General features: G+C 42.6%; 3 protein-coding genes and 1 pseudogene across 3 annotated transcripts; 2 read left to right on the top strand and 2 right to left on the bottom strand.

Annotated features, from left to right (window-relative positions):
• Positions 1 to 15,221: 15,221 nt before the first annotated feature.
• Positions 15,222 to 27,528, bottom strand: LOC132763157 (TLR adapter interacting with SLC15A4 on the lysosome-like; annotated as a pseudogene).
• A 45-nt stretch (positions 27,529 to 27,573) lies between these two features.
• LOC132763158 (SH3 domain-binding glutamic acid-rich-like protein 3) lies at positions 27,574 to 32,252 on the top strand. Its single transcript, XM_060756548.2, has 3 exons — positions 27,574 to 27,621; positions 29,478 to 29,645; positions 32,085 to 32,252. Exons 1-3 carry the CDS (start codon positions 27,574 to 27,576, stop codon positions 32,178 to 32,180), a joined length of 312 nt encoding a protein of 103 aa, XP_060612531.2. The 3' UTR covers positions 32,181 to 32,252.
• An 868-nt stretch (positions 32,253 to 33,120) lies between these two features.
• SH3BGRL (SH3 domain binding glutamate rich protein like) lies at positions 33,121 to 69,194 on the bottom strand. The gene is made up of 4 exons (XM_060756300.2): positions 69,088 to 69,194; positions 40,029 to 40,214; positions 37,436 to 37,516; positions 33,121 to 35,980 (listed from the first exon to the last, which is right to left on the bottom strand). Exons 1-4 carry the CDS (start codon positions 69,130 to 69,132, stop codon positions 35,948 to 35,950), a joined length of 345 nt encoding a protein of 114 aa, XP_060612283.1. The 5' UTR covers positions 69,133 to 69,194; the 3' UTR covers positions 33,121 to 35,947.
• Positions 69,195 to 81,843: 12,649 nt separating this feature from the next.
• On the top strand, positions 81,844 to 97,248 carry LOC132762997 (non-histone chromosomal protein HMG-14A). The gene is made up of 6 exons (XM_067471541.1): positions 81,844 to 82,204; positions 88,820 to 88,849; positions 89,833 to 89,862; positions 91,964 to 92,014; positions 94,043 to 94,186; positions 96,916 to 97,248. The coding sequence occupies exons 1-6, from the start codon at positions 82,190 to 82,192 to the stop codon at positions 96,961 to 96,963; spliced, it is 318 nt and encodes a 105-aa protein (XP_067327642.1). The 5' UTR covers positions 81,844 to 82,189; the 3' UTR covers positions 96,964 to 97,248.
• The last annotated feature ends 14,494 nt before the right edge of the window (positions 97,249 to 111,742 follow it).

Genomic DNA, 111,742 nt, shown 5'->3' with positions numbered 1-111,742 from the left:
CCACGGATTGAGGTGCTGGGTTTGAGCCTGCCACTTTTGAACTCTCGCTTGCTGAGGTGTTCCAGCAAGTGTCTCTGTAGATCTAAGAAAACTATTTCTTGATTTGAGTCGTTGACATGCTGGCTGATGCCCAAACAAGGGATGAGCTGGAGATGTCTCTGCCTTGGTCCTTTCACTATTGGCTGCTACTTCCCGGCGGATGTCAGGTGGTGCAATACTGGCTAAACAGTGTAATTTCTCCAGTGGTATAGGGCGCAGACACCCCGTGATAATGCGGCATGCCTCATTAAGAGCCACATCCACTGCCTTAGTGTGGTGAGATGTGTTCCACACTGGGCATGCGTACTCAGCAGCAGAGTAGCATAGCGCAAGGGCAGATGTCTTCACTGTGTCTGGTTGTGATCCCCAGGTTGTGCCAGTCAGCTTTCGTATGATAAATAAATAAATTGCCCATTGCTACATTTAAATGAGTATTTTATTTAAATTGAGTTGAGCTTTTTATATTTTGCAAGTTTTTTTATGTTAATGGATTATGCTCTCGAACCCACTGCCGTCACATTGGTGGAGACAGATGGGATTTTCTCAGCAGTGGCTCCCCCTCTGTGGAATTCCCTCCCCAGAGACATCAGATTGGCCACCTCCCTCCTGTCCTTTAGAAGGAAACTCAAGACTTGGCTGTGGGACGATACATTTGACCATTGAATAATGACTTGTATGAAGAAGACATGAGCAATTTCGAAGTGACAATGAATTGACCCAGACCCAGATTTTAATTGCCATGTTTTAACAACCATTTATTGAATGTTTTGTTTTAATGAATTTATTGAATGTTCTTATCATTATGATGGCACTGAAGGGTGTTTGCTGTGAGGCTGCCCTGAGTCCCCCAACGGGGTGAGAAGGGTGGGGTACAAGTATATGAAATAAATAAATAAAGAGTAGAGACATCACACTGGCAACAAAGATCCATTGCCTAGTCAAAGCCATGGTATTCCCTGTAGTAACCTACGGATGTGAGAGCTGGACCTTACGGAAGGCTGAGCGAAGGAAGATCGATGCTTTTGAGCTGTGGTGCTGGAGGAAAGTTCTGAGAGTGCCTTGGACTGCGAGAAGATTCAACCAGTCCATCCTCCAGGAAATAAAGCCCGACTGCTCATTGGAGGGAAGGAGACTAGAGACAAAGTTGAAGTCCTTTGGCCACATCATGAGGAGACAGCAAAGCCTGGAGAAGACAATTATGATGGGGAAGGTGGAAGGGAAAAGGAAGAGGGGCCGACCAAGGGGAAGATGGATGGGTGGCATCCTTGAAGTGACTGGACTGACCTTGAAGGAGCTGGGGGTGGTGACGGCCGACAGGGAGCTCTGGCGTGGACTGGTCCATGAGGTCACGAAGAGTCGGAAATGACTGAACAAATGAACAACAACAATTTTCCTTGCATTTTACGTGTTTTATGGCACTATTATGTGCTGTTCTGTAAGCCGCCCCAAATCCCTTCTGTGAGATGGTGACAGGATACTAGAAAAGTTATTATTAAGGTGATGATTGGATTATGGAAAGGCCAATATGTCAACACACACTGCAGAAAATTCTTTAAACTTGCCATCTCCATCCCAACTGGAAATTTAGTGGCACAGATCATGATGACCCTCTTGGCCATCTTATGCTTGTTGTGAGGCCACCCTCAGTCCCCCCAGGGGGGTGAGAATGACGGGGCATAAGTATAGGAAATAAATAAATAAATAAATAAATTACAGACAGCTGCTGTGAATTTAATTTCATATTGTTTATGGATTTCTCCATCAAAGAAGTAGCAGAAAGAGTCCTCATTCCTCTCTCCAACGTGGGCATCCTTGTCATTCTCATCTCTGCCATAATAACTCTCATTCCCACTTCCTGGAACGTTTTGTCCATCTTGGCAAAGGAGGGGATTCAGTTTCCAAAGAGCTTGTCACCCTAATCTCTTAAGAGGTCCTCACCCTGTGGCCTCCCTCTATCCAGTTCTTATCAGTAGGAACCCTTTGTCTCAACCCATCACATACAAGGTGAGTGCTGACATTAATAGGCAGGTTAGGGTCCAGCAAGACACAAGCTTATCAAGGCCATCTCTATCCAGCAAGGTGGGTTACAGGGTGCTCACAAGCTTGAGCTGGTCTCCTATCTGAGGACCAACATATCGGCAATGTGATACATGGGCCTCATTTTAGCCACATTGCAGATGATCAGCAGACTAGTCATTGTATGTGACAAAAGCCAGAGATTCAACAGGATCCACCGCTTGGCTTTTGTGATGGTTGACCCAGCTTCCATCTTGTATTACCAGAGCCGACCTCCAAAGGGCTCCTCCGTCGTAGTCCTTCCTCAACACCAGTGTGGTCTCTGAAGATGGAAGGGATTCCTCAATGACATCCTCCCTCGGAATATGTCTCATCCTCCCATCTTCACAGTCTTCTGTCTTGTCACTAATTCCAATCACTGTCTGCATTCACTAGCCTCCAGCTCATCTTCCATTTCCCCACCACCTTTCTCTTCTGGCATCTCCCTGCTCAGCCTCTACAACCTCGGTAGGTTCTCAGTTACTCCCAGGTTGGTCTCCACCCCAGAACTACATCCCGCAAGCAGCCCTCCTCTTCCTTATTGGACTATCGCTCGCCCCCAAGAATCACTAAATTGATGTGTCTCTTTGTTATCTTGACATTGTTTGTTGTTTGATTTGTTCTTTTGAGTTAAGAAAAAAAAATGCTTTCAAGACAGTCCTCTGGCTGACTAAATATGTTTTTGAGGATCCAACAATAACATGCTTTTGTGATCTGGACTCGTACTTTTTCAACAAAGTTCTTCTACCCCCCAAAGGGTTCAATTTTGGAGACTGAAGGCCTGAAGCTGTCAATTGATGTGGTTTCAATCTGCCAACATCCAGTTTCTCCTCTTTGACAGTTATAGAGCCTGCCTTTGAGCTGGTCGCTGGCTAGGTTCTAAACTGCCCTGGAATCCTCCAGCACCGTTGCCAGAGCAACCAGTTCAAACCATCACCAGTGTCATCTTCTCTCGGCTCAGGAGCAAAGTGGAAGGATCTCTGAAGGTCCTGAAAGGATAACTTGTACTTTCCTAACTGCTGTTATCTAAAAGTCATCTCCTTTTTCACTTACCAGCAATGAACCACTGAAAACCCAACCACCCTCCTGTTCCTCTCCTGACTCCATCTTCAGGGATCTATTCCTAGAAGAAGTCTCCTCTTTCCATACAAGCTCAGAATCTAACTCCTTGCTCTCGTTTTAGCAGATGTTGCCATAGGACAGGACTCATGTGTGCATGACTCTTTCCATTTACCTTATTTTCTTGTCTTTTCAGCCAACCTGCATCATGGACAAGCAGTCAGCAGTGAGATCCGGGTGGAGAGAGAAAGGCCCTCATCTCCACGTGTTTGGGGAGCATCTCCCATTATCAGCCACTGGATTTCTTCCATGCCCTTCTTGGCTGGTGCTTATGTATTTTGGCCTGAGAAAGCCAACAATGGCAAGTCTAGAAAGTGGAAGAGAACCCAGATGTCCACAAGGTGACTATCAGATTATGCAAAGTCTGTTTCCTTGACCATAAGTAAAGGCCAATATATCAACGAAGACACTGTGGAGAATTCAGTAGACTGGACATCTCAATCCCAACTGGAATTCAAGTAGCTCAGATCCTGGTGACCCTCTAGGCTAACTTACAGACAGCTGCTGTGAGTTTAATCTCATATTGTTTATGGATTTCTCCATCGAGGAAGCAGCAGACAAGAGTCCTCATTCCTCTCTCCAACATGGGCATTCTTCTCAGTCTCATCTCTGCCATAACAATTGTCATTTCTATTTCATGAAATGTTTTGTCCATCTTGGCAAAGGAGAGAATTCAGTTTCCAAAGAGCTTATCACCCTAACTTCTTAAAAGGTGCCGCTCATGGTCCATGTCCTCATCTTGTGGCCTCCCTCTATCCAGTTCTTATCAGTAGGAACTCTTCATCCCAACTCACCAGGTACAGGGTGATTGCTGACATCAATAGGTAGGGTAGGGTCCAGCAAGACACCAGCTATCTCTATCCAGCAGGTTATAGGGTGCTCACAAGCTTGAGCTGGTCTCCTAACCTGAGAACCAGCACATCACCAGTGTGATGTACATGGGCCTCATTTCAGCCAAATTGCAGGTGATCAGCGGACCAGTCATTGCATGTGACAAAGGCCAGAGATTCAACAGGATCCACCACTTGGCTTCTGTGATGGTTGACCCAGCTCCTCCCAGAAAGGACTGCCAAAGTGCTCCTCCATCATGGTGCTTCCCCAACATCAGTGACTTCAGTGTGACCTCTACAGTTGAAAGGGATTCCTCGGTGACATACTTGGAATATGTCTCAACATCCAGTCTTCTGTCTTGTCACTAATTCCAAGTCACGGTCTGCAATCACGGCTCTCCAGCTCATCTTCCATTTCCCCACTACCTTTCTCCTCAGGGGTCTCCCTGCTCAGCCTCTCCATCCTCGGTGGGTTCTCAGTTATTCCCAGTTTAATGCCAGGTTGGTCTCCACTCCATCCTCTCCACCCTAGATCTACATCCTGGAAGCAGCCCTCCTTTTCCAGATCCACCAATCACTCACCCCCAAGAACCACTGAATTGATGCGTCTCTTTGTTATCTTGACATTGCTTGTTGTTTGATTTGTTCTTTTAAGTTAAGAATAAAAAAATCTGTTTTCAAGACAATCTTCTGGCAGGCTGTATATGTTTTTGGAGATCCAACAACAACATGCTTTTGTGGTCTGGACTCGTACTTTTTCAACAAAGCTCTTCTACCCCCAAAAGCGTTCAGTTTTGGAGACCACGAAGGCCTGAAGCTGTTAATTGATGTGGCTGCAATCTGCCAACATCTTTGACAGTTATAGAACCTGCCTTTGAGTTGACTGCTGGCTAGGTTCTAAACTGCCCTGGAACCCTTCAGTGCTGTTGCCAGAGCAACTGGTTCAAAACATCACCAGTTTCTCCATCTCTCAAATCAGGAGCAAAGCAGAAGGATCTCTGAAGGTCCTGAATTGATAACTTGTGCTTTCCTAACTGCTGTTATCTGAAAGTCATCTCTATCCAGCAGGGTGGGTTACAGGGTGCTCACAAGCTTGAGCTTGTCTTCTAACCTGAGAACCAGCATGTTGACAGTATGATGTACATGGACCTTGTTTCAGCCACATAGCAGGTGATTGGATGCTCTATGCAAGGCTTCTTTTGCAAAGTGCTCAGAAACATCAACTGGTCGAAAGAACTGCAGCCCGATTGTTAACCAGGACTGGTTACGAGGACATGATTCCCTTGTTGCAACAGTTCTTGCTGTCCAAAGTGTTAGTTTTGACTTATGAAGCTTATATGACTTGAGTCCACGTTGTTTGAAGGACCTCTTAGAGTGCTAAGATCATCTGGAGAGGGCCTTCTCTCTCTCTGACCACATTATCAGATCTGTCTGATGGGAACAAAGGAGGACACTTACTCAGTGGTTGCTCCCAGACTTTGCAACTCCCTCCCTAGGGAAGCCAGCATGGTCCCGTTCTTGTTATCCTTCCATTTAAAAAGTTTTGTGCTGTTTTAGAAGTTGGTATATAGGTTTTAGCCCTATGTGGTACTTTTTCTGAAGTTTGTATATAGTTTTTTAAATAATGTTAATGTTTTAATGTTATACCTTTGTAAAGATGTAATTGTATTTTAATATTATATTTCTACTTTGAATCAATGCTCTCATATCGTTTTTTCATTTGTATTGCTTTCAAATAAGTGGTTAGTCAAACTTGACTCTCACTATTGAGAGAAATGAAAAAATGACAATCCAAGTCTAGGCTGCATCAATAGCAGTATAGTGTTGTGTGGTTTCTGTTCTGTATGGCCAGAACAGAATCTAGTAGGATTTTTTTCTGATGTTTTGCCTGCATCTGTGACTGATGTCTTCAGAGGATCACAAGATGCCAGATCAACTGAAGATGCCAGCCACAGATGCAGGTGAAACATCAGAAGAAAATGCTACTAGAACACAGCCATACAACTAAAAAATTATATAACACCCCAGTAATTAGGCCATGAAAGCCTTTGACAAGAGGAGTATAGTGTCTAGCTCAAGGAAAGTCATAGTTTCACTCTATTTGGTCAGACTTCACCTCAAATAACACTGATTGTTGCACTCCAGGACAAGAATAACCCTCTGACTTTAAAACACTACATGTTGAATAGGAAAATAATCCTTTTTTATTGAAGATAAGTAAAAGTAACACTTTAGGATATTAGGTAAATTCAATTAGGTAGGAAGATAAGCAGGAACAAATTAGTCCAAGGTAGGGTTCAGCAAAGTTCAAAAACAAAGTCCAGACTTCTCTAATAAAATCTAAAGAACCATGAACACATTGATCCTAGACATGAGTATGTAATCCCAAGATACAACGAGTCAAACCATAAACAAGAAATCCTTAAACATGAATCTTCCAAGTAGTCAAACGAGTCAAACCATAAACAAGAAATCCTTAAACATGAATCTTCCAAGGAATCTTCCATGAGATAAGAGCAAGAACTTAGTAGGATTCTAAAACGATGCTTCATCTGACTATATTTCCCATGCTTGAAACTTTATATCCCCTCATTAAGCCATTCCAAGCACTCAGAAATTGGTTTTGTTTTCCCTGAATGCCTCTCAACCTTATCTGTCAAAGCCTGGCAGAACACCGATGGCCTTCGTCGAGCTGTCTGTTTTGGCTAATTTCCACCTGCCTATCTATATGCTCATTAGTTTCTGCAGGTGTCAAGTTGTCTTCAAGCCCTGAATCCTGGGAACTCTCTGGGAGCAATTCAGGGAGTAAACTATCATCCCTATACCCTGTAGGAACATTCTCATGAGAAACTACACTTTAAACCGGTGTCTCTATGTGATTCTCTGCATTAATATCATTGACCAAACCATTGCCATCTTGACCCTCATTTACATAATTTTCCATATCCAAAGTACCTTGATCTTGAAACACAATCACAGGCTTAACGCCAACAATTATCCTAATTCTATGCACCACAGTTCAAGAAGGATATGGGTAAGATGGAAGGGGTCCAGAGAAGGGAGGCCAAACTATTCAAAGGTTTGGAAGCCAAGTCCTAAGAGGAGCGGCTGAGGAAACTGGGTATGTTTAGCTTGGAGAAAAGAAGGCTGAGAGAAGGGGACATGAGAACCATGTTTCAAGATATGCAAGGATGCCACATTGAAGAGGGAGCAGACATGTATTCTGTTGCTGTGAAACTAGGGCAGAGAGGGCCTCCTTCTCTGGAGGTTTTTAAGCAGAAGCTGGATGGCCATCTGTCAAGGTTGCTTTGAATGTGCTCTTCCTTGATGGCAAGATTGGGGGGGGGGGTTGGACTGGATGGCCCTTGGGGACTCTTCCAACTCTGTGATACTAAATAATAATAATAATAATAATAATAATAATAATAATAAATCACAACACATTTTGGGAGGCAGGAAATACAGTTACAGACACAGTGAGATACATTAATGACCTGGGGACCTAAATGCGCAGTGCCAATACCTTTTGCGCAGACGGGAACACCATGCCAGAGATTCCATGGGGCAGAGCTAATTAAAATCTAAAGGCCCCAGGCGGTGGCTGGGCGGACAGAAATCAATGGCCCACTGTTCCTCCAGCTTCCTAAATGAAACCAGCCTTGTAGTAAGGGCAAACTGGTGGTCTATTTGTTTCCCTTCTGAGTGAGATTAAGAGGAGATGCCAGTGTTTTCTTTGGTTTCTCACCAATAAAACAAGATCCTTTCTCTAATACAGGCAGTCTCTGAACTTAGAAATTACTCCTAGTTAAGAATGAGGCTGAGACAACAGGAAGGGAGCGAAATATACCTTTTAGAAAGGAAATCCACTCCTGGAAGAGTATACACACAATACCCAGCATTGCCCTGGTTATTTGAAAAAGTCAATTTTAATTGCACAAAATGCATAAGGTTGTGGCTGAACTACAACTCACATCATGCCAGGTTAACCCCGTGAAATTCCATCGGTACTTAAAGTTTGTTATGTGATGCAAGTTTGCTCTAGATCAGGGGTCCTCAAACTTTTTAAACAGAGGGCCAGGTCACAGTCCCGTAAACTGTTGGAGGGCAAGATTATAATTTGAAAAAAACATGAATGAATTCCTATGTACGCTGCACATATCTTATTCGTAGTGCAAAACACTTTAAAACAAAAAATAATTAAAATGAAGAACAATTTTAACAAATATAAGTTTATTAGTATTTCAGTGGGAAGTGTGGGCCTGCTTTTGGCTGATGAGATAGGATTGTTGTTGTTGTTGTTGTGTGCTTTCAAGTCATTTCAGACTTAGGTTGATCCTGAACGAGGGCCGGGTACATGACCTTGGAGGGCCGTATCCGGCCCTCGGGCCGTAGTTTGAGGACCCCTGCTCTAGATGCATCATCAGTGGGGTTCAGTGTGCTCTCCGCTGTATGGTAAACTGCAACTCCCAAGAAGGTGAGTCAGTCCTGTCAAACCCCTCCAAAAGGTTCACTTAGTCATGGGTTTTGCATGGTCCAGGTCCATCATCAATATAGATCACATTTTCTCTGGTTGTGGATGAACTACAACTCCCAGAAAGGCAAGTCAGCTCCCTCAAAACCCACCAATACTCAAATATGGGCATATTGGGTATGCATGCCAAATTGGCTCCAGATCCATCATTGTTTGGGTTCATAATGTGCTCTGGATGTAAGTGAACTACAACTCCTATAAATCCCACCAAAGTCCTCCAGTATTTTTTTTTCTTGGTCATGCGGGTTCTGTGTGTCAAGTTAGTTCCAGGTCCATCATTGGTGGAGTTCAGAGTGCTCTTAGATTACATCCCAAATACCTACAACTTGTGCTCAATTTAGTCTAGTGAATGAAAATATATCCTGCATATCGGATATTTACATTACGATTTATAACAGTACTAAAATGACAGGTATCAAGTAGCAACGAAAACAATATTATGGTTGGGGGTCACCACAACATAAGGGGTCACGGCATTAGCAAGGTTGAGAACCACTGGCCTACATAAATAAAACTGGTAACTCCAGGAACCCATTTCCACTGCCTCTCTTCCAGCAAAGAACCAAGATTATGGTTTCCAAACAGAACAGAGCGCTAATAGGGAAACATGACATAATGCTGTGTGGTCGTTTGTTTGTTTGTTTTAGTAACCCGGTCAATAGCAGATTGATCAATGAGATGCATTAAACACAGGGGAGGGATGTTGTGAAGAGAAATGGTGTAGATCAGTGGTTCTCACCCTTCCTATTGCCGCGACCCCTTAATACAGTTCCTCATGTTGTTCTGACCCCCAACCATAACATTATTTTCATTGCTACTTCATAAATGTCATTTTGTTACTGTTATGAATCATCATGTAAATATCTGACATGCAGGATGTATTTTCATTCATTCGACCAAATTTGGCACAAATACCCGATAAACCCAAATTTGAATACTAGTGGGTTTAAGAGGATTGATTTTGGCATTTGGGAGTTGTAGATGCTGGGATTTATAGTTCACCTACAATCAAAGAGCATTCTGAACTCCACCAACGATGGAATCGAATCACACTTGGCACACAGAACTCCCATGACCAACAGAAAATACTGGAAGGGTTTGGAGGACATTGAGATTGAGTTTTGGAGTTGTACTTCACCGACATCCAGACAGCACTGTGGACTCAAACAGTGATGAATCTGGATCAAACTTGGCACAAATGTGCCGAAATGTGAACACTGATGGAGTTTGGGGAAAATAGACCCCAACATTTGGGAGTTGTAGTTCCTGGGATTTATAGTTCACCTACAATCAAAGAGCATTCTGAACCCCACCAACTATAGAATTGGGCCAAACTTCCCACACAGAACCCCCATGACCATCTGAAAATACTGTGTTTTCCGATTGTCTTGGCAACCCCTCTAACACCCCTCGCGACCCCCGCCCCAAGGTCCCAACCCCCAGGTTGAGAAACACTGATCTAGATGGTTGTAAAGCAAGCTGAATTTTCTCAAAGATGTTTGGGACCAAGTAGAGTGTATTGGTGGTTTATTAGCAATGATGGCCACTGGTTTGCATGCCGAAGTGGCAATGATTCTTGATATATCCAAGCTATCCAAGGGGCTGAATCTTTTTTTTTTAACCCACACAAAAATAAGACCAAACCAGATCTGAGTGTGTCTTTCCTCTATTGTGTCTTCATCAAGTCTTGTAATTTTACAATGACTGTAGAATGTATGAAGTTTGTTATCACATTCATTGCCATGGAATCGTGCTACTTTTTAAACTACAAGTCCCACGATTCCATAGCAACAAGTTCAGCAGCTTTGTGATAACAAACTTCATTCATTCTACAGTGTAGATGCAGTCAGGCTCTGCTGCAAGTCTGATTTGTGTTTGAAGCTATGCGTGTTCTGTGGAGTCCCAGAAAATGTAAACATTCCATACCGCGCCATGTAATTTTCATCAGACGGCTAATTTCCCACATTGTTTATCAGTGTGCATGCATGAGATCAGTCTGTTTAACATAAATATGATTATATATGGAAATGAGCTGCTGGCTGGCATTTTGCAGACTGTTCTGTGAACTGCCGCATGATCCGGGCCATTCACAGGCTCAGCCAGGCTGAGTCCCAGCATCAATTGCATAGAGTAATGCATGGAATGCGCCACCAAAAAAGGACCATTGATTTAAAGTGCATCTATACTGTAGAATTAATTGTCATGGCACAATGCTATGAAATCTTGGGAGCTATAGTTTTACAAGCTCTCTAGTTTTCTTTAGCAAATAGAGCTGGGAACTCACCAAACTACAAATCCCAGGATCCCAGAGCATTGAGTTTCATAATGTTCATATACAGCCAGGATTTGCTGTGATGTTACAAAGGATGGGCTTCTATAGTCACAATGAGAACCAGTAAAGCCGCATTTCTCAACCTGGGGTCGGGACGCCTGCAGGGGGGGGGTGTGTGACAAAGACGGTGTCAGAGGGGTCACCAAAGACTATCAGAAAACACAGTATTTTCTGTTGGTCATGGGGGTTCTATGTGGGAAGTTTAGCCCAATTATATCATTGGTGGGGTTCAGAATACTCTTTGATTGTAGGTGAACTATAAATCCCAGCAACTACAACTCCCAAATGTCAAGTTCTATTTTCCCCAAACTCCACTAGTGTTCACATTTGGGCATATTGAGTATTTGTGCCAAGTTTGGTCCAGATCCATCATTGCTTGAGTCCACAGTGCCCTCTGGATGTAGGTGAACGACACCTCCCAAACTCGTCAATGCCCACTAAACCCTTCCAGTATTTTCTGTTCGTCGTGAGAGTTCTCTGTGCTAGGTTTGGTTCAATTCCATCATTGGTGGAGTTCAGAATGCTCTTTGATTGTAGGTGAACTATAAATCCCAGCAACTACAAATGACAAAATCAATCCCCTCCAACCCCACCAGTATTCAAATTTGGGTGTATCGGGTATTTGTGCCAAATTTGGTTCAGTGAATGAACATGCATCCTGCATATCGTATATTTACATTATGATTCATAATAGTAGCAAAACTACAGTTGTGAAGTAGCAATGAAAATAATTTTATAGTTGGGGTCACCACAACATGAGGAACTGCTTTAAGGGGTCGCAGCATTGGGAAGGTTGGGAAGCAATGCAGTAGAGTTACTGGTGTTATGCATCAGAGCACTCCCACCAGAAGTCAATCGCAACATCACACTGGAGAAACTAGACATTCCCAGAGAAAACATTTCAATCTAATTTGTGAATCATTGTATCTGCAAAAACTCAGCTCTAAAATGTTGATTTTAATTTAGAAAACAACATTTGGGTGGCGTCCACAGTGGCGTCCAAGCATCAATAAACTACTTTATGTATCATTTATCGCCGTTTTTGTGCTATAGGCAAGTTAAGGAGTTTTGTGCACATTGTAGCATCTCGACCGAGTCGTTATTTCCTTTCCTAAAAGGGTTGCATGCAAAAGGGTTGCATGATAAACAAGTATGACATTTCTATTATTTAGTCATTTTCATACTATCTCTGCTTTGTTTGTTTGTCTTTGATATCATGGCATTGCTTAACTGTTTTAGAAACAAAAGCAAGGCCACAACATTGTCATGAGCGTTTGCTAAGTGGATCGCCTTTATTCTTGTTAAGCCGGCGTCTGCTGCCCTCTTCTGTTTCCAAACCATATTCATTGTGTTCACAACATGATTTTAGAATTAGTACCCAAAGCAGTGCCAAATGTGGTGCAGTCCCCAAGGCCAACTTCTATCCAAAATATACATGACAGTTAAAAACTACATTAAATTTATAGTGTAGATGCATCCCAAAATATCCCCACCCCAACCATGAATCCATTGTGTTGTCGAAGGCTTTCATGGCTGGAATCACTGGGTTGCTGTGAGTTTTCCTGGTGGTGCAGCAGGCTAAACCGCTGACCAAAAGGTTGGTGGTTTGAATCCAGATAGCAGGGTGAGCTCCCACTGTTAGGCCCAGCTTCTGCCAACCTAGCAATTAGAAAACATGCACGTGTGAGATCAGTAGGTACCGGTTTCGCAGGAAGGTAATGGTGCTCCGTGCAGTCATGCTGGCCACATGACTTTGTAGGTGTCTACGGACAACGCCGGCTCTTCAGCTTAGAAATGGAGATGAGCACCACCCCCCAGAGTCAGACATGACTAGACTTAATGTCAGGGAAAAACCTTTGCCTTTACCTTATGGCCATGTTCCAGAAGCATTCCCTCCTGATGTTTCACCCACATCTATAGTAGGCATTCTCAGAGATCGTGAGGTCTGAAGGAAACTGGGGTTTATAGATCTGTGGAATGTCCAGTGTGGGAGAAAGAACTCTTGTCTGAGGCAATTGACCAGCTTGATTAGCATCAAATAGCCTTGCAGCTTCAAAGCCTGGCTGCATCCTGCCTGTGGGAATCATTTGTTGGGAGTTGTTAGCTGGCCCTGATTGTTCCTGTTCAGAATTGCTCTGTTTTCTGAGTGTTGTTCTTTATTTACTGTCCTGATTTTAGAGTTTTTAAATACTAGTAGCCAGGTTTTGTTAATTTTTGTGGTTTCCTCCTTTTTGTGCAAACGCTTGTGGATGTGGGTGAAACATTAGGAGAAAATGCTTCTGGAACATGGCCAGACAGCCTGCAAAACTCACAACAAACCTGTGGATCCATTCTTGGCTTCCCAATCCAAGGAGCAGTTCTTTTAATGTGCAGAGAGAAATGTTTGCCTTTCAAGCCCCTTCCAGACAGCCCCTATATCCCAGGATCTGATCCCAGGATTTCTGCTTTAAACTGGATTATATGAGTTCGCACTGCCAAATAATCCTGGGATGGAAGGGCCCTTAGAAGAAGCAGGGGCATATTTGACATGTCAAAGTCATCAGGAAAAAGGAGAAGTCCTGCAGGTTTGTTTCTGTTCCTCTATCTTTTTCACTGGAAAATGACTGTCATAAGGTTTTAAGTAACTCCATTGTTTCACAACAATCTCTTCGAATATCTTGCAAAGAGGAATTCCAAGCCTTTTGTTACATTGCAATCACACAGTCAGCTATCTATTTCAACCCCACATACACACATTGCAGAACTCCAAAACTAAAGCAATGTGAAGCTCTTCATCAATATGGGAAAGCATGCAGAAATTAGCTCTGAAAATCTCACTTGCCTAGTTTCCAACAGACCTCACAACCTCTGAGGATGCCTGCCATAGATGTGGGCAAAACGTCAGGAGAGAATGCTTCGGGAACATGGCCATACAGCCCAGAAAACTCACAGCATCCCAGGGCTTCTGGCCATGAAAGCCTTCGACAACACAATGGATCCATAGTTGGGGTGGGGATATTTGAGGTGCCACAAAAGCCTTTGACAACACAATTCTGAAAACCTTTGCACCCAGAAGTAGTTTAAATGAAGGAGTTGTCAGATTATAATCCCTATTTATATATACGGAGCTGCTGTTCAAATACACATTTTCTTCTCAGTTACCTTTGCCTTCATATCCCTCCTGTTCTTTTGTTGCTTTCTCTCTTGGGGTTTAGCCCGACAGTAAAAAGCTCCCATCTTTATGAGATCTGTAAAACGTGGTGTGTATTGCTATAGAAATTATAATATTAAAGCAAAACCAATACCCTGAAGGACAGAAAGTTTGTAACTGGGCTGCTACAGCTTGGAGAATTTCACTCCCGTGTCCTTTCACATTGAACAATCAAAGTATTATGATTTCAAGCAAATTTTCTGGGATCTTGGGATGTGTAGTTTGGTGAGGCACTGAGAAGTCTAGATACCCCTGCATAAACTTCAAATCCCAGGACTCCATAGGATACATCCAAGGCAAAGTGAAATCATTAAATGCAGTGTTTCTCAACATGGGGGTCAGGACCGCCTGAGGGGTCGCAAGTGGGTGTCAGAGGGGTCGCCAAAGACCATCGAAAACAGTATTTTCTGTTCGTCATGAGGGTCCTGTGTGAGAGGTTTGGCCCAATTCTATTGTTAGTGGGGTTTAGAAAGCTCTTTGATTATAGGTGAATTAGATATCCCAGCAACTACAACTCCCAAATGTCAAGGTTTATTTTCCCCAAACTGCACCAGTGTTTGCATTTGGACATATTGGGTATTCATGCCAAGTTTGGTTCAGATCCATCATTGTTTCAGTCCACAGTGCTCTCTGGATGTAGGTGAACTATAACTCTAAAACTCAAGGTCAATGCCCACCAAACCCTTCCAGTATTTTCTGTTGGTCATGGGAGTTCTGTGTGCCAGGTTTTGTTCAATTCCATCATTGATGGAGTTTTTTTGATTATAGGTGAACTATAAATCCCAGCAACTACAACTCCCAAATGTCAAGGTCTATTTTCCCCAAATTCCACCAGTATTCACATTTGGGCATATTGAGTATTCATGCCAAGTTTGGTCCAGAGCCATAATTGTTTGAGTCCACAGTGCTCTCTGGATGTAGGTGAACTACAACTCTAAAACTCAAGGTCAATGCCCACCAAACCTTTCCAGTATTGTCTGATGGTCATGGTAGTTCTGTGTGCAAGGTTTGGTTCAATTCCATCATTGGTGTAGTTCTTTTATTGTAGGTGAACTATAAATCCCAGCAACTACAACTCCCAAATGACAAAATCAGTCCCCTCAACCCCACCGGTATTCGGATTTGGGCATATTGAGTATTTGTGCCAAATTTGGTTCAGTGAATGAAAATGCATCCTGCATATCAGATATTTACATTATGATTGATAACGGTAGCAAAATTACAATTATGAAGTAGCTACGAAAATAATTGTATGGTTGGGGGTCACTGCAACATGAGGAACTGTAGTAAGGGGTCACAGCATTAGGAAGGTTGAGAAACACTGATTTAATGTGAAAGGCCTCCCCCAGTTTGTTTTAATGAGCTGGGAATGTTTAATTAAAACTTTTGCAGAAAACTTTAATCAGACATTAACATGCTTAGCAGAAGTTCAATGCTTTTGGCTTGAAGTCACTAGTAGTGTCTAACGGTTGCATTCATTGCAAAACAGTCTTGTGACAATCACAACGCAACAGTTCATTCGCAACCCGGTATCAGAAGAGCAATGCTGTTGTTTGAACTGTCATTGGCTTGGGGGCGAATGTTTTGTGGCACCAATACAGTAACTAAAAGTAGTATTCATCCTTTCTAAAGAAGCACTTCTTTTTCCATCATGAACCAGACTGTATTGGCATGGATTTCTTTTTGCAAAGTGGAGCAGAGATTTGCAAATTTGGCGTGCTGAATTCGTTGCTGTTTCCACTGCTGGGGTTTTGCAAACTAAACAGAGCTAAGGATTGCAACAGGGCCTTGGACGCTTCGGCGTGTTGCTCTATGGGCATCTCGCTCATGTTATTCATCAGCAAATATGGTGTTGTCAAGTGGTTGAGGGAACTGGAGCCTGTCAGCTTCTCTTCCCAAAACTGCTTGTAGAATTCCTGGACTTTTGTTTCCATGTAGTTGTTGAGCATGGAGTTGGACAAGGGCTCCTTGTGGGGCATCATGCTCTTCTCCCCAGTCTCATCCCCAGGCCAGAACTTTATCACCCTGGGTTTCTGCAGGGATTCATTTCCAAAGGAATGACCTATTGGAATATCTTTAGACAACAGAACAGGACCAGGGGAGAGCTCATCGTAACCCTGGTCCAGGATGCAACCTGAATCGCAAGTATGGTCCGCAATGTGGTCCCCTCCAATATGGAGATCAGGGTAGTTCTGATAAAGGCTTTGGCTGGACCAAGATCTATACAAATCCAGCTCATTTTCACAGTGTTGCTCTCTTCTTGCTATAGGCTGTGGAGCTGAAAGAAGGACGTTGTTAGATCCATTCATAAGCAGTGGGTTTCTAATCGAATTCTGCAAGGCAGTGCTTTGATCCATCTCCATCTCACGTGTTGCCTCCAACTTTTGCGTAGCCATCTGCTTGGACTCTGCATGGAAATCTTGGTGGTCATCTTTGCTCACCAACCTCTCATGCCAGCATTCTCCTCCCACGGATTTCAGTCCAACGCATTGGCGAGGTTTGGCCAACTCAGCCGTGTAGGCGATGCCAGTGAGAAAGCTTTCTGCCAGCATCTCAACGTGGAATGGAGACAGCTCAAACTGATGGAGAAGGGATTCCTTCTGTGAAAGAAAAAGAAGGAAAGACACTGAAAAGGGGGAAAGGCTTGTGGTGAAGGCTTGTTCATATATTAACCAAGTAGCATAACAATTTACATCTCTATTCTTTTTCAAAATAGCCATAAAGGACTATCAAAATCCATGTCATGCAAAGTTGGCAATCCACAAGTTTGTATTCTACTGAAATACCAAAGGAAAGGATTGATCTCAGGCAATGCATTTCCTTGTACAATTAACAGAGTGCCCATATTTATAAATGACACAATTCACACACTGTTGTCTTTAGGACACGCCCACACACCCTAATATGGATATTTTGTCATGTTAATCAGTCCATATTAAAGATAAAGCTTCCCATATCCCTTAAAGTAAGAGACATTTAAGAGTCAGAGTGGTGCAGTGGTTTGAGCATTGGATTCGCAATCTGAGAGATCCGGGTTTGAACCCCTTCTCAGCCATGGAAACCCACGAAATGGCCTTGGGCAACTCACACTTTCTGCCTCAAAGGAAGACAATAGACACCCACACCCACCCCCTCCAGAAATAAATCATGATAGCCCCATGGATTTCAAAGAGTTCTCTTAGGTAAGGAATATCGAGAGATGGTTTTGCCAGTCTCTTCCTCTAATTTAATTTTGAGTAAATGTACAAAAATCCCATACGGTGGTGCAGTGGGTTAAACCTCTGAGCTGCTGATCTTGCTTATCGAAAGGTTGGTGGTTCAAATCTGGTGAGCAGGGTGAACTTTGGCTGTTAGCCTCAGCTTCTGCCAATCTAGCAGTTCAAAAAACATGCAAATGAGAGTAGAACAATAGGTACTGTTCCGGCAGGGAGCTAATAGTGCTCGATGCAGTCATGCCGGCCACATGACCTTGGACGCGTCTACAGACAATGCCGGCTCTTCAGCATAGAAATGGAAATGAGAACCACCCCACAGACACAACTAGACTTAATGTCAAGGGGAAACCTTTACCTAAACATAAAAAGACCAAGTTCCGCCTCACAACCTCTAAGGATGCTTGCCATAGATGCAGGCAAAACATCAGGAGAGAATGCTTCTAGAATAGCGTTTCTCAACCTGAGGGTCAGGACCCCTGGGGAGGGGTCACGAGAGGGTGTCAGAGGGGTCACCAAAGACCATCAGAAAACAGTATTTTCTGTTGGTCATCTGGGTTCTGTGTGGAAAGTTAGGTCCAATTCTATTGTTGGTGGAGTTCAGAATGCTCTTTGATTGTAGAAGAACTATAAATCCCAATAACTACAAAGGTCAAGGTCTATTTTCCCCAAACTCCGCCAGTGTTCACATTTGGACATATTGAGTATTCGTTCCTAGTTTGGTTCAGATCCATCATTGTTTGAGTCCACAGTGCTCTCTGGATGTAGGTGAACTACAACTCCAAAACTCAAGGTCAATTGTATATTTATGTTTTGATGTGGGCGCCATGGGGTGCCACTTTGTCAGCCGTCCTGAGGTTGAGAAAGGACGGGATATAAAAGCCCTAAATAAATAAATAAATAATGTGGGAACATGAGAGAAGCCTCCCACAAGGATGGTAAAAACATCAAAACATCTGGGCATCCCCTGGGCAACGTCCTTGCAGACAGCCAATTCTCTCACACCAGAAGCGACTTGCAGTTTCTCAAGTCACTCCTAACATGACAAAAAAAACCCCAACTATTAAAAATAACATACACAAGTAAACTGCGCAAACTGGTATACTGTGTAAGGTAAACTGATGTCTGTATACATCACTAACAGGAGGATGAACACAAGCATATCAAAAGGGTTTTTGTTCCTAATTCTGTTTTAAACCAGATGATGAAAAAAGTAGATTACGTACCTTTGCAAAAAGCTCAGCGTTACTGGCTCTATGAAATCAGCTATGGAAACACCAGCAAAACAGAATCAAGGGGTACATCTTGGCTCAATTTCAAAGGCCTTTGGCACTCATTCCTAGCCTGACTTGCCATGTTGCTCTCCTGGCTTTAATAAGTTCCTTGCCAAAGTCACCACCCATGGAAAAAATGATGTTCCCTCCTCCAGTGATCGCTAACCTAAAAGAGGATCTCTGACGTTTCTTGAAATGTTGTGCAATAAGATGAATTCAATGCTGAGTGACTGGCTCTTTGGGGAACCATCTTGAAAAGAGGAAGAACTGCTCACAAATGAAAGTGAACTGAGTACATTTTGACGCAAAGGGGTCCGAATCTGTTCTGCTCTGCAGATAACCGGACTCCCATCAAGGGAAGCTGCAATCCATAAAGCCCATGAACAGATTGGAGATGGAGATGGAGAGCTAGGATAGAAATGGACCTTGCATTTGAAACCGCAACTGAACCATATCCAAACTTTCCATTTCAGCTGTTCTCTGTATTTATGTTTCCACCTGAATTATTCACATCATAGAGAATGATTATTTCTATGAAAATTACTGTTTAGATGTAGAGCTAATTTCTGCAGAAGGCTTAGCTGTGCTCTTCTCAAAAGTCACATGCTAACCCTTGCCGAGCACACCGTGATCTCATTTGCCTTGTTTGCAAGAAAAATAATATTTCTTGTGTTTTCAACATATGGGAAGCATATTATAAATATAACTATGTTTTTAATGACCTGCTGACCAATTTGTTGTCAACTTCTACTTGTGGTAAACCAATGCATGAGGGACTTCAGGTCACCCTATCATCAATAGTCCTCCACAGGTCTTGCAAACTCAGGTCCATGGTTTCCTTCACTGAGTCCATCCACCTACCTTCTTTTTTCCTACTGCCTTCTACCTTCATACCTTACACTTATCTCATTTAAAATCATTTATTTTGCCTTTCCACTTAGCTTTCTGCTTCATCAGACTCTAATCTTATCCAATGTAATTTCCAGTGTGAAACTCTGATAGGGCAAAAGCTAAGAAACTGTTACTCTACAAATACTTTGCCATTGACTCCCTCAACATAGCCAAAGACATGTGGAATTTGCCTTGGAAAGGAAGGTCTGGGTTTTATATTATTTTACTATCTTGGGTACCCAGCATTGTCCAGGTTATTTGAAGAAGTCCTTTTTTCTTCTTTTTTTTCTTTTACAAAAATGCATAAGTTTGTGGGTGAATTACAGCTCATATCATGCCAGGTTAACCCCCTGAAAATCCATCAGTATTTACTTTAGGAGCCCCCAGTGGCGCAGTGGGTTAAACCCCTGTGCCAGCAGGACTGAAGATCGACAGGTCGCAGGTTTGAATCCGGGGAGAGGCGGATGAGCTCCCTCTATCAGCTCCAGCTCCTCATGCAGGGACATGAGAGAAGCCTCCCACAAGGATGATAAAACATCAAAAACATCTGGGTGTCCCCTGGGCAACTTCCTTGCAGACGGCCAATTCTCTCACACCAGAATCGACTTGCAGTTTCTCAAGTCGCTCCTGACACGATAAATAAATAAAATAAATAAGTATTTACTTTGACATGTTGAGAAAGTCTGCTCTACGGCCCTTCCACATAGCCTTATATTCCAAAATACCAAGGCAGAAAATCCCACATTATCCGAGGATGGACTCAGATAATCCAGTTCAAAGGAGATATTGTGGAACAAACAGAACCCCATAACCAACTGAACATATTGGAGGGGTTTGAAGGGAACCGACCGTCATTTCTGGGAGTTGTAGTTCACCTACATCCAGAGACACCATGATCATCACTGACAATAGACGGGGACCATATCTGGTACACAGAACCCCCATGACCAACTGAACCTACTATATGGGTATGACAAGACTGACTCACCATGGTGGGAATTATAGTTTACCCTGCAGCCAGAGTGCACATGGACCCCACCAATAATCCATCTAAGGGTCAATCCACACAGCCCTATATCCCAGAATATCAAGGCAGGAAATCCCACAATATCTGCTTTGAACTGGGTTATCTGAGTCCACTCTCAGATAATGTGGGATTTTCTGCCTTCATATCCTGGGATATAGGGCTGTGTGGATGGGCCCTTAGAGGGATAATTGGTGGGGTCCATGTGCATTCTGGCTGCAGGGTAAACTACAACTCCCACCATGGTGAGTCAGTCTCCTCATACCCCTACAGTAGATTCAGTTGGCCGTGAGGAGTTCTGTGTACCAGATATGGTCCCTGTCTATTGTCAGTGGTGATCATGGTGTCTCTGGACGTAGGTGAACTACAACTCCCAGAAATGAAGGTCGGTTCCCTTCAAACCCCTCCAATATGTTCAGTTGGTCATGGGCGTTCTGTATGCCAAGTTTGATTGGAGGTGAACTACAACATCTATAAAGCCAAATACCGCTAGTATTTTTTTTTTTTTTTTTGGTCACGAGGGTTCTGTGTACCAAGTGAGTTGCAGGTCCATTGTTGGTGGGGTTCAGTGTGCTCTTAGATTGCAGGTGAACTATAAATCCCAGTACCTATAATTCCTATAAATCAAGATGAATTCCCCTCCAAAACTCTCAATTATTGTTCATGGAGGTTTTGTGTGCCAAATGTGGTCCATTGTCGTCGGGGGTTAAAGTGCTCTGTCTTGATACACGGTGAACAACAACTTCGATGTTGAATCAGGCCCCCAAAGCCCTCAAGTATATTCAGTTGCGGAGTTATTCTGCTTTGTTTCCCTTGCGTCATAGGAACGATTAGGAAAGGGTTAAGGCAGAGGCAGTGTGTGTGGTCTTGCAAATACCACACCAGTGGAGAGAGAAACACTGGGATGTTTGTGGTGGAGGAAACACATACAATCTAGGATGAAATTATCCCCATATGAAAACCTTCACTTGGGTGGTGGGCAGTATGGTGCTTGCAGACGACATTGGCAGGGCTCTTGGACATGTTCATGGCACTCACTATAACCTGCAATGTCATTGGAGGGAGGCCCATTGGTGTCTCCTGAGTGGTGAGAGCAATAGCTCTTTGTGGAGGCAAGAGCTTGTCTGTGTAAGGGGACACTCCAAGTTGCCATACACTCACATACATATTCACTATTGTTAGATCTATAAATAATATCAAATAATATAAATGGAGTAACTCATTCATAGGGCCACCATATTATTTTATAAAAATATTATTATAATATTATAGTATCATATAAAAGACTCTTTTCCCCCTCCTTCCTATGGGAAATGTGCATCGCGTAAAATATACACAAAGACTGGGAACCTTTGGAGTTTGACTCAGCAATCACTTCCTTTTTCCAAATTCAATGAGTTCAGATGCATCATATTTTTTTATTCCTCAGCAATTGCATTTTCTGTTTCTTAGAGAAGTAGCTATTTCCAATCTGGTTCAGGAAAAGAAACTTTACGATCTTGCACCACGTTGAAGACCTCCACCCCCACAAGTATGGTGTAAGCTTTTCAATGCAAGGTCTATTTAATTTGTATTGATTTCTTTTCCTTATTTAATTGATGGGCTTTCTTTGTTCTTTGGAAAGGAATCAACGCAGTGAACAGAACAAATACCATTAAAAATAACAAAAAGGGAGAACATTCAAGATGTATCCCCCCTCCAGCAGTATGAGTTTGCATCATGGCTAGGCAATGTGTACTTTTGAGGTCTAATTTTTGAAATGGTGGAGGAAGACTAAAAGAGGAAGGACGGAAAGAGATGGAAAACAGGGTTGTTTAAAAATGCCAACTAAAAACAAGGATGTTGGGGACATGGGGCATTTTTATGACCTTGTAAAAGTGGGTGGTTGTAGGTTTTTCCGGGCTATATTGCCATGTTCTGGAGGCAATTTTTCTCCTGACGTTTCGCCTGCCTCTATGGCAAGCATCCTCAGAGGTAGTGAGGTCTGTTGGAAGTAGGAAAAATGGGTTTATATATCTGTGGAATGACCAGGGTGAGACAAAGGACTTTTGTCTGCTGGGGCTAGCTGTGAATGTTTCAGCTGATCACCTTGATTAGCATTCAATGGCTTGGAAGTGCCTGGGGGGAATCTTTTGTTGAGAGTGATTTTATGTGCCTGTTTGTTTCCCCTCTGTTGTTTTGCTGTTGTAATTTTTGAGTTTTTTAATACACATAGGCACATAATACACAACAGGCACATAAAATCACTCTCAACAAAAGATTCCTCCCAGGCACTTCCAAGACATTGAATGCTAATCAAGGTGATCAGCTGAAACATTCACAGCTAGCCCCAGCAGACAAAAGTCCTTTGTCTCACCCTGGTCATTCCACAGATATATAAACCCATTTTCCTACTTCCAACAGACCTCGCTACCTCTGAGGATGCTTGCCATAGAGGCAGGCGAAACATCAGGAGAAAAATTGCCTCCAGAACATGGCCATATAGCCCGGAAAAACCTACAACAACCCAATGATTCCGGCCATGAAAGCCTTCGACAATACTTGTAAAAGTGGTTCGCAAGGTAAAAAGGATGCATCTCTATATTGAAAAGTATGTTTGTTTGAAACACAAAAACTCCTCCATGGCTTGATGGATTTGGACCAGGCGTGGCACACACGTACCCATCATCTCTTATCCAAAATGCTTGGGAGCAGAAGTGTTCTGGATTGAAGTGGGTTTTTTGGTGTGGGAGGAGGCAACTTTGAAATATTTGCATAATGAGATATCTTGGAGATGGGACCCAAAACTGAACAAGACATTCATTTATGTTCATACGCATGGCACCTTCTTTCTCAGTGACATTACAGAGGTTCATTTCACCTAGCAACACCCAATTCAATTGCAAGAGGGCCACTTCACCTAGCAATAGCTAACACAGTGACAATGACAAGAGGGCCACTTCACCTGGCAACAACTTACCCAGTGTCGATCGCAAGAGGGACACTTCAGACAATCCAGTTACATCACAAGAGGGTCATTTCACCTAGAAACAGCTAATCCAGTTACATCGCAGGATGGTCACTTCACCTAGCAGCCAACCCAGTGTCACGCACAAGAGGCCACTTCACCTAGAAACAGCCAACCTAGTTACATCACAAGAGAGCCACTTCACCTAGCATCAGCCAACCCAGTTACATCACAAGAGGGTCACTTCACCTAGCAGTCACATGGTGTCACTCACAAGATGGTCACTTCACCTAGCTACAGCCAATCCCATTACACTGCAGGATTGCCACCATCTTGCAGCCGACCCAAGAAGGCCACTTCACCCTGAAACAGCCAACTCAGTTACATCACAAGATAGCAACTTCACCTAGCAACCAACCCAGTGTCATACACAAGAGGGCCACTTCACCCAGAAACAGCCAACCTAGTGACATCACAAGAGGGCCACTTCACCTAGCATCAGCCAACCCAGTTACATCACAAGAGGGCTGCTTCAACTAGCAATCTAGTGTCACTCACAAGAGGGTCATTTCACCTAGCAACAGCCAATCCTGTTACATTGCAAGAGGGTCATTTCACCTAGCAACAGCCAATCCTGTTACATTGCAAGAGGGCCATTTCACCTAGCAGCCAACCCTATGTCACTCGCAAGAGGGCAACTTCACCCAGAAGCAGCCAACCCAGTTACATCACAAGAGGTTCACTTCACCTAGCAACAGCCAATCCAGTTACATCACAAGAAGGCTTGTGACGGCGCGAGTGGTGCCACCTATGTATAGAACTGTTAGTTGCAAGATTTAAACTGTTGTATCATGCTTAATCCTGCCCCTTTTTCCCTGCTTATGTATAGTTGTATGGATTGGTTACTTATAGCTGTCAATCAGTGCTATTTGGCTCCACCTCTTCCTGCAGGAGGGGAGTGCTTCCTTTCTTTTCCATTCTGCCATCAGAGTTCCTACCATATGGACATGAGTAAGAGACTTGACTCTAAAGGACCCTGATTTAAATTACCTCTTAGCACCAATTCTGAAGTTTTTTACCCTTGGGACTCATGCTTTATGTCCAGATCGTCCTGGATAACATTGAGGAGACCCAAGCGCCTTCAAACTGGTTCTTTTGCCACCAAAGGAAGGTCCTGAGTCTTCAAGACATAGGCCATCTGAACTGGGGTTGTGGTTTGCTCTGGCATTCACAGCCATTGAGGAAAGAGGAAAGTTGGTGAGGCTTCTCAGCTTTAAACCCCTTGGAGCCAGGACTGATTGAGACTGTAAGGTATATTTTCCTTCACCCCTCTGAAGTTTCCAGCTCATTGCTTTAAGAAATAACTCTTTGTTATTTACAGCGTTTTGGGTTTTTGGGAGTTCCAGTTTCCTATAGGAGGGCAAGAGGCAGTTCCTTGGGGGAAAGATGCCACGTCCATCCCTCCTTTTTTAAGAAAAATAGCCCCCAAGTGCGACGGCACAAGGTTACTTCACCTAGCAGCCGCCTTTGTGGCACAAAAGGGAAAAAAATACAGGCAATGCAGGCAGACATATTTTGACTTTTATATCTACACCGTCCAGTCTTGATCCCTCTCTTGATAAATAGTGGCTATAGCTTGCCCACCCCTCCCAGATGGGCCCACTTTTCTCCCCATTTCCTGACTTTCCTGGGTTATTTATCAGCGGTTTCCTGCAACAAAACACATGTCCCAATCTTGACGACACACAGTGACTCAGTTATTACAAAGCTATTACCAAATGACCAACGTTATTACCAAACAGATGCCCTTCTCTCTCCTCTGGTAGCCAGAGTGAGGCAACTGCCTCAGGCAGCCCAATGTCGGTTATTCATCCTTCTTGCATTTCCACCAAGAAGACTAGCAGAAGGGATAATGGGACTGATTTGGAGGAAGGGGAGCCATTTGCTAGTCCCACTTCAGGCAGCATAATATCATGGGGTGACCCTGTTGGTGCGATATGACGGAGGAAGAGCATTTATTGACAATTAGGATGCATCCATACTGTAGAACCGGTGTGCTTTGGCATCACTTTAACTGCCATGGCTCAATGCAATGGAATCCTGGGGTTTGCAGTTTAGTGCGGCACCGAAGGCTAAGGACTCTGCAAAACTACAACTCCTATGATTCCATGACACTGAGTCAATAAGTGCTATGCAACCACGAGAGCTGTAGTTTTGAGAGTCCTTTGCTTATCTGCTTTGAACTGGGTTATATTGTTAGAGACTGGGAATTTAGGGTGACAGGCCCAGAGGGCAGGGAGGAGATGAGATTCCGATGAGGTTTTTCAACAAGGCTTTATTTCAAGTTGATCAACACTGAGATGAACAGCCTTTGACCATCCCGGTCAAAGAACAAAGAACTGGCCATCATTTGTGGCGCACTTAGAATCATAGAATCAAAGAGTTGGAAGAGACCTCATGGGCCATCCAGTCCAACCCCATTCTGCCAAGAAGCAGGAATGTTGCATTCAAATCACCCCTGACAGATGGCCATCCAGCCTCTGTTTAAAAGCTTCCAAAGAAGGAGCCTCCACCACACTCCAGGGCAGAGAGTTCCACTGCTGAACGGCTCTCACAGTCAGGAAGTTCTTCCTCGTGTTCAGATGGAATCTCCTCTCTTGTAGTTTGAAGCCATTGTTCCGCGTCCTAGTCTCCAAGGAAGCAGGAAACAAGCTTGCTCCCTCCTCCCTGTGGCTTCCTCTCACATATTTATACATGGCTATCATATCTTCTCTCAGCCTTCTCTTCTTCAAGCTAAACATGCCCGGCTCCTTAAGCCGCTCCTCATAGGGCTTGTTCTCCAGACCCTTGATCATTTTAGTCGCCCTCCTCTGGACACATTCCAGCTTGTCAATATCTCTCTTGAATTGGAAATTTATCTTTCTTAATCACGTTTCTCTCAATATGAGTCTACACTGCCAGATAAGCTATATAAATAAAAATGTAATGTTCGTTTGTGGGATTAACATAACTCGAAAACCACTGGACGAATTGCCACCAAAGTTGGACACAATACACATACTAGGTCAACGAGTGACCATCACTCATAAAAACACTGAAAAACACAGTGGAAGAGACTTTAAAAAGCCAAAAAAGAAAACAAATGCAATATAACACATGCGCAAAACCACATATATACACAGACATACATATATACACAAACATATACACACACAAAACCCATATACACAGACTGGGCCACAGCAACGCGTGGCAGGGGATGGCTAGTCTATATAAATAAAAATGTAATGTTCTTTTGTGGATTTTTTTTTTGTCGTGTCAGGAGTGACTTGAGAAACTGCAAGTCACTTCTGGTGTGAGAGAATTGGCCGTCTGCAAGAACGTTGCCCAGGGGACGCCTCGATGATTTGATGTTTTTATCATCCTTGTGGGAGGCTTCTCTCATGTCCCCGCATGAGGAGCTGGAGCTGACAGAGGGAGCTCATCCCCGGATTCGAACCTGCGACCTGTCGGCTTTCAGTCCTGCCGGCACAGGGGTTTAACCCACTGCGCCACCGGGGGCTCCATTTGTGGGATTAACATTGACACCAAATTTGGACATATTATACCTATTAGACCAACAAGTGACCATCACTCATAAAAACACTGAAAAACACAGCGGAAGAGACTTAAAAAGCCCCAAAATAAAAATGCATGCGCAAAACCACACATATACATATATACACAAACATATACACACAACATATACACACACAAAACACATATACACGGACTGGGCCACAGCAACGTGTGGTAGGGGACGGCTAATCTAAGATGAAAAGATAATCTGGGATCAGATCCTGGGTTTGTGCCATTTCTCGCCTGCCTGCAGGGGGTGCTGGAGAGCAAAGTCTTTGCTCTCCAGCACCCCCTGCAGGCGGGCGAGGAATGGAGCAAGCCCAGGATCTGATCCCAAAAAAGGCAGGAGGCATAATAAGTTTGATTGACAGTCCTCATGGGCCAACCTGAGCAGCGATGCAGTTTAAATGACCAGTGGGCAGAGTGGAATCCAGGGGTTGGAGCTGTTGAGTTGTCATGGCAACTAACTGAGGAGTGACCAACTCAGGCAGAAGAGTTATTGGAGTGTAGGATGGACTCCATCCGGGTCTATTATTCCAGCATTACAGGGTCTAGACAGGTGAAGGAAGGTGCAGGTTTATAATATAGACACACTCTCTCAGCCACTCATCTGGACATTGCTTGGATTTTGGAGGGTCAAGGATGCTCAGTCTTTCTTTGTCTGATGCACAAGCCAATGCTGGCATAATAATAATAATAATAATAATAATAATAATAATACTTTACTTATACCCCACCACCATCTCCCCAAGGGGAGCCCCTGGTGGTGCAGTGGATTAAACCCTTGTGCCGGCAGGACTGAAGACTGACAGGTCGCAGGTTCGAATCCGGGGAGAGGCAGATGAGCTCCCTCTATCAACTCCAGCTCCTCATGTGGGGGCATGAGAGAAGCCTCCCACAAGGATGATAAAAACATCAAATCATCCGGGCGTCCCCTGGGCAACGTCCTTGCAGACGGCCAATTCTCTCACACCAGAAGCGACTTGCAGTTTCTCAAGTCACTCCTGACACGACAAAAAATCTCGGAGCGGCTTACATGAGGCCAAGCCCAACAACACATCAATAAACAAAAGTAATAAACAAATACAGTAAATACAATACAATTAATATAAATTACATTTAAACAATAACCAATATACAGTAACACAAGGATTTAAAACCTATGGCCGGGCCAAATGTAATAGTTTAAAATTTTTAAAAATAAATGCTCGGCATGAACAAGGTAGGATATATCTGGTATAGGATTTTAAAAGAGATGAGGGAGCGTGGTCAATCCTAAACCAGTAGTAAAGTGCATTTAGAGGACATATTGCTGGGAATTTTCCTTATTCTGGGAAGGCACACTGGAACAGCCACGTTTTCAAGCTCCTCTTAAAGACTGCCAATGTTGGGGCATGCCTGATGTCCTTGGGAAGTGAGTTCCAGAGTCGGGGGGCCACCACCGAGAAGGTCCTGTCCCTCGTCCCCACCAATCGCACCTGCGAAGGAGGCGGGAGCGCGAGCAGGGCCTCTCCGGATGATCAAAGAGATCGTGTGGGTTCGTACACAGAAATGCGGTCACCAACTGGAACTCAATTTTGTTGCAATTGTGTGTCTTCAGGTTGTTTGAACTCAGACCCCATCCCACACAAGCTTATAGTCCTCATCAAGAGCTTCAGCGGATGAGTTAGTTGGCAAGCTCTCCAAGACTTCTCTGTCTGCCTGCCTTCCTTTCTTTCCCATCACCTTCCTTATTAGACCAAGGCCCCTTCTGCACTGCCATATAAATTCCAGATTACTTGCTTCAAACTGAACGATACGGCAGTGTAGATTCACATAATCCAGTTCAAAGCACATAATGTGGATGATCTGATTTGATGATCTGAATTATATGGCATTGTAGAGGGGGCTAACATATGCTGGCTTTTCCTGGCAAGGTTTGGAAACATTAGTAAATATTTGGTAAATAAACGACAACAAAGTTCAAATCATTAATGTTAAACCCACAAGAGAAGAGGATATAGTTTGCTACATTAATCAATCATGGAATACATTATTGCATTTGGTTGCAGTGATTTTTCCGGGCTTTACGGCCATGTTTCAGAATCATTCTCTCCTGATGTCATGCTACCCATGCTCTGTTCTGCCAATTCTGGGCACCACAACTGAAGGGAGATGTTGACAAGCTGGAATGTGTCCAGAGAAGGGTGACTGAAATGATCAAGGGTCTGAAGAACAAGCCCTGTGAGGAGTGGCTTAAAGAGTTGGGCATGTTTAGCCCTTTTCCCCATGATAACAACTCTTTCAGGAATGAATTTCCCTTTTGAGGGGAAGATTTCTCTCACTTCCTGTTGCCTCCGCCCCTTTCGTAACTGGAAGTCATATGCAAGTTGGATGGTTGTAACTCAGGGACAGCCTGTATTTGCATTTATCTAGGTGAGACAGCAGCAGTCGGAAGTCCTTCGCATCCTGGATGGAAGACACATGAAGTACCAGTTAGTGGATGTGTCCCTCAGTGAAGGTTTGCTCCAGGAGATGAGAAGCAAAGCTGGCAAACCAGATGCAATCCCTCCTCAGATATTTAATGGAAAGGACTACTGCGGGGTAAGAGAAGGCAGCCTTGGGAAGATTAGGTTAGATTATCTTTGGTGATGCCCTCTAAATGCCAAGTATCATGCCTTGAAATGAATGGAATGTATTTTCGAAATCAGAAACAGATATTACAGTTGCTATGTTTCTGAAACTGTCTTCCTATGTTAAAGATTTCCAAATGAGGATCCTGTTTCATTCCTAACAGTTCAACAGTGGAACTCTGCCTCGAAGTCTGGTGGAAGCTCCTTCTTTGGAGGCTTTTAAACAGAAGCTGGATGGCCATCTGTTGGGGGGTGCTTTGATTGTGCCTTTCCTGCCTGGCAGATTGGGATAGGACTAGATGGCTTTTGAGGTCTTTTTCAATTCTATGATTCAAACAAAAATCATTTAATTTTTTTGAAGTTCTGTTGCTCCCATTTCCTTCAGTTGGTACCGTTTGGGCTCCTGCTATAATGAATGAAAAGTAATGCCTCCACCTTTGTAACTCCTCAACAGATGGCAGTACTGGTATGTGGCAGGTACTGGCTTGTTCAGTAGACTCTCCTCTACAGTTCCATTTTGGTGGGATGCCTTAGCATTGAATGGTTGTGTTGTTAAAGTGCGAAGTATGGAAACCTGTGCAGATGGTTGGTCAATGCGACTTAAGCAACGTGCAGTCATTGAATTCTTGACAGCAGAAGGTGTCACCCCAAAGGAGATTCATCAGAGAATGCAAGCTGTTTATGGTGATTGTGTTGATGTGAGTACTGTGCTTTGTTGAGTGAGTAAGTTTAAAGATGTTGAGGTGGAAACATCTGAATTGCATGACAAACAAAGAGTTGGACGTCCTGTGACAGCAACCGAGTTTCACAAGCAAAAGGTTGACAGATTGATTCAGGACGATCGTTGCATCACTCAGAGAGAAGTTTCAATCATAATCGGCATTTCACAAAAACGTGAGGGTCACATTATTGCTTTGCTTGGCTATCCGAAGATCTGTGCACAATGGGTACGTTGAGAGAACTGTGAGATGCTAGTTGCGAAAACAGTGTCGACTTCTTCTGTGTCGGTTTCAGAAAACTTGTTCATTGTTGGCAGAAATGTATCCAACTGTCTGGTGATTATGTGGGAAAGTGACTAGTGGTAGTTAAACAGCACATTCTAAGGATTATTTCTGCATTTGATTTATTAAAATATTCCCATCCAAATCCAAGTAACGAAGATGGAGGCATTACTTTTCATTCAACCCACGTGTGTGTATAATATATATTTAAATGCAGGTGTGCTTCACCTTTTAACCTTATGATTTGCAATAGGGTTAGGAATTATAGTTTTAGATACTGAGAGTTGCCATGGCAGTGCTAACCTTGAAAGGAGTCTTATATGTGTGCAGATAGAAAGAAATAAAAGGGGGAAAATGTATTTCAGTAATAAACATTGCCTCTTACACTAAGGCCTCTTCTACACTGCCATATAATCCAGATTATAAAAGCAAATAAACTACATTACCTACTTTGAACTGGATCATCTGGGTACATGGCCATATAATCCAGTTCAAAGCAGATAATATGAATTTTATATGGCAGTGTAGAAGGGACTTAAGGTTTGACACCTTCATTAGCCTTTAAAAAGTAAAATCGCTATATGAAATTCCTTACGTCTGAGATGTCTATTATGGTTGCTCAGTGAATAGAAAAATCTAAGCTTCTTTTGGCTTTCCGTTCTCTCTTTAATGCAGTTTCTCGACCTCGGGACCCCTGGGCAGGGGTCATAAGGGGATGTCAAAGGGTTCGCCAAAGACCATCAGAAAGCACAGTTGGGCATGGGGAATCTGTGTGGGAAGCATGGCCCTATTCTTTCGTTGGTGTAGTTCAGAATGCTCTTTGTTTGTAGGTGAACTATAAATCCCGGCAACTACAACTCCCAAAGGTCAAGCTCCATTTTCCCCAAAATCTGCCAGTGTTCACATTTGGGCAGACTGAATATTCATGCCAAGTTTGCTCCAGATCCATCATTGTTTGAGTCCACAGTGTTCTCTGGATGTAGGTGATCCACAACTCCAAAACTCAAGGTCAATGCCCACAAAACCCTTCCAGTATTGTCTGTTGGTCATTGGAGTTCTGTGTCCCAAGTTTGGTTCAATTCCATCATTGGTGGAGTTCAGAATGCTCTTTGTAGGTGAACTATAAATCCCAGCAACTACAATTTCCAAATGACAAAATCAATCCTCCTCCCAACCCCACCAGCATTCAAATTTGGGCATATTGGGTCAAGTGAATGAAAATACATCCTGCATATCAGATCTTTAGATTACGATTCATAACAGTAACAAAATGACAGTTACAAAGTAGCAACAAAAATAATGTTATGTTTTGGGGTCACCACAACATGAGGATCTGTATTAAGGGGTTGCAGCATTAGGAAGGTTGAGAAATACTGCTTTAATGTGATGTTTGCATCTGTCTGTTGTAGGACTTTGAGATGCTGTTTGAAGCCATTGAGAATGAAGAAGTCCCAAAGTTCCTGAAAATTGCAACAAGAGACCACGCGGCAAGGAATACAATCTGACAATCTGATTTCAAATGATACTAAATTATTGACATGTTTTCCTGACTTGGATAAAACTTATCAGTTGTGTACATGGGAAAAATTTCAAGTTATTGTGAAATACAAAGACAGAGTAGTCTTGTTGCTGTTGTTGTTTTATGTGTTCTAGTCGTATCCAATTTACAGCAACCTTAAGACGAAACTGTGATGCAGTTTTCTGGACAATATTTCCACAGAGGATTTGTCATCGCCTTCTTCTGAGGCTGAGAGAATGTGACTTGTCCAAAGTGACCTATTGGATTTCCATGGCTGAATGGGGACTAGAACCCTGCTTAAGACACACATGGAAGTGTTGGAGCCAATATTAAATTGAATGTGATTTTTTTGTCGTGTCAGGAGCGGCTTGAGAAACTGCAAGTTGCTTCTGGTGTGAGAGAATTGGCCATCTGCAAAGATGTTGCCCAGGGGACGCCAGGATGTTTTTGGTATTTTACCATCCTTGTGGGAGGCTTCTCTCATGTCCCCGCATGGGGAGCTGGAGCTGATAGAGGGAGCTCATCCGTGCTCTCCCTGTATTCGAACCTGTGACCTGTCAGTCTTCAGTCCTGCCGACACATGGGTTTAACCCACTGCGCCACCGAGGGCTCCTACTGAATGTGATGAAAATAGTGGATGATCCAGTTCAAAGCAGATAATCTGGATTATCTGACTTGATATTCTGGATTATATGGCAGTGCTGTCCGGAAAGCCTTCACTGTTTCCAAATTTTTCACAATGCCAATACTGAGCTAAAGGGACCCCATTTGGGATTGGAACCCACTGTTTAAGAAGGGAATTATTGCACCCACATATCAAAATCAAGCTCATATTGGAATTTTTCAGAAACTATATTCAATGCAAACCTTATGCAATCCTTATCTTACTTTTTCTGGACCTGGAAATGACAAATAATGCACAAGGATGAGTAGAAACTTTTATTAGGAAATGCACTCAGATCTAACACGAAGCAGCAGAGTAGACACAAGGAGGTCAATGTGCAGCTTGTAAACTGCGGGCTTTGGAAATTGGAATTTGTTGCAGTGTATCAATTACCCATAACAGGAATAATTTAACAGAAAGGACACACATGGAAACAACCTTAAAGTGGAATCATTAATCCTCATTTGAATTATTTGAGAAATTGAATTAGCCAAAACACTTTGTCGCCGTGTTCATCAATCCAGGACCCCAAATTATCACTGATGGTGAAATAAAGGATTTCAAACATTCAACCCAAATGAATAAAAACAGCAAAGAGTTCAGATAGGTTTACAGAACAAAGAATACATTGTGAAACAAGTCTAAACAATTCTTTAAAATGGAATGAGCAAGGTCTAGTCAGAGTTTTGGATTCACAACAATATATTTGATAATCATTTTCCCAGCATTAAACTTGATTCACAATTCTCGGCCCCTTCTACATTGCCCTATAAAATCCAGATTATCTGCTTTGAACTAGACTATATGGTAATGTAGACTAAGGGCCCTTCCAAACAGGTCCTATATCCCAGGATCTGATCGCAAGCTCTCTGCTTTAAACTGGATTACATGAGTCCACACTGCCAGGTGATCTGGGATAAATGGAAAAGCTGGGATCAGATCCCAGAATATAGGGCTCTTCTGGAAGGGCCCTCAGATAATCCAGTTCAGATAATGTGAATTATGTGCTTTGATAATCTGGATTATATGGCAGTGTAGAAGGGGCCCTAGAATAGCTCTGTTTGTAACTATCTTCTCCATGCCATTTCTAAAGCAACCTGAAAGATGATCAATCAAAACCCTCAAGTGTGTGGATCAACGTTGTGAAACATTCCTAAATGCACATGAAATTTAAAAGGCACATCAATGCAAATTGCACAAAAGGTATAAGGTGGGACAGACTCCTTGGACAATGCTATTTCCTATTTTGCAAAATAAGGGAGTCAAACAATTACATCCCTCGGAGATGGAAAATGCATGAAATATTTCCTGGAAAACCATAGAAGCTATCATAAAGTATTCTCTCTTTCAATCTCTTATTTTCTTCACCTTTGGAATCTGTTTTGTTGTTTGCTAATGTGTCCCTCCTCCTCTGTGTTTCTGAAGATTGTCGAAGGCTTTCATGGCTGGGATCACTGGTTGTTGTGAGTTTTCCAGGCTACATGGCCATGTTCTAGAAGCATTCTCTCCAGTCATTTCGCCCGCATCTATGGCAGGAAGTCTCACAACCTCTGAAGATGCCTGCCACAGATGAAGTTGAAACGTCAGGAGATAATGGTTCTGGAACATGGCCAGACAGCCCAGAAAATTCAAAATAGCCTGGTTTCTGAAGATTGAATTGGTCTGGTTTTCTATGAAAAAGCTTGGAGCCCGGAATGTTTTGTGTTCTGGAAGGAACCCTGTAAATTGGTGTGTTCTAGATTAGTTTTGGCTATAAGTACAAAAATACTTGGGAACGAGCATCAAACAGACTATAAAGATACTGGCTCCGGATTCTGGCTTTCAGACCAACTCCTATATCCATCTCCAAATGGACCCTACAGTTTTTGATATTACTGATATTGTGTTGTCGAAGACTTTCATGGCTGGAATCACTGTGTTGTTGTGAGTTTTCCGGGCTGTATGGCTATGTTCCAGAAGCATTCTCTCCTGATGTTTTACCTGTGTCTATAGCAGGCATCCTCAGACTTCACAACCTCTGAGGATGTCTGACATATATGTGGGCAAACCTCATGAGAGAATGCTTCTGGAACATAGCCATACAGCCCGGAAAACTCACAGCAACCTATTAATGATATTATTTTATAGCTAGAGCCCTTGATGTATGAAGTATGAGATCTGTGATGTTCTCATCTCACAAAATAATCCCTGTTTTCCAAATACTTCTTCCTAGACAGGAGCAAAGATTTCCAAGTTCCAATGTTTCCATACTTTTTGCAATGACTCAATGCTTTCCAAAGCCTGAAACACCCAGAAACAAGAATGGAACTTCTGCACAAAGAGACACAAAAGTTTTCCAATTTTGCAGAAGCAAGAGCCATGCCTGGCTTGGTTTTGTTTATGGCTTATTTGCAAAACAAACCCTCCCATATCTGGCTGCATTTAGGTCCCCAAAAGGCAGTGGCATTGTGCCATGATTAAACCTGCCTCTTCTGCAGGAATTCACTCCAATGAGAATCTCACTTTCAAAAAAGATATTCCATTATGACCAAAAAGAAAAATACACTTTTAGTACCTATACTTTGCAAGTCTAAATATACCCTAAGACCCTGCAAGCGCTTGCAACTATCACCGTGCTACATTCTAGCTTAACAACAACAAAATAGAAAAGTTTGTTTTAAAAAGATCAACTTTATAGCATTTTATGTTTTCAACAATGTTTTTGGAACAGCTTAGGCACTGGGGCTTGTTTTTTGAAAAGTTTAGATTTGTTTGTACTGTTGTTTCCACTTTGCTTAAACTGCTGGATTACTGGGCATAACAAGGCATCTGCATTATAGATAGTAAAAAAGCTGATTTCTACATGGGTTGGTGGGCGGGGAGACGTGGAAATGTCAACCATTTCGGAATCCATTTAATGACATTTGCTGTTTTGAATGGCATGTTTTGCTTGGCGCTCCATCATCTTGTATTCAGAGCTGTGCAGAGCAATCAGAAACAACAACATCTTTTTCTCTCTCTCCCGAAGCGTAGACAAGGTTGCTATTGTATCAAAAGCTGAAGATATTTCCCTTTGGAGAATACTTAAGGCTTTAGGAATGGAAGGCCACTCAGGCTTCTTGCTTGGCCAGGGCTTCTGCCTCCTGGAAGAACAAGAACAAATATTAGGGCATTTTCAGGAAGCGAAGCATCAACAACATAGACACGTGCTTTTATTTTTGTGATGGCTTGAGCTGGAAAAGAAAGGGGAAATTGTGCTGGAACTTCGGCAAATAATAAAGGCATGTTTTGTGTGTGGCATAATCCCCACTAAACTCTGTTTAGCTCCAATAAATTCTGTGCTGTGCTGAAAACTTTTGGAAAAGGATGACCTTTGAGATCATCACCAGAATCTCCAGAGCCTTTTGGAGATTAATTGGCATTCGCACCATTTGAAATGATCATAACCATTTGTAAAGTATGCTCTTCCTGAGAAGAGCTAAGAACTCATTGAAATGAATCTTCTCTTTAGTAGTAAATATCCACTGGTATTCATGCAAGGCAAATTAGGTTTCTCAGTTGTTAGACTGATATACCTGGTTATCTCTTTGAACTATTAGGAACAAAGATTATGCCAATGCACAAAATATATAGCAGATTTTCAGAAGTATTATTTCAGTTACTCAAAAATAGCGATTCTCTCATAAAATATATTTGGCATACAATAAGTAAGTTTAAACAGTAAGTTATCTAAGGTAGTCTACTGCGGTCTTTTTTCTGTAGTATCTAAAGCAGGGGTCCTCAAACATTTTAAAAAAGAGGGCCAGGTCACAGTCCCTTAAACTGTTGGAGGGCTAGATTATAATTTGATAAAAAAAACATAAATGAATTCCTACGCACACTACACATATTTTATTTGTAATGCAAAAAACACTTTAAAACAATACAATAATTAAAATGAAGAACCATTTTAACAAATATCAACTTATTAGCATTTCAATGGGAAGTGTGGGCCTGCTTTTGGCTGATGAGATAGGATTGTCGTTGTTGTGTGCTTTCAAGTCATTTCAGACTTAGGTTGACCCTGAGCAAGAGCCGGGTAAATGACCTTGGAGGGTCTTATCCGGCCCCCAGGCCTTAGTTTGAGGACCCCTGATCTAAAGCATAACTCAAGCAGTTTGGTGCAGTCTCATGTCCAATGCATAACTGCCAAAAAAAATACAGACTGAACACAACTCTAAAATGGAGTCTCATTCTGAATAGTCCCAGATCTGATCACATGGTCTGCAGTCCCTCCCACAATTTCAAACAACATAGAGTTAAGGGAAAACAGCATACCAATACACACATATACAATATAGTAAGCAATCTGAATTATATACAGACTGGGACCCAAAGTGGCTCACTCAAAAAACTATGCAATGTAAAAACCAATGAAATACATATATTGTAATAGAATTAAATATCACAAATTATTAAAACCAATTCCAAAACAAGGCAAAAACTGTTAAAAACCATTCCTATCCCAATGAAACACCCTTGGCCCTGATGATTTATTTTAAAAATAAGAATGCAAACAAAACTAGCAGAAGTTAACATGACATTCCAGCGATACATACCTTGGAACCCGGTGGGGCAGTCAAACCTAGGAAAGCATATACGGCGTTATTCTCTCTTGCTTCGAAGAAAGCTTCGTAATCCTATGGGGAGGAAAATGGGAAGAGAGAGAAATCAATGTAATGGCTAGAAAGATCCAATTCAAGGCTCTAGGACAGGGTTCCCAACCTTTTTGTGACCAGGGACCACTTGATCAGGGCCCACTTTGACCAGGGACCGCTCTCCAACATTAGTACCAAAAGGGTTACGAATCGGTTTGTGCTCAACTTTAGATTCGGTTTGGTATTTGGTGTGCTGATTGAGAAAATTTCATTGGATAGACCACATCAGCTCTAGTTTCTGATACAGAACATATGCCATCCAGTAGACGCCATCTGCTCTCCCACAGGAAACCATATTTAATAATATAGAGCTGATGATTTATTTATTATTATTTATTTCATATATTTCTATCCCGCCCTTCTCCCCACAAAGGGGACTCAGCGCGGCCTCACATGATCATCAGAGGATGCTAACAGAATAAATACCATAAAAATTACAATTCACAATAAAAACATTTTAAAACATTGTACATCATCAGTAAAATTTAACAATAAATTAATAGATTAACATGCCAGTAAAAGCCGAGCCGGGAGAATCCATGTCGCAAAATCCAAATTTCCTTTTCCTATTGCCGCTGGCCTCTAATCAAATGCCAGACCCCGGAACCAGGTCTTCAGTTGTCTTCTAAAGGACAGCAGGGAGGTAGCCAACCTGATGTCCTTAGGGAGAGAGTTCCACAGACAGGGGGCCACTGCCGAGAAGGCCCTGTCTCTCATCCCCACCAACCGCGAGTGGTGGGATCGAGAGCAGGGCCTCTCCTGATGATCTTAAGCTTCGTGATGGTTCATAGCAGGAGATACCTTCGGACAGGTAATCTGGGCCAGAACCGTTCAGGACTTTAAAGGTTAAAACCAGAACTTTGAATTGTGCCCGGAAGCTAATCGGCAGCCTTTGGAGCTGGCGCAACAGAGGAGTGGTACGCTCCCTGTACGCAGCTCCAGTTAACAACCTGGCCACCGACCGCTGGACTAATTGGAGCTTCCGAGAAGTTTTCAAAGGCAGCCGCATGTAGAGAGTGTTGCAGTAGTCTATTCGGGATGTGGTGTATCCAACACAATTTTCTGAATCAGCACCCCCCCGAAAAACCCAGGAACAGGCCTAAAAACAAAGACACCAAGGCACCCTCACTTCCAGGCACCACATAGAACAGCTCCGCTCAAGAGGAGGGAGAAAGAGGAGAAGCAGCAGTCAGGAGGCTTGTTGTCATGGCTTTCATGGGTAGTTAGCCTCTCCTCTCCTGACATCCCCATTGCCTTGGCACTATAAGAGGGTTTCATTAAACTAGTCGCTCTTGTTGCAATGGTGTAGTAACAGTGAGGCCACGGACCATATTTTAGTTCTGGGGACCACTGGTGGTCCATGGACTACAGGTTGGGAATCACTGCTCTGGGCCTTAAGGTATAGGTTTCATGTGAGCCAAAGGATGCATCTACTTTGTGGCATTAATGCAGTCTGACACTGCTTGGACTGTTATGGCTCAATGCTATCAAACCTGGGAGGTAGTTTGGTGAGGCACAATCACTCTTTGACACCAAAGGCTTAAGAAGTTATAAAACATATGCATGACATGATAGAATCATAGAATCATAGAATCAAAGAGTTGGAAGAGACCTCATGGGCCATCCAGTCCAACCCCCTGCCAAGAAGCAGGAATATTGCATTCAAATCACCCCTGACAGATGGCCATCCAGCCTCTGCTTAAAAGCTTCCGAAGAAGGAGCCTCCACCACACTCTGGGGCAGAGAGTTCCACTGCCGACTCCTGATCGCACAACAGGTTAAACTCTTGTGCCAGCAGGTTGGAATCCGGGGAGAGCGTGGATGAGCTCCCTCTGTCAGCTCCAGCTCCCCATGCAGGGACATGAGAGAAGCCTCCCACAAGGATGGTAAAACATCAAAACATCTGGGCGTCCCCTGAGCAACGTCCTTGCAGACGGCCAATTCTCTCACACCAGAAGTGACTTACAGTTTCTCAAGTCGCTCCAGACACAAAAAAAAAAAAATATCCTGGAGGGAAACAAATTATGAAAATAAAGCCAGAACAGACCTTGCTATCGTTAAAGTTAGTTTGTAATATTGCATAGTTAGATTGTAATATTGAAAATATCACATGACCTCAGTCAATTACGGATATTCCATATTGGCAAGTGTGCTCTCAAAATGCGGACGAAAAGAAGGAAGGACTGGGATCACGGTTTCCATCTTTCTGGATCCTATTACAACTTGAGCATAAATCGAAATACATCAAAATCCAAAATTGAATATGGGGGTGGCTGAGGTAGTGACACCTTTGTTTTGTGATGCTTCGATGTATAGAAATGTCATCTCATGCACAAAATTATTTTAAAAAATATTGTGCACACTATCAGGCTACGTGTATATGGTAAATCGATACGAATGTCATGTCTAGGCTTGAATTCTATAGCTCCAAGATATATTATACATACTATATGTAGTCTTGCCCAAAGGCTGATAATGGAAATCTGGCTCTTACCCCAAGATACCGGCTGTCATTGAAGATCCGCGGCGGCAAGGGATTCCCGGTGGCTGGACGGCTCTCTTCGGGGACATTTTCCCGCATCCACTTGCGGTTCTCTTCATTGGCCGCTATGTCTTTCTCCTCAAACTCAATCTTGTTGGCTTCCAAGAAGCCAAGCACATCTTGCTGTTGCTTCTTAATCTGGAAGCAAGACATTGGGGTCTGTTAGATCAATGTTTCTCAACCTTCCTAATGTCACAGCCCCTTAATACAGTTCCTCAAGTTGTGGTGTCCCCCGACCATAAAATTATTTTCGTTGCTACTTCATAACTGTAATTTTGCTACTGTTATGGATCGTAATGTAAATATCTGATATGCAAGATGTATTTTTATTCACTGGACCAAATTTGGCACAAATACCTGATATGCCCAAATTTGAATACTGGTGGGGTTGACAGGTTGATTTTGTCATTTGGGAGTTGCAGTTGCTGGGATTTATAGTTCACCTTCAATCAAATACATTCTGAACTCCACCAGAGATGGAATTGAATCAGACTTGGAACACAGAACTCCCATGGCCAACAGGAAGGGTTTGGTGGCATTGACCTTGAATTTTGGAGTTGTAGTTCACCTACATCAAGAAAGAAATGTGGACTCAAACAATGATGGATCTGGACCGATTTGGCACAAATACTCAATATGCTCAAATGTGAACACTGGAGGAATTTAGGTTAAATAGATCTTGACATTTGGGAGTTGTAGTTGTTGGGATTTAAAGTTCACTTACAATCAAAGAGCATTGAGAACCCCACCAACAATTGAATTGGGCCAAACTTGGCACGCAGAACTCCCATGACCAACAGAAAATAATGGAAGGGTTTGGTAGGCATTCACCTTGAGTTTTGGAGTTGTAGTTCACCTACATCCAGAGAGAACTGTGGACTCAAACAATGATGAATCTGGACCAATTTGGCATGAATACTCAATATGCTCAAATGTGAACACTGGAGGAATTAGGGTTAAATAGACCTTGACATTTGGGAGTTGTAGTTGCTGGGATTTAAAGTTCACTTACAATCAAAGTGCATTCTGAACCTCAGCAACAATTAAATTGGGCCAAACTTGGCACACAGAATTCCCATGACCAACAGAAAATACTGGAAGGGTTTGGTGGGCATTCACCTTGTGTTTTGGAGTTGTAGTTCACCTACATCCAGAGAGAACTGTGGACTCAAACAATGATGGATCTGGACCAATTTGGCACTAATTCCCAACATGCTCAAATGTGAACACTGGTCGAATTTAGGTTAAATAGACCTTGACATTTGGGAGTTGTAGTTGCTGGGATTGAGGTTGAGAAACACTGCGTTAGAGATAGGAAACCTTGTCTGGTAGTCACGAAAGCCCACATATAAACACACACACTGTCTGGAGGACCAAGACAAGAGGCCTTGGAATATATCCTCCCACGCCTGAAAACATTGCAGGGAAAGGTGGGCGGAGGAGGGAGGAGGCCATTTGGCTAGCAATCTGTGATAAACGTCTGCTAGCTCACCTGACATGGAAATTTACAAGAATGCAAGTCTCTGAGGAAATTCAAAAGTCCCTTCCTTCACTGTTTTTCAAGACTTGGTAATTCAAGATGTGCCAAAAGATATGGCAGGAGCAAATGAGGCAGAACAACTGAAAACCCTTTGCTCGCAGTGAAAAACCTTTGTATAATATGCAAAATGCTAAGAGTATTGCGAGGAAGGAGAGTTGGAAATCAGAAATATTTGGAATTAAGTCCAAATGGCCCCATTTAGAACTTTAGTTTATAGAATAGTTTAGTTTATACAGTTTATATAAAAGTTTTATGGTGAGAAATCCTGCTCTGAATGTGCTTCTTTAGTCACACCATCCCGCCACACTATGGAGACCCAGGTGGTGCAATGGGTTAAATCCTCATGCCAAAGGTTGTTGGTTTGAATCTGGGGAGTGGGGTGAGCTCCCATCTGTCAGCTCCAGCTTCCCATGCAGGGACATGGGAGAAGCCTCCCACAGGATGGTAAAACATCCGGGCAACTCCTGGGCAAAGTCCTTGCAGGCGGCCTATTCTCTCACACCAGAAGCAACTTGCAGTTTCTCAAGTCATTCCTAATGCAAAAAATGAGATTACCTCCTTATCAAGCAGAAATGTTTTAAAACAGAGATCTGAATCTAAATTTGGAAAATCAGGACCGAGCCATATGCACTCTCTCTCTTCTTCTCTAGTATCTGTGGGTTTTCTTTCAGCTTTCATTTTAGTACAAACCATCTAAACATTCGCAATCTGTGGTTGCTACTTGTTCTCCACACCAAAACAACGGGATTCCAGTTTTGATTTGGATGCCAAGTATTATCTATGGTTGGCTGATTCTGACTTGACAGTAATCTGTGTTTAGTGCTCAAAGCGAAATGTAAAGTACAGTTGCAAGAGGAAAGAGTGTGGTCCCATGTCTAGTTTCCAAACCAAATTGTAAACTGGAGCATTGTCTGAATCAAGAAGCAACTTGATCTTCCCAAGGCCTTGAATAAAAACAAAAGAAGGTTGCACTCAATCAACTTAAGTCAAACAAGTGCAAGCCCAATAAATATGTCCTAATGGAGATGTACTTAATGTTTGATATTTATTCACAACTAGGGCACATCTACATGATCACTTGGGTAGGTGTGGGATTGTATCAGTTTGCTGAACAGGATTAATATACTGTAGTTGGAGCTGTGGTAGCACAGCGGATTAAACTGCTGGCTGCAGAAAAAACTTGCTAACCAGAAGGTTGGCAGTTCGAAGTTGTGGGTCAGAGTGAGTTCCTGCTGTTAGCCCTAGCTTCTACCAACTTAGTAGTTCAAAAACATGCAATGTGAGTAGATCAATAGGTACTGCCTCAGCAGGAAGGTAAAAGGAGTCCATGCAGCCATGCCGGCAACACAACCAGGAGGGTCTACGGACAACAGGCTCCTTGGCATGGAAAAATGGAACAAGAACACCTCCCTATGGCCAGAGTTGGCATCGCCTCCAGACGCCAGAGATGGAAAGGGAAACCTTTGCCTTTGTTTGTGTATTGTATGTCATTGTTGTTCACTGCATAAAAGGAACTTAATGTTTGTCTATATATGTGTATACTGTAATCTGCTCTGAGTCCCCTCAGAGATAGAGCTGGATATAAATAAAGCTTATTATTATTATTATTATTATTATTATTATTATTATTATTAGAAACACAACAAGATGAGTCCACAGCAGACACTCTGCTGGCTGTTGTATTGGATCACACGTCGGACACTTCCCAAGTGTCTAGGACTGTATGATGTATCAGTGAATAATGCGAGCAGATCCCAGTAAGGTGGCCTTTTGCAGCTGGCAGATGGTAATCTTGTCAGCACCTAATGTGTTTAAGTGCAGGCCAAGGTCTTTAGGCACTGCACCCAGTGTGCCGATCACCACAGGGACCACCTTGACTGGCTTGTGCCAGAGTCTTTGCAGTTTGATCTTTAAATCCTCATATGGTGTCATCTTTACCAGTTGTTTCTCTGCAATCCTGTTGTCACCTGGGATTGCAACATTGACAATCCATACTTTGTTTTTTAACACGATTGTGAGGTCAGGAGTCTTGTGCTCCAAAACTCTATCTGTCTGAATTTGGAAGTCCCAGAGGTATTTGAAATGTTCATTTTCTGTAATTTTTCCGGCTTGTAATCCCACCAGTTCTTTGTCACAGGCTGGTGGCATTATTATTATTATTAGTAGTAGTAGTAGTAGTAGTATTTGAAAAACAACAAGATGAGTCCACAACAGACACTCTGCTGGCTGTTGAATTGGATCACACGTTGGATTATTATTATTATTATTATTATTATTATTATTATTCCCTGATAATGGGGTCTGGTCCACAGCCAGATACGACCACTGAGTGAGAGATCATAAAAGTTTATTTTGGCTGCAGCAAAAAGGTTCCAGGGTCTCAAGACGATAAAACAAACAGAAATCCTGAGTAGAACAAAGGACTCATAGTACATCTTTTGGCAATATGCTTGCTAACATAAACTCTCCCAGAAAGCCATTGCCCCTAAATGAGTTATTAACTAGCTAGCTGACATACAGGTTTTCTTGCTTGTCCTCTTCTACCAAATTGTCTTGGTAATACAAAGGTGTATAAGGCTACAGACTGTTATGATGCAGCTGCAGAAGTCAAAAGAGCACATCTGTCCTCTCCAGAGCGTTCCTAGGAAACCAGGGAAGAAAGGGTGGGATGGCTATCAGCTCATCATGAGAAACCCAGCGCTCCAGAGGTTGCCTAACTTCCCATCTAGGCCAGTTATGGGACTCCTCCAGCTGCTTTCCCATATACGGGCAAGTAGAAAAAAGAAACCTACCCAATTCCTCCGCCAAGCAGATGTGAGGCCAGAAGTCGGGCCAACGAGCTCCAAATATGGAAGCAGAGCTCCCTGGCAAGTAAAAGGAGAGGCCAAAGAAAGAGGAAGCAAGAGGGGAAAACGCAAGGCAAACCTTGCAAAATCTTGTGACTCGAAATTGCAAATTCCAGGGGCTCTTTGGTGAAGTTAAGACAGGAAACCATGCCTAGAACTTGCTGTATCCAACCTATTCTCTTCTTTTAAAAAAAGGAAACGGCTTTATTTTTGACTAGCCACCCCCTGCCACACGTTGCTGTGCCCCAGTCTGGTGATCTGCAGAATGATCTGGAAAATAAAGTAATGAGAAAGTGCTGGTTTCTAATATATGTAATTTCTTGATGCTTGTGATCAAACGGTATTTCTTGTTGTTTCTTTGTTAGTGTTGATGTGGAGATTGTCTGATTTGCCTACTCTGGAACATGCAACATATAATTGTCCTTCTTTAGGGGCCCCTCAGATCGGCTTACAAGTAATATGTAAATACTATATATTATATTATTACCACAACACAATATTAGTATGATATATTACTATATTGTACTATACTATTATACTGTAATATTATTAGTAATATTACATGTAATATAAAACATATAATTATAATATTGTATTATTATATTTATTAGTATTATATTATATCACATTATATTATCAATATTATATGTATACACAATATATTATATTATATTATATTATGTCTCCTCCACTGTGTTTTTCAGTGTTTTTATGAGTGATGGTCACTTTTTGGACCAATAGGTGTATTGTGTCCAAATTTGGTGTCAATTCGTCCAGTAGTTTTTGAGTTATGTTAATCCCACAAACTAACATTACATTTTTTATTTATATAGACTAGCTGTAACCGCCACGCGTTGCTGTGATCTTCCCTCCCTCTTTCTCTCCTTCTTTCCCTCCTTCCTCTGCTCCCTCTTTCCTTCCTTCTCTACCTTTTTCCTTCCTTGCCCCTTTTTTCTTTTCCTTCCTTTTTCTCTCCTTCCTTCCTTCTCTACCTCTCTCCTTCCTTCCTTCGCTTTTTGCTTCTATTCTTCCTTCTCTCTTTCCTTTTCTTTCCTTCCCTCCCTCTTTCTCTTTCTTCCTGCTCTGCCTCTTTCCTTCCTTCCCTCTTTATCTTTTCCTTCTTTATTTCTCTCCTTTCTTCTCTTTTCTTCCTTCTTTTGCTCTTTGCCTCCATGTTTCCTTCTCCCTTCCCTTTTTTCTTTCTTTCCTTCCCTCCCTCCCTCTTTCTTTTCTTTTCTTTCTTTCTTTCTCTCTCCCCTTCCTTCCTTTTTTCTGTATTGTCATTTAGCTTTAATCATTTAGCATATTTGGGTTTTTAAAGTCCTTTCCGCTGGTTTTTTTTTGGGGGGGGGGGTTATGAGTGATGGTCACTCATTGGTCTGTTAGGGGTATAGTGTCCAAATTTGGTGTCAATTTCTCCAGTGGTTTTTGAGTTATGTTAATCGCACAAACTAACATTACATTTTTATTAATATAGATTTGCACAGGGCATTCCTGGTACCAGCCAATGGCATCCGTCCATTGAAACTACCTGACCTGCTGCTGATAATGCTCCAAAGAGATGCCCATTTCAATGGGAATAGGGCGATAACAAGGAATGGTGGGCAGCTGCCAAGGCAAATGAATTCAACTGCAGGGAACGGAGCCAGGCTGAGGTCTTAACTGCCGGTTTCGCCTTCGTTTGACATTCTTGGGGACGCAAGGAATGTGCTTACCGTTCCAAGTCGAAAGAGCACCCTGCAAAGAGCCCAGCTGAGCGCCACTGACAAAGCCAGCCAAGACATTAACCAGCCTGCTCCAGACAAAAGAAAGCCAAGGCACTTCATTTCCAAAGGGCACTGATTTTACTTGCATTTCTGGCAACCCCATTTGACCATATTAGAAAGTGCAAGGATGAAAAATGGCTGTCTAAATCTGACTCTTTTGCAAAGTTCAGCCTGCAATTTTCTCCGTTTAACGCAGGAGGGATTCTGTTGTGACTTGGCTGAAGATGGTGCCTTTCACTCTCTAGCCGAATTTTTTTTGAATGTATGGCTCTCCCCTTTCCTTCTTTCTCTCTGTCTCCTGCTCACTCATGAACTTTGGTTTTTGTCCCACCTCTTTAGGAATGCAGACATAATATGACAAAAAGTATATATTTCCTTAATATAAAACATTCAGGTTTTCTGCCCTTTGAGCCGAGCTTTCCAAACATTTTATGCTGGTGACACAGGATGGACTGCTGCCTGACAAGTCAGCAGTTCGAATCAGGGGAAAACAGGTTGAGCTCCCTCTGTCAGCTCTAGCTCCCCATGCAGGGATATGAGAGAAGCCTCACACAAGGATGCTAAAACATCAAAACATTCAGGCATCCCCTTGCAGTTTCTCAAGTTGCTCCTGACAAGAAAAAAAATCACTTTGCAACACAATAATTCAGTTTTATTAGCAAACCAGAGGTTATACCAACCCCTAAGAAGAGCTACAGACACATATATAAATAAGAAAATGTATGGGGACTCAATATCCATATACCTAATACAAATGAAAATATGTATATGTCTATGTGGCTGGGTGCCCACTTCCATAGACAGGCTCCCACTTCCACAAGCAGCTTTAACCCACAGTGCCGAGGGGTCATCAAAAGCCCTCCCTCCAATGACATTTCAGGTTATAGCGAGCCCCATGAACATGTAGCCCAACCCCTGCTAATGTCCTCCCCTAACACCATACTGCCCGCCACCCAAGAAATGCTTTCATTCAGGGACAATTTCATCCTAGATTTTATGTGTTTCCTCCACCACAGGCATTCCAGTGTTTCTTACTCTCTCCATTGGTGCGCAATTTGCATGATCCCGCCCACTGCCTCTCCCTTAATCCTTTCCTACGCTTCCCATCTCTGTCTGCACAACAAACAGAGCAAAACTAATCAGCAACTAAACATACTACAGGAGTTTGGAGGATTGACTCTCAATGATGGAAGTTGTAGTTCACCCTGCATCAAGTCATAGAGTTTTGAAGGATGGATTTTGTGGCATTAATGCACTTTGACATCATTTTAACTACCATGGCTCAATGCTATGGAGTCCGGCAGGTTGTAGTTTTACAAGGCCATGAGCCACCTTGAGTCCCTATATTGAGAAAAAGGCGAGATAAAAATAAAGCTAACAACCACTGTTCCGACTTTTCAGGAGCATAGTTTGCATTACCTTTTAGTTGCATGGGATAGTGTTCTTTTGCATTTCCCCAGGGCTGCTACAGACCCAGCAGCACCCTGGAAGTTAAACAGTATCAGAGTCTGCAAAGCCAGCCTGCAGCTATTAGTTTAGGAAAGTATCTCTTTGGGTTTAGAGACCGCCCTTTTTCCTAGGGTTTGAGGTCTCCATTTTGGAATCTCCCCTGCCTCCTTCAGTGTAAAGAAAGAAAGCTTCAGATGTGCTGTTGGTCAGGCAGGGAGCTCTGAAAAAAATCATTGTAAATACGATTGAGTTATTTAGATAGAGAAGCTGATTGAGTTAAATAGATAAAGAAGCTAATTGAGATAGATAGATAGATAGATAGATAGATAGATAGATAGATAGAATAGCGATTGAGTAATATTGGGTCCAATTGAGTCTTAATTGAGCTATTTGATATAGAGGACTATTGAGATAGTTATTGACCTCTTTTTGCTTCTTCTCCAAACTAACCTTGGGCTGGAATAGGGAAGGCCCATGCTTTCCAGCTCAGGGTTGGGGTAAAAAGATCTCAGGATTTTTCTACCATTTGGAGGAGAGTAATTCAGCGACTAGAGGAAAGAAGGAAAGAAAGAACATCTCTATGGTTTTACCAATTGACTGTTTTGTTTGTAACTTTGCCAAGCTGTGCCAAGTCTGCAAGGACTTTGAGAAATAAATATTCTGTTTTGGTGTTCAAAACCTGTAGTAGCTTCTTTGCAAAGAAGAGCTCCAGACATTTCTCACATTGCTCCACATTGCATGAGGTCTGATGATACACTCCTATTTTTAGAAAAGGATAATTATTATTGTTGAGCCCTGGCTGCTTCTTTCCCCTCTGGTTCTACTTTCTTTGAGCCAAGGATCACACATTAAGCAATGCCACACACAGGAACTTCGGCGGCTGGTTCCAATTTGATGACACAACATTCTGGGCAACTGCTGGATTGTTAAAGAAGCACCGGAATGTGCGTGCATATATATGGAGTTAGAAAAAGGCTATATAGTGTTTCTAAAAGGCTATGCAGTATACCACAATGCCTATATTCAAGGAATCTTTTTTAAAGGCTCCAGACCTATATAATATAATATAATATAATATAATATAATATAATATAATATAATATAATATAATATAATATAATATAATATAATATAATATAATATATTGTATATAGGTAAAGGTAAAGGTTGTCCCCTGACATTAAGTCCAGTCGTGTCCGACTCTGGGGGTTGGTGCTCATCTCCATTTCTAAGCCAAAGAGCCAGCGTTGTCCATAGACAGCTCCAAGGTCATGTGGCCGGCATGACTGCATGGAGTGCCATTACCTTCCCGCCAGAGCGGTACCTATTGATCTACTCACATTTGCATGTTTTCGAACTGCTAGGTTGGCAGAAGCTGGGGCTGACAGCGGGAGCTCATGCCGCTCCCCGGATTTGAACCTGCGACCTATCGGTCAACAAATTCAGCACCTCAGTGCTTTAACCCACTGCACCACCGGGGTCTCCATATTGTATAGGTAAAGGTAAAGGTAGTCCCCTGACATTAAGTCCACTCATGTCCGACTCTGGGGTGTGGTGCTCATCTCCATTTCTAAGCCGAAGAGCCAGCGTTGTCCGTAGACACCTCCAAGATCATGTGGCCGGCATAACTGCATGGAGTGCCTTTACTTTACTTTTCACAAGTACGTTTGACGGGGACGAGAGACAGAACCTTCTCAGTGGTGGCCCCTTGACTATGGAACACCCTCCCTAAGGAGATCAGATTGGATTCGTCGCTCCTAACGTTTCGGAAAAAAATTAAAACATGGCTGTTCGAGCAAGAATTTGCAATTATTGAGTAATGGACATAGGAAAATGGAACAATTAAATGATGGAATTGGAAAATATTTTATTGATGATTTACTGACTTACATTTTTATTGCTGTTGCTTTGATTTTATTGCCGTTAATGTTTTAAATTGTACTGTGTTTTTGTGGCATTGAATTTTGCCTTGTAAACCGCCTCGAGTTGCCGGAAGGCTGAGAGGGGTGGTATACAAATAAAGTAAATAATTAAATAATTATACAAAAGCTGAATGGCATAACCTGGGGATCACAACCAGACACAGTGAAGACATCTGCCCTTGCGCGTTGCTACTCTGCTGCTGAGTACGCATACCAGTGTGGAACACATCTTGCCACGTTAAAACAGTGGATGTGGCTCTTAATGAGACATGCTGCATTATTACAGGATTTCTATGTCCTACACCAGTGGAGAAATTACACTGTTTAGCCAGTATTGCACCACCTGATATCAGCCAGGAAGAAGTTGAAAGGACCAAGGCATTGACATCTCTGGCCCATCCTCTGTTGGGATATCAGTTCAGATAACAAGCCAATGGCTTAAATCAGGAAATAGCTTCCTAAGATCTACAGCAGGGGTTCTCAAACTAAGGCCCGGGGACCAAATACAGCCCTCCAAGGTCATTTACCTGGCCCTCGCTCAGGGTCAACCTAAGTCTGAAATGACTTGAAAGCACACAACAATAACAACAACAACAATCGTATCTCATCAGCCAAAAGCAGGCCCATACTTCCCACTGAAATACTAATAAGTTTATATTTGTTAAAATTGTTCTCATTTTAATTATTGCATTGTTTTAAAGTGTTTTTTGCACTATAAAGAAGATGCGTGCAGTGTGCATAGGAATTCATTCATTTTTTTCTTCAAATTATAATCCGGCCCTCCAACAGTTTGAGGGACTGTCACCTGGCCCTCTGTTTAAAAAAGTTTGAGGACCCCTGATCTACAGAGATATTCACAGGAATACCTCAGCAAGCGAGAGTCCAAAAGTGGCAGGCAAAAACCTGGAACCTCAATCTGTAGCTGATTCCGGATGAGAGATTCCCTCTTTGGTACACAGAAGACTGGAAGGCACCAAACAGACTACATTCCGGTACTACGAGGTGCAGAGCTAATCCTAAGAACGGGGCTACAAAGTGGAGTCTATGAAATGCGAGTATGGAGAAGAGCAGACCACAGACCACCTACTACAATGCGGTCTGAGCCCTGCCACATGCACAATGGAGACCTTCTCACAGCGACACCAGAGGTCAGCTTCTTCTGGTCAAAGGAAATTTAGTACAATGCCAAGTTTTCAACTTTGTGGTTTTCTATAACTAACTAGCCGTCCCCTGCCACGCGTTGCTGTGGCCCAATCAGGTGATCTGGGAAATAAAGTAATGAGAAAGTGTTGATCTCTAATATATGTAATTTCTTTATGCTTGTTGGGTAAACAGTATTTCTTGCTGTTTCTTTGTCTGTGTTGATGTGGAGATTGTCTGGTTTGCCTACTTTGGAACATGCAACATATAATTGTCCTTCTTCAGGGGTCCCTTTCAAATCTATGATCTGTGTGTGTGTGAATCATATCCATCTATATCTATGGCTGGATGGCTCTTTGTCAGGAGGACTTTGATTACATTTTCTTGACCCTGTGAAGGGAGTTGGACTGGATGGCCTTAAGTATTTTCTGTTGGTCATGGGGGTTCTGTGTGGGAAGTTTGCCCCGATTCTGTCATTCGTGGGGTTCAGAATGCTCTTTGATTCTAGGTGAACTGTGAATCCCAGTGACTACAACTCCCAAATGTCAAGGTCTATTTCCCCCAAATTCCATCTGTGTTCATATTTGGGCATATTGAGTATTTGTGCCAAGTTTGGTCCAGATCCATCATTGTTTGAGTCCACAGTGCTCTCTGGATGTAGGTGAACTACAACTCCAAAACCCAAGGTCAATGCTCAGCAATCCTTTCCAGTATTTTCTGTTGGTCATGGGAGTTCTGTGTGCCAAGTTTGGTTCAATTCCATCGTTGATGGAGTTCAGAATGGTCTTTGATTGTAGGTGAACTATAAATCCCAGCAACTACAGCTCCCAAATGTCAAAAATCATAATTTTTTGAGTGATGGTCACTCCTTGTGTTGTGAGACATTTTGTTGCCAAATTTGGTGTGATTTTGTTCATTGGGTCTTTTGTTTTTAAGGTACTCATTATGCACAGAGCATTTTTATATATATAGATAATAATGGTATTCTCAATTTGCTTCTTACAAGATAAATAAATGTTTTCATTACCAGCTTTAACGTTATGTAAATCGCCCGCGGTCCTTATTGTTGTCTCAATGAGTCAAACAGCTATTGGGCACAATACTGGTCAGGGAGGAAACCGAAAGGTTCACTGAAAGGAGGAATGCCATCGTAAGAACAATGCACAATGGAGCACACAGACGGCACTGTTTTGCCGTACCATCGTTGTGTGAGCCAAAAGCTGGCCTGGGTCCAAAAACCTAGATGAAAAGATAGCAGGGCGAATGAGATGGAGACGGAGAACGTGGGCTGCACATGTTCCCCTTCCCAATTACCTCCAGCCCAGTGCTGGTGAACAATACGGACACACAAAATGCCTCCCAAAGTACAGACTGACCCCCGGAGAGAGATGGGACTGTCACAAGTTTAACATAAGCTCCAATATTTCACAGATGTAAACTGGGACACATGTGATTTAAAGTGCACCTACACTTTGGAATTAATGCAGTTGGACACCACTTTAACTGGTTTGACTCAATCTCGTGAAGTCATGGGAGTTGTCTTTTCACAAGTTTTTCAGACTCTTCTGCCCAAGAGTGTTGGTACGTCACCAAACTACAACTCCCACGATTCCAAGACCTAAAAATGAGTCTTAGGTGAGTTATTAAAGAGTTAATCTGAAATGCACTGAGCAGAACCTCTTGCTGTGTTTGGAACAGGAAACAGAGCGGTTCAGCTTCAAAACCCGCAAGATCACATTGCTTCCGATGACTTGACAAGAAAGTAAGCAGAAAGCAGCTGGTTTGACTCCAAGGAGGCGGATATTGTCCGATTCGCCTCCAAACCAACACATTTTCAAGCTGCCTCCACATCTGATTTTTGGGGGCAAGCAGGCCTCCTCTGAGCAAAGGAGAGCCCAAACCGGCTCAACAGGCTGAAGCCAGATTTTTGGGCTTTTCAGGTTTCATCCCAGGAGACTGGCCAGGCACATGGAAGACAATGGACAGAAAGAGCCAAAGTCCTCAGCAGAAGAAGAAAAATGGAGAAAAGAACTAAAGGACAACAGTAAAAGGGGCCATCCTCGAGATCATTCGAGGCTTTCAAATATTGTCCATTTTTAAGGAACCTTTTAAGGTATTCTTTTCCCAGCAACAGCGTGGATTATCTGCTTTGAACTGGATATTTTGAGTCTACACCAAGCATGGGCAAACTTGGGCTCTTCAGGTGTTTTGGACTTCAACTCCCACAATTCCTAACAGCCTCAGGCCCCTTCAGCCGCTGATTGATTCTTGTCTGGAATTCCCCTGTTTTTTTTAGTGTGAATATTGCAATTGGCCAGCTTGGTTAGATAGCCTTGCAGTTTCAAAGCTTGGCTGCTTCCTGCTTGGAGGAATCCTCTGTTGGAAGGTATTAGCTGGTCCTGATTGTTTCCTGTCTGAAATTCCCCTGTTTTCTGAGTGTTGCCCTTTATTTGCTATCCTGATTTTAAAGTAGCCCAATAAATGATACCCCCCCCCCTTTTGCAGGCAGTAACCAGCCAGGCTTTGAAACTGCAAGGCCATTCAATGCTAATCAAGATGGCCAATTGCAATGTTTACACTTGTCTCAAACAGACAAGAATTCTTTCTCTCACCCTAGATATTTCACAGATATATATATATATACACACACACTCCACTTGCCTCATTCCCACAGACCTCTGAAAAAACCTCTGAGGATGCCTGCCATTGATGCAGGCAAAACATCAGGAAAGAATGCTACAGGAACATGGCCATACAGCCTGAAAACTCACAGCAACCCAGACAAGGGTTCTTTTTCCCACCCTGAACATTTCATAGGTATATATATGTACACACACACATACATAATAGCTGTACCCTGCCACACATTGCTGTGGACAACTTTCCCTCCCTCTTTCTCTCATTTACCTCCTTCCTTCACTCTCTCTTTCCTTCCTTCCTTTGCTGTTTGCTTCCATCCTTCCTTCTCTCTTTCCTTCGTTCTCTCTTTCTCTCCTTCTTTCCTTCCTTCCCCCTTTTCCTTCCTTCTCTATCTCTTTCCTTTCTTCCTCCCTTTTTCTTTTCCTTCTCTTTCTCTCTTCCTTCACTTTTAGCTTCCATGCTTCTTTCTCTCTCTCTTTCCTTCTTTCTTTTTTTCTTTCTTTCTTTCTCCCCTTCCCTTCCTCTTCCTTCCCTTTTTCCTGTATCATCATTTAGCTTTTAGGGGTTTTTTAATTCTTTCCTCTGTTTTTGGGGGGGGGGGGGTTATGAGTTATGGTCACTCGTTGGTCTGTTAGGAGTATAGTGTCCAAATTTTGTGTCAATTCGTCCAGTGGTTTTTGAGTTATGTTAATCCCACAAACGAACATTACATTTTTATTTATATAGATACACACACACACACACTGGGAGCCCCCGGTGGTGCAGTGGTTAAACTGATGAGCTGCTGAACTTGCTTACCAAAAGGTTGCAGGTTCGAATCTGGGGAGCAGGGTGAGCTCCCACTGTTAGACCCAGCTTCTGCCAACCTAGCAGTTCAAAAACATGCAAATATGAGTAGATCAATAGGTACTGCTCTGGCGGGAAGGTAACGGCGCTCTATGCCGTCATGCTGGCCACATGACCTTGGAGGTGTCTACGGACAACACCGGCTCTTCGGCTTAGTAATGGAGATGAGTACCATTCCCAGAGTTGGGCACGACTGGACTTAATGTCAGGGAAAAACCACTTACACTCCACTTGCCTCATTCCCAGAGACCTCTGAACAAACCTCAAGATGACTGCCATAGATGCAGGAGAAATATCAAGCTAGAATGTGTCCAGAGGAGGGCGACAAAAATGATCAAGGGTCTGGAGAACAAACCCTATGAGGAGTGGCTTAAAGAGCTGGGCATGTTTAGCCTGAAGAAGAGAAGGCTGAGAGGAGACATGATAGCCATGTATAAATATGTGAGAGGAAGTCACAGGGAGGAGGGAGCGAACTTGTTTTCTGCTTCCCTGGAGACTAGGATGCGGAACAATGGTTTCAAACTACAAGAAAGGAGATTCCATCTGAACTTGAGGAAGAACTTCCTGACTGTGAGAGCCGTTCAGCAGTGGAACTCTCTGCCCCGGAGTGTGGTGGAGGCTCTTTCTTTGGAAGCTTTTAAACAGAGGCTGGATGGCCATCTGTCAGGGGTGCTTTGATTGCAATTTTCTTGCTTCTTGGCAGAAAGGGGTTGGACTGGATGGCCCACGAGGTCTCTTCCATCTCTATGATTCTATCAGGAGAGAATGCTACTGGAACATGGCCATAAAGCCTGAATAACTCAGAGCAATTCAAAACCAAGAATATTTGTTCCTTGGGGAAGAGATCTCCTCCTCTCGCTTCATTTAGCTTGTTTTGGGTAGCACATTGTGTGCTTTTATATTGTGAAGTAAATAAATAACCTGGACAGGAAAAATGTTTAGAACTTGTTGAAAGAGTTGACCAAGTAGTTTCTAAGTAAACTGGTGTTCAGGAAACCAACAAGTAGGCATATTACAATTGAGAGAACAGCATTCGCCTTCCATTTCCCGCAGGATTAATCAAATCTTCCCGGCGCAAAGCTCTCTTTACGTCTTAAATCGAAGAGAACGAACAAGAGCCAGTTCATTTGGGGGAAAGAGGTAAACCACTCAAATTAATCTGAAGGGTTTTGAAAAAGTAACAACGAGCAAGCATGAAGCTGATTAAACAAGCCCCGTATAATCCTCTCAACACAGTCTAGTTGGTGTCGGATATATGCATGATTTCCATTACTGGGGTGAAACTAAAATGATTTGTTCCATCTTAGCACCACTTTGCAAAAGAATAAAATAAAATTTCTTAAAGGAAATGACACGTTGTCAAGTTTGTGCTCTAAGGCCAAGTGGAAAAATAAAACAGATCTACAGTTGTCCAAGACTTTCTTGGCCGGAATCACTGCGTTGCTGTGAGTTTTCCAAGCTGTATGACCATGTTCCAAAAGCATTATCTCCTGATGTTTCACCCCCATCTATGGCTGGCATCCTCAGAGGTTGTGAGGTCTGTTGGAAACTAGAAAAGCGGGGTTTATATATCTGTGGAATCATGTTCCAGAAGCATTCTCTCCTGATGTTTCACCCCCATCTATGGCTGGCATCCTCAGAGGTTGTGAGGTCTGTTGGAAACTAGAAAAGTGGAGTTTATATATCTGTGGAATCATGTTCCAGAAGCATTCTCTCCTGATGTTTCACCCCCATCTATGGCAGGCATCCTCAGAGGTTGTGAGGTCTGTTGGAAACTAAAAAAGTGGGGTTTATATATCTGTGGAATAATGTTCCAAAAGCATTATCTCCTGATGTTTCACCCCCATCTATGGCAGGCATCCTCAGAGGTTGTGAGGTCTGTTGGAAACTAGAAAAGTGGGGTTTATATATCTGTGGAATAATGTTCCAGAAGCATTTTCTCCTGACGTTTCACCCCCATCTATGGCAGGCATCCTAAGAGGTTGTGAGGTCTGTTAGAAACTAGAAAAGTGAGGTTTATATATCTGTGGAATAATGTTCCAGAAGCATTCTCTCCTGACGTTTCACCCCCATCTATGGCAGGCATCCTCAGAGGTTGTGAGATCTGTTGGAAACTAGAAAAGTGGGGTTTACATATCTGTGGAATAATGTCCAGGGTGGGAGAAAGAACTCTTGTCTGTTTGAGGTGGGTGTGAATGTTGCAATTGGCCGCCTTGATTAGCACTGAGTAGCCTTGCAGCTTCAAAGCCTGGCTGCTTCCTGTGGACAATATCAACAGAAAGGAGGGAACCATGAAAACGAACAAAATCTGGCTACCAGTATTATTATTTTTTTAAAAAACAACCTCTAAAATTAGGACAGTAAATAAAGAACACCACTCAGAAAACAGGGGAATTCCAGACAGGAAACTATCAGGGCCAGCTAACACCTCCCAACAAACTATTCCCCCCAGACAGGAAGAACCAGATAGGAAAAATCGGGCTGCAGTGGTGCAATGGGTTAAACCACTGAGCTGCTAAACTCAGCAGGAAGGTTGGAGGTTTGAATCCATAGGATGGGGTGAGCTCCCGCTGTTAGCCCCAGCTTCTGCCAACCTAGGAATTCAAAAACTTGGAAATGTGAGTAGAGCAATAGGTGCCGCTTTGGCGGGAAGGTAAACAGTGCGCCATGCAGTCATGCTGGCCACATGATCTTGGAGATGTCTACGGACAACGCTGGTTCTTTGGCTTAGAAATGGAGATGAGCATCACCCCAGAGCCGGAGATGAGCACCACCCCCAAGAACAGGCATGGGTACATTTCGGCCTTCCAGGTGTTTTGGACTTCAACTCCTGGCTGTTAGGAATTGTGGGAGTTGAAGTCCAAAACATCTGAAGCGTTGAAATTTGCCCATGCCTGCTGTAGAGCCAGAAGGGGAAGCCTTTACCTTTATCTGTATATAGTTGTTTCTTGAATGTTTGCATTGCGTTGTGTTGTTTTGTGTTGTGTATGCTGGACTCTGAGTCCCTTCGAGGAGCTAAGATGGAATACAAATAAAGTATTATTATGGGAAGACTTAATAATTTTTCCATGTAGTGTTTACACACCAGGCAAAGTTACTCAAAAAGCAATTAAATCCTATCAGAAAATGCACGAAATTAACAATATAATACAGACAGGTAATGTTAGATAATTATAAGTGGTTTTTAAAATTTATACTAGCAGAATCAATATTATTTTCCCACTTTACAAAACAGGAGCGGCATTTTTACAGAAGCACACATTTGGATCAAAACCGCAAAATACCTGTAAGCGAGAAACTGCAAAAGCAAAACAAACTATCAAGTTTCCGAAGAATGTCCTCCAGCAACTCTTTGCGCATCTTTTTAATGCATCAAAGCGTCACCCAAATCATATTTGCCATAACCCCAATTTACTGTCTTTCCTTAGGAATGAGTCAGCCCCTGGGCCATTTCCAATCACAGACACGTAATGTTTGACTTTTCTGGGCCTGAAAGCAGCTTTTGTCTCGGCCAAAACAAACAGGGAGGAAACCTCCCCAATGGCTGGAGGAGAGGCGCTCAACGCGGGTTATCCATTAACTGGTAGGAAAGTTCAGCCACAAAATATCAACACAAGCATAGTTTTGCCTTTGCCTTGTTTATAACCCGACTGAGGCTGATTTGGTGCCACTGGGCTCACTTTCTGCCTTCTGATTTTAACAAGCCTTGATGCCATAGCACTCAAATGGGCAACAGTACCCACAGCATTAAAAGCAAAGGATGGAAATGGATCAAAAGAAGAGTCATAGAATCAGTCAGAAGAGACCTCATGGGCCATCCAGTCCAACCCCATTCTGCCAAGAACCAGGAAAACTGCATTCAAAGCACCCCCCGACAGATGGCCATCCAGCCTCTGTTTAAAAGCTTCCAAAGAAGGAGCCTCTACCACACTCCAGGGCAGAGAATTCCACCGCTGAAAAGCTCTCACTTTCAGGAAGTTCTTCCTAATGTTCAGGTGGAATCCCCTTTCTTGTAGTTCAAAGACATTGTTCCGCGTCCTAGTCTCCAGGGCAGCAGAAAACAAATTTGCTCCCTCCTCCCTATGACTTCCTCTCACGTATTTATACATGGCTATCATCAGGGCCGTAGCCAGAAAACTTTTTGGGGAGGGTTGAAAATTTCAGGGGGGGGGGGTAGGGTCACGCTGAAGCAAAGAGCACAGCAGGGGTCAGAACGGACTTCAATAGCCTGCGGAGTTCAATAGCCCCTGTCAACCACCTCCACCAAGTCTGGCCTCCTAAATGACAGCATTCAACCCCCCCCCCCCCAAACTTGGTTGCTTTGCTACATTGGCTATTGCTGCAAGTAATGACAGTGTGAATAAATTGTCAATATTTGCTTGAGATAGTGCTTGCAGTTCTGGAGGGACTCTTAATTTTTTGCGTCTCATAGACTAAGCATGGGGATTTGGTTAACCGGTTAAAATTCATGAGTAAACCAGGTTTTTTTTTTAACCTGAAAAATTTTCTAAGTGTTGTAAACCGCAATGAGTCGCCGTTTTAGGCTGAGATATTAGCGGTATACAAGCGCATAAATAAATAAATAAATAAATATGCATACACACACACACACACACATGCACATACACACACTACATATATATGTGTGTGTGTGTGTGTGTAAGTGTGTGTGTGTGTGTGTGTGTGTGTGTGTGTATATATATATATATATATATATATATGCAAAAACCTTTTTGAAGGGATTGGGGGAGCTAGCAGGTGGTTTCAAGGGTCAAAGATATAGTCCAAGGGTTGAAATATACCCACTTCTATTGTACAATGGTTAGAACACACCTGGATTTTGAAGAGAGATATTGACAAGCTGGAATGTATCCAGAGGAGGGTGACTAAAATGATTAAGGGTCTGGAGAACAAACCCTATGAGGAGCAGCTTAAAGATCTCTGCATGTTTAGCCTGAAGAAGAGAAGGCTGAGAGGAGATATGATAGCCAGTGGGGAGGGGTTAGGGGTTCAACCCCCCCCCCCCCGAAATTTTTCAGGTTAAAAAAAAACCCTGGTTTACTCATGAATTTTAACCGGTTAACCAAATCCCCATGCTTAGTCTAGCAAAGGAGGGTGATTTGGGAGCAGGTTGGCTATTTTTAATGATTTCAAAGGGTTTTAAAAGATACTTAACAATGCAACTATTTATTCAATGGCTGATTGATGTAACAAACGATACAACTTTCTCTTGTGGGTTTAACATGAATGATTCTTTGTTACCTTTCATTTACCAAATATTTCCAAGCTCTGGTCTGAAACTGCACACTGTTCCCAACATCCACCATAAAGGAACAACAGAACAACAAGACCGGAGCAGCAGCATTCCTTCCAAAGAGCTGATAACTAAACAAAATATTTAGCAATACTTTGCGCCGGACACAACGCTGCCATATATGGGCTCTCCAAAGTCACACTGTCCAAAAGACTTTGTTTCCTCTTAAGATAATAGGGGTGCAACTACACTGTAGAATTAATGCAGTTTGACACTTCAAGGCTCAATGCGTTGGAATCCTAGGGCTTGCAGTTTGGTGGGACACCAACACTCTACAGCTGAGAAAGCTAAAGATGTTAGGTAAAGATTTCCCTTGACATTAAGTCTAGTCGTGTCCAACTCTAGGGGGTGGTGCTCATCTCAATTTCTAAGCCAAAGAGCCGGCGTTATCCATAGACACCTCCAAGGTCACGTGGTCAGCATGACTACATAGAGTGCTGTTACCTTCCCTCCGAAGCGGTACCTATTGATCTAGCCACATTTGCATGTTTTTGAATTACTAGGTTGGCAGAAGCTGGGGCTAACAGCGAAAGCTCACCCCGCCACCCAGCGCCATTACCTTCCCGCTGAAGCAGTACCTATTGATCTATTCACATTTGCATGTTTTTGAACTGCTAGGTTGGCAGAAGCTGAGGTTAACAGTGAGAGCTCACCCTGCTCCCCAGCGCCATTACCTTCCCGCCAAAGTAGTCCCTATTGATCTACTTACATTTGCATGTTTTCGAACTGCTAGGGTTGGCAGAAGCTGGGGCTAACAGCGAGAGCTCACCCCGCTCCCCAGCGCCGTTACCTTCCCACCGAATCGCTACCTATTGATCTATTCACATTTGCATGTTTTTGAACTGCTAGGTTGGCAGAAGCTGGGGCTAAGAGTGATAGCTCACCCCGCTCCCCAGCATCATTACCTTCCTGCCAAAGCAGTACCTATTGATCTACTTACATTTGCATATTTTCAAACTGCCAGGTTAGCAGAAGCTGGGGCTTACAGCGAGAGCTCACCCCTGCACCCCAGTGCTATTACCTTCCAGACGAAGCGGTACCGACTCACATTTGCATGTTTTTGAACTGTTAGGTTGGCAGAAGCTGGGGCTAATAGCGGGAGATCACCCTGCTCTCCAGATTCGAATCGCCAACCTTTCAGTAAGCAGCTCAGCAGTTTAACCCTTTGCGCCAGCAAGGGGGGCTTCTAAAGATGTTACCAAACTACAAATCCAAGCATTCCATAGCATTGAGCCTCTGCAATTTAAGTGGTGTCACTTCTCCAGTGACCATCCTAAGAAATCCTGCAGGGGACGGACATTGTCTTAATGCACACAAACACATGGAATGGCAGAATAGACGTCATGGAAAGGAGGCAGCTGTGGTGCAAAAGTCAACTTGGGCTTGCAGCTATAGCATGCACACACCACTCTCCTTAGCCCTTCATAAGACTGTATGAAGTCATGCTGCTGGCGGAGGAGAATGTCACTCTGTGGGGAATGGGTGGGAAAGGGGCCTTTTCTGGAGGAAGCATGGCTTGGCAATTCCTAGACTTTGGCAGACTATCAGAAAAGGAAATGGTTGGAAAGCTGAAAGTTCAGGCAGCAATGTGTTGATTTCTCTAATGGCTTCCCTCTGTGCTCAGCTGCAGATGTATATTTTCCTAACTGCACATTAAATAAGAGGACAACAACAAGTCCATTGAGATTATGAGGACTCAAAGCAACATATTAACCTAAACTAATGGTTCTCCACTTGTGGGTCTTTTGGAGTATTGGTTCTCCCTCCCAACTTGTTGTCGTTTGCAAACTTGACGATCATGCCTTCTCACCCTTCATCTGAGTCAGTGTTTCTCAACCTTCCTAATGCCGCGACCCCTTAATAGAGATCCTCATGTTGTGGTGACCCCCAACCATAAAAATTATTTTTGTTGCTACTTCATAACTGTAATTGTGCTACTGTTATGAATTGTCATGTAAATATCTGATATGCAGGATGTATTTTCATTCACTGGACCAAATTTGGCACAAATACCCAATATGCCCAAATTTGAATACTGGTGGGGTTGGGAGGAGGGATTGATTTTGTCATTTAGGAGTTGTAGTTGCTGGGGTTTATAGTTCACCTACAATCAAAGAGCATTCTGAACTCCACCAATGATGGAATTGAACCCAACTTGGCACACATAACTCCCACGACCAACAGAAAATACTGGTTTTGGTGGGCACTGACCTTGAGTTTTGGAGTTGTAGTTTACCTACATCCATGGAGCACTCCTCAGGCTGAGAGGAGATATGATAGCCATGTATAAATATGTGAGAGGAAGCCACAGGGAGGAGGGAGCAAGCTTGTTTTCTGCTTCCTTGGAGACTAGGACGCGGAACAATGGCTTCAAACTACAAGAGAGGAGATTCCATCTGAACATAAGGAAGAATTTCCTGACTGTGAGAGCCGTTCAGCAGTGGAACTCTCTGCCCCAAAGAGTGGTGGAGGCTCCTTCTTTGGAAGCTTTTAAACAGAGGCTGGATGGCCATCTGTCAGGGGTGCTTTGAATGCAATATTCCTGCTTCTTGGCAGAATGGGGTTAGACTGGATGGCCCATGTGGTCTCTTCCAACTCTTTGATTCTATGATTCTATGACATTTGGGAGTTGTAATTGCTGGGATTTATAGTTCACCTACAATCAAAGAGCATTCTGAACTCCACCAATGATGGAACTGAACCCGACTTGACACACAGAACTCCCACGACCAACAGAAAATACTGGGTTTGGCCGGCATTGACCTTGAGTTTTGGAGTTGTAGTTCACCTACATCCAGAGAGCACTGTGGACTCAAACAATGATGGATCTGGACCTAACTTGGCACAGTTACTCAATATGCCCAAATGTGGACACTAGTGAAGTTTGGGGAAAATAGAGTTTGACATTTGGGAGTTGTAGTTGCTGGGATTTATAGTTCACCTTCAATCAAAGAGCATTCTGAATCTTACCAATGATAGAATTGGACCAAACTTCCCACTCAGCACCCCCATGACCAACAGAAAATATTGTGTTTTCTGATGATCTTTGATGACCCCTCTGACACCCCCTCACAACCCCCAGGTTGAGAAACACTGATCTAAGTCATTATTAAAGATGTTGAACAGAACCAGGCCATTGAACAGAATGTTTGCACATGGCCCTTTGCAGGTTTAGAGTATGACCCCCATATCCACAAAGGATACATTGCAAGACCCCTATGGATAAGTGAAGCAGTGGATAAACCTGGGCCAGAAGAATATCATACAATCACACTGGAGAAGTGTAGAATTTCAACAGAAAGGAGGAAACCACAAAAATGAACAAAATCTGGTGAATAATACTTAAACAACACAAGAATCAAAAAATAAAGAACAGCACTCAGCAACTTGGGAACTCCAGACAGCAAACAATCAAGTGCCAGTTAACACCTTGCAAACAAAAGATGACTCCAGGCAACAGCAGCCTACAAATATCCCCACTGATTGATTTTGCAGCTGAACTTTATTTTATTTTCTGATTTTTTGTTGTGTTTTTGTGTTATATTGTGTTTCTGTATTGATGGGCATGGCCTCATGTAAGTCACCCCTTTGGGGAGATGGTGGCAGGGTATAAAGATTATTATTATTACTACTACTACTACTACTACTACTACTACTACTACTCAATGCTACTCAAGCTTGCTCATTGCAACATTCACACTTGCTTCAAACAGACAAGGGCTCGTTCTCCCACCCTGGACATTATTCCATAGATAAGGGGAAATTCCAGACAAGAAACAATTAGGGCCAGCTAATCATTTCCCAACAAAGGATTCCCCCAGGAAGAAGCCAGACCTTGCAATATCTTGGCCATTAAATGCTAATCAAGGTGGCCAACTGAAACATTCACACCTACCTCAAACAGACAAGAGTTCTTTCTCCCACCCTGGGATATATAAACCCCACTTGCCTAGTTTCCAAAAGACCTCACAACCTCTGCGGATGCCTGCCATAGATGTGGGTGAAACATCAGGAAAGAATGCTTCTGGAACATGGCCATACAACACAGAAAACTCACAACAACCCACAGAGGGATACACACTCCACTTGACTCGCCTCCAGGAGACCTCTGAACAGACCTCCGAGGATGCTTGCCACAGATGCAGGTGAAACAGCAGGAGAGAATGCTTCTGGAATATGGCCATAAAACCCAGAAAACTCACAACAACCCACAGAGAGATACACACTCCACTTGCCTCGCCTCCAGCAGACCTCTGAACAGACCTCTGAGGATGCTTCCCACAGATGCAGGTGAAACATCAGGAGAGAATTATTCTGGAATATGGCCATACAACTCAGAAAACTCACAACAACCCATTCCACAGAGAGATACACGCTCCACTTGCCTCGTGTCTAGCAGACCTCTGAACAGACCTCCGAGGATGCTTGCCACAGATGCAGGTGAAACATCAGGAGAGAATGCTTCTGGAATATGGCCATACAACCCAGAAAACCCACAACAACCCATTCCACAGAGAGATACACACTCCACTTGCCTTGCCTCCAGGAGACCTCTGAACAGACCTCTGAGGATGCTTGCCACAGATGCAGGTGAAACATCAGGAGAGAATGTTTCTGGAATATGGCCATACAACCCAGAAAACTCACAACTCCATGACTGCCTTATTTGTTATCTACTGAACTACAGATTTGGGGGGTGGGGAGCGAATTAAATGTATGCACCATGCTTGGTTGCAATTTTGATCTTGGATCACGTAATGTGAATGGTGCTTCCAGATCAGCGGAGTTCACTGTGCCGGACTTCCAAAGAAACCGCCACTCTGGCAATTAAGGCACTGGACCATGACTAGGAATATGGCACACAAAGAGAATCATTCACAATCCCAATGCTTTGGGATTGTGACCCCTGATTGTCTCTTTGGCCCTTTTAACAGATCTAGGTCTGACCCAGAAACTACCAAGACCTTCCAGGGAATGGTGGGAGCTGCCAGGAAGGAAGAGAAATCGAGAGGCAGAAATGTTACACAGTGGAACTCCCTTTTCTATTTATTTCTGCCTCACAAAAACAGATTGGGCTTGAAAATGAATTGAAAGACTGGGTTGTTGTAGGTTTTTTCAGGCTATATGGCCATGTTCTAGAGGCATTCTCTCCTGACGTTTCACCTGCATCTATGGCAAGCATCCTCAGAGGTTGTGAGGTCTGTTGGAACTAGGAAAATTGGGTTTATATATCTGTGGAATGACCAGGGTGGGACAAAGGACTCTTGTCTGTTGGAGCTAGCTGTGAATGTTTCAACTGATCACCTTGCCTAGCATTTGATGGCCTGGCAGTGCCTGGGGCAATCTTTTGTTGAGGGGTGATTAGATGTGCTAATCAAGGTGGTCAGTTGAAACGTTCACACCTAGCTCCAACACACAAGAGTTCTTTGCCCCACCATGGTCATTGTGCATTTTGTAGGTTTGAATCCACACTTGGTCTTGGGCAAGGCACACTCTATCGGCTTCACAGGAAGCAGTTTCTCAAGTCACTCCTGACACGTCAAAAAAAAAAAAAACCAAAAAAACCAGGAAGGCAAATCCCCTCCTGATCACATCTTGGAAAGAAAGCTTATTCTGGGTTGCGGTGACTTTTCTGGGCTGTACGGCCATGTTCCAGAAGTATTCCTTCCTGACGTTTCGCCCACATCTATGGCAGGCATCCTCAGAGGTTGTGATGTCTGTTGGAAACTAGGCAAGTGGGGTTTATGATGTTCAGGGTGAGAGAAAGAACTCTTTGTCTGTTGCAGACAAGTGTGGATGTTTCAATTGGCCCCCTTGATTAGCATTTAATGGCCTAGCAGTTTCAAGGTCTGGCTTCTTACTGCCCCTTTCTTCCTCTGTTTTCCTCTGCAGTTCATCTCAAAACAGCAACCAGTGTTGCATCAATTTTTATTGTCACTTTATTGTCACTTTGAGGGGGATTTCAGAGGGAAAATAAGTGTTGTAGGATTTCAGATGCATTCAGGAATGCAGTGTTCTGAGTGACTTAAAACTATATATACCATATATATCCTGTTCAAAGCTGATAGGTGGATTTTACATGCCAGTGTAGATGGGACCTCAGGCTGGATCTGCAATGCCATATAATCCAGATTATCTGCTTTGAACTGGATTATATGAGTCTTCACTGCCATATAATCCTGTTCAAAGCAAATAGGTGGATTTTATATGGCAGTCTAGATGGGACCTCAGGCTGGATCTCCAATGTCATATAATCCAGATTATCAAATCCTATTCTATTACAGAAGTGGGAATGAACAGCTCTCATGGCATCGCATCAACTTCAAACCTGAAAGTGGCTGTCAAATAAGATTTCACATCAGTCCAGACTGACACCATTCTATTCCTCTCTGCACATCATGAAAAAACAAACACAGTGACCTCAAGCCTGTCAATATTGATTCATTTCAAAAGGATCTAAGAGGACCCTTTTACCTGTGGGAACTTGAGAGCAAGCCAGCAAGATGGAGCTGAACATTGTAAAGCTCTGAGAAAACAGGAAAACCACACCCAGCAAAAGAGGAGAAGATGACAGATGCACTTAAGAGAGAAAGAAAGAAAGAGAGGGAGAGGAAGGAAGGAAGGAAAGAAGGGAGGGAGGGAGGGAGGGAGAGAGGAAAGGAAGGAAGGGTGGGAGGGAGAGAGAAGGGAGGGAGGGAGGGAGGAAGAGAGGGAGGGAGAGAGGAAGGAAGGAAGAAAGGAAGGAAGGAAGGAAGGAAGGAAGGAAGGAAGGAAGGAAGGAAGGGGGGAAGGGAGAGAGAAGGGAGGGAGGGAGCGAGGAAGGAAGGGAGGGAGAGAGGAAGGAAGGGAGGGAGAGAGGAAGGGAGGGAGGAAGAAAGGAAGGAAAGGAAAGGAGGGAGGGAGGGAGGGAGGGAGAGAGGAAGGAAAGGAAAGGAGGGAGGGAGGGAGGGAGGGAGAGAGGAAGGAAGGAAGGAAGGAAGGAAGGAAAAAGGAAAGGAGGGAGAGAGGACGGAAGGGAGGGAGGGAGGGAGGGAGGGAGGGAGGGAGGGAGGGAGGGAGGGAGGAAGGAAGGAAGGAAGGAAGGAAGAGAGGGAGGGAGGAAGGAAGGAAAGAAGGGAGGGAGGGAGGGAGGAAGGCAGGCAGGCAGGCAGGCAGGCAGGCAGGCAGGCAGGAAGGAAGGAAGGAAGGAAGGAAGGAAGGAAGGAAGGAAGGAAGGAAGGAAGAGCATCCTTGGCTAGACATACTGATTGAGAGAAAGACATCCCAAATCTGTGCCTGAAAAAAAGGAGAAAGTGGCTCAATATTGCCCACTGAGCTTCAAGGTAAAATGGGGATTTGCATCTAGATCTCCCAAGTCCCAGGCTGCATCTACACTGTAGAATTAATGCAGTTTCACAGCACTTTAATTGCCATGGCTCAGTGCTATGGATCCTGCAGTTTTACAAGGTCTTCAGCCTTCTTGTCAGATAGTGACAGAAGATCCTGGAGGGGTTGGGGGAGGTTGATGGGAGTTACAATTCACCTCATATCCCGTGAAAATACATCTATGGGTTGCTGTGAGTTTTCCAGGCTGTATAGCCATGTTCCAGAAGCATTCTCTCCTGACGTTTCACCCACATCTATGGCAGGCATCGTCAGAGGTTGTGAGGTCTGTTGGAAGCTAGGCAAGTAGGGTTTATATATCTGTGGAATAATGTCCAGAGTGGGAGAAAGGACTCTTGTAAGTTTGAGGCAAGTATGACAATTGCAATTGGCCACCTTGATTAGCATTGAATGGCCTTGCAGCTTCAAAGCTTGGCTGGTTGCTGCCTGGGGGAATCCTTTGTTGGGATGTGTCAGCTGGTCTTGATTGATTCTTGTCTGGAACCCCCATTTTCAGAGTGTTGCTCTTTATTTACTGTCCTGATTCTAGAGGTAGCCAGACTGTGTTCATTTTTATGGTTTCCTCCTTTCTGTTGAAATTGTCCACATGCTTGTGGATATCAATGGCTTCTCTGTGTAGTTGTGAGAGTGGTCCAGTAATGTTGTGTTCTCAAATAATATGCTGTGTCCAGGTTTATACATTCCACAGATATATATAACCTCAACCTCTGAGGGTGCCTGCTATAGATTTGGGCGAAATGTCAGGAGAGAATGCTTCTGGAACATGGACGTACAGTCTGGAAAACTCACAGCAACCCACTGATTCCAGCCATGAAAGCCTTCGACAACACACTCTATGTTTGTGTGCAATTTCCAAGAAGGCTGCCAGCTTCAGAAAGCACTATGATTCCCACTGAAGATTAATCTGGACCACAGACCCAACATAACCAACTTTGGTAGGAGTTGTAGTTCACCCGCAATCAAAGAGTGCTTTGTACCCAACCAGCGATGGATCTGGACCAAACGTGGCACACACTCCAATGTGAACTTCTTTAAACAATGCAAAGATTAAGGAGGAATTGACCTACAATGTTGGGAGTTGTAGTTCACCCACAATCAAAGAGTGCTTTGTACCCAACCAGCGATGGATCTGGACCAAATGTGGCATGCAGACCCAATGTGAACAACTTTAAACAATGATGGGATTAAGGGGTAATTGATTTATAATGTTGGGAGCGTTCTGTATCCAACCGGTGATGGATCTGGACGAAAGGTAGCACACAGACCCAATGTGAACAAGTTTAAACAATGATGGCAAATGATCTATAATGTTGGGATTTGATCTATAATGAGGAGAATTGAACTATAATGTTGGGAGTTATAGTTCACCCACAATCAAAGAGCACTCTGTACTCAACTGGCAATGGATCAGGACCAAATGTTGCACACAGAACCAACATGAACAACTTCAAACAATAATGAGATTGAGAGTTAATTGACCTATAATGTTGGGAGTTGTAGTTCACCCACACTCAAAGAGTGCTTTGTACCCAACCAGTGATGGATCTGGACCAAATGTGGCACACAGACCCAATGTGAACAACTTTAAACAATGATGGGATTAAGGAGGAATTGACCCACAATGTTGGGAGTTGTAGTTCACCCACAATCAAAGAGTTCTTTGTACCCGACCGGTGATGGATCTGGACCAAATGTGGCACACAGACCCAACGTAAACAACTTTGAATAATGGCAAGGTTAGGTGCTGCATGCATAGCCTCTAACAGCAGGCATGGGCAAACTTGGGCCCTCCAGGTGTTTTGGACTTCAACTCCCACAATTCCTAACAGCCTACCGGCTGTTAGGAATTGTGGGAGTTGAAGTCCAAAACACCTGGAGGGCCCAAGTTTGCCCATGCCTGCTGCAGAGCCAAAAATGTAAGCTGGAAGGGGCTCCAAGGGGGCGGAGAGGGGTTTCATGCATGCCCAGAGATGGGACCCACACCCTCCTGAAAGTTTGCATTCTGCTCAAGAGAGGAACTCAGCCTCTTCAGAGAGGAAGCAAAACGCTTCCTTTCTCTCCTTAATCCCTCCTCTTGGATCTTTCCAAAGTGGAGGGCCATTCCCACCTCCCCTTCCAAGCCTCTCTTTCTTGCCCCCAAGGTTTTGGCAGGCTGGCCTCCTTACCGCCGTAGATCCGGAGGAAGAGGCAATGTAGACCTTGATCCCCATCTTGGGAGGCTGGTGGAGGTTCTGGGGAGACTGGGCGTGGGAGGGGGGCGAGGAGGGGGCGGGGCTTCCCGGAGAAGGGGCGGGAGAAGGAGGGAGGGAGGGGTCCAGGGAGCTCTTTTGTTCAGACCCAGGCTGGAAGGAGCTTGCAAAAGCATGGCGCAATGGGTTCAAATGACACGTTATGCCATTCTTTCTGAACATTAGGAAGAAATGGGTTGCTGGGAGTTTTTCGGGCTGTATGGCTATGTTCCAGCAGCATTCCCTCCTGACATTTCTCCTGCATCTCTGGCTAATGGCACGTTCAGAGCTTCTGCTGGCATTGTAGCAATACCTATAGAATAATGTCCAGGGTGGCTGTAAGTTTTTGGGATGTATAGCCATGTTCCAGCAGCATTCTCTCCTGACATTTCGCCTGCATCTTTGGCTAATGGCACTTTCAGAGCTTCTGTTGGCATTGTAGCAATACCTATAGAATAATGTCCAGGGTGGCTGTAAGTTTTTGGGATGTATAGCCATGTTCCAGCAGCATTCTCTCCTGACATTTCGCCTGCATCTTTGGCTAATGGCACATTCAGAGCTTCTGCTGGCATTGTAGCAATACCTATAGAATAATGTCCAGGGTGGCTGTAAGTTTTTCGGGCTGTATGGCCATATTCCAGCAGCATTCTCTCCTAACATTTCGCTTGCATCTGTGGCTAATGGCATATTAAGAGCTTCTGCTGGCATTGAAGAAAGTTGAGAACCTATATACCTATAGAATAATGTCCAGGGTGGCTGTAAGTTTTTCGGGCTGTATAGACATATTCCAGCAGCATTCTCTCCTGACATTTCTCCTGCATCTGTGGCTAATGGTATATTCAGAGCTTCTGTTGGCATTGAAGAAAGTTGAGTGTCTATATACCTATAGAATAATGTCCAGGGTGGCTGTAAGTTTTTCGGGCTGTATAGCCATATTTCAGCAGCATTCTCTCCTGACATTTTTCCTGCATCTGTGGCTAATGGCATATTCAGATCTTCTGTTGGCATTGAAGGAAGTTGAGAACCTATATACCTATAGAATAATGTCCAGGGTGGCTGTAAGTTTTTCGGGCTGTATAGACATATTCCAGCAGCATTCTCTCCTGACATTTCTCCTGCATCTGTGGCTAATGGTATATTCAGAGCTTCTGTTGGCATTGAAGAAAGTTGAGTGTCTATATACCTATAGAATAATGTCCAGGGTGGCTGTAAGTCTTTTGGGCTGTACAGCCATGTTCCAGCAGCATTCCCTCCTGACATTTCTCCTGCATCTGTGGCTAATGGCATATTCAGAGCTTTTGTTGGCATTGAAGCAAATGGAGAACTTCTGCTGGAATTGAAGCAAGTTGAGTGTCTATATACCTATAGAATAATGTCCTGGGCGAAGAACTTGGTTGCTGTGAGTTTTTCGGGCTGTATGGTTGTGTTCCAGCAGCATTCTCTCCTGACATTTCTCTTGGAACTGTGGCTAATGGCATATTCAGAGCTTCTGTTGGCATTGAACCAAGTGGAGTGCATATATACATATAGAACAATGTCCAGGGTGGAAAACTTGGTTGCTGTCAGTTTTTTGGGCTGTATGGCCATGTTCCAGCAGCATTCTCTCCTGACGCTTCACCTTGGATCTACAATGCCATACAATCCAGATTATCAAATGTGATAATCCAGATTATCATCTTTGAACTGGATTATATGGGTCTTCACTATCATATCCTGTTCAAAGCAGATCTGGAGTTTATATGGCAGTGTAAAAGAGGCCTTAGACTCGATATATACTGCACTATATCCGAGGATCTAATCCCACATTATCTGATTATCCCAGATTATCTAGCAGTGTAGACTCATATAACCCAGCTCAAAGCAGATAATCTGGTATCAGGTCCTGGGATATAGTGGAGTATAGATCCACTTGGACTTGGGCCCCTTCTACACTGCCAGATAATCCAGGCTATCACAGCAGAAAATCCACATTATCTGCTTTGAACTGGATTATCTTAGTCTACACTGCCATATAATCCAATACAAAGGACATAATTTGGATTTTATATGGCTGTGCAGAAGGGGCCTTGGACAACACTCCCCATCATCCCCAGGCAGCACAGAAGAGGGTTGGCCTCCTATGCAGCCCTGCAGTGCCCCAATGGCTGTCCCTTTGCTGCCCCCAATGGACACATCGAGAGTTGCACCTCTTTAACAGTCTGCTCCTTATTTGAAGCCTTTGGCCCAGGACTCTGCGTCTCCAAGGCAAGGACCTTTACTGCCATCGAGTGGCCTTATCGGGAAAGAGCGTCCTTTGAGCCTTGGAGGGCCCTTTGTAAGCTATGGGCTTAGATGTAGGGGGCGCTGTTAGATCGATTCTAAAATCAATTCTGATTTTCACAGAAAAAAAATTCAAAACTTTTCGAAACTTTTCGAAACTTCCGAATCCTTCCGAATCCAAGACTTCCGAATCCTTTTGTTAATGGTTTGAAAGTGTTATTTCTTGACTCGTTGGGTGGTCTTTACTTTGAAAGTAGTTGTTTTATTACAGAAGCGGGAAAAGGCAAGGGGAGGAAATTCCTTCCTTCTCCGGTTTAAAACTGGCTTCTCTGGCTTGAGCCGAGGCCAGAAAATTCCTTCCTTCACTGGTTTAATACTGGATTCTCTGGCTTCAGCTGAAGCCAGGAAATTCCTTCCTTCTCTGGCTTTAAAACTGGCTTCTCTGGCTTGAGTCAAGGTCAGGAAATTCCTTCCTTCTCTGGTATAAAACTGGCTTCTCTGGCTTGAGCCGAGGCCAGGGACCAGAAGTGGGGAAAAGCAAGCAGAGGAAATACCTTCCTTCTCTGATTTAAAACTGGCTTCTCTGGCTTTAATACTTGCTTCTCTGGCTTGAGTCGAGGCCAGGAAATTCTTTCCTTCTCTAGTTTAAAACTGGCTTGTCTGGCTTGAGCCGAGGCCAGAAAATTCCTTCCTTCTCTGGTTTAAAACTGGCTTCTCTAGCTTTAAAACTGGCTTCTCTGGCTTGAGTCGAGGCCAGGAAATTACTTCCTTCTCTGGTTTAAAACTGGCTTCTCTGGCTTGAGCCGAGGCCAGGAAATCCCTTCCTTCTCTGGTTTAAAACTGGCTTCTCTGGCTTGAGCCGAGGCCAGGAAATTCCTTCTTTCACTGGTTTAAAACTGGCTTCTCTGGCTTGAGCCTAGGCCAGGAAATTCCTTCCTTCACTGGTTTAATACTGGCTTCTCTGGCTTGAGCCGAGGCCAGGAAAATCCTTCCTTCTCTGGTTTAAAACTGGCTTCTCTGGCTTGAGGTGAGGTCAGGAAATTCCTTCCTTCTCTGGTTTAAAACTGGCTTCTCTGGCTTGAGCCGAGGCCAGGAAATTCCTTCCTTCACTGGTTTAAAACTGGCTTCTCTGGCTTGAGCCGAGGCCAGGAAATCCCTTCCTTCTCTGGTTTAAAACTGGCTTCTCTGGCTTGAGCCGAGGCCAGGAAATTCCTTCCTTCACTGGTTTAAAACTGGCTTCTCTGGCTTGAGCCTAGGCCAGGAAATTCCTTCCTTCTCTGGTTTAAAACTGGCTTCTCTGGCTTGAGCCGAGGCCAGGAAATTCCTTCCTTCACTGGTTTAAAACTGGCTTCTCTGGCTTGAGCCGAGGCCAGGAAATCCCTTCCTTCTCTGGTTTAAAACTGGCTTCTCTGGCTTGAGCCGAGGCCAGGAAATTCCTTCCTTCACTGGTTTAAAACTGGCTTCTCTGGCTTGAGCCGAGGCCAGGAAAATCCTTCCTTCACTGGTTTAAAACTGGCTTCTCTGGCTTGAGGTGAGGTCAGGAAATTCCTTCCTTCTCCGGTTTAAAACTGGCTTCTCTGGCTTGAGCCGAGGCCAGTAAAATCCTTCCTTCACTGGTTTAAAACTGGCTTCTCTGGCTTGAGCCGAGGCCAGGAAAATCCTTCCTTCTCTGGTTTAAAACTGGCTTCTCTGGCTTGAGGTGAGGTCAGGAAATTCCTTCCTTCTCTGGTTTAAAACTGGCTTCTCTGGTATAAAACTGGCTTCTCTGGCTTGAGCTGAGGTCAGGAAATTCCTTCCTTCTCTGGTTTAAAACTGGCTTCTCTGGTATAAAACTGGCTTCTCTGGCTTGAGCTGAGGTCAGGAAATTCCTTCCTTCTCTGGTTTAAAACTGGCTTCTCTGGCTTTAAAACTGGCTTCCCTGGCTTGAGCCGAGGCCAGGAAATTCCTTCCTTCACTGGTTTAAAACTGAATTCTTTGGCTTGAGCTGAAGCCAGGAAATTCCTTCCTTCTCTGGTTTAAAACTGGCTTCTCTGGCTTGAGCCAAGGCCAGCGACCAGAGGAAGGGAAAAGCTGAATCATTTCCATAACAAAAATGGCAGAAAGAGCAAACCTTTTATAATATTAAGGAGCAACCATGGCCTTATTTTCCCACAGCTGGCCTTAATCCATGTATCTATATACACATAATTAAAGTGAAAATATGTATGTGTGTGGCTGGAGTGTACACTTACACAGACAAGCTCCTGCCTCTGCAAACTGCTATAGCTCCCACCACTTAGGAGACCCCAAAGGCCCTCCCTCCAATGGCATTGCATGTTATAGCGAATGCCGTAAACATGTCCAAGAGCCCTGCCAATGTCCTCCACCAACACCATATTGCCCACCACCCAAGTGAAGGCTTTCATACAGGGACGATTTCATCCTAGATTTTATGTTTTTCCTCCACCACAGACATCCCAGTGTTTCTGACTCTCTCCATTGGTGTGGAATTTGTATGACCCTGCCCACTGCCTCTCCTTTAACCCTTTCGTATTATTTTCTATGGCACACAGCAAAAAGAGGAATTGATCAGCAATTGAACATATGAGAGAGGTTTGAGGAGAATTCACCATGATTTATAGGAGTTGTAGGTACTGGGATGTATAGTTCACCTGTAATCTAAGAGCACTCTGAACTTCACCGATGATGGACCTGGAACTAACTTGGCACAGAGAACCCCCATTATCAACAAACAAACAAAAAATGCTGGAGGCCTCTGGAGGGATTTATAGGAGTTTTAGTTCCCCTGCATCCAGAGCGCACTATGAAACAAAGCAATGATGGAGCTGGACCAAACTTGGCATGCATAACCAATATGCCGAAATTTGAATACTGGTGGGTTTTGAGGGGAATTGGCCTGGACATTTTGGAGTTGTGGGTACTGGGATTTATAGTTCACTTGCAATCAATTAGCACTCTGAACTCCAACAAAGATGGCATTGGACCAAACTGGGCACACAGAGCCCCCATAACCAGCAAAAAATCCTGGAGGTCTTTGGGGAAAATTCACCTCGATTTGGGGGAGTTGTAGTTCACCTACATCCAGAGCGCACCGTGAAACCAAACACCGATGGATCTTGATCAAAAAGGCACACATACCTGATATGCCAAAGTTTGATTGCTGGAGGGGTTTGGGAGGAACAATATAACACTAATAATAATACAATATAATAATATAATAATTATATATTTTGTATTACATGCAATATTACTAATAATATTACAGTATAGTACAATATCAGATTATATAATTCTAATATTGTCCTAGGCTAGTAATATAATATATTGTATACACATATAATATTGATAATATTATAATGTAATACAATACAATACTAATGATAATATAATATAATAATTTTATATATCATATTACATGTAATATTACTAATAATATTGCAGTATAGTTGTATAGTACACAAATAGTAATATATAATACTAATATTATAGTATGCTAATAATTATAAGATACTATATACACATATAGTATTGATCATAATATTGTAATACAATATAATACTAATAATAATACAATATAATAATATAATAACTATATATTTTATATTACATGCAATATTAGTAATAATATTATAGTATAGTACAATATAGTAATATATAATACTAATATTGTGCTATGCTAATAATTATAATATATTGTATGTATATGTTTAGATATCAATATATTGATCGCAATATTGTAATACAATGTAAAACTAATAATAATACAATATAATAATATACTAACAATATATTTTATATTACATGCAATATTACTACTATTATGGTATAGTGGTATAGTATAATATAGTCATATATAATACTAATATTGCGCTGGCACGGCTGTGCCAGGAGATTTGAATTTCTTTATCTTGCACTGTTAGTTTGCATGAATCTATTGAAGCTATGCTTTTTTGCAATCAGGTGGCTTCCCCAGGTTGCAGTCATAGGGCCAACAACCTACAATCATCATTAGAGCCTTTAGATCTACCCCTTTCCCCAGGTTTTGGAGGAAAAGGGGGACTTTCAGTTCAGTCTCACAGTTTGGAGCCCTACAGAAGGACGTGTGGTCTTTTCTCTACCCCACCTGTAAAAAGCTTAGCTTCTTACAGCTTTGCCGCAGTCAAAGATATAGATCTACAGCTAGCTTTTGCTGGGAAAAAGGGAAAACCTCTACAGCTTTGCTGGGGAGTAAAGTTACAGTTCCACAGCTTTGCTAGAAAAATACAGCCAGCCTTTGCTGGGCAAAGAAATGGTTCCATAGCCTTCGTGGAGAAACTAAAAGAACACCAGCTTGACAGATCTGCAGCAACCATTACCTGGTAAGGGACCACTTGGGCTATCCATAATGCATCTTGAAGCCGGGAGTTGGGGCCTCACGCCAGCAGGGTTAAGAAAGTTTGCCCAAGGAGGGGTCGGAAGGTTTCCCTAAAGAAGATAGGAACAGTTTATCAAGCAGTTGCCTGTCCCTTGTCAGCAGACTGAGAAAGCTACCAGTTTTTCAAGATTATATGGCATTTTATTCATTTGTTCAAAGATTTAAGCCTCAATAAAGAACTTTGTTGGACTTACTTTGAGCCTCCACAGAAGTTTGTTTTGGGAAACTTATGGGACCCTTTAGCTGAGGCACCCCGGCATCCCATTGGGCATACAGAAAGCACGTCCTATAAACAGACATTGTCACAGGCCCAGCGTGCAACAGCACAACTATTGTGCTAAGCTAATAATATGTTGTATACATATATAATATTGATAATAATGTAATACAATATAATACTAATGATAATATAATAATTGTATATTTAATATTGCACGTAATAGTATCAATAATATCAATAATTCAAGGTGCTGGCGTTGGCCTTTAAAGCCCTAAACGGTTCTGGCCCAACATATCTATCCGAACGTATCTCGGCCTATCAGCCCACCAGGACCCTAAGATCTTCGGGGGAGGCCCTGCTCTCTATCCCGCCTGCTTCACAGGTGCGGCTGGCGGGGACGAGAGACAGGGCCTTTTCTGTGGTGGCCCCTCGGCTTTGGAATGCCCTCCCCATAGAGATAAGATCAGCCTCCTCGCTGATGGTGTTTCGAAAAAGGCTGAAGACATGGATGTTTGAACAAGCATTCGGCTAATCCGGTGCAATGAAATTGATGATCAAGGACTGGTAATCACAGACGATGAAATTGGATTATGATTTTAGTTAAGAGATGCATTGGTCTGTATTGGTGGCCCAATATTGTGTATTATGTATGTGTTTTTATGCTTTTTAAACTGAATATTGTTGATTATTGTAGTGTTGTAAACCGCGTTGAGTCGCCAATGTAGGCTGAGAAACGGCGGTATACAAGCGCAGTAATAAATAAATAAATAAATAAATAATATTGCAGTGTAGTGGTATAGTACAATATAGTAATATATAATACAAATATTGTGCTATGCTAATCATTATAATATATTGTATGTACATATAATATTTATTGTAATGTAATACAATATAATACAAACAATAATGTAATATAATAATTGTATATTTCATATCACATGTAATATTACTAATAATATTGCTGTATAGTGGTTTAGTACAATATAGTAATATATAATACTAATATTGTGCTGTGCTAATAATTATAATATATTGTATGTACATATAATATTTATTATAATGTAATACAATATAATACAAACGGTATTTATTTATCGAGTCATCAGCAACCAGTCAATTATATTACATTTCTAACAGAACAAAGCAAACAAACAGACAAAATACAAATATACAGAATACAAAATTTGTGAGTTTGGTAGTTGATTAGATGTCCTTTGACCAGTATCTGGCCACTTGGAGTGCCTCTGGTGTTGCTGCAAGAAGGTCCTCCATTGTGCATGTGGCAGGGCTCAGGTTGCATTGCAGCAGGTGATCAGTGGTTTGTTCTTCTCCACACTCGCATGTCGAGGATTCCACTTTGTGGCCCCATTTCTTGAGGTTGGCTCTGCATCTCGTGGTGCCAGAGCGCAGTCTGTTCAGCGCCTTCCAAGTCGCCCAGTCCTCTGTGTGCCCAGGGGGGAGTCTCTCATTTGGTATCAGCCACTGATTGAGGTTCTGGGTTTGAGCCTGCCACTTTTGGACTCTCGCTTGCTGAGGTGTTCCAGCGAGTGTCTCTGTAGATCTTAGAAAACTATGTCTAGATTTAAGTCGTTGACGTGCTGGCTGATACTCAAACAGGGGATGAGCTGGAGATGTCTCTGCCTTGGTCCTTTCACTATTGGCTGCTACTTCCCGGCGGATGTCAAGTGATGCAGTGCAATTTCTCCAGTGGTGTAGGGCGCAGACACCCCGTGAGAATGCGGCGTGTCTCATTAAGAGCCACATCCACTGTTTTAGTGTGGTGAGATGTGTTCCACACTGGGCATGCATACTCAGCAGCAGAGTAGCACAGCGCAAGGGCAGATGTCTTCACACAAACACACAAAACACACAAAACACACAAACACACAAAACAGCCCTTTTTCTATTCAAAGAAACACAGCTGAGAATTGCACATTTAGAATCAATTGGGGTAAACTGTGGAGGTGACGCAGACATTTGACCTGAACGAGATCTTGTTAACAGCTTGTTTATTTTAACTTCTTTTATTTTAAGCTCTCTTATACCGAGGGCTGTATGTTGTATGTATGACTATGTGTTAAATGTGTTATGTGTTAAATGTTTTGATACGGCTAATAGGCCAATCAATAAAACGTATCTATCTATTACTAATAATATTACTAATAATAATTACTAATAATATTACTAATAATAATTACTAATAATAACAATTACTAATAATATTATAGTATAGTACAATATAGTAAGATATAATACTAATATTATGCTATGCTAATAATACAATATATTGTATACACACATAATATTGATAATATTATAATGTGTTACAATCTAATGCTAATGATAATATAATAATTGTATATTTCATATTGCATGTAATATTACTAATATTGGTCACCTCTAGATTGGATTACTGCAATGCGCTCTACGTAGGGCTGCCCTTGAAAATGGCTCGGACATTCCAACGGGTCCAACAGACACTCCTTACAGAGAGAGGTCAACCCTCCTGTTTAAGGAGCTCCACTGGCTGCCGTTTATTTTCCGAGCCCAATTTAGGGTGCAGGTGCTTACCTACAAAGCCCTGAACGGTTTGGGACCCTCCTACCTGCGTGACCACATCTCCGTCTACGAACCCACACGCTCACTCCGGTCATCTGGGGAGGCCCTGCTCGTGATCCCGCCTGCGTCGCAAGCACGTTTGGTGGGGACACGATACAGGGCCTTTTCTGTGGTGGCCCCCCAACTCTGGAACACCCTCCCCAAAGATCTTAGACAGGCCCCTACACTGGCAGTCTTCAGAAAGAACATTGGAACAGTCAGATGTGCCTTCCCAGATTAGGAAATCTCCAATACCAAGTCCCAGAAGCACTTTATTAGAACTAAGATTGCTGCACACCGCACACTGCACTTGCCCTATAAGCCTTATATTCCACCTGTCACATCAGCTCTTTTAATCCTGTATCCATTACTCTGGCCAGGCCCAGTTTTATTGTGTCTTAGTGTATTGTTTATTGCTTGTTGTTTATACTGCTTTAATTGTTTTTAATTTGCCTTAGGTTATGTATTGTTATATTGTGTGTTGAGGCTTCGGCCTATGTAAGCCGCATCGAGTCCTTTGGGAGATGCTAGCAGGGTACAAATAAAGTTTTATAATAATAATAATATCTGTCCGAACGGATCTCCCTCTACGTCCCACCTCGGAGTCTTAAGATCTTCTGGGGAGGCCCTGCTCTCGACCCCGCCTCTATCACAAGTGAGATTGGCGGGGATGAGGAGCAGGGCCTTCTTGGTGGTGGCCCCTCACCTGTGGAATTCACTCCCTGGGGAAATTAGATCAGCGACACCCCTCCTTTCCTTTAGGAAAAAGTTGAAAACATGGATTTGGGACCAGGCATTTGGACAATCTGGCAGATAAAGAAAGGACTTTGATGATGGACAGGAATTTACTAAGTGGAATATATAATATACTAATCTATATATATAAATTTGTTAGGGGCATCCAACGAGGAAACAAAACTCAAAAACCCCCCAACGAAACTTAACCAAAATTCCCATGCCCATAACACAACCCACAAGGTACAAACATATCTACTCAAAATGAAAAACAACACAACAACACACTCACAAAACGGCAAAACAACAGAACTCAAAAATCCCCCAACGAAACTTAACCAAAATTCCCATGCCCATAACACAACCCACAAGGTACAAACATATCTACTCAAAATGAAAAACAACACAACAACACACTCACAAAACGGCAAAACAACAGAACTCAAAAATCCCCCAACGAAACTTAACCAAAATTCCCATGCCCATAACACAACCCACAAGGTACAAACATATCTACTCAAAATGAAAAACAAGACAACAACACACTCACAAAACGGCAAAAGAATAAAACTAAAAAAAAAACCCAACGAAACTTAACCAAAATTCCCATGCCCATAACACAACCCACAAGGTACAAACGTATCTACTCAAAATGAAAAACAACACAACAACACACTCACAAAACGGCAAAACAACTGAGCATGCACATTGGCGCCCAGCCGCAAGTTCCCTGGCGCGCGCACATGCCCTTCCGGCCAACGTTCCCTCTGCGGAAACCATGCCCACTCCAAGCCCCGCCGCGCCGCTTCCCGCACACACACACACCCCTGCCGCACACACACACACAACCCCACACTCCATCACTCTCCCCGCCGCCGCACACACACACGCAACCCCACTCCCCCCGCCGCCGCACACACACACGCAACCCCACTCCCCCGCCGCCGCACACACACACGCAACCCCACACTCCATCACTTCCCCCGCTGCCACACGCACACACGCAACCCCACTCCCCCCGCCGCCGCACACACACACGCAACCCCACGCTCCATCACTCCCCCCGCCGCCGCACGCACACACGCAACCCCACTCCCCCCGCCGCCGCACACACACACGCAACCCCACGCTCCATCACTCCCCTGCCCCAATCTTACCTCCTTTTACTTCACGCCACCTCCAAACCCCACCCCGCCCCTTCCCGCCCTGTCAAAATCTAGGAAAGACAGGAAGGAAGGAAAGAAGGAAGAAAGAGAAAGGGAGGTAAAGAAAAAGGGGGAAGGAAGGAAAGTTAGAGAAAGAAGGAAGAAGAAAAGGAAAGAAAAGGAAAAATGGAAGGAAAGAAAAGAGAGACAGCAGAAAAGAAAGAAAAAGGGGGAAGGAAGGAAAGAGATAGAGAAAGAAGAGGAGAAGGAAAGATGGGAGGGAAGGAGGGAAGGAAGGAAGGAAGGAAGGAGGGAAAGAAGGAGAGAAAGAGGGAAGATTGGCCACAGCAACACGTGGCGGGTAAAGGTTGTTATTTCAATTATTATTATTATTATTATGCTATTGTTCCTCTGAGACCCTTTTAGGGGGAATGGGAGAGGTGTCAGGTCCCAGAGGCAATGCATTGCATTATTGTTATTGTTATGATGGTGGTAAAATAAAAGGAAATAAAAAGTGAAAGAAGGAAGCAAACAGGGAGGGAAGAAAGGCAAAGGAAGAAAGGGGGAGGGAATGAAGGAAAGAGAGAAGGATGAAACCAAGTAGTGAAAGAAGGAAAGAAAGAAAGAGGTAGAGAAGGAAGAAAGGAGAGAAAGGGGGAGGAAAAGGGGGAAGGAATAGGTAGGGACCTCTCTTTCATAATAGTCCAGATATCTACCTCAACTTTGATAAGTTTTACTATAGGCCACAGCAACGCGTGGCAGGGCACAGCTAGTATAATATAATATATAATATAATATACTAATATTGTGCTATGCTAATAATTATAATATATTGTATGTACATATAACTTGTAAGCCGCTCTGAGTCCCCTTTGGGGTGAGAAGGGCGGCATATAAATGTCATAAACAAATAAATAATAAATACTGAAAATATACAGCCTTGCAAAAGAGAAAACACGAGTGGGAGGGGCTAAAAAGGCGGAGCGGAGACGGTATTCTGGAACGTCTTCTACGCAAACGGCGTACGCAAACGGCGCAAGGGTCGAGCGAGCGCGCGCCTGCCTCTTCTCTCTCTCTCTCGCGCCAATACGCGCCAGCCTCTTCCTCGCGCTAAGAGCTCCTGGCCCCGCCTCTCTCCGGGGCCGTCCAATCAGCGCCTTTCCCCGCACTTGCCTTCGCCTCCCATTGGCCGAGCCGCGCGTCGCTCTCACCCTCCGGACTCCTTTTCCCGCTCCCCATTCATGCAGTTTGGTTGAGTGTTGGTGTATTTTTTACTGTTTTGCAATAAAAGAATTAGAAGGGGGAATTCGTGGATGTTATATATATATATCTATATTTTTAGAAAGCAAAACATTTTTTTCTATTTTTATTTTTGAGCCAAACAAAAAGAAAAACAAAACAAAACTGCAAATTGCTGGGGATTGATTTGCACCGCTGCAATTGATTGAAACTCTTGGAACAGTTGGGGGCCAAAGGAGAGGAGCCAATTCGGATTTTTTTTTGGGTATTGTTGTTGTTTCTCTTTCAAGCAAAACTTGGCAAAGGATTGCAATTCTTGATTTTGTTATAATTATTGTTATTTTTGCAAGGAAAGAATAATTGGCACCTATTTTTATTTCATTTTAATTTTTTGCAAAGGAATCAACTCTTTCCCCAGGTCTCACTATGCCCAAGAGAAAGGTAAGTGCAAAAAAAGGAACCCAAAAAATGCAGCCATGGCGGAAGGGCAAAGAAAAGGGGAAGGAGGGGGAGCTTGGAAGCAATGGAGGGGGAAAGGCCTGCTGTGCGCATGCGCGGAGGGCTCTGTTTGTGTGTAGCTGGAGAAAGGGAGGAAAGGGGGGGGGGAGGCTTTGCATATATTTCTCTTTCCAATCTCTCTGTGCAATGTTTTCCCAGAGATCAAGCAAAGCCAAAGAGGCGGAAGGATATTAATAATAATTAATCATAATTAATAATAGCCTTCTTCCCTTCCTGGTGCTTGCAATGGAAGAGGGAAGTCAAGCCAGCCATGGCAGCCAGCTTTGCAAAAATAAATAAATATTGCATTGCTAGGTTGGCCCTTTGCATTGCTTTGGAGGCCCATAAAGGGCTTGGCTTCCCTGGGAATGAAAGGGAAAGGGGATTCCTGCCCTTCTCAAGGGTCTCCCCCATGCTTTTCCCTCTTTGCCTTTGTTCTTTTCCCCCCTCCTCCTCCTCCTCGTCAGAGCAGATGGTTGTGCAACCAGGAGGAGGAGGAAGAGCAACATGGCCTTCTCTGGAAAGAAAGGGTGGAGGGACATGGAGAAAGATAGAGAGAGAGATTGGCTGTGTATATTGTATGCATGTGTATATTGTATGCATGTGTATATGCAGCACAACAGTAGGGATAGATGCCTCTTCTGTGCAGGATGGTCAGGAAATCCTTGCCAAATCTCCTGTATGGTGTGTGTGTTTATACACACACACACATATATATGTATATATGTATACAGAAAGAAGAGACTAATCCCTTGCCAAATCTTCTGTATTTTGTGTATGTAAGTATGTGTATATACATATATACACACAGAGAGAGAAGAAACTGTAACCCCTTGCCAAATCTTCTGCATTTTGTGTATCTAAGTATGTGTATATATAGAGAGAGAAGAAACTGTAACCCCTTGCCAAATCTTCTGTATTTGTGTATGTGTGTGTATACACACATACACACAAGACACTGTAACTGTGTATGTATGTATGTATCTATCTATCTATCTATATATATATACACACACAGAAGAGACTGTAACCTCTTGCAAAACTTTTGTATTTTGTGTGTGTAAGTATGTGAATATATACACACATACACACACGCACAAGGCACTGTAACCCCTTGCAAAATCTTCTGTATTTTGTGTATGTATGTGTGTGTGTATATATATATATACACACACAAGACACTGTAACCCCTTGCCAAATCTTCAGTATTTTGTGTATGTGTTTGTATATACATATATATACACACACACAGAGAAGAAACTGCCAAATTTTCTGTATTTTGTGTATGTAAGTATGTGTATGTATATACACACACACAAGACACTGTAACCCCTTGCCAAATCTTCTGTATTTTGTGTATGTATCTATTTATATCTATATATACACACACACACACACAGAAGAGACTGTAACCACTTGCCAAAGCTTTTGTATTTTGCATGTGTATGTATGTATGTATGTGTGTATATATACACACATGCACAAGACACTGTAACCCCTATGCCAAAGCTTCTGTATTTTGTGTGTGTAAGTATGTATGTGTGTATATATATATATATATATATATATACATATACACACACACACAAAACACTATAACCCCTTGCCAAATCTTCTGTATTTTGTGTATGTATGTACATATGTATGTATGTGTGTATATATACATACACACACAGAAGAGACTGTAACCCCTTGCCAAAGGTTCTGTATTTTGTGTATGTAAGTATGTGTGTATATATACTCACATATACACACAAGACACTGTAACCCCTTGCCAAATCTTCTGTTTTTTGTGTATGTATGTATGTGTTTATATATACATACATACACACACAGAAGAGATTGTAACCCCTTGCCAAATCTTCAGTATTTTGTGTATGTAAGTATGTGTATGTATACATACATACACACACAGAAGAGACTGTAACCCCTCGCCAAATCTTTTGTATGTCGTGTATGTGTATATATCATACACAGAAGAGACTGTAACACCTTGCCAAATCTCATTTGTGGTTTGTGAATATATATATACACACACAGAGAGAGAAGAGACCATAACCCCTTGCCAAATCTCATATATAGTCTGTATGGATGTGTATATACATAAATACAGAGAGAAGAGACTGTAATCCCTTGCCAAATCTCATGTATAATGTGTGTGTGTGTATATATATATATACACACACACACACACACATACATACACACACATTCCTACACAGAAGATAATGTAACCCCTTGCCAAATTTCATATTCTGCATGTACACAGAGAGAAACAGTACGCATGCATGTGTGTGTGTGTGTGTATATATATATATAACCATTTATCATGTATGATGTGTATGAGCATATATACACCCAGAGAGTTTATATAATAATAATAATAATAATAATTTAATATCTCACCCACCTCTCTTCGTGGCTCGAGGCGGGTTACACATAAGCATTGTAAAAAATTCTATATGTATTTCTATGAAAGATATATATGAAAATGTATTTCTATCAAAGAACACATACTAAAATATGCAGAATAGAGATTAAACACAAGGCGGGAGTTTAAAATCCATGTTTAAAACCAGCTGGGTAGGCCTGCCAGAAAAGAGAGGTATTTTTTTGGTTTTTAAATTCCAAAGGCCGATCTAGGTATATACCTGCTTTACAGAATGGTCAGAAAAGCCAAATCTCATGTATTCTATGTATATATGCACAGAGAGTCAGTGTGTGTGTGTGTGTGTGTGTGTGTATATTTGTGTATGTGTGCATGCTTGTATATATGGATCAATTGGATGGTCAGAAAAGCCCTTACCAGATCTGATATATATTGTGAATGTGTATATACACACAGAGACAGTATCTATCTATCTATCTATCTATCTATCTATCTATCTATCTAAGTGGTCAGAAAACCCGTTTTTCCAAATTTGATGTATTGTGTGTATATATACACAATGCATATCTAAGTCATTTATTCAGCAGGAAGGTCTGGAAATCCCTTCTCAAGCACACATATCTAAAGAGAGAGACAAGCACATATACATATAGAGAGACATAAACACACACAGAGAGAGATATAAACACACACACAAATATAAACAGACACATGTAGACATATACACACGTATATAAAGAGAGACATAAACACATACACACAGATATAAACATACACATATGTAGACATATACACACATATATAGAGAGAGACATACAAATGCACGCATGCACAGGCATACAAACACACATATTTAAATACAGATACAAATACACACCGAGATTATAATTCTTTGCAGGTTTTCCCCAAAGAAACATATTTGCCCTTAACGGATTATAATTTGTGAATGTGTATCTGTATTTCACAAATTATAAATTGTGTCCAATATATATCACTTTCCCTTCCAAAGAAGTGTATTTCCCCCTAACAGAATTAATTTTGGGTTGGCTTTTTCTTTGCAACCCTCCTTCCATGTATATATACCCGTAACAGTTTGCAATAATAGATTTTATTTTTATTCTGGGGCAATCTGTTTGAACACTAGAGCGTGCAATTGTAGAGCAGGGAGGTTTATGGCTGCTCTGCTCCAAAGGCATGCAGCAAAGGTTTTGAACCCCAGGTATAAAACAATTGGGGGGGGGGGTGCAGCTTGGATCTGGTGAATCTTAGGACATTGGTTTTTCCATAGGAATGTCTTTTGCAGACTGCTGTGGAAGGGAGCATGCCTCTGAGGAGGGAAAGGAGCACATGGATGCACCAGAGGCTTTTGTTTGTGTCCAAAAGGCCTTCTCGGAGTCCCGGCCTTGCCATGCCCTTGCCGAAGGGCCCACAACGACCTTGGGGCTGGGAGTTTGGCGGGAAGCGGCCTCCTTTGAAGAGAAGCCAGGCGGCGTCTGGAACGTTGTGACGTCAGGCCAACAGAAAAACCCAGGCCTGGGTCCCAGGGCATGACGGGCCTCGTAGTTTGCAAACATGCTCAGAGTCTGCAAACATGCTCGTCTTAGTGAAAGCAACCCTTTTCTGTTTTATCCATGGCTTTTGCAGAAGGAAGTAAACAATGCAAGAAGTACTTTTCTTGGCTTGCTTACAAAGACAAATAAATGCCTGCAAAGGTCATGTCTAGACTTAGAATCTGAGCAGGGTCAGTGCTGGCTAGGAATTGGATGGGATCCCAGGCCACATCTCATGTATTTGATGTATATGCACAGAGAGACAGTTTGTGTTTGTGTTTAGGTATATATGGATCAACTAGATGGTCAGAAAAGCCGTTTCCAGATCTCATATATGTTGTGAATGTGTATATATACACAGAGAAACAGTATATATATTGAAATGTTTGAAAACCCCTTGCCAAATCTGATGTATATGCACTAAGTCGTTTATTCAGCAAGAAGGTAGGGTAATTCCTTGTCAAACATACAAATATACATTCTTGGGTTGTTTGCAAGGAGGAATGAATGCCTGCAAAGGTCATGCCTGGCTTCGGAAGCTGAGCAAAGTCAGTGCTGGTTAGGAATTGGATGGGATCCCAGGACTGGCAAGCCCACTTTCCAAGAAAACCCTCGGATCACCATCAGACAACACAGAGAAGAGGGAATTTCAGCAAGTGTTGCTTGTTACCTGGTTGAGAAATAAACACTTTCCTCTGGAGGCCCTGGAGCACTCTCTAGGGCTGGATCTGCACTACAAAATAATGCAATTTGAATGGCATTAATATTATTATTATTAAAATTGGATTGTATAAGTAGAGTATAACTGTCACCATAATAATTATTGTGTTTTCGAAACTTTTCATGGCTGGAATTACTAGGTTGCTGTGAGTTTTCCGGGCTGTATGGCCATGTTCCAGAAGCATTATCTCCTGATGTTTTGCCCACATTTATGACCGGCATCCTCAGAGGTTGTTTCCAGCAGACAGGAAAAAATCAGGTTCGGCTAACACCTCCCAACAAATGATTTCCCCACGCAGGAAGCAGCCAGGCTTTGAAGCTGCAAGGCCATTCAGTGCTAATCAAGCTGGCCAATTGCAACATTCACACTTGCCTTCTATTATTATTATTATTATTAAACTTTATTTGTACCCCGCTAGCATCTCCCGAAGGACTCGATGTGGCTTACAAAGGCCAAGGCCTCAACACAACAACAACAAACAATAACAATACGATGCAAAGCAAATTAAAAACATAAGCAATAACACAACTAAACATTACACTATTACGCAATAAAACCAGGGCCGGGCCAATGATGGGTACAGGTTAAAAAGTGCTAGGTGTGAGGTGGTATGTTGGAATTCTGGGCAAGTGCAATGTGCAGAGAGTCTTAAGCTCTAATAAAGTGCTTCTGGGACGTAGTGCTGGAGGTTATCCTATTCTGGAAAGGCACATCGGAATAACCAGGTCTTCAAGTTCTTCCTAAAGACTGCCAGCGTGAGGATGCCTGCCGTAGATGTGGACGAAACATCAGGAAAGAATGCTTCTGGAACATGGCCAGACAGCCCAGAAAACTCACAGCAACTTTGGATATGTTTGCTTTTAATAAAAAATAGAAGTTAAAGTGGTCCAGTAATTATGTGTTCTCAAATAATATGCTGTGTCCAGGTTTATACATTCCACAGATATAGAAACCCCACTTGCCTAGTTTCCAACAGACCTCACCACCTTTGAGGATGCCTGCCATAGATGTGGGCAAAACATCAGGCATGATATGGTCAGTGTATAGTGCAGTGCAATGCAATGCAGTTTCACCCTGGCAATGCTATCCATACGTGGGACTGCAGGAATACAGAACCCCTTATTGGTTTGTTGGTTTTTCAAAATACATATTTCTGTCCCAGGTTTTCTCTCCCCAAGGAAACTCATGTCAGAGCAACAGTCCATTATATTACATTTCTAACAGAACAAAGCAAACAAACAGACAAATACAAAACTTGTGAGTTTGGTACTTGGTTAAATGTCCTTTGACCAGTATCTGGCCACTTGGAGTGCTTCTGGTGTTGCTGCAAGAAGGTCCTCCATTGTGCATGTGGCTGGGCTCAGGTTGCATCACAGCAGGTGGTCAGTGGTTTGCTCTTCTCCACACGCCCATGTCGATTCCATTTTGTGGCCCCATTTCTGAAGGTTGGCTCTGCATCTCGTGGTGCCAGAGCGCAGTCTGTTCAGCGCCTTCCAAGTCGCCCAGTCCTCTGTGTGCCCAGGGGGGAGTCTCATTTGGTATCAGCCATTGGTTGAGGTGCTGGGTTTGAGCCTGCCACTTTTGGACTCTTGCTTGCTGAGGTGTTCCAGTGAGTGTCTCTGTAGATCTTAGAAAACTATTTCTAGATTTAAGTCGTTGACGTGCTGGCTGATACCCAAACGGGATGAGCTGGAGATGACTCTGCCTTGGTCCTTTCACTATTGGCTGCTACTTCCTGGCTGATGTCAGGTGGAAAATACATAGTTTAAATCTATAACAACATTCTGGAGTGATGCAATTATGCTGAATACAGACCCCAGTTGAAGATGGCATTATATGGTTGCTACTTTGGAAGTTCATGCTCAATGTTTGCTTTTTCTCCCTCTTTTAAAAACTAGGCTGCAGCTGAAGGCGAGGTAAAGGAGGAGGTAGGTTTATTTATACCATTATTATTGTTGTTGTTGTTGTTTTAGTATTTGTTTCTTTCCCATAGGTTTTTATGTCTATTCCTGATGTTTTATAGGACTCTGATTAATATCTTGGCATGTTGTCATCTTTTCTTTTTAAACCACAATATGACCTGATCTAATAAATATTTAGAAATAAATCTCAGAGCTCATTTTAGACTGGATCTACACTGCCATATAATGTGGTTTATCTGCTTTGAACTGGATTATATGGCAGGGTAAACTCATAATCCAGTTTAGAGCAGATAACCTGGGATCAGATACTGAGATATCCCCTGTTCCCCAAAAAATAAGACATCCCCTGAAAATAAGACCTAGTAGAGGTTTTGCTGAATTGCTAAACATAAGGCCTCCCCCAAAAGTAAGACCTAGCAAAGCTTTGTGTTTATAAATATCGGGATCGGTAAATGTGCCATATTTATTTACGTAATTATTTATTTACTGTATTTGTATACCGCTTTTCTCAGCCTATCGGCGACCCAAGGCAGTTTCCAACAAAACAGTATACATAGTATCATAAAACAATTAAAAACATTACCATTACATAGACTATGTAATTGTTGTACATGGAAATAATGGTAGTAGCAAGAATTTCTTGATCGATTCAGTTTGTCTGGTTATGCTTGTTTGTGATGACAACTACTGTACAGTATATAATAAACGTTCATTTTGTTTAACAATAAATGTGAATTCTTCTTCACGGAGAAATAAGATATCCCCTGAAAATAAGACCTAGCACATCTTTGGGAGCAAAAGTTAATATAAGACACTGTCTTATTTTCAGGGAAACAGAGCATGGCAGTGTCGATCCATCCTTACCATGATACTAAATGTGCAATGAGTGGCAACATTCATTTTATATTGTTGCAGACAACTCTGAATGTTGTGTTTTAAGGGAGCTGTGTTACAATTTTATTGATTTGTTGCTGTTGTTGTTGTTTCAGCCAAAGAGACGATCAGCCAGACTATCTGCTGTGAGTAACTCTTGTTTCTTTTATCCCTTGCTATGCTCCCAGTATATCCAGACTAATTATGACTTCAGAAAAGACAAACTATTCAATCTGCTACATTCTGTATTTTTTTCATACAAAATATCACAGTTATTTATTTTGTGTCAAAGGCATTGCATAAATAAGTAAGTATAAAACTAATAAAATAAAGGGAGCACAAGCAGCGAAATAATTTTAGACCAAAAACAGACAACAGCAACCACATTGTCTGTAGCTTCAAACAGTTCTTCCTCTGTGCATGAGGCAGGGCATGGTGGGCAAGCATACAGATGCGGAGTTTTTTGTTCTGCTCCATAGTTGCACAAGGTGGAGGATTCTTCTAGGTCATGCCATTTTGCCAGGTTGTCTTTTGATCTGCCCACAAGTCATTACAACATCTGTTATAGAACTCCAGTATGCTGATAACAATGTCATCTGTGCGCATTCAGAAGAAGACCTACAAGCCATTCTAAACAACTTCGCAGAAGCATACGAGAAGCTCGGCCTGTCATGGAACATCGAGAAAACCAAAGTGCTCTTCCAGCAGTCACCAGCCAATCCCTCTCCAATGCCAGAGATACAGCTTAATGGTGTAACATTAGAAAATGTTGACCATTTCCGCTACCTTGGCAGCCACCTCTCCACCAAAGTCAATATCGACACCGAAATACAACACTACCTGAGCTCTGTGAGTGCAGCATTTTCCGAATGAAGCAGAGAGTGTTTGAGGACCGGGACATCCATAAGGATACCAAGGGGCTTGTTTATAAAGCTATTGTCCACCCAATCCTGCTATATGCCTGCGAAACGTGGACTGTCTACAGATGTCACATGCAACTCCTAGAACGATCCATCAGCGCTGCCTCCAGAAAATCTTGCAAATCTCTTGGGAACACAAATGTCATCGTGCTGGAAGAAGCAAAGACCACCACCATTGAAGCAATGGTCCTCCGCCATCAACTCCTCTGGAGCAGCCACGTTGTCCGGATGCCCGACCACCGTCTCCCAAAGCAGTTGCTCTACTCTGAACTCAAGAACGGAAAACGGAATGTTGGTGGGCAGGAAAAGAGATTGAAAGATGGGCTCAAAGCCAATCTTTAAAATTGTGGCGTAGACATTGAGAACTGGGAAGCCCTGGCCCTTGAGCTCTCCAGTTGGAGGTCAGCTGTTACCAGCAGTGCTGCAGAATTTCAAGAGGCATGAATGGAGGGCGAAAGAGAGAAATGTGCCAAGAGGAAGGCGTGTCATTGGTTTCCACCTGGAAACCACCTGGAAACCAATGCCCTCACTGCGGGAGAAAATGCAGATCAAGAATAGGGCTCCATAGTCACCTCCGGACCCACCCTGGAGGATTATCCTACTCAGATAATGAGGGATCGCCTAAGACTGTCAGAGGAAGAGAGTGTGAAAATGTACATGCAATGATTGGTATGGTAGTATCTGGCCTTGGAAGACTTAAATAGTCATAGCATTTTTCAAATTGGGGTCCAGAACCAAACTGTCAGCTATAAAAGTAGTATACGTTTTGTATAATTATGATCAAGGACCCAGGGACAACCTCTGGTAATTATAATCTGTACCAAATAAAAGTTTCAGGATTATTTAGGAGGAAATCCCATACAAAGTGCATTACAATAAGTCAGCTTACATGCAACTACAACAAAACTGGATGGGACCAGGTCAGAGTTAGATAACTTTGAGCTGACGCATCATAAATAGTTGTGCATTCTTAGTATAACAAAAAATGCATTCTTAGCGTTACATAATCTATACTTTTATTAAGAAGTAAACACTATACACCAAATGAAGCTTTGACCAAAAAAAAATGTAATCCCAAGCTTTGTGTTAATGATACACACCTTTTATTTTATTTTTTTGGACCTTTGAAAGACGTCATGCAAGACCCACTACTGACTTCTATCACTCTACTATGTATTTCGAGTCAATGTTGTTACCATACATGTTTTGGAAAAAGAAAAAGAGAGCGAACCATAGGTTTCTGAGTCTGATTATAGCAACCCAGAGAGCTCAAGCACCTATGTTTCTTGGGTGGCGTTTGTTAAACATCCAAATGCTTTCTTTGCAGAAACCTGCTCCGCCGAAGCCAGAGCCAAAACCCAAAAAGGCAGCACCGAAGGTAAACAAAGGAGTGTAATATTAGTGCAGGTTCAAAGTACCGTAGATATGTTTCTTTTGTTAACAGTAATGTTCAAATCAGCTCAACATTGGAGCTGTTATCTTAGTTAAAATGTGTATTTAGGGTGGTGCTTAACCATCTATAAAACCTTTGTTTAACATAAGAGCTGATTTTTTTTTTGTGTCAGGAGCAAACCAAAACAGTTGTATTGTATTAAAAGAACAGACAAACAAACAAACAAAACACAAAATTTGCAGACTTGGTATTCTATTAAATGTCCTTTGACCAGTATCTGGCCACTTGGAGTGCCTCTAGTGTTGCTGCAAGAAGGTTCTCCATTGTGCATGTGGCAGGGCTCAGGTTGCATCACAGCAGGTGGTCAGTGCTTTGCTCTTCTCCACTCTCACATGTCGTGGATTCCACTTTGTGGCCCCATTTCTTAAGGTTGGCTCTGCATCTCGTGGTGCCAGAGTGCAGTCTGTTCAGCCCCTTCCAAGACGCCCAGTCTTCTGTGTGCCCAGGAGGGAGTCTCTCATTTGGTATCAGCCATTGGTTGAGGTTCTGGGTTTGAGCCTGCCACTTTTGGCCTTTGGCTTGCTGGGGTGTTCCAGCGAGTGTCTCTGTAGATCTTGATTTAAGCCATTGATGTGCTGGCTGATACCAAAACAAGGGATGAGCTGGAGATGTCACTGCCTTGGTCCTTTCACTATTGGCTGCTACTTCCCGGCGGATGTCAGGTGGTGCAATACCCAAAAAAGTGTAATTTCTCCAGTGGTGTAGAGTGCAGAAACCACGTGATAATGCAGCATGTCTCATTAAGAGCCACATCTACTGTTTTAGTGTGGTGAGATGTGTTCCACACTGGGCATGTGTACTCAGCAGCAGAGTAGCATAGTGCAAGGGCAGATGTCTTCACTGTGTCTGGTTGTGATCCCCAGGTTGTGCCAGTCAGTTTTCGTATATTATTTCTAGCGCCCACTTTTTGCTTGATATACAGGCAGTGCTTCTTGTAGGTCAGAGCACGGTCCAGAGTGACTCCCAGGTATTTGGGTGTGCTGTAATGCTCCAGTGGGATTCCTTCCCAGGTAATCCCCAGAGCTCGGGATGCTTGTCTGTTCTTAAGATGGAAAGCACATATCTATGTTTTAGATGGGTTAGGAATCAGCTGGTTTTGCCTGTAATAGGCTGATGAAAACGGTTTTCATGCTGTGTGTGACCCCCAAAGCCAGGATTTAATGACAGATTGCTAAAACCATTATAAAATTGGCTTGTTTTGACTAAATTAAACTAGAAGTTACATTAGTTGAATCACCAAAATGTGTATATATGTTGGAAATCGCAACCTTCTCAAGCCTTCACTTGTTGTTTGTTGTGTATATACTTTAGATTCCTTACTGTATTGTATGGGTTTGTATTGTATGCAGTTTTCCTTAACTCTTTGCTGTGGGGAATCTGAGCTGTTAGGTTCAAAATAACCCTCATTTGGGGGCAATTCCACCATAAATATCACAGTAAACTTCATAACCAGCAGAAACTTACATGTGACGAACTAGGATAGCCTTCTATATCTTAGGATGGGTCAGGATTGCAGATTCAGAACTTTAGGTTCAAAATTATTATAGTGAAGTAAAAGAAATACATTTTTGATAGAAAAGGTTTTGGAGCTAAATAAATTACTAAGTCTTATCTTCTAAAGAAGGTAAAAAGTAAAAAGATCCATGCAGCTACATTTTGCCTAGAGAGAGGCAAAATGCATCCTTTCTGGAAGGAAGAAAAGGCAGAAGAGACTGGAAAATGGTGGAGAGACTACATGGTCAATCCAGGCCTTAAACGGCTGAGGGGGGAAAGGAAAGGGCGCGAAGCTGTTAGGAATGATGGGAGTTGAAGTCCAAAACACCTGAAGGGCCCAAGGTGGCTCATGCCTGCTCTATAATATGTTTTCATTTGGGATCTTTGATTAGATAATAGGATTAACAAGCCAAAGCAAACTGTCCCTGTCTCTTCTTTGAATGCAAATCCTCTTAACAGAAAGAAAAAGGAGCAAATGATAAGAAAGAGGACAAAAAGGTAGCAGCGAAAGGGAAGAAGGGGGCCAAAGGAAAAGAGGAAACTAAGCAAGAGGACGCTAAAGAAGAAAACCACTCTGAGAATGGAGATACCAAAACCAACGAGGTACTGTATCCCCTGTTGTCCTAATAATTTGTAACGTGGTCATCTTGGAAATTTGGATAAGACATTTCATTTTCAATAATTATTTGTGATCGTCCCTGTGACTTGATACGAACTATTTTTCCTACTTAATGGAATTATGGTGATGGGAAATAAATAATGCTTCATTGAGGATATTTTCTTTAGGAGGCTTGGATACTTCTCTTTCCTAAGCCCACAATTTTGTCCTTTTCCCATTATTTTTATTTTAATTTAATTTTAATTTTATTTAATTTAATTTTATTGGTGTCAGGAGTGATTTGAGAAGCTGCAAGTCGCTTCTGGTGTGAGAGAATTGACTATCTGCAAGGACATTGCCCAGGGGACACCCAGATATTTTGATTTTTGCCATCTTTGGGATAGGCTTCCCTCATGTCCACGCATGGGGAGCTGGAGATGACAGAGGGAGCTTATCCACGCTCTCCCTGGATTCAAACCCCCAATCTGTCAGTCTTCAGTCCTGATGGCACAAGGGTTTAACCCATTGCGCCACCGGGGGCTCTTCCCATTAAATGACACAAAACATTCTATATCTTTAGCCTTGATTTACTCAGTTTGCCACAGATCCCGTTCATTTCATAGCATCATAGAATCATAGTGTTGGAAGAGACCTCATGGGCCATCCAGTCCAACCTCTTTCTGCCAAGAAGCAGAAAAATCACATTCAAAGCACCCCGACAGATAGCCATCCAGCCTCTGCTTAAAAGCCTCCAAAGAAGGAGCCTCCACCACACTCCGGGGCAGAAGTTCCACTCTCACAGTCAGGAAGTTCTTCCTTATGTTCAGGTGGAATCTCATTTCCTGTAGTTTGAAGCCATGATTTCATTCCTTCAGTCTTTGAAGCTCAACCTTGTGTCAGCTCATGAATTCCCGTCAAGCGATTTGCCTGACAAATAAAATTTTATTCAAATGTACCACACCCTAGTAAAGCAGCTCCAATGGTTGCCAATAAGTTTCCAGTCCCAATTCAAAGTGCAGGTCATGACCTACAAAGTCCTAAACAGTTTGTGTCCTGCCACATCTCCCCCTATGAACTGGGCTCTAAGATCCACCGGGGAGGCCCTCCTCTCGCTCCCACCACCATCACAAGCATGGTTGGTGGGGACGAGGGAGAAGGCTTTCTTGGTGGTGGCCCTCCAACTTTGGAACACCCTCCCAAGGGAGATTAGGCAAGCCCCCACATTGTCCTCCTTTCGCAGGGATTTGAAAATCTGGACATTTCAGTTTGCATTTGAGAACACCTAGTCCCTAGTTATAAATGCCCAGTCCCTAGGTTGCCTGGTAATATTTTGTTCTGTGCATTTTATCCAATAACCCAGCCCTATGGTACGCAGTTTGCGCTATCCCATGCCCGGCCCTTTTTATAACCTGGTCACGCCCATTGTATTACTGGTTATTGGTTTTTGTTGAGCACTATTTTGATTGAGTTTCAAAACTGCAGTTTTATATTCTTCTCTTTTATTTGTGTTTTATCTGGATTGTTCTAATTTATTGTACACTTTATTTTAATTGTGTTTTTGCCTCAAAGGATTGTTTTGCATTTATGTCTTGTGGGCATTTTGTCCCATATGTAAGCCGCCATGAGTCCCTTCGGGGAGATGGTGGTGGGGTATAAGAACTATGGATTTTCTGGGCTGTATGGCCTTGTTCCAGAAGCATTTCCTCCTAATGTCCAGGGTGGGAGAAAGAACTCTTATTTATTTATTTATGACATTTATATGCCGCCCTTCTCACCCCAAAGGGGACTCAGAGTGGCTTACAAGATATACAATACAATATATTAAATTATTAGCATAGTACAATAACAGTATTATATATTACTATATTGTGCTACACCATTACATTGTAATATTATTAGTAATATTACATGTAATATAAATATCTATAATTATAATATTGTATTATTAGTAGTAGTATTATATTGTATTACATTATAATATTATATATATATATATATATTGTCTGTTTGAGTCAGGTGTAAATGTTGCAATTTGCCACCTTGATTAGCATTAGACTTGCAGCTTCGAGGTCTGGCTGCTTATTGCCTGGGGAAATCCTTTGTTGGGAGGTGATTAGCTGGCCCTGATTGTTTCCTCTCAGAAATTCCCCTGTTTTTGAGTGTTGTTCTTTCTTTACTGCTATAATATTTAAGGGTTTTTTTACTGCTGATAGCCAGGTTTTGTTTATTTTCATGGTTTCCTTTTGTTTTTGTTATTTTTATTTTCTGTTGAAAATCTGCAAGGCCATTAAATGCTAATCAAGGTGGCCAATTGCAACATTCACACTTGACAGGAAACAATCAGGGCCAGCGAACACCTCCCAACAAAGGATTCCCCCAAGCAGGACGCAGCCAGGCTTTGAAACTGCAAGGCCATTCAGTGCTAACCAAGATGGCCAAATGCAACATTCACACTTGCCTCCAACAGACAAGAGTTCTGTCTCCCACCCTTTCTCCACATATTAACCCCACTTGCCTAGTTTCCAACAGACCTCACAAACTCTGAGGATGCCTGCCATAGATGAGGGGGGAAACATCAGGAGAGAATGCTTCTGGAACATAGCCAGACAGCCCAGAAAACTCACAGCAACTTTGGATATGTTTGCTTTTAATAAAAATAGAAGTTTTTCCCCTCTGTAAAATGGGATATTTCCCTTGTGTAACAATATAATTACTATTTTTGTAAATGCTGCAGGCGCCAGCCGACGAAGTAACTGATGACAAGGAAGCCAAGTCCGAGTAACCAGCTTAGCTCTCTACATTTCCATCGTTTGGTATCCGTACCTCCATACTGTATTGTTAAGAGAGGAATATTTTTATCAACTATTTTATAAATGCAGGTTTTTTTAGCATGAATTTAATTCTGGAACATCTTCATCTCGGCGACTTGGGACTTGAACCAACACAAGCAAATCATTGTTTTTAAAAATTTTCTGTGATTGTCATAGTTTGTATGGTACCTGGAAAGAATCAGTGGTGGTAGCTATTGACTTCTGTCAGTATATAATCCCTTTTGTGTGTAAGTCATACAGGCTGCAGATTGTACTTTTCACCCTTGTTCTGTGTTGTACGTTTTTCTTAACGTGGGGAGGTCTCAAAATAACAAAAAAAATTAATAATAATCACACACACAAAATAATTGCGTCAGACATTCCGGTGGTTCTGTGGGTTGCTTTTATAACGAAGGTGAGATATTTTCTTGAGAAAAAAAAAAACTTAGAAGCTGGAAATCTTGTTGTATCCCAAATGTAGTTTTATTTTGTCACATTTTGGAGAATAATAATAATAAAAATAAAAAAGTGTAATCGTGTTTTTAAATGAAATACAAAAAAAATCTTTTAAAAAAAAGAGAGACGGGCAAGTTAATGGAATATACCCACTGTTAGGAATTTTGCTGGATTTATCTTAATAAAAAAATGGACTCCTCAAAAGTTGTCTTGTCGTCTGCTTGCTTGTTTTATGGCAGTGGTTCCCCCATTTTAGATTTGGTTTGTTTATTTATTTACAGCAATAAGCCTGCCTTTCTCAGCCTTGCGGCGACTCAAGGCGGCTATCACGTTGCCAGCGCTCTGCTGTTATTTCCAGCAGAGGTGAATCAAACAAAAGCCCAGTTTGATATAAAACAGTTTAATTAAAACAGCACTTACCTGCTGGTGTTGCAATCCAGAGCAGGAAACGAGGCCCTAAGATAACTATCCAACACACTTGACTGTGAAAAAACAATCCTTTTTTATTGAAGAAAAATGGTTACAAAATAAAGGAAAAATGCAAGTCAAAAGCCACAGCAAAATCAGCAAACATGAATTTAAATGAACAAGAACAAAACCCAAAGCCACACTGTAAAATACTGGAACCTGTTAGCAATCCACTAACCGTACTTGATATCCTAGAAATCTTTCAAGACTATGGCCAGGGAAACCGGGAGAACTGCCAAGGTCTTCATCAATCTGAAACGATGCCTGAACTGAGAAAGTCAGCCCGTCGGAAGGCACTTAAAGCCAAAGAATTGGTTCCGTGAAATGCCTCTCTGCTTTGAAGCCGTTGTTTGTATTTCTTTTAATTGGGAAGACCTTCGCAAGCTGAGTGATTTACTTCTGTCTTGCCAGATCTGGCCCCTTCTATTCTCATTATAGTTACCAGGTGCAGAAGGGAGTGAAAGGTCATGGCTTCCCTCTGAAACATTCTCATGAACACTGGTACTTTCATTTTCCAAATCTACAGAAGTTTCTTCCTCACTAATTTCAGGAGCATTGGCATCAAGGGGTACATTTTCATTAGCATCAGGAAGTACATTTTCATTAGCATCAGTAAATATATTTTCATTGGCATCAGGAGGAACAAACAGAGAATCAGGTTCAAGTTCAAGCTCAGGCTGAACCCCATCAGCTGGCTGTTTCAATGGACCAAAATATAAAACATAAAGATAGCACTCAGCCACAGAATAAACAAAAACCGATAGCAAAAGCTACACTGTAGTCAAAGGGTCCAGTCCAGTGGTCAAGTGCCTAGAGTTCAATAAACAAAGTCCAGGGATAAAGAGTCTATACCATAGTCAAAAGCCAGTCCAAGGTTCCAGGGTTCAAAGATTACAGGAGACAAGTCAAGATACCAAAAATCCAACAGACCTGGGGGGAAAACCAGCAGCATCCACCACCAAAATATGACAATACTTTTCTCCCGAAGATTATTTCCAAGGCTCGCTCCTTATATCCACAAATGCACAGCTGTAACCTATCTCTTGCATACTTCCACCATTAATTGCTTTCACCCATGAACTCTTACTTACAGATTACTAAACCCTTTAGAATTAAGTCTCATATTAACCCTTCCATCACTAAGCACCATCAACTGTGGAACATGACAGCGGCTCACAGAAATAGCAATTTTAGTGCCATACATTCATAACATAGTTAAAACATTCAACTCAACATTAAAAAACATATATAAACCATTTAAAAACATAATCACCAATGTCCCGTTAAAATTATCCAGCAGCATCGTCCAGCTATTCCATGTTCATTCTTCCTATTTCATAATTACCTGTTCCGCTGCACTTCCAAATGCTTGTTGAAAAAGCCAAGTTTTTACTCTTTTTCGGAAGGTGAAGAGGGAGGGGGCCAATCTAATATCCCTAAGGAGGGAGTTCCACAGCCGAGGGGCCACCACTGAGAAGGCCCTGTCTTGTCCCCGCCAGGCGCGCTTGCGAGGAAGGCGGGATCGAGAGCAGGGCCTCCCCAGCCGATCTTATTTGGTGTGCTGATTCAGAAAATTGCATTGGCTAGACCACATCAGCTCTAGTTTCTGATACAAAACATGCCATCCAGTAGTCACCATCTGCTCGCCCACAAAAAACCATATTTAATAATCTAGAGCTGATGTAATAGTCATCTTTCATAGGTAATCAGCCACTCCACTCCTGACCTCCCCGTTGCCTCGGCACTGTAAGAGGGCTTGGCGAGACCAGTCACTCTCATTGCCACATGGTTTCAAGGCATAACAGTGTAGTCAAGGTGAAGCCACAGACCATTTTTAATAGAATTTTTTATTATAATGAAAATTTAAAAATTGAAAGAAATTTGTTTTTTTTATATTGAAAGAAGGAGAACAATTGGAATCATAGAAAGTTGGAAAAGACAGGAAAAAGAAGAGAGAAGAAAAAATAAAAATTTTGGTTGAATGGAGGGTAGCATGTATCCAGATGGTCTTAAGTCAGGCAGCCAAAGGCTTAAGGCACTTGGTTTATCTGCCTGCTTTCTTTTTTACTATCAAAAGGGGAAAAAAAGTGATAGTATTATTAGAGTATAACAAAAACAAGATAAAACCCTTGCCAATTTTCAATTATTAGAGTCTTAAAAGTCGCTCTGGGTAGAAACGACTTGAAGGCACACAAAAACAAAGTTCAGCCTTAACAAATACATTTGTAATACGTAGCTTTTTCTTTCACCATTTTATTATTTATGGTTTTAGAAAACATTGTAAACAAATTATTTTCATCCATCCTGATTTGAATGTCAATAGTATGCAAATATGACTAGTAAAAATAATGCTAGCAATTGCATCCACAACACCTGTTGGCCCAGGCATGGGCAAACTTGAGCCGTCCAGGTGTTTTGGACTTCAACTCCCACCATTCCTAACAGCTTCAGGTCCTGTGGCTGTTAAGAATAGTGGGAGTTGGAGTCCAAAGCACCTGGACGGCTCAAGTTTGCCTGTGCCTGCTTTGGAGCTTGGAATGTATAATACTTTGCTGGAAGTCAGAAGGTATTTTTCTCTCTTTACAGTGTTCCTTTATATCAGCGTTTCTCAACCTGGAGGTCAGGATCCTTGGGGGGGGGGGTTCATGAGGGGGTGTCAGAGAGGTCACCAAAGACTATCAGAAAACACACTATTTTCTGTTGGTTATGGGAGTTCTGTATGGGACGTTTGGCCCAATTCTATAGTTGGTGGGGTTCAGAATGCTCTTTGATTGTAGATGAACTATAAATCCCAGCACTTAGAACGTCCAAATGTCAAGGTCTATTTACCTCAAACTCCACCAGTTTTCACATTTGGGAATATTGAGTATTCATGCCATGTTTGGTCCTGATCCATCATTGTTTGAGTCCACAGTGCTTTCTGGATGTAGGTGAACTACATCTCCAAACCTCAAGGTCAATATCCACCAAACGTTTCCAGTACTTTCTGTTGCTCATGGGAGTTCTGTGTACCAATTTTGGTTCAATTCTATCTATCAGAATGCTCTTTGATTGAAGGTGAAATATATATCCTTGCAACTACAACTCCCAAATGACAAAATCCATCCCCTCTAAACCCCACCAGTATTCAAATTTGGTTGTATCGGGTATTTGTGCCAATTTGGTTCAGTGAATGAAAAAACATCCTGAATATCAGACATTTACATGACAATTCATAACAGTAGCAAAATCACAGTTACAAAGTAGCACCAAAAATAATGTTATGGTTGAAGGTCACCACAACCTGAGGAACTGTATTAAGGGGTTGCAGCATTTGGAAGGTTGAAAACCACTGGACCAAAGGGAGGCTATGCTCCAAAGTATTTTGCCACCTTGGTTAGAGTTTATTTGTTGGAGACAAATAATGTTATGGTTGGGGGTCACCACAGCATGAGGAACTGTATTAAGGGGTTGTGGCATTAGGAGAAACACTGCTTTATAGGCATTTGATTGTATGCCAGTTTGGGAGCAACTCTTTGTAAAAAAAAAAAAAAAACCCACACAAGTGGTAAATACATAATATCAGCAAACAAAATATAGATCAATGACATGCTTTTCACCTTAGGGTTCAAAAACGTCTGCTAATAGACAGTATTTGCATTTACATTGTGTGGAACACGCACACATCCCTATGAATGTGCCTGCAGATTAATGTAGGACGAGTAACCTTTAGTATCCGAAGCATGTAGAGCCTCAAATCTGCTTAACTTTTTGAACAGCAAGATCAGGCTTCTTTGGACCCTTTCGTCCATCTGTCTCTAAGAGGGCAGCTGCTGCTTTAGTAAAAGCAATAGATGGTCCTAGCATTTATTTGTCCCAAAGCTTCAAAAGCATCCGCATTTCTGATAGTGACGTGACTTGGAGATAACACCATTTTGAATGCTGTTGAAAAAGTGAGAAAACCAAAAAACATTACTACGAAAGAGTATTGCTTGAGTGTCTGCTGAGATACGAAATCCATTCAGTGCCAATTTTTGGAACCCAGACTTCTATTCCAGGCTCTTGTATATTCTTGGAGATTGAACTGGAGACAAATCTATGTATTTTTAATGTTTTCTATCATTGTCAGGGTGTTTTTCAGAATCAATCAAACAGAAAATGTGATGCCAGGATTCACAACGGAGCGTACTGTGTGTAAAGGCAGACCAACTCTGCTCTAATCTGTTGGAATTAAACCAAGGGATTTGCAAATGTGATTGCTTTGCTGTCCTCCCAACAAGGCAACATGCATTTCTGAAATGGAAAATAATATTTCCAGCATCCCTTAATGGGGAATCTCTGAATCCACACTGAAGCAGTTCAGGGTGCATCTTCACTACAGAATGAACACAGTTTGGCACCACTTTAATTGCTATGGCTCAGTGCTACAAAATCCTGGGAGTTTTAGCATTCAAAGGTATTCTGTGCCAAAGAATACTGGTGCGTCACCAAATTGCACCAGATATTATACACCGCAATGAAAACTAATACTGGCATGTTGCATTTGCTTATGGAAATAAGTCTACATAAACAGAATGAAGTGTGCACCGGATAGGAAGCGCCCACTCTTGGCTGATGGACACAATGAGCTCATTTCTTTGATTGTCTTTCAACTTGTTCTTTGGGCATTTGAGGGGTTGTTTTGTACATCATGGAAGGCAGAAAAACACAGGCCTTTGTGGAGATAATGACTCCTGGGCTTTTGTCATGTCATTCACTGCCACCCAGCTGCTATTCTCCTTCGTCAATGTATTGGGAGGATGGCAGGCATTGCTAATGATGCAACCATGGTAACATATTTCCCCCTCTTTCTTCCATTTATGAACTGTTGCTCACCGAGAGCCAGAAAAATGTTTGGCTTCACCTTTAAAAAAAGGAAGCATGGTTCTTAAAGAGTTATGGCATCGGAATGGTACATGGATCAGACTTTCTAATGCATCGTATCTACCCATCTTTCAAGAGAAAGGACAAATCACAATTATGCATGGGGCTGATCTGGGATAATATGGGGCAAGACCACCTTAACATGGCCTTGCCCCGAGTTACCCCAAATCAAAGAAAAGCCTGAATTCTACCCCAGAATTTGCACTATTCCCTACTTTGGGTCTGTGGGAACAGTGGATCCCTTCAGGGAGATAGGGCAGTCTACAAATAAATTATATTTTATTATAAATAAATTAGTATTATTTTACTGACACAAAAACACAGTATGTCAAAGCAAACAAGATATATATGCTGGATATCATATCACAAAATCACAAGTCGAACACTTCCCAAGTGTCTAGGACTGTGTGATGTATCGGTGAATAATGCGTGCAGATCCGAGTAGGGTGGCCTTTTGCAGCTGACAATAATCTTGTCAATGCTGATTATTTTTAAGTGCAGGCCAAGGTCTTTAGGCACAGTGTGCCAATGACCACTGGGACCACCTTTACTGGCTTGTGTCAGAGTCTTTGCAGTTCTATCACCAAATCCTCATATTGTGTAAGCTTTTCCAGTTGCTTCTCATCAATTCTACTGTGACCTGGGATTGTAACATCGACAATCCATACTTGGTTTTTCCCCACAATCAGGAGTTGTTGTTATTATTATTGGTCTGTCACTGTTCCCACTGCCATCCCAAGTCTCTTATAGAGTCACATTAGAGGACCTAGCGATCCCTAAAGAGGACATTGTAATCAAAGCCATCAATAATCAAATCTGGAAAAAATTGGACCTGCAAATGCAAGGGCCAGTACATTAAAGGATAAGGCAATAACGCAAGATTTATAGATGAGACAGAGAGATCAAGTGTGTACAAGGGTAGCTCAAAAACATCACATTGACAGGCATTGATTTGGGATTAAAATAAATGAGGAGACCACACTCAATTTTTCTGCTTGACTACTCCAAAAAGGCCTCGCAAATTGCTTAGCCATGTTGCTAAAGCATTCGAATCTCCAGGTTATTTGAGTCAAGTCTTTGCTTTCATTTTAATCCAACTAAGGTTTCAAGGGAGAGTATATATTTTGGGCAACTGCAATTTCAACTTCAACTTAAAAGAAACATTTTAAAACTCTGCTAGCTAAGTATATATTTTTTTTGTGCAGTGGCATGTCTTTGTCCCTGGCAGTTCAAAGATATGGTTTATCAGTTTAACAGCTGAGTTACCTGTGTGCCAATACATAAATGCTTGTAAATATCACTTTTTCAAAGCATTAATTTCTAACAAAGTCATGCCTTTCCTTGACTAGTGGTTTTCAAAAGGTGGTTTCCAGATGTTCATGGAGATTGACATTTGCCAAAAGGATATGACATAATTTTTCCTTTAAAAATAGGTTATAAATGCAATTTCTCCACCTGGAAATTCATTAAAAAAACACCCTTGGCTGGACTTAGGGACTAAGGTTTTTTTCAGTCATTCACTGGCTTGACAAAGGCCTTGTTACGTCACTCATTTGGAACAGAAAGCTGCTACTGCAGCTGCTCGTGTCAAGAGATAGAGATTTGGGTTAGTATCATTATTATATTTACATAATACTTGGGGGGGGGTTCATTTTTTGGGGGCAATTTTCTTTTTAAATTGTGGGGAACTGTATGGAGGAGAGTACAGAATGGCGCAATTTCGTATTCTGCGACTTTATTTCTCATGTAAAAAAAAAGAAGAGGGAAAAATGAATAAAGAATATTGAGGAAGAAATTGCCCTGACTATTTTGTACTTACTGTAGTGAAGCATGAAAAGCAAAGCAGATTGCCACAGTAATGGCAGATGGCATACACACACACACACACACACACACACACTCACACACACACACACACACACAGAGTAATAAAGAAAGGCAGGACGGGTCAAGCTCACAATGTTCATTTCATTCCTGACCTCAGAGCAGACCGCTGTCCTAATTAGTTCCAATAGCGGCATGCAATTAAACTGATGGTTAGGAAAATGAGCACATTTCCTCGACCAGCGGACATGGAATGCCAGCAAATTCGCTATTTATTTGCTGCTGAAATCAAAGTGCACTGGTGGCTTAACATCCTGTTTCCTCCGTTTGGGTGTCTGGAGCTTTATACCCCAAACAGATTCCTTTTTGGAGGTGATTTCAACCTTCAGCCCCCAGCGCATCAAACAGCCCCAGCATATTGAAATACCATTTTCATTCTGAGAAGTCCAATCAAGAGCTTTTCATGGGGGACCAACTGGCTGCTATGTAGCTTGGTGGCGAAGATTTGATTTTCTGCAGAATAGAAAACAGAAGGGGCACATTACAAACTGAACAAGAGCATGCAGGAAGAGAAATGGGTTTCTTGAAAGAGTGTCCAAATGGTAAAGTAAGGAGTCTATAGTGTGGAACAGCAGTAATAAATATTACAACAACAACAACAACAACAACAACAACCCCAATGTAATTCTAGACTGCACCAATAGGAAAATAGCATCCTTTGACAACAACAACAACAACAACAAGAAGCTTTGGCCTATTTCTGGTTCAGTTTGTGAATGTGCAGAGTTGTACGGGGGGGGGGGGGGGAGACGTCTACATGAAAGTTCTGGCACATTTCTACCAAGATATACTGCCAAAAGTTAAAATATGTATGTGTGTGTGTGGCTGGAGTGTCCACTACCACACACAGACTCCTGCTTCCACAAACAGCTTTAACCACAGTACCAAGGAGTCACCAAAAGGACATTTCAGGTTATATTCGAGCACCACAAATATGTAGCCCAAACTCTACAAGTATCCTCCCCAAACGCCATACTGCCCACCACCCAAGGAATGCTTTCATTCAGGGACAATTTCACCCTAAGTTTTACGTGTTTCCTCCACCACAGATATTCCAGTGTTTCTTACTCGCTCAACTGGTGTGGAATTTGCATGATCCCACCCCACTGCCTCTCCCTTAATCCTTTCCTATTCTTTTTAACTCTTTCTGCACAAAAGAGCACATGATGGAAGTTGTAGTTTACCATGCATCAAGTCAGAGCACTGTGACTCCCAACTGACCTGGACTACATTTGGCACACAGGACCCCCATGACCAAAGAATAATACCAGAGAGGTGTTTTTTTTTTTTTGGGGGGGGGGGGGGGACAATTCAACTTGATTATAGTCGTTGTAGGTACTGCAATTTATAGTTCACCTGCAATCAAAGTAAAGGGGAAGTATCGGTTCTACATACTGCCACCCTTCCTTGTACAACACCCTGCCGAGCGGCCTCTCTGGACCCCACCAACAATGGTCCTGGACCTAACTTGGCACACAGAACCATCATGACCAACTGAAAATACCAAAGAGGTTTGGGGGGAACTGACCTTTACTTCTGGAAGTTGTAGTTCACTTATATCCAGAGACACTGTGACCACCACTGATGACAGATCTGGGCCAAACTTTGCACACAGAACCTCCATGACTAACTGAACCTCCTGGAGGTATTTGAGGGGACTGACTCACCATGGTGGGAGCTGTAGTTTACCCTGGAACCAGAGATCACACTGAACCCCACCAAAGATGCATCTAGAGCAAACTTGCCCAACATAACAAACTTTAACTACTGATGGAGGTTTAGGGGGTTCATCTGGCATGATGTAAGTTGTAGTTCAACCACAACCTTATGCATTTTGTAAAAAAAAAAGAAAAAAAGACTCCTTCAAATAACCTGGGCAATGCTGGCTAACCAAGCTAGAATTTAACAAATTGCAATTTGGTACATGTATGTTTTCTGAACACATTTTTGCATTGTGAATTACATCACAATACTGTGATTTTTTTTTTAAGAAATAGCAAAATAGATTTTGGCACTGAAGCGCCCTGGTCTGTATATAAGGTTCAGGAGGTGTGGATTGTATACTTTTGCATGAACATTCAGATCAAGCAAATGTGTCCTCTAGCCCTACTTCATAGTCAACTCAGACAGACACTGTTTTTATATGTGCTGAACTGAGAGAACCTTCTATTTTGTTTTGCCCCAGTGTCTAAAATTATATTTAAGAAGAAATAAATACCAAACTGAAAACTAAATAAAATGAAAGATCTACACAAATACTGGGCTGATTGATTGAGTATAAGACAGCAGATGGAAAGCTGGTGTCTGGGTAATGCTGTGGTTTCCGCAGCCCAAACTACATCTGCTACTAATAGATGTTAATAGACTAATTATTTCAGTTTCTAAAGAAGAGAAGCCAAGCAAATTGAGCAGCCTCTTCCTTTCGTTTCCAGATATTTTGCTAAAAGCAGCAACAGCCACCAGCTGACTGGCTGATTCACACAAATAAACACACAAATAAAATAAAATGTATTTTTAGGATTATGGGCCTTTTTTAAAAAAAACATACAATAAACTGAGTTTCATAGATAAGAGCTGATTTTTTAAAAAGAAGTCCAAGTTCTCTCACTATAATGGAAATATGCAACACACTCTCTCTCCTGAACAGCATTTGCTGCTATATCTCTGCCTCTTCTGCCACAGTGGACTGGTGATATGTATGTATGTATGCATGCATGCAGTTGGGGGTTTATGGCTTCATGCTGAGAAGCCATGCCATATTGCCTACTTTACTGTCATTGGTCTGAATTAACTCACAGCCATGAAATGGCTATAATTTTTTATCTACACATGCTTCTTAGAACAGTGGCTCTCAACCTTCCTAATGCGGCGACCCCTTAATACAGTTCCTGATGTTGTGGTGACCCCCAACCATAAAATTATTTTCATTGCTACTTCATAATTGTAATGTTGCTCCTGTTATGAATCGTAATGTCAATATCTGATATGCAAGTTGTATTTTCATTCATTGAAACAAATTTGGCACAAATGCCCAATAGGCCTAAATTTGAATACTGGTGGGGTTGGGGGCGGGGGGGGGGGGGAGGAGATGTTGTCATTTGGGCAGGGGCGGCTCAACCATTATGCAAAGTAAGCACTTGCAGTATAGTTGATTTTGCCCAGGGGCACTCTTGAGGCGCTCTTGGGGAAAAATAGACCTTGACATATGCGAGTTGTAGTTACTGGGATGTATAGTTCACCTAAAATCAAAGAGCATTCTGAACTCCACCAATGATGGAATTGAACCAAATATGGCACACAGAACTTCCATGATGAACAGAAAATATATATCAGTGATTGGTTTGGGGGGGGGGGGGCACCAAAATACTGTTTGCTTACCATTGAAAATTACCTAGGGCCGCCTCTGCATTTGGGAGTTGTAGTTGATGGGATTTATATTTCACCTACAATCAAAGAGCAAATCAAACTTGGCATGAATGCTCAATATGGCCAAACGTGAAGAGTGGCGGGGTTTGTTGAAAATAGACCTTGATATTTGGGAACTATAGTTGCTGGGATTTACAGTTCACCTGCAATCAAAGAGCATTCTGAACCCCACCAATGATAGAATTGAGCCAAACTTACTAAACAGAAGCCCTTTGGTCAACAGATAGTCTTGGTGACCCGTCTGACACCCCCCTTCCGACCCGCTCAGGGGTCCGGACGATGGCGAAAAAGTGAGGTGGGCGAGGGGGCTTTGCGCGAGGTCAGGCCTCGCGCTGAAATCCCCTTGCCTGCCTCGCAACCCCGCCGAATGGTGAAAGTACAAGGCGGGTGAAGGGGCTTTGCGCGAGGTCAGGCCTCACGCCAAGGGCCCCTCGCCTAGCTCGCGCCCATGCTGAATGGCGAAAGTGCAAGGGGGATTTATGCAAGGTCAGGCCTCACACCGAGATCCCCTTGCCCTCCTCGTGCCCTCGCCGACCGGCGAAAGTCCGAGGCGGGCGAGGGGGCTTTGCACAACATCAGGCCTCACACCGAGGACCCCTTGCCCGCCTCGCCCCCATGCCAAATGGCGAAAGCGCAAGGTGGGCGAAGGGGCTTTGTGCGAGGTCAGGCCTCACGCCGAGGACCCCTCGCCCGCCTCACGCCTACGCTGAATGGCAAAAGCACGAGGCGGGCAAGGGGCTTTTCATGGAGGAGCCCATACCGGGTCGGCACCCTTGGGGTGGGGCCAACAGAGGCAGCCTCGCGACCCCTCCGAAATGGCCAGGTGACTCCCCTGGGGCTCACGACCTCCAGGTTGAGATCCGCTGTCTTAGAACATCTCCGCACAAAAACATAGCCACTGTAACCAAAATTTTCTTTACCCCACCTCCTATGTGAATGTGAGATATTTTGTACTTCTTGGTACTTTGTTTCCAGTGTAATTCCTACTCGGTGTAGAAATATTTGTAAAATATTTCTAAAATGATGCATGCATGTTCAAATCTTGTAACTGATACATATATAATCAAACATGAGTAAAGCACTTAAGGGGTCAAGGGTAAGGTAATCAGAGTGCATCTACACTAGTGGTTCCCAACCTTTTTTGACCAGGGACTTTATGACCAGGGACCACTTTGATAAGAGACCACTCTGGTCAAAGTTTAGCTAAACAAGGCACTAAATCATTCATATAGATCAGTGGTTCCCAACCTTTTTTTGACCAGGTACCACTTTGATCAGGGACTACTCTCTAATATTAGTTCCAAAAGGGTCAACTTTAGATTCAGTTTTGTTATTTGGGGTGCTGATTCAGAAAATTGCATTGGATAGACCACATGAGCTTTAGTTTCTGATACAGAACACATACTATCCAGTAGTTGCCATTTGCTCGCCCACAGAAAACCATATTTAGTAATCTAGAGCTGATGTGGTAGTAGTAATCTTTCTTGGGTAGTCAGCCTCTCCCCTCCCGACATCCTCATTGCCTCGGCACTATAAGAGGGTTTTGTGACACCAGTCGCTCTCATTGCTGCGTGGTTTTGAGGCAACAGAGTAGTAATGGTGAGGTCACAGACCATATTTTTCATCTTGCGAACCACTGGTGGTCCACGGACCACAGGTTGGGAACCACTGATCTACACAGAAGAAATAATGCACTTTGATGAAACTTGAACTCCCACGGTTCAATGCAAGAGTTGTGATTTTACAAGGTCTTTAGTCTTCCATGCCAAAAAAAAAGTGAATGGCTTTCAACATTTTCAACACTGAACCTATTTTTGTGGACTCCATTGCCTTTATGTTTCTCCAGAACCTGACAAATTTGGACAAAGAACAGTTTCTCCAAAAAAAAAAAAAAAAAAAAAACCACTAAAAGTGATTCTAGAGCTCCACCTAGGGGAAATGTTTGGGTGATGGATGGTAATGAAACTGCAACAAATTTTGGCAAAACAGAATGAACAAGTGATGCATTCCCACCATTATTTTTAAGCCTCTTTCTGGTTTGAATGGTGGTGGGCCTATTTCATGGAGGAAAAAAACTTCAAAAACTCATAGGGGACACAAATTGTAAGTTTAGAGACAGAGATATTTAGAAGAGAACCTTGGAGGGATAAGTCTCCCACCACAAAGCTGTCCATGGTCCTACACAAAGCTCAATAAGGCCAGAAACTATAGGGGTGGAAGAGATTTTGATCTCAACTTTGATCAGCTTCTGAGGCATTGTATTCCACTGAAGAACACGTTGCATTAGTCAAAAAGATTTAGTCAAAGCCCACATTTATAAGTTTGTCCATTGAACCCAAAGGTTTGGACTCTCTGTGCTGGAAAAATAGAAAATGTGTTCCAGAATCAAAATCACAGTCCTTTGGCAATTTGACTACAAAAGCATAACAGTCTCAAAAACAAAACAAACACCACTGCTTCTAAGCCGTCATCATCATGTTTGTAGCCAACCTTTCAACACATCACATTTTGTTGATATGGTAACCAGAAGTAGACAAATACTTTATGTAAAATACTATCAAATCATTTAGACCAGCACAGGAAATAAAAGTCACAAAGCTATATGGAATAGTACCTTTGTCTTCTGATCTCGACACCACACTTCTGTTCATGTCATCTAAAACTATGCTGTCTTTTTCAGATATAGATTCTCTTCTGGCGTCATACTGCAGGGTGTATATATGTATCCTCAAGTTCCTGATTACTTAGGCATTTAGTTTTCTTAGGTAAAGAATATTCAAAGGTGGTTTTGACAGTTCCTTCCCCTGAAATATAATCTACCACACCTGGGATTCATTGGCAGCCTCCCATCCAAGTACTAACCAGGGCTGACCCTTTAGCTTTCAAGGATGGATCAATCCATTATGCTAGCTGTGCCACTTCCCTCACACTTGTGCAAAAAAGGGCAGCAACAGCAGGAACAGAAATATGCCAGCTTCATGCCATCCATTTCCTGAATGTCTGAGTTCCAGATAATAACAGAAGGAATGGCATGGACAACATCCTGTTTGACACCACACCCAGTTTTCCAAGTCAGCCCTGCCATACTGCCTTGGCTCCATGTGTTGAATGAATTGTTTATTGTACCAGCCATAGGCCATGGCATCACATAATATACAACCTTTAAAAGTACAATAAGCACTTAATATAAATATTAAAATTTATTCCATATACTGGCTCTTTAAAATTATAGTAGTAGTGACAGGATAACTATAACAAATGTCTGATTTGTATCATCCCAAACTATCTCCATTTCCATTTCTAGCCTCCACTGTGGACTTTACAAATGAGTTGAATGGCACGCATTTCAGAACTGGTGGCAAACCTTCTCCTGTCATCACCATTGGAAGTATTTTCCTTCACCTTTCTGTGCCTTTGCTGAGTCAACAAGGTCTCCGCCTTGAGTCTTACACTACACAGCTGACTCATCCTCAGCTTGTGACCTACTAAAACCTTTTCTTTCATGACAGTTGTTACTCAACTAGTAACAACTCAGCCTGGACACAGGATTTTATTTGAGAACACAGAAATGCTGGACCACTCCAACAACCACCATGTCAGACTACACAGAAAAGC

This window comes from Anolis sagrei, chromosome 10 (genome assembly GCF_037176765.1).
Source record: "Anolis sagrei isolate rAnoSag1 chromosome 10, rAnoSag1.mat, whole genome shotgun sequence".
NCBI classification, from domain to species: domain Eukaryota; kingdom Metazoa; phylum Chordata; class Lepidosauria; order Squamata; family Dactyloidae; genus Anolis; species Anolis sagrei.
This window is presented reverse-complemented; position numbering and strand designations above follow the sequence as displayed.

Excerpts from the sequence above, each read along its gene's own strand:
- LOC132763158 (XM_060756548.2), top strand. The coding sequence starts at position 27,574 with ATGGACTCCATCCGGGTCTATTATTCCAGCATTACAGGGTCTAGACAG. Across the intron at positions 27,622-29,477 it reads GCATTACAGGGTCTAGACAG|GTGAGACAGCAGCAGTCGGA; the intron begins GTGAAGGAAGGT and ends GCATTTATCTAG. Across the intron at positions 29,646-32,084 it reads ATGGAAAGGACTACTGCGGG|GACTTTGAGATGCTGTTTGA; the intron begins GTAAGAGAAGGC and ends TGTCTGTTGTAG.
- SH3BGRL (XM_060756300.2), bottom strand. The coding sequence starts at position 69,132 with ATGGGGATCAAGGTCTACATTGCCTCTTCCTCCGGATCTACGGCG. Across the intron at positions 37,517-40,028 it reads ATGACAGCCGGTATCTTGGG|GATTACGAAGCTTTCTTCGA; the intron begins GTAAGAGCCAGA and ends TCCTCCCCATAG. Across the intron at positions 35,981-37,435 it reads CTGCCCCACCGGGTTCCAAG|GAGGCAGAAGCCCTGGCCAA; the intron begins GTATGTATCGCT and ends TTGTTCTTCCAG.
- LOC132762997 (XM_067471541.1), top strand. Across the intron at positions 89,863-91,963 it reads GATCAGCCAGACTATCTGCT|AAACCTGCTCCGCCGAAGCC; the intron begins GTGAGTAACTCT and ends CTTTCTTTGCAG. Across the intron at positions 94,187-96,915 it reads GAGATACCAAAACCAACGAG|GCGCCAGCCGACGAAGTAAC; the intron begins GTACTGTATCCC and ends TAAATGCTGCAG.